Below are 144,179 nucleotides of genomic sequence, written 5' to 3'. Positions count from 1 at the left end.
CAATACCACATTGCACTCTCTTGCCTGCATCTAGCTGATCTAGTGTGCAATAATTAGTACAACAGTTGCAAAAGAGGTTTTCTATGGGACAAATGCAGGTATGTTTATCCCCGTTTCGTTCCATTAGTGCATAGCCCGTCTGTAAATATTCCACCCAATCTACCTACCTCATCCCCATATTATTTTTATTTTTTTCTACTCTTTTGCACACCAGTATTTCTACTTGCACATCATCATCCGCTCATCTATCACTCCAGTGTTAACTTGCTAAATTGTAACTACTTATTAACTATGGCCTATTTTTTTGCCTTACCTCCTCACACCATTTGCACACACTGAATATACACTTTCTTTTTTTATATTGTGTTATTGACTGTACACCTTTTTATTCCATGTGTAACTCTGTGTTGTTTTTTGTGTCGCACTGCTTTGCTTTATCTTGGCCAGGTCGCAGTTGTAAATGAGAACTTGTTCTCAACTAGCTTACCTGGTTAAATATAGGTGAAATAAAATAAGTAAAAAATAAATAGTCAACATAGCTAATAACAACATGTCGTTTATGCTGAAAGACCTCTGATTTGTTGGAGGACAAACTTCGGGAGTTATGTTAATTATTGTGTAAGTCTATGGAAGGGGTGAGAACCACGAGCCTCCTAGGTTTTGTATTGAAGTCAACGTACCCAGATGAGGACAGAAGCTAGCTGTTCTCCAGTTACACCATGGTGCTACGCTACAGAGTGCTGTTGACTTTCTTTGTAAAACAGTGTATTTTAATAAATTATTTTGTGACGTGAATATATTTAGTATAGTTTTATCTAAAATGGATTTAAAAAATGTTTTACAATAAAAAAATGTCATGAATTTCACTGAGGAGGATGGTCCTCCCCTTCCTCCTCTGAGGAGCCTCTACTGGTAACCTGTGAACAGAACCACCCAACAACACAAATTACCTCCACTAAAATATGCAACAAAATGATCAACCCCAGGTGGGCCAGGTGGGTCTGGGCCCTGTATGTTCCCCTCAGGCTTCCAGCCTCCTGCCTCCTAATCTTGCCGTCACATCGCTCCTCCTCCAGCACCAGCCCAGGCCAATGGACATTCCCTCCTCTCTTGCGCCCTTCCTTCCTTTATAGCAATCGTTCTCACAGAACCAGAACCGGACCAGAACCGGGAACAATTCACCACACCAGAAGAGGCACGGAAGAAGGACCAAAGATCTAGACTTACGTCCGGAGCAAGCAAGCTACAGGGGAGTAGCATTCCTGACCTCTGGGTGTTTCTGCTTGCTTCTCAGTTTGTCCTTCCTCCCCTCTGTAGATCCAACACCCGCACCGAACTCAGTCCCAGCACCAGACCACAAGACGAGGCATGGAATAGGGACCCAGAGCGAGCAGGCCTCAGGGGAGTACCACCTTTGACCTCTGGGCCTGGGGATCCCTTGTGTTTTGGCTTGCTCCTCAGGTTGCCCTTCCTTCCTTTTACAGACCCAGATCCCGAACCAGCACCTGCAGCAGCCCCAGTTTCTGGTTCATGGTTCCGGGTTTATTTTTCACAGTCCCAAGTGCCAGCACTAGACCCATAGCCCTTGTTTGTAAACAAAGTTAGCGAGCTGTTCACGGCCTTCTTCCTCCAGAGAGCAAACAAACTTCACTACTTAGGTTTGTGTCGTGAAAAGACATTGTTCAGCTCCATGCATCAGCTTGATGATTGCCGGGTACAGCAGTAAAGCCTGGTAGCCAAAGCCCCTCACCCGGTTCATGATCGAGTAGCAGGGTCGCCGATGCTTGTAGGTATGATCACTGGAGTCAACTGCAAACCAGACAGTGAGAGCAGGCATCTACATAGGGGATTTCCTTGCTTCCACAATAATCTTGTCTATGTGAAGCATTGGCATTTCACAATGAGGACTCTGGGATTAGCAAGTGATTGTGTCGGCTGGCCAATCCTGTGTACCATCATTGTCTGTATTGGCTGTCCAGCCAGGGATGGGAGCAGTCAGGTAAGTGTTGTTGTTTTCTAATCTTTCTCTCAGGTTGATCACGTGTACATTATCTATTTATGTCCTCGAGCATCATTTTGCGTAAAATTGATTAGTTTCGCCTTTATTTCCACCGTCAGAATGGTAAGTAACGTCCTCAGTATGCTGTGATAGCATTCCCTTCATACTCCCCTGCTTTGATTTCTCATCAGCCACTTGAAAATGCTTTAAGTGGGGGCCTCCCAGGTGGCGCAGAAGGGCGCTGCACTGCAGCGCCATCTGTGCCACCAGAGACTCTGGGTTCGTGCCCAGGCTCTGTCGCAACCGGCCGTGACCGGGAGGTCCGTGGGGCGACGCACAATTGGCCCAGCGTTGTTCGTTTAGGGAGGGCTTGGCCGGTAGGGATATCCTTGCCTCATCGCACACCAGCGACTCCTGTGGCGGGCCGGGCGCAGCGCACACTAACCAAGGTTGCCAGGTGCACGGTGTTTCCTCCGACACATTGGTGCTGGTGGCTTCCGGGTTGGATGCGCGCTGTGTTAAGAAGCAGTGCGGCTTGGTTGGGTTGTGTATCGGAGGACCCCTAACTTTCAGCCTTCGTCTCTCCCGAGTCCGTACGGGAGTTGTAGCGATGAGACAAGATAGTAGCTACTAAAACAATTGGATACCAAGAAATTGGGGAGAAAATGTGGTAAAATAAATAAATAAATACATTTAAAAAGAAAATGCTTTAAGTGTTGTCTCTGTGAACTTTGCTATGTATAGAAAAAATATTTTATCAAGAAATCTAAGATGGTGTCATCTGCACATTTGAAAGTTGGTTTGGTGATTATAGCTGTGTGTAAGCACTACAGGGAGCAGAATAGTAATAGAGATTAGTCTTGCTTTCAGCAAGCACATTAAATATTTTATGATGAAGTCGGTAGGGAGATCACATGGAGGGGGGATGTTTGTTAAGTAAATATTTAAAGGCCAATAAACCCTCTTTTATTTGTTAAAAAAACGGTTACAGGGTTTGTTTATGAAGAAAATGAATTTGGTGGCTATAAAGGGGTTGTCAAATGTGAGGCTGAAACAGCCTAAACATTTGGTAGAGACACATCTCTTCACCTCAAGACTTGAACTTTTGCTTACCTTTGGAATTTCAGGTAGGTCTATAAATTATTATTTTAATAAAATGACTAATCACTTATTAATATGCATTGTCATGAAACAGGCAGGGAGTAGGTCTCGAACCGTCAACCTTCTAGCCCGAAGTCCAGCAAGCTGTCGCCTGTGCCCCAAAAGCAATCTCAAGCGGCAGAGTGGATATCCGTGCTTATAAACCCAGGGTCGTTACAGTATATGTATATAAAATAAATTGTACACAAGAGGGCATGTGACACCATTTTTTAGCATGGCTATGCTGTGGTCATAGGTATGAGGTGAAGCCGAGTACAGTAGATCAGCACAGCTGTGCAAAACATTTGTATCGCATAACCTTGTGTGTACAATTGCTTTTCTACAATGGGTTATTTATTACATTAAATTTAATGTAGATAACACAATGACTTCAAACTGAAGCTGGAGAGAGAGCAAACCAGCTGCATTTTGTTTAGTTTGACCTGTTATTCTATGGCCATGTCTTTATATCCATAAACAGTATGCTGATGCATGATTTCACCTGTCTCAGAAACACTATCTGTCTTGTCCTGACACGTTTATTCTCTATGGCCCGGTGGAGATCAAATTATTATTTTTTAACTATGTTGCAAAGGTCGGAGAGGCAGATAGCAACGTTTGTTCAAATCAAGCAAAGCAAGTGTTAGGCTAGAAGCAAGAGAAAATAACGTCTAGATGCATTTTTACAGTGAAGATCAAGTTAAAGTTCCAATGCAGCTGTTTTCATCTCAATATCAAAATCATTTCTGGGTTACAATGAGGTACCTTTACTGTGCTTGTTTTAAATTAAAATGGTAAAACAAATAAACAGAAATAGCTTCTTAAAAAAATTCACAACAAGGCCAATGATGACTTTTGAATCAACAACATTGTAGTTACTCCACAATACTAACCTAAATGACAGAGTGAAAAGAAGGAAAATAAATTACATTTATGTCCTGAATACAAGGCATTATATTTGGAGAAAATCCAACACAACACATCACTGAGTACCACTGTTCATATTTTCAAGCATGATGGTTGATGCATCATGTTATGGGTATGCTTGTCATTGGCAAGGACTAGACATTTTTGGGAGAATAAAAATAAACTGAATAGAGCTAAACACAGGCAAAATCCTAGAGGAAAACCTGGTTCAGTCTACTTTCCACCAGCAGACAATAACCTAAAATAAGGCCAAATATACACTGGAGTTACTTACCAAGATGACATCGAATGTTCCTGAGTGGCCTAGACACAGTTTTGACTTAAATTGGCTTGAAAATCTATGGCATGACTTGAAAATGGCTGACTAGCAATGGTCAACAACCAATTTGACAGAGCTTGAAGAATTAAAAAAATAACAATCTGCAAATATTGTACAAGACTGCTGTAATCAATGCCAAAGGTGATTTAACACGTATTGACCCAATACATTTGCAAACATTTCTAAAGACATGTTTTCACTTTGTCATTATGGGGTGAGAAGAAGAAAATACAGCCTGGGCTGATGGGACAATGGATGTGGTTTCTCAGATCCAACAATAAAAAAGTAGCCTATTTTTGCGTCATAGGCCTACCCTTTGTAAACAACTTTTTTAGCACGGCTTAAAACGTGCAGTATCTCAACCAATCACAAAGCTTGTTTTTACCAACCCTTGTTGGATATTAATATGTATACATCTGGAAAAGCTATTGAACTTTAACACTGTAAATATACATATATCTTTTTTCTTCTAATTTGCAGTCATGGCATCTTCAGCACTGCTGATACTCCTGTTATATGCAACCTCAATTGGCACCACTGTATCAATTGAAGACATAGAATACTACACAAGAGAAAGAGTTGAGAAATCTACTGAATTATTTGAAAAGAGTTTGGAAATTGTAAATATAATAGTTGAGGCAAAGGATTCATCAGATTGGACTAGTGTACTTAAGAAAGTCTTAAAGTTCACGGCACGTTATGGCCCTGCCTTTGGTGGTTTTGCTGGTGCTGCTGTAAATTTTGCCCTGGCATTTGTCGGTCAAGATGACCCAGTGTTAGCTGAGGTGAAGACTCAGTTTGCAGAGGTTAACAGAAAGCTTGACTCAATCACTTTGCAAATCAACTCTCTGAAAACTGAAGTCCAGTGGGTAGCCTACACCAGTGTCTACTCTCAAGACGAGCTTAAGATCAGCAACTCCTGGGACATGTTCACGGATTTCTTGACGGAGAGCATGGCAGCCAAGGACAAGGACAAGAAGAGACAACTGGTGGAGAAGTATGTAACCGTTTACAACTTTAATTGTAGTTACTGCTTTAAAAATCAGTGATGGTATCCAACATTCTACCCTCTGTAACCACTGTGAATTTTGACCATTTTCCCAACAGGTTAGATGTTTCTAGAATTGAGGTTGCATTTGCCTACCTTGCATTTTCACCCATAACAAAAATAACTTGACAAATGACTAATAGTTACACATCATAAATTGTTTTGTTTATATTGAACTGTTTATCAATGAAAAAACATAATGCAAGTCCTTTATACTGCAAAACGTTATGTTTATGCATTGTTTAAAATACACTACATAACCAAAAGTATGTGGACACCTGCTCATTAAACATCCCAATCCAAAATCATGGGCATTAATATGGAGTTGGTCCCCCTTTGCTGCTATAACAACCTCCACTCTTCTGGAAAGGCTTTCCACTAGATGTTGGAACATTGCTCTGGGTACTTGCTTCCATTCAGCCACAAGAGCATTAGTGAAGTCGGGCACTGATGTTGGGCACGGATGTTGGGCGATTAGGCCTGGCTCAGTCAGCGATTCAATTCATCCCAAAGGTGTTCGATGGGGTTGAGATCTGTGCTCTGTGCTCTGTGCTGGCCAGTCAAGTTCTTCTACACCGATCTCAACAAACCATATCTGTATGGACCTCGCTTTGTGCATGGGGGCATTGTCCTCAATATATTTTGTCATGCAGAAACAGGAAAGGGCCTTTCCCAAACTGTTGCCACAAAGTTGAAAGCACAGAATCATCTAGAATATGATTGTATGCTGTAGTGTTAAGATTTCCCTATGCTGGAACTAAGGGGCCTAGCCCGAACCATGAAAAACAGCTCCAGACCATTATTCCATCTCCACAAAACTTTACAGTTGGCACTACGCATTGGAGCAGGTAGCGTTCTCTTCTCTTCCGCTAAAACTCAGATTTGTTCATTGACTGCAAGAGGGTGAAGCCTGACTGATCACTCCAGAAAACACGTTTCCACTGCTCCAGAGTCCAATGGCGGTGAGCTTTACACCACTCCGACCGACGCTTGGCATGGTGATCTCAGGCTTGTGTATGGCTGCTCAGCCATGGAAACCCGTTTCATGAAGCTATTGTGTTGATGTTGCTTCCAGAGCCAGTTTGGATCTCGGTAGTGAGTGTTGCAACCGAGGACAGATGATTTTCAGCACTCGGCGGTCACATTCTGTGAGCTTGTGTGGCCTACCACTTGGCAGCTGAGACGTTTTTGCTCCTAGGCGTTTCCACTTAACAATAACAGCACTTACAGTTCACTGGGGCAGCACTAGCAGGGCAGAAATTTCACGAACTGACTTGGAAATCTGGTATACTATGACGGTGCAACATTGAAAGTATCTGAGCTCTCCAGTAAGGCAATTCTACTGCAAATGTTTGCGTATGGAGATTGCATGGCTGTGTCCTCAATGTTATACACCTGTCAGCAATGGGTGTGGCTGAAATAGCTGAATCCACTCATTTGAAGCGACGTCCACATACTTTTGTATGTACAGTGTACTTACAGATGTGGTATCTTAATTTGATCCAGTTTGCTACAAATGGAAAATAATCCAGCAATAAAAGGAAATGTGAATAATTATGTGGATAATATTTAATTTATATTTTTGTAGAGGTTGCTAGATTTTTCGTACTGGAAAATCAAGTCTGAAATGTCAAAGTGGAAATTACAAACTTAAGAATCCCTTTAAAATCTCAAATACACTACAGGTAAAGTATTGCAGAAAAGTTATCTTGCAACAGGGTTATCAAATTAAGACCCTACATCTGATCCTATTTATTGAGCATCGGTGGCCTTCACTTAAGAAAATCCTTAATTACCTAAAATGTGTAATTGGTGTTACCATCATTGCCGTTGCTACTTCTATTTGCAGCACAGTGTCATCATAATGGGAAACACATCAAAAATATCAAAACAGTTCATTAAGTGCCATAGTAGTTGATGTAGATGGAAAGATGTACCCAAATACACTTACAAGATGTCATGCTCAAATGCCACTGCAATTCAAGAATGACCCATTAGACGAAAACTAGTGTAAGAAATCAGAACAGACATTTTCTACCAATAAAAAGATACAGCTATTTCCGTAACCACATCAACTACTTTTTCACTCAACTTTTAGAAACAAATGCAATTTTGACCACTTTCCTCACAAAATTGCCAAAAAAGTAGGTTATGCAATATTTGTCTATTTCGCTGCTATTCAAATCAGCAATCAGAACAGATATATATTCTACCAATAAAAAGATACAGCTATTTCAGTAACCACATCAAGTTTTTTCTTTCTTTCTTTCTTTCTTTCTTTCTTTCTTTCTTTCTTTCTTTCTTTCTTTCTTTCTTTCTTTCTTTCTTTCTTTCTTTCTTTCTTTCTTTCTTTCTTTCTTTCTTTTAAACTAAACTAAACTAACTTCCAACTGTTGAAATAACACACAAGTAAAATTCCTAATAAGGTTTGTTGCCTGACAATTGTTTTATGATTCTGATTCTGAGGTTCACCCAGTTCTATGAGAACACAGCAACTGAGAACAGTGTCACCAATTTCTACAAATACCTGACGGGAGACCAGCCTTCACTCTCCAAAAACCTCCTGGAGCTCACAGTAACAAAATTCAGTGGTGAAGTTGAAAAGGTGAAGACATACAGCACATATTTTAGAGGTCTGATGTGGAAGGGCCTGCAGCTGAATCTCGTCTATTACAAGCTGAAGGACTTCAACACAGAGGCCAAGGCCAAGCAGTCAATTATTCAGTTTTACAACATTACCCAAGCTCACACACAAACAGTGCTGAAATGCATTGAGAACTTTGAACAGTACATGAAGAACGATGTGAAAGTGATTGGCACATCCGAATTCTTAGAAATGACCCCACTAGCTACCAAAGTTAGAGAGTTTTTGAATAAAAAGTACTTCTGGTATGACTGGATAGTTGCTGTGTACAAAAAGGAAGATGCCAGTAGCCATGACATGTTACGTTTCACCAAGATTTCTCTTGAGAAGTTCATTGTTGCTGTGAGCTTCTCAGAGAAAGGCAACCATTTTATTGGAAATACTATAAAAGAATACGCTTCTAACTGTGTGAAAAACATAGAGTGTTCAAAGCCTGAAGTGCTGAACAAACTTCCTGAATGTTCATATAAATACAGCAGGTATGGTCCTTCTTCATACAAGTTGGCTATGACTCAAATTGCAGCTATCCATATTTCAACAAAAAAAGATGGGTTTTCTGAAACTCCAGATGCGCTAATCAGAAATGACTGTCACTGGGGCTTCTTTTCAGTCTATGTAAAAAGTGATAACCAGATTAAACAACTTGACCCCTGCTCTGGCAACACTGACTGTGGAAATGGCCTATGCAAGAGAATACTAGACACCTCTTTGACAATTTGTGAATGCAATGAGGGCTTCTATGGTGAAAAGTGTGAGATCAATATTCAGGACGATGTGATGACCGTGAATGTAAATGTGGGTGAAGATGCCGAAGCATAACAGATGGCCTGGTAGGGAGGATGTGAATTTGGCTGGCTGGAGCTAAATACATGTCATGGTTTCAAACACATCGTTTCTATTTCAGCTGTTATTATGATTCATCCTCCCCTCACCTGCTTCCTGTGCAGAATGTGTCTTTCTCTGTGCCTGCAGGCTCTCGTTTTGTCTGGATTATTATCCAGTCGTGTGATCCAGTGCTACAAGGAAAGACCTTGTTAAGCTGCAGCTGGCCCAGAACAGAGCTGCACGTTTTGCTCTTCATTGTAATCAGAGGGCTGATGATGGCTAATTTCCCCAGGTTGCAAAATTCTGGTAACTTCCCCAAAATTCCCAGGTTTTCCAGAAATACTAGAAGAAAAGCACGGGAAATCCAGCAAACCTGGGGATATTCAAAAAAATGGGAATTTTGGGAAAGTTGACAGAATTTTGTAGTGGTGCCATTCTGCCAGAGAGTAGGACATTCATCTAACCATCATCATTTTCAGAATTCCGAAGTAAAAATATCCCCCAATTGAATCATACAAATCATGATCTAAGAAAATGTATATACATAATCTTTCTTTTTTTTTTGACGTGACTGCTATAAGCAATGCAAACGCAAATATTTCAGCCTCTATCCTATCACATTTCTTACATTCAGGACATGTATATTTGTACAGGAATATATATACACAGATCATCATATCTAAGATCAATGTTACATGTATCCAACGTAAACCTTCAACACCCTGTTATGGATAGACGATGTTAAACCACTGTAATGCTTTTATGCTTGTGCTTCTGTAAAGCTATACTTCATTTTCTAATGTAATAAACATTGAATTCCGAAACCAACAGTATGTGTTTGTCTCTTTGCACCTGTATCATGATTACAGATTATTATAATGAGGGTGAAAGACTATTGTGTTGATTTCACTTGATTTTGGGGGGTTGTCCTATATTATAAACAACATGGGAGATCTGGGAATGGAAGTACCATCCATCCCATCCCTACATGTCAAAATGATGATCAAAATACATTGTCTGAAAGGAAACTGATCTTGGATTCTTCATCATCATCATCATCATCATCATCATCATCATCATCATCATCATCATCATCACCATCATTATTACCATCATCATCATCATCATCATTATCATCACAATCATCATTAGCATCATAATCATCATCATCATCACCATCATCATTACCATCATCATCATCTTCATCACCATCATTATCACCATCATCATCACCATCAGTAATATAAATTGTTCTTTCTAAATTAGAGGGTTGGTAAACTTATCTTAGGACGTCACAAATGGTGTACTGAATTAGAGTTGACAGAACAAGATCAGAATAAGTACTACACTGTTTACGTTCTGTACTGTTTTTCCTCTCACTAAACCCTTGCTTTGAGTCTGACTTTTCCTCTTATCTCATTAATAAGGAGAAGAACAGAAACACATTCTGAAAAAAGGCTTTATTTGGTCCTGGGAAACCTTGATTCATCCTTCATGGCAAGGAGGAACTAGTCATGACTTATATTAGCAAAAAGCTTACTTCCTCAGCTATCAGATACAAAAAACATACAAGATCATGTACATTTAAAAAAATATATTTCACCTTTATTTAACCAGGTAGGCTAGTTGAGAACAAGTTCTCATTTGCAACTGCGACCTGGTCAAGATAAAGCTTAGCAGTGTGAACAGACAACAAAGAGTTACACACGGAGTAAACAATTAACAAGTTTTGTAGATTAACACTGGAATGATAAATGATCAGATGGTCATGTACAGGTAGAGATATTGGTGTGCAAAAGAGCAGAAAAGTAAATAAATATAAACAGTATGGGGATGAGGTAGGTAAAATTGGGTGGGCTATTTACCGATAGACTATGTAGAAAATATGAAAACATGATGATATGAAATGCTATCATAAACCTATTTGTCAGAGACAACATTTTTTGGGGCGTAACCTTAGATTGTAAACGGTCATGGTCAAAACATATAGATGACTGTAAAGATGGGGAGAGGTCTGTCCGTGAAAAAGAGATGCTCTGCAGGCTCTCGTTTTGTCTAATCTTGATTATTATCCAGTCGTGTGATCCAGTGCTGCAAGGAAAGACCTAGTTAAGCTGCAGCTGGCCCAGAACAGAGCGGCACGTCTTGCTCTTAATTGTAATTAGAGGGCTGATATAAATGCTATGCTGCCAGTCTCTCTTGGCTAAGAGTTGAGGAGAGACTGACTGCATCACTTCTTCTTTTTATAACAAACATTAACGTGTTGAAAATTCCAAATTGTTTGCATAGTCAACTTACACACAGCTCTGACACACACACTTATCCCACCAGACATGCCACCAGGGGTCTTTTCACAGTCCCCAAATCCAGTGTAAATTCAAGAAAGTGTACAGTTCTATATAGTGCCCTTATTGCATGGAACTTCCTTCCATCTCATATTGCTCAAATAAACAACAAACCTGGTTTTAAAAAAACAGATTGCGGCAACACCTCGCTGCACAATGCCTCTCCCCTGTTTGACCTAGATAGTTTGTGTGTATGCATTGATATGTAGGCTACAGTAGTTCTGTCCTTGAGCTGTTCTTGTCTATTGATGTCCTGTATTATGTCATTCTGTATTATGTTTCTGTCACGTCCTGACCTTAATTATCTTTGTTTTCGTTATTATTTTGGTTAGGTCAGGGTGTGACGAGGGTGGGTATGTTAGTTTTTGTATTGTCTAGGGGTTTTGTATATCTAAAGGTTTTGGTAGTTATAGGTAGTGTGTATGTCTATGGTGGCCTGAATTGGTTTCCAATCAGAGGCAGCTGGTTATCGTTGTCTCTGATTGGGGATCCTATTTAGGTAGCCATGTTCCTTTTTGTTTTTTGTAGGTTCTTGGTCTATGTTTAGTTGCCTGTCTGCACAATGCAGATTAGCGTCATGGTTCATTTTGTTAGTTTGTTCAGTATTCTTTCTTTAATTAAAGAATAATGTACGCTTACCGCGCTGCGCCTTGGCCTCCTCCTTGCGACGGCCGTGACAGTTTCATGTTTTGTGTGGACCCCAGGAAGAGTAACTGCTGCTTTTGCAACAGCTAATGGGGATCCTAATAAAATACCAAATACCCGAAAAAGTGGGTGAATAAGGCCAGAATTATTTTGAATAATTTCTGAATATAGTACAATACAATTTAAGACCATCAGATTCCCCTTATAACTGTAAATAACATATTTATATACTTAGTGATAGTTATTTTGTGGCATAATTTTGTAATTTTGTGGGGGGTGTTGTATGTACTTGCCAGCCTGTCTCTCTTCCTCACAGCGATGGATTATTTATAGATTACAGTTCCTGATAGACCTTCATCTTTTATCTTGTGTTCTTTGTGTCTGACCAGCAGACACCATTCTATTTAAAATCTAATGCGTTTTGGTTTTGTATAAATATTTTATTTCATGTAGGGTGGAGATACTTTTTTTGTACAGTATTAAACTCACAGAGACAGTAGATAGAGATTTTCTGTTGGATATAACCGTTTTGCATGGACATTGCCATTATTCATGATCAAATGATTCAAACATCACGCCTCGTACAGAGGGTCCTCAAATGAGGACGCCACTGAGGTCAGACATCAGGGTACCATTGAGAGAGATGAGGACACCATTACGGGGAGAGATGAGGACACCATTAAGGGGAGAGGTGAGGACACCATTAAGGGGAGAGGTGAGAACACCAGTAAGGAGAGAGGTAAGGACACCGTTAAGGAGAGAGGTGAGGACACCATTAAGGGGAGAGATGAGGACCCCATTACAGGGAGAGTTGAGGACACCATTAAGGAGAGAGGTGAGGACACCATTAAAGAGAGAGGTGAGGACACCATTAAGGGGAGAGATGAGGACACCATTACGGGGAGAGTTGAGGACACCATTAAGGAGAGGTAAGGACACCATTAAGGGGAGAGATGAGGACACCATTACGGGAAGAGGTGAGGACACCATTAAGGGGAGAGGTGAGGACACCATTAAGGGGAGAGGTGAGAACACCAGTAAGGAGAGAGGTGAGGACACCATTAAGGAGAGAGGTGAGGACACCATTAAGGGGAGAGATGAGGACCCCATTACGGGGAGAGTTGAGGACACCATTAAGGAGAGGTAAGGACACCATTAAGGGGAGAGTTGTGGACACCATTAAGGAGAGGTAAGGACACCATTAAGGGGAGAGATGGGGACATCATTAAGGGGAGGGATGAGGACACCATTACGGGGAGAGGTGATGACACCATTAAGTGACGACACCATTAAGGAGAGAGTGGAGGACACCATTAAGGAGAGAAGTGAGGACACCATGAAGGAGAGAGGTGAGGACACCATTAAGGGCAGATTTGAGGACACCACTGAGGGAAGATCTGAGGACACCATTAAGGAGAGAGATGAGGACACCATTAAGGGCAGATTTGAGGACACAGATGAAGACAGCAGACAGAATAAATGGCCTTCGTCCACGAAGATTAGAAGAAGGAGGATCCCTAAGCCTTGATCCGTTGATTGACAGGTGAACTGTACAACAATAAACGATAAACTGTCATCTAGTGTAGACGCACACCAATGTTTTATATTTATGAATAGTTTATCGTTATAGTTATCATTATAGTTATTGGCCTTGGTGTGGACGGGCCTTTATAGGACTGATATAGTCTTAACTACATTACTACTACATCCCTCTCTGAACAAGATCAACCAGGAACTGAAGAGAGCTTTGTGCTCACAAACACACCAACCTTCATAAATATGATAATTTGTGATTGTGTTGATGATGTGTGATGGACATAATGTAGTCTAGAAATGTTATAATCATTGAAATCCTCATCTCATATTATAATAAAATATTTATACCTATAGCATCTGTAAATACCAGTGGTGGAAAAAGTATGCAATTGTCATCATTTTATTTAGGAATGGAGTGAAGTAAAAGTAAAAGTAGTCAAAAATATAAATAGTAAAGTACAGATACCCCCCAAAAACTACTTAAGTTGTACTTTAAAATATTTATACTTATGTTGTCACGTTCTGACCTTAGTTCCTTTGTTATGTCTTTGTTTTAGTATGGTCAGGGCGTGAGTTGGGGTGGGTAGTCTATGTTCTTTTTTCTATATTGTGTTTTTGTGTTTGGCCTGGTATGGTTCTCAATCAGAGACAGGTGTCGTTCGTTGTCTCTGATTGAAAACCATACTTGGGTAGCCTTTTCCCACCTGTGTTTTGTGGGTGATTATTTTCTGTTTTAGTGTTTTCTGCACCTTATAGGACTGTTTCGGTTTTCGTTTATTTTCACGTTGTTATGTTGTATTTCAGTGTAGAGTAAATAAACCATCATGAACACATACCACGCTGCGCATTGATCCGATATTGACTACTCCTCCTCAGAGGAAGAAGAAAACCGTTACATATGTACGTTGGTAAAAACTGCAAATACAGTCCATGATATAGGACTATTTCTGTAATACCGTTGAAACACAAGGTGGCAGCATATTACAATATTTGTCTCACTTCTCTCCCCCTGCTATTTGCAGATACAGTGCCTTGCGAAAGTATTTGGCCCCCTTGAACTTTGCGACCTTTTGCCACATTTCAGGCTTCAAACATAAAGATATAAAACTGTATTTTTTTGTGAAGAATCAACAACAAGTGGGACACAATCATGAAGTGGAACGACATTTATTGGATATTTCAAACTTTTTTAACAAATCAAAAACTGAAAAATTGGGCGTGCAAAATTATTCAGCCCCTTTACTTTCAGTGCAGCAAACTCTCTCCAGAAGTAGCAAAATGCTATTGTACGTTGCAGTAAGATTATAACACTTTTGCATATTGGAGCTATAAAATATGAATATATTGAATATATCATGTTATTGTATTCTTGTTTTAATTCCTCATACAGTGAAATAGTACCAGAAAATATTGTCAAGGAAATAATGTGATCCCCAATCACATGATTTCTTTACAAATCAACTATATTTTAGATAGATATGGATGATTATTAAATACTTTTAGAATTATTTTAGAATGATCTCATAGTACAATCATAGTACAATCATATCATACTAATGAAGGTTCTCAATAATGTGAGGTACTAATTTAAATATATATGATATCGAGATCAACTATTTCTGGATCTAGACTGAAGTCAGAGAGCAGGCTGCTCTATTTGAGTTCAGTTAAACTCCCCCTCATTTAGAGCTGCTAACACTGATGTTCATCAACATGATCAAATACAAACACTTGTTCTTTAGAATGTTCTTTATTGAATATCCACAATACAGCAAAGCTCTAACTATTCCTCTATTATACATCTACAAAACAACACATTTCAAATATAAAAAGTCTACTTATCGTGTAGCCTATTATATCAGTGTGATTAGCTATTCATCTTTTATGGAACATAATGTATATATGCAGGTTAAACTTCTAATGCATTAACAATAACTTGAAAAGTGATGTAGAAATTGAAATGGACATTACAATGGTTCTCAGGCTATTCAGTGCTGCATTCAGACTTCTTGATGCCTTTCTCAGCGAACTTGGATCCCGCGGTGACTTTACATGAGAACACTTTGTCCTGGTTCCATTCTGACGTGTCAACGGTCAGACAGCTGCTGAGTTGAAACGTCTTGTCGGCTTGCGGCACCGGGCCACTCGTTGCGATGCCGCCGGTGACCGGATTCCCTCCCGCTGTCCAGCTGACATCTGCGTAGCCCATGGCCATCTGACTGGCCAGACACACCAGGGTGACTTTGCTGGATTTCAACTCTTCACTGGACGGAGGGAGGATGGTCAAGACAGGCGGAGGGAGGGTAGAGTCTGGACCAATGGAATGAGCAGAATAAATATTACACAAAATCATTTGATAAATTAGTAGAATGAAACATGGTTGTGTGATTATACTGTAGAATAAACAGTACAGCATTTTCTCAAAGGCTACAAACAATTAACATGTTGGGCTCATAAATTATAAGGCACTAAAACCATGTAATTCTATCGTTACATGTTACTCACAAATCTCTGTTTGTACCTGGTCTTAGTTTTAAACTTCCTAAGTAACTCTCCATATGTGACTTTTCAGAGGTGAAGCAGATTTCTGTACAAGTGGATAATGAGTTCAGATCTCTACGTTTAAACATCATCAAGTAGTCAGATGTGCTGAATGAGGGATACAATCAAACATATATCCTACTACTAGTCACCCAGGAAACAGAGTTACCAACTGTCATTTAGTAGCCTGCAATGTAATGAATCATGTAGCAACATTGTGTAACTACCATATACATGGTTTTATCATTCTTTAATATAAGGTGGGACCAATGCCTTAAAGGTTGATACAACTTTATGTTGACTTCACATTCAAATCTACCTCTGAGTAAATAGATGATTATTGTATGAGACATTATAAATGAGTATTGTTGTCAAGTGACAGCAGTAACCTACATGGTCAAATAGTCCATCATGTTTTTTAAGTTTAGATGAGAAATCAACAACTACAGATGTACTGTAGGTTAAGAAGATGTCACATGGTGTCCATGACTCTTGATAATCAGTCCACAAAGTAGGTTATTTACACTAAATAAACATGAAAAAAATAATATAATGTTAAATATGTAACTCTATTAACTATTATGTTTTACAAAAAACCTTGAATACAAAAATATAAGGTTAAAATAAAGGGAACTCACCAGTGACAATGAGCTTGGTTCCTTGTCCGAATACCACAGTGATTCAGTTTGTTTACACGGCCGTACAATAACCTCCTCACTCTCTCTACTGAGAGGACAGGAACTAAAACATCCCATTCAGACAGAGCTTCACTCTCTCTACTGAGAGGACAGGAACTGAACCATCCCATTCAGACAGAGCTTCACTCTCTCTACTGAGAGGACAGGAACTGAACCATCCCATTCAGACAGAGCTTCACCCTCTCTACTGAGAGGACAGGAACTGAAACATCCCATTCAGACAGAGCTTCACCCTCTCTACTGAGAGGACAGGAACTGAACCATCCCATTCAGACAGAGCTTCACTCTCTCTACTGAGAGGACAGGAACTGAACCATCCCATTCAGACAGAGCTTCACTCTCTCTACTGAGAGGAGAGGAACTGAACCATCCCATTCAGACAGAGCTTCACTCTCTCTACTGAGAGGACAGGAACTGAAACATCCCATTCAGACAGAGCTTCACTCTCACTACTGAGAGGACAGGAACTGAACCATCCCATTCAGACAGAGCTTCACTCTACTGAGAGGACAGGAACTGAACCATCCCATTCAGACAGAGCTTCACTCTCTCTACTGAGAGGACAGGAACTAAAACATCCCATTCAGACAGAGCTTCACTCTCTCTACTGAGAGGACAGGAACTGAACCATCCCATTCAGACAGAGCTTCACTCTCTCTACTGAGAGGACAGGAACTGAACCATCCCATTCAGACAGAGCTTCACTCTCTCTACTGAGAGGAGAGGAACTGAACCATCCCATTCAGACAGAGCTTCACTCTCTCTACTGAGAGGACAGGAACTGAACCATCCCATTCAGACAGAGCTTCACTCTCTCTACTGAGAGGAGAGGAACTGAACCATCCCATTCAGACAGAGCTTCACCCTCTCTACTGAGAGGACAGGAACTGAAACATCCCATTCAGACAGAGCTTCACTCTCTCTACTGAGAGGACAGGAACTGAACCATCCCATTCAGACAGAGCTTCACTCTCTCTACTGAGAGGACAGGAACTGAACCATCCCATTCAGACAGAGCTTCACTCTCTCTACTGAGAGGACAGGAACTGAACCATCCCATTCAGACAGAGCTTCACTCTCTCTACTGAGAGGACAGCAACTGAAACATCCCATTCAGACAGAGCTTCACTCTCTCTACTGAGAGGACAGGAACTGAACCATCCCATTCAGACAGAGCTTCACTCTCTCTACTGAGAGGACAGGAACTGAACCATCCCATTCAGACAGAGCTTCACTCTCTCTACTGAGAGGACAGGAACTGAAACATCCCATTCAGACAGAGCTTCACTCTCTCTACAAACATCTCAGGTTTTTCTAGAGTTCCTCTCTATGAAGTAACAGTGTATAGAATGGCATCATATTCCGCTGTTTCTGTCAGGTCCTTTTGAATGCATCAGTTAAAGCAAAATCCATATGATGCAGTATTGACCTGATGATGATGATGGTGATGATCACAAGAGACAACATCAGTTTCCTTTCAGACAATGTCTTCTAATAATCTTTTTGACATGTAGTAATGGATGGTTCTTCCATTTCCAGATCTCCCATTGTGTCTTGTATATAATGTTATAATAATCACTGATCAACTGATGTTTCTTAGAGTTCACCCCTCTGCCACGATGCAGAAGTGAGTGTATTTGGGAGGTGGTTTTTGTCATGGTGTATATCACTGTTATACGATTTCATTAGCATTATGTGTCTTACAATAATACACTGCTGAGTCTGTCTCCTCCACATTGTTAATAATCAAACAATAATCTGATTTAAACTGATGATTAGATGTAAAATTAGGAGAGGAGAAACCAGAACCATATTCTACAGATCTCCAACCAGTGTGGTACCACCTTAATATGTACTGAGGAACTCCTCCTGGAACCTGTTAATACCAACGAGCAGCACTATTATCAACAGTCCCCAGGTTACAGTCCATAGTGGCCGTCTCCATTATCAACAGTCCCCAGGTTACAGTCCATAGTGGCCGTCTCTATTATCAACAGTCCCCAGGTTACAGTCCATAGTGGCCGTCTCTATTATCAACAGTCCCCAGGTTACAGTCCAGAGTGTTCATCTCTACTATCAACAGTCCCCAGGTTACAGTCCAGAGTGGCTGTCTCTATTATCAACAGTCCCCAGGTTACAGTCCATAGTGGCCGTCTCCATTATCAACAGTCCCCAGGTTACAGTCCATAGTGGCCGTCTCTATTATCAACAGTCCCCAGGTTACAGTCCATAGTGGCCTTCTCTACTATCAACAGTCCCCAGGTTACAGTCCATAGTGGCCGTCTCTATTATCAACAGTCCCCAGGTTACAGTCCATAGTGGCCGTCTCTACTATCAACAGTCCCCAGGTTACAGTCCAGAGTGTTCGTCTCTATTATCAACAGTCCCCAGGTTACAGTCCAGAGTGTTCGTCTCTATTATCAACAGTCCCCAGGTTACAGTCCAGAGTGTTCGTCTCTATTATCAACAGTCCCCAGGTTACAGTCCATAGTGGCCGTCTCTACTATCAACAGTCCCCAGGTTACAGTCCATAGTGGCCGTCTCTCCTTTCCTCACTGTCACAACAGGAGGCTTCTGTGTCACCACAGTCACACCACAGACACCTGGGAAATAAGAAGGTGACATGTAGTAAAGAGAAACATACAGACTCATTATTAATAAACCAGGAAGTAAAACCTCCAGGAAGTCAGACTCCTTACATGTTAGAGCAGTGAAGAGAGTGCAGAGTGTCCCCAGCATGTTGTCAGTGTGTGGTGTGAACGGCCCTTACTGTCCAGCTGAGAGATGAGCAGGGTTGGAGTGTGAGGAGAGGAGAGGCTGCAGGACCCACCTATAAGGAGACAGACAGGGAGGACCAGAGGGAGGGGCCTCTACTGATGTGCACTAAGGCAACTATACATAGACAAGATCCCACAGTACAAATGAGGGACATGGCTACCTAAATATGATCCCCAATTAGAGACAAAGATAAACAGCTGTCTCTGATTGGGAACCATATCAGGCCAACATAGACATACAAAAACCCCTAGACATACAAAAACTAGAGTACCCACCATAGTCACACACTGACCTATCCAAAATACATAGAAAAACAGAGATATCTAAGGTCAGGGCGTGACAGTGTAATTGTTAATGTCAACATTCTACTAAATGTGTGAAGGGTTTTGTGATAAACACAAGCATGGAATGTTCTCCTCCTGCAGACACACTGGTTCAGGATGACTTGACATTCAGTTAGTGTCTATATTCAGAACATCTGAAAGCAGAAGTGAGTGTATTTGGTGAGGAGGTTTTTGTCATGGTGTATATCACTGTGATATGTGCACTTTAACAGAGCTGTCCCATGTATGACAGTAATACACTGCTGAGTCTGTCTCCTCCACATTACTGATTATAAACTGATAATCCTTATCAGACGTGGCTTTAGATGTGAAATGATCAGAGGAGAAACCAGATCCATATTGATCAGGAGAGTCGAGTGTATAGTGATACCTTAACACATACTGAGGAGCTCCTCCTGGAACCTGTTTATACCAGATTACATACATATTTTCATCTTTGGTGATGTCACAATGAAAAGTGGCAGTCCCCTTTGTACTGACAGTCAGTACTGAAGGTGTCTGTGTCACTGCTTTCTGGCAACTGACATCTGTGGGAATGAAATACAATTTAAGACATTAAATCAAACATGAATTAACAACTTCTAATGGCTTTCTTTGATTCATGTTGAACATATAGTAAATCCCTTACATGTTAGAGCAGTGATGAGAGTGCAGAGTGTCCCCAGCATGTTGTCAGTGTGAGGTGTGAACGGCCCTTACTGTCCAGCTGAGAGATGAGCAGGGTTGGAGTGTGAGGAGAGGAGAGGCTGCAGGACCCACCTATAAGGAGACAGACAGGGAGGACCAGAGGGAGGGGGCTCTGAAGTTAACCAATCACCAGCTATTCTCATTGTTCTACATGAGATCCTGTCTTCATCACTGACTCATATTCTACCTCCATCAAATCATATCTGTAGTTTAATATCCTATACTACTTCTACACGGGACCAACATCATGATGAGGTATCTAACCTCCTACCTCCATCAAATCATATCTGTAGTTTATTATTCTACACTAGTTCTACACAGGACCAACATCATGATGAGGTACTCAGGATGTCTCCCTATTCCCCTTATAGTGCACTACTGTTGACCAGAACCTAATGGGCCTTTGTCAAAAGTATTGCACTATAAAGGGAATATAGTGCCAGTTGGGACACATTTCAGTTTCAGTCCACTCCTCTGGTCACCCCCCCACAATTCCGAGAGGAGATAAAATAACCTCTTAATTTGTATGAAGCTAAATAAGGAGGGGAGGGGAAGCAGGAGTGTCCTGGGGGAGAAGGGGAGCAACACATCACTGCCTGTAACTCAGTGTCAGAATTAGAACATGTCCCTGGTGAGTGACTCTGATAACTAGAGATAGTAGACATGAGCTGGTCTACACACCACCAGCTGGTCTTTGGGTGGGACTGAAACCAGTGGTCTACAGACAGCTGTTAATGTTGAAAAGTACATGTAGATCTTTCCTCAGTCATAATTGGTGGTCCTACGTCCTCCTCTGGTGTATGTTGACAGAACTGCAGCCTCTGTTCTGATCACTGATGCAGAATGTGAAACGCAGCATGACATGACACTACATGATATTATACCGTAATAATTTCCATTAAACACTACCACTCATTGGACTATTGAGTTGCTAATTAGCCATAGTAAAATCAGCATGAATCCCATCTCAACTCCTAACCCCCTATCCATAGACACAGGTATATCAACTCCTAACCCCCTTCCCATAGACATAGGTATACCAACTCCTAACCCCCTTCCCATAGACATAGGTATATCAACTCCTAACCCCTTCCCATAGACACAGGTATACCAACTCCTAACCCCCTTCCCATAGACATAGGTATACCAACTCCTAACCCCCTTCCCATAGACACAGGTATATCAACTCCTAACCCCCTTCCCATAGACACAGGTATACCAACTCCTAACCCCCTTCCCATAGACATAGGTATACCAACTCCTAACCCCCTTCCCATAGACATAGGTATACCAACTCCTAACCCCCTTCCCATAGACACAGGTATATCAACTCCTAACCCCCTTCCCATAGACATAGGTATATCAACTCCTAACCCCCTTCCCATAGACATAGGTATATCAACTCCTAACCCCCTTCCCATAGACATAGGTATACCAACTCCTAACCCCCTTCCCATAGACACAGTGTCAGGATTTGGCCAGGGTTGTTCCGGGTTTTGGTCACTAGATGCCCCCATTGTGCTTTTTGACCTTATGTTTTTTCCCTTGTTCCCCATTATTATTTGCACCTGTACCTCGTTTCCCCTGAATGTATTTAAACCCTTAGTTTCCCTCAGTTCTGTGCTCTGTGTTTGTATGTTAGCACCCAGCCCTAGTGTTCTGTGTTTTCCTGTCGATTCCGGTGGATGCTCTTGTGGAATTCTGTTTTTGTTTTTGAGTGTCTCTTGAGGCTTTTTTGTGCTATTCCTACCACCTTTTGGATTTGCCATTTTTGTATTTAAGGACTTCTCCTTTTTACTTTATTAAATACACCGTCTTAAGTACTGCTGTGTCTGCCTCATCTTCTGGGTTCTGCTGACTATTCGTGGCTCAGTTGGTTAAGTGACTGTTTCTCACTCCGGAGACCCAGGTTCGTAACCGGGTCCTGACACAAAGGTATACCAACTCCTAACCCCCTTCCCATAGACATAGGTATACCAACTCCTAACCCCCTTCCCATAGACACAGGTATACCAACTCCTAACCCCCTTCCCATAGACATAGGTATATCAACTCCTAACCCCCTTCCCATAGACATAGGTATATCAACTCCTAACCCCCTTCCCATACACCCAGGTATATCAACTCCTAACCCCTTCCCATAGACACAGGTATATCAACTCCTAACCCCTTCCCATAGACAAAGGTATATCAACTCCTAACCCCCTTCCCATAGACACAGGTATATCAACTCCTAACCCCCTTCCCATAGACACAGGTATATCAACTCCTAACCCCCTTCCCATAGACACAGGTATATCAACTCCTAACACCCTTCCCATAGACACAGGTATATCAACTCCTAACCCCTTCCCATAGACACAGGTATATCAACTCCTAACCCCTTCCCATAGACATAGGTATATCAACTCCTAACCCCCTTCCCATAGACACAGGTATATCAACTCCTAACCCCCTTCCCATAGACACAGGTATATCAACTCCTAACCCCCTTCCCATAGACACAGGTATATCAACTCCTAACCCCCTTCCCATAGACATAGGTATATCAACTCCTAACCCCCTTCCCATACACCCAGGTATATCAACTCCTAACCCCCTTCCCATACACCCAGGTATATCAACTCCTAACCCCCTTCCCATAGACACAGGTATATCAACTCCTAACCCCCTTCCCATAGACACAGGTATATCAACTCCTAACCCCCTTCCCATACACCCAGGTATACCTGAGAGGATTGAAAAGGTGTGAGTAAATATGGCAGGTGTGGGTGTGTAAGCACATGTTGTCCTAGCACTGCATTTGGAGATAGTGGCTACTGGCTAACCAGCACAACATGTCCTTCAATTCACAGAATGTCCCACAATTCACAGCATGTCTTCAATTCACAGAATGTCCCACAATTCACAGCATGTCTTCAATTCACGGAATGTCCCACAATTCACAGAATGTCCTTCAATTCACAGCATGTCTTCAGTTCACAGAATGTCCTTCAATTCACAGAATGTCCTTCAATTCACAGAATGTCTTCAATTCACAGCATGTACTTTAATTCACAGAATGTCCTTCAATTCACAGCATGTCTTCAATTCACAGAATGTCCTTCAATTCACAGCATGTCTTCAATTCACAGAATGTCTTCAATTCACAGAATCTTTCAATTCACATGTCCTTCAATTCACAGTATGTCCTTCAATTCACAGTATGTCCTTCAATTCAGAGCATGTCTTCAATTCACAGAATGTCTTCAATTCACAGAATGTCCTTCAATTCACAGCATGTCTTCAATTCACAGAATGTCCTTCAAATCACAGCATGTCTTCAATTCACAGAATGTCTTCAATTCACAGAATGTCTTTCAATTCACATGTCCTTCAATTCACAGTATGTCCTTCAATTCACAGTATGTCCTTCAATTCACAGTATGTCCTTCAATTCACAGCATGTCTTCAATTCACAGAATGTCATTCAATTCACAGCATGGCTTCAATTCACAGCATGTCTTCAATTCACAGAATGTCCTTCAATTCATAGCATGTACTTTAATTCACAGAATGTCCTTCAATTCACAGCATGTCTTCAATTCACAGAATGTCCTTCAATTCACAGCATGTCTTAAATTCACAGCATGTCCTTCAATTCACAGCATGTCCTTCAATTCACAGAATGTCTTCAATTCACAGAATGTCCTTCAATTCACAGCATGTCTTCAATTCACAGAATGTCCTTCAATTCACAGCATGTCTTCAATTCACAGAATGTCCTTCAATTCACAGCATGTCTTCAATTCACAGAATGTCCTTCAATTCACAGCATGTCTTCAATTCACAGAATGTCCTTCAATTCACAGAATGTCTTCAATTCACAGAATGTAATTCAATTCACAGCATGTCTTCAATTCACAGAATGTTCTTCAATTCACAGCATGTCTTCAATTCACAGAATGTCCTTCAATTCACAGAATGTCTTCAATTCACAGAATGTCCTTCAATTCACAGCATGTCTTCAATTCACAGAATGTCCTTCAAATCACAGCATGTCTTCAATTCACATAATGTCTTCAATTCACAGAATGTCTTTCAATTCACAGAATGTCCTTCAATTCACAGTATGTCCTTCAATTCACAGTATGTCCTTCAATTCACAGTATGTCCTTCAATTCACAGCATGTCTTCAATTCACAGAATGTCATTCAATTCACAGCATGGCTTCAATTCACAGCATGTCTTCAATTCACAGAATGTCCTTCAATTCACAGCATGTCTTCAATTCACAGCATGTCTTAAATTCACAGCATGTCCTTCAATTCACAGCATGTCCTTCAATTCACAGAATGTCCTTCAATTCACAGCATGTCTTCAATTCACAGAATGTCCTTCAATTCACAGAATGTCCTTCAATTCACAGCATGTCTTCAATTCACAGCATGTCCTTCAATTCACAGCATGTCTTCAATTCACAGAATGTCCTTCAATTCACAGAATGTCCTTCAATTCACAGAATGTCTTCAATTCACAGAATGTCTTTCAATTCACAGCATGTCTTCAATTCACAAAATGTTCTTCAAATCACAGCATGTCTTCAATTCACAGAATGTCTTCAATTCACAGAATGTCTTTCAATTCACATGTCCTTCAATTCACAGTATGTCCTTCAATTCACAGTATGTCCTTCAATTCACAGCATGTCTTCAATTCACAGAATGTCCTTCAATTCACAGCATGTCTTCAATTCACAGAATGTCCTTCAATTCACAGCATGTCTTCAATTCACAGCATGTCCTTCAATTCACAGCATGTCTTCAATTCACAGAATGTCCTTCAATTCACAGCATGTCTTCAATTCACAAAATGTCCCACAATTCACAGAATGTCGTTCAAGTCACAGCATGTCTTCAATTCACAGAATGTCCTTCAATTCACAGCATGTCCTCAATTCACAGAATGTCCTTCAATTCACAGAATGTCCTTCAATTCACAGCATACAGTACATACATTTTCTATTGAAAAAGCCCCCAACTTCTTTAGATTATTCATGGCGATGATGAAATCTTAGTCCACAACACAGGGTTTTGCCTAGGGTTGCCAACCGTCCCAGTTTTGCCTCCCACTGAAGAGTAAAGCTATCCAATAAGAGATTTTTTAAATGTGGCCTAAATGAAATGTGTTAGTTGGCAACCCTAGCCATGCAGCAGATGTGGAGAACAAGATCAGGAGACCATTATTATGTATTTATATAGGAGCACTGTAGGATTATGACATCGTTGACATAATGACAGTCTACTAGCAATGGTTCATGATGTATTGACATTTGTCGTTGATAGATTTCATATGGAACGGCTTTTTTGCTCAAGTTAATGGAGGTGGAGTGTGTGGCTGGAAGACCAGACTGTCTGATGGAGGAGTGTGTGCAAGGTGTGTGGTTCTGTCTGACTCAGGTCTGGTCAGATGTAGGTGACTGTTGTAGAAGTCACTGCAGACCAGGGGAGACATCTCTTCACACCTTAGAGAAGTCACTGCAGACCAGGGGAGACATCTCTTCACACCACAGAGAAGTCACTGCAGACTAGGCGAGACATCTCTTCACACAACAGGGAAGTCACTGCAGACCAGGGGAGACATATCTTCACACCACAGAGAAGTCACTGCAGACCAGGGGAGATTATGGAGAAAAGATGGAGAGGCATACCGCTCTCAAAATGAGAAGAGAGAGATGGAGGGATCAATGCAGATAGACAGAATACTGCAGAGAGACAACAATGAGCAGGGAAATTGCTGACTGAGAGAGAGAGGACACTGAATCACACACCTCCACCAGCTGTACCCTGCTGCTGTTTGATGTGGTTAGGATTAGACACGATGACTTCTAGGTTATATGTTAATGTTACACATTTCCCCTGCTGCTGTTTAATTATTTTTTTTTCATCTTTATTTAACCAGGTAGGCTAGTTGAGAAAAAGTTCTCATTTAAAACTGCGACATGGCCAAGAAAAAGCAAAGCAGTGCGACACAAACAACTACACAGAGTTACACATGGAATAAACAAACAATAGTCAATAACACAATAGGAAAAAAGTATATATACAGTGTGTGCAAATGAGGTAAGATGAGGAAGGTAAGGCAATAAATAGGACATAGTGGCAAAATAATTACAATTTAGAAATTAAACACTAAAGTGATAGATGTGCAGAAGATGAACGTGCAAGTAGAGATCCTGGGGTGAAAAGGAGCAAAAAAACAAAATAACAGTATGGGGATGAGGTAGTTGGATGGGCTATTTACAGATGGGATATGTACAGGTGCAGTGATCTGTGAGCTGCTCTGACAGCTGGTGCTTAAAGTTAGTGAGGGAGATATGAGTCTCTAGCTTCAGCGATTTTTGAAATTCGTTCCAGTCATTGGCAGCAGAGAACTGGAAGGAAAGGTGGCCAAAAGAGGATTTGGCTTTAGAGGTGACCAGTGAAATATACCTGCTGGAGCGCGTGCTACGCGTGGGTGCTGCTATGGTGACCAGCGAGCTGAGATAAGGCGGGGCTTGACCTAGCAAAGACTTATAGATGACCTGGAGCCAGTGGGTTTGGCGACGAATGTGAAGCGAGGGCCAGCCAACGAGAGCATATGGGTCACAGTGGAGGGTAGTGTATGGGGCTTTGGTGACAAAACAGATGGCACTGTGATAGACTGCATCCAATTTACTGAGCAGAGTGTTGGAGGATATTTGTAAATGACATTGCCGAAGTCAAGGGTTGGTAGAATAGTCAGTTTTACAAGGGTATGTTTGGCATCATGAGTGAAGGATGCTTTGTTGCGAAATAGGAAGTCGATTCTATTTTTAATTTTGGATTGGAGATTCTTAATGTGAGTCTGGAAGGAGAGTTTACTGTTTCCCTGCCTGCTGCTGAAGGTGGACAGTGACCATCTTCAGGGACCTGTACCGTTTCACCTTCCAGTTCAGCCTGGACGCCAGTGCAGTGAAATTAACTAGTCCAAATGTACACTTTAACTATGACAGACAAAAAAACAATTAAAAATCCAGAAAATCACATTGTAGGGTTTTTTATGAATTTATTTGCAAATATGGTGAAAAATAAGTATTTGGTCACCTACGAACAAGCAAGATTTCTGGCTCTCACAGACCTGTAACTTCTAACTTCTTTACGAGGCTCCTCTGTCCTCCACTCGTTACCTGTATTAACGGCACCTGTTTGAACTTGTTATCAGTATAAAAGACACCTGTCCACAACCTCAAACAGTCAGACTCCAAACTCCACTATGGCCAAGACCAAAGAGCTGTCAAAAGACACCAGAAACAAAATTGTAGACCTGCACCAGGCTGGGAAGACTGCATCTGCAATAGGTAAGCAGCTTGGTTTGAAGAAATCAACTGTGGGAGCAATTAGTATGAAATGGAAGACATACAAGACCACTGATAATCTCCCTCGATCTGGGGCTACACGCAAAATTTCACCCCGTGGGGTCAAAATGATCACAAGAACGGTGAGCAAAAATCCCAGAACCACACGGGGGGACCTAGTGAATGACCTGCAGAGAGCTGAGACCAAAGTAACAAAGCCTACCATCAGTAACACACTACGCTGCCAGGGACTCAAATCCTGCAGTGCCAGACGTGTCCCCCTGCTTAAGCCAGTACATGTCCAGGCCCATCTGAAGTTTGCTAGAGAGCATTTGGATGATCCAGAAGAAGATTGGGAGAATGTCATATGGTCAGATGAAACCAAAATATAACTTTTTGGTAAAAATTCAACTCGTCGTGTTTGGAGGACAAAGAATTCTGAGTTGCATCCAAAGAACACCATACCTACTGTGAAGGATGGGGGTGGAAACATCATGCTTTGGGGCTGTTTTTCTGCAAAGGGACCAGGACGACTGATCCGTGTAAAGGAAATAATGAATGGGGCCATGTATCGTGAGATTTTGAGTGAAAACCTCCTTCCATCAGCAAGGGCATTGAAGATGAAACGTGGCTGGGTCTTTCAGCATGACAATGATCCCAAACACACCGCCCGGGCAACAAAGGAGTAGCTTTGTAAGAAGCATTTCAAGGTCCTGGAGTGGCCTAGCCAGTCTCCAGATCTCAACCCCAAAGAAAATCTTTGGAGGGAGTTGAAAGTCTGTGTTGCCCAGCAACAGCCCCAAAACATCACTGCTCTAGAGGAGATCTGCATAGAGGAATGGTCCAAAATACCAGCAACAGTGTGTGAAAACCTTGTGAAGACTTACAGAAAACGTTTGACCTCTGTCATTGCCAACAAAGGGTATATAACAAAGTGAGATAAACTTTTGTTATTGACCAAATACTTATTTTCCACCATAATTTGCAAATAAATTCATTAAAAATCCTACAATGTGATTTTCTGGATTTTTTTTCTCATTTTGACTGTCATAGTTGAAGTTTACCTATGATGAAAATTACAGGCCTCTCTCATCTTTTTAAGTGGGAGAACTTGCACAATTGGTGGCTGACTAAATACTTTTTTGCCCCACTGTATATATTAGGGCAAACAGAAGCAAGAAGGGAGGGACTACCTTAACATTATTCAATAAAAAATGTACAAACCGTTTTCTGTTGCAAAACATTTTGCCACATTGTGCTATTACGTGCCTAATGAATACAACAGTGGTGTCTGGCTACACAAGGCTAAATCAGTTCCAATACACTATATTACATTCTTTTTGATGCTTGGTATTTAAAGTCAAGTAAAACATACCATGACAAATGGCCAATGTGCTCAATGACTGAGGAGAAGGAGAAGCCACAAACTGACAGTGAAACGATGGAATGGGGGAGGGAGGAAGGAGGGGAGAGAAAGGAAGAGGGGGAAGGGGGAGGGGGAGGGGCAGCAGTGGGAATGAATGAGGGTGAGGAGAAAGAGTTGAGGTGCTGTAATAATACAGTGAAACAAGAAGGCAACATGATCATTAACAAAACAGAAATTGACAATAGGTTGTTACAGTTTAATGTTATGTATAGGTACAGGAAAACACAGTCTCATACACACACGCACGCACGCACGCACACACACACACACACACACACACAGTGTGTTTTATGTGTTAATGTGCTCCATTCTTATTCTGTTTGTCTTGTCCTTCTTGGCAGCACTTGATTACATTTTTAAGGGTGTGTCTAGGGGGTGTGGCCAGTTGTTGCTTAAATCCAAAGGAATAGGACTGATAGAGATGGACCCAAAAAAAATAGGACTTATAGTGAGAGACCCAATGGAATAGGACTGAGAGAGAGAGAGACCCAATGGAATAGGACTGAGAGAGAGAGAGAGAGACCCAATGGAATAGGACTGAGAGAGAGAGAGACCCAATGGAATAGGACTGAGAGAGAGAGAGACCCAATGGAATAGGACTGAGAGAGAGAGAGACCCAATGGAATAGGACTGAGAGAGAGAGAGACCCAATGGAATAGGACTGAGAGAGAGAGAATGAGAGCGAGAGAGAGAGAGACCCAAAGGAATGGGACTGATAGTGAGAGACCCAAAGGAATAGGACTGATAGAGACCCAAAGGAATAGGACTGAGTGAGAGACACAAAGGAATAGGACTTATAGTGAGAGACCCAAAGGAATAGGAATTATAGTGAGAGACCCAAATTAATATGAATGATAGAGACCCAAAGGAATAGGACTGATAGAGACCCAAAGGAATAGGACTGATAGAGACCCAAAGGAATAGGACTGATAGAGACCCAAAGGAATAGGACTGATAGAGACCCAAAGGAATAGGACTGATAGAGACCCAAAGGAATAGGACTGAGTGAGAGACACAAAGGAATAGGACTTATAGTGAGAGACCCAAAGGAATAGGACTGATAGAGACCGAAAGGAATATGACTGATAGAGACCCAAAGGAATAGGACTGAGTGAGAGACACAAAGGAATAGGACTTATAGTGAGAGACCCAAAGGAATAGGACTGATAGAGACCGAAAGGAATAGGACTGATAGAGACCCAAAGGAATAGGACTGATAGAGACCCAAAGGAATAGGACTGATAGAGACCGAAAGGAATAGGACTGATAGAGACCCAAAGGAATAGGACTGAGTGAGAGACCCAAAGGAATAGGACTGATAGGGACCCAAAGGAATAGGACTGATAGGGACCGAAAGGAATAGGACTGATAGAGACCCAAAGGAATAGGACTGAGTGAGAGACCCAAAGGAATAGGACTGATAGAGACCCAAAGGAATAGGACTGATAGAGACCCAAAGGAATAGGACTGATAGGGACCGAAAGGAATAGGACTGATAGAGACCCAAAGGAATAGGACTGATAGAGACCCAAAGGAATAGGACTGATAGAGACCGAAAGGAATAGGACTGATAGAGACCCAAAGGAATAGGACTGATAGAGACCGAAAGGAATAGGACTGATAGAGACCAAAAGGAATAGGACTGACAGAGACCCAAAGGAATAGGACTGATAGAGAGAAAGAGAGGGGGGACTTGTTATGCAGGTAGCCTACATTAATTTACAAGGTGAGAGAGACTTGTTATACAGGTAGCCTACATTCATTTACAAGGTGAGAGAGACTTGTTATACAGGTAGCCTACATTCATTTACAAGGTGAGAGGGACTTGTTATACAGGTAGCCTACATTCATTTACCAAATACATATTTTAACATATTAACATATTACATATTCTAACCAGACACCTAGGTATTTGTAGATGTCCAGATATTCTAAGTTAGAACCGTCCAGAGTAGTGATGCTGGACGGGCGGGCAGGTGCTTGTAGCGATCGGTTGAAGAGCATGCATTTAGTTTTACCTGCGTTTAAGAGCAGGTGGAGGCCATGGAAGGAGAGTTGTATGGCATTGAATCTTGTCTGGAGGTTAGTTAAATAATGTGACCAAAGAGGGGCCAGAAGTATACAGAATGATGTTGGGCCAGTAAATGAAAGGTCGCTGGTTCGAATCCCGAGCTGGCAAGGTGGAAAAACTTCAGTTCTGCCCTTTAGCAAAGCAGATAACCCCCCCAACAACATCTGCTCCCCGGGCGCTGATGACATGGATGTCGATTAAGGCTGCCCCCCGCACCTCTCTGATTCAGAGGGGTTCGGTTAAATGTGTAAGACATACTGCAGTTGAATGTGTTTAGTTGTATAACTGACGAGGTATCCCCTTTTCCCTCATGTAGTAACTACCCCCAGGACATCCTTCCTCCTCACACAGAGTCATAACAACATGGTGGTGTTCATTAGGGTTAGAGTTAGACAGGATGAGTCCTAGGTAATATAGTAACTATCCTCACACAGAGTCATAACAACATGGTGGTGTTCATTAGGGTTAGAGTTAGACAGGATGAGTCCTAGGTAATATAGTAACTATCCTCACACAGAGTCATAACAACATGGTGGTGTTCATTAGGGTTAGAGTTAGACAGGATGAGTCCTAGGTAATATAGTAACTATCCTCACACAGAGTCATAACACCATGGTGGTGTTCATTAGGGTTAGAGTTAGACAGGATGAGTCCTAGGTAATATAGTAACTATCCTCACACAGAGTCATAACAACATGGTGGTGTTCATTAGGGTTAGAGTTAGACAGGATGAGTCCTAGGTAATATAGTAACTATCCTCACACAGAGTCATAACAACATGGTGGTGTTCATTAGGGTTAGAGTTAGACAGGATGAGTCCTAGGTTATATAGTAACTACCCCCAGGACATCCTTCCTCCTCACACAGAGTCATAACAACATGGTGGTGTTCATTAGAGTTAGACAGGATGAGTCCTAGGTTATATAGTAACTACCCCCAGGACATCCTTCCTCCTCACACAGAGTCATAACAACATGGTGGTGTTCATTAGAGTTAGACAGGATGAGTCCTAGGTTATATAGTAACTACCCTCAGGACATCCTTCCTCCTCACACAGAGTTATTACAACATGGTGGTGTTCATTAGAGTTAGACAGGATGAGTCCTAGGTTATATAGTAACTACCCTCACACAGAGTCATAACAACATGGTGGTGTTCATTAGGGTTAGAGTTAGACAGGATGAGTCCTAGGTAATATAGTAACTATCCTCACACAGAGTCATAACAACATGGTGGTGTTCAGTAGGGTTAGACAGGATGAGTCCCATGTTATATAGTAACTACCCTCAGGACATCCTTCCTCCTCACATAGAGTTATTACAACATGGTGGTGTTCATTAGAGTTAGGGTTAGACAGGATGAGTCCTAGGTTATATAGTAACTATCCTCACACAGAGTTATTACAACATGGTGGTGTTCATTAGAGTTAGGGTTAGACAGGATGAGTCCTAGGTTATATAGTAACTATCCTCACACAGAGTTATTACAACATGGTGGTGTTCATTAGAGTTAGGGTTAGACAGGGTGAGTGCTAGGTTATATAGTAACTACCCTCACACAGAGTCATAACAACATGGTGGTGTTCAGTAGGGTTAGTGTTAGACAGGTTATATAGTAAGGTTATATAGTAAGTTAAACAGTATATATGTTATACTAAATACCTTTAAACATTTAGAATCAGATCCAGAAAATGTCCATGTAGTCCCATTTCAGTCCATGCACTCTCACTTTCTCCATACTACATTGACTACATACTACATTGACTCCATTCTCCATTGACTCCATAATCGATTGACTCCATAGGCTCCATACTCCATTGACTGACTCCATAATCCATTGACTCCATACTCTATTGACTCCATTGACTCCATGATCCATTGACTCCATACTCTATTGACTCCATTGACTCCATGATCCATTGACTCCAAGCTCCATTGACTCCATGTTTCATTGACTCCATGCTCCATTGACTCCAAACTCTGTCACTCCATGTTCCATTGACTCCATGCTCCACTGACTCCATGCTCCATTGACTCCATGCTCCAATGACTCCACGCTCCATTGACTACATGCTTCATTGACTCCATGCTCCATTGACTCCAAACTCTGTCACTCCATGTTCCATTGACTCCATGCTCCATTGACTCCATGCTCCATTGACTCCATGCTCCAATGACTCCACGCTCCATTGACTACATGCTCCATTGAGTCTACGCTCCATTGACTCCACACTCCATTGACTCCAAACTCTGTTCATTCCATGTTCCATTGACTCCATGTTCCACTGACTCCATGCTCCATTGACTCCATGCTCCATTGACTCCACGCTCCATTGACTACATGCTCCATTGACTCTACGCTCCATTGACTCCACGCTCCATTGACTCCAAACTCTGTTCACTCCATGTTCCATTGACTCCATGTTCCATTGACTCCATGTTCCATTGTCTCCACGCTCCATTGACTCCATGTTCCATTGTCTCCACGCTCCATTGACTCCACGCTCCATGGACTCTACGCTCCATTGACTCCACGCTCCATTGACTCCACGCTCCATTGACTCCACGCTCCATTGACTCCAAACTCTGTTCACTCCATGTTCCATTGACTCCGTGCTCCATTGACTCCGTGCTCCATTGACTCCGTGCTCCATTGACTCCATGCTCCTTTGACTCCATGCTCCATTGACTCCATGCTCCATTGACTCCATGCTCCATTGACTCCAAACTCCATTGACTCCATACTCCATTGGCTCCATGTTCCATTGACTCCACGCTTCATTGACTACATGCTCCATTGACTCTACGCTCCATTGACTCCACGCTCCATTGACTCCAAACTCTGTTCACTCCATGTTCCATTGACTCCATGTTCCATTGACTCCATGTTCCATTGTCTCCACGCTCCATTGACTCCATGTTCCATTGTCTCCACGCTCCATTGACTCCACGCTCCATGGACTCTACGCTCCATTGACTTCGTGCTCCATTGACTCCATGCTCCTTTGACTCCATGCTCCATTGACTCCATGCTCCATTGACTCCATGCTCCATTGACTCCATGCTCCATTGACCCCAAGCTCCATTGACTCCAAGCTCCATTGACTCCAAGCTCCATTGACTCCATGTTCCATTGACTCCATGCTCCATTGACTCTATGTTCCATTGACTCCATACTCCATTGACTCCATACTCCATTGGCTCCATGTTCCATTGTCTCCACGCTCCATTGACTCCACGCTCCATGGACTCTACGCTCCATTGACTCCATGCTCCATTGACTCCACGCTCCATTGACTCCAAGCTCCATTGACTCCAAACTCTGTTCACTCCATGTTCCATTGACTCCGTGCTCCATTGACTCCGTGCTCCATTGACTCCATGCTCCTTTGACTACATGCTCCATTGACTCCATGCTCCATTGACTCCATACTCCATTGACTCCATGCTCCATTGACCCCAAGCTCCATTGACTCCAAGCTCCATTGACTCCAAGCTCCATTGACTCCATGTTCCATTGACTCCATGCTCCATTGACTCCAAACTCCATTGACTCTATGTTCCATTGACTCCATACTCCATTGACTCCATACTGCATTGACTCCATGTTACATTTACTCCATGTTCCATTGACTCCATACTCCATTGACTCCATGTTCCATTGACTCCATGTTCCATTGACTCCATACTGCATTGACTCCATGTTACATTTACTCCATTCTTCATTTACTCTATACTCTACTGTTCAAAGCCTAATCTAAAAATATTTGATCATGTGACCCAGATGTTTTGAGTTCAGCCATTAGTTCAGTATGGTCCCAGATCTATTGCGCTTGTCTGCATTGACCAAATACTTTAAATCTGCACTGATGAGCCGTGATAGAAACATTATTATATTCACAAAATATAGATTGATGCTGTTACATGATGAGTTGTCTCAAATTGCAGCACACCAAATCAGCCCAGGCTTTGGTTTGGAAGGAGTGTCAAATGTCAAAGTTGGCTTGGGGTCTTATTGGTGTTCAACATTGTTCAAATGAGAGAGACAAAATGGAAATAGTTTTTCAAATCCACATTGTGGCTTCTCAACTGGGCTGTAACTGGTTAGTAAACGTCATAAAAATAATAACTGAGATAACTGGGGCTGAACCTGGACATCTCTCTCTCCCTAGAATAGAGATAACTGGGGCTGAACCTGGACATCTCTCTCTCCCTAGAATAGAGATAACTGGGGCTGAACCTGGACATCTCTCTCTCCCTACAGTATAGATAACTGGGGCTGAAACTGGACATACAGTAGAGATAACTGGGGCTGAACCTGGACATCTCTCTCTCCCTACAGTAGAGATAACTGGGGCTGAAACTGGACATCTCTCTCTCCATCTCATCTCTGGACATCTCTCTCTCCATACAGTAGAGATAACTGGGGCTGAACCTGGACATCTCTCTCCCTACAGTATAGATAACTGGGGCTGAAACTGGACATCTCTCTCTCCATCTCATCTCTGGACATCTCTCTCTCCATACAGTAGAGATAACTGGGGCTGAACCTGGACATCTCTCTCTCCCTACAGTATAGATAACTGGGGCTGAAACTGGACATACAGTAGAGATAACTGGGGCTGAACCTGGACATCTCTCTCTCCCTACAGTAGAGATAACTGGGGCTGAAACTGGACATCTCTCTCTCCATCTCATCTCTGGACATCTCTCTCTCCATACAGTAGAGATAACTGGGGCTGAACCTGGACATCTCTCTCTCCCTACAGTATAGATAACTGGGGCTGAAACTGGACATACAGTAGAGATAACTGGGGCTGAACCTGGACATCTCTCTCTCCCTACAGTATAGATAACTGGGGCTGAAACTGGACATACAGTATAGATAACTGGGGCTGAAACTGGACATACAGTAGAGATAACTGGGGCTGAAACTGGACATCTCTCTCTCCATCTCATCTCTGGACATCTCTCTCTCCATACAGTAGAGATAACTGGGGCTGAACCTGGACATCTCTCTCTCCCTACAGTAGAGATAACTGGGGCTGAAACTGGACATCTCTCTCTCCATCTCATCTCTGGACATCTCTCTCTCCATACAGTAGAGATAACTGGAGATGAACCTGAACATCTCTTACATATAGTGGATATTATAATGACAGAATAGTGGATATTATAATGACAGAATAGTGGATATTATAATGACAGAATAGTGGATATTATAATGACAGAATAGTGGATATTATAATAACATAATAGTGGATATTATAATGACAGAATAGTGGATATTATAATTACAGAATAGTGGATATTATAATGACAGAATAGTGGATATTATAATGACAGAATAGTGGATATGTCACACCCTGACCATAGTTTACTTTGTATGTTTCTATGTTTTGGTTGGTCAGGGTGTGATCTGAGTGGGCATTCTATGTTGGATGTCTTGTTTGTCTATTTCTATGTCTGGCCTGATATGGTTCTCAATCAGAAGCAGGTGTTAGTCATTGTCTCTGATTGGGAACCATATTTAGGTAGCCTGGGTTTCACTGTGTGTTTGTGGGTGATTGTTTCTGTCTCTGTGTTTATTGTCACCAGATAGGCTGTATAGGTTTTCACGTTCCGTTTGTTGTTTTTGTATTGTTCGTTTTCTTCATAATTAAACGTGTCTCAAGAATACCACGCTGCATTTTGGTCCGCTTCTCCTTCACCAGACGAGAATCGTTACAGAATCACCCACCACAACAGGACCAAGCGCCGTGGTAACGGGCAACAGCAAAAGCAGCAGCAGGAGAAGGAACAGAGGCAACAGCAACAGCGAGGTCAGGATTTCGGGACATGGGAGCAGAATCTGGACTACACAACTTGGGAGGAGATAGACAGGTGGGCGGTAGACCCAGGGAGACTGCCGGAGCCCGCCTGGGATTCGATGGAGCAGTGTGCGGAAGGTTATAGAAGAATGGAGTTGGAGAAGCAAGCACGGTGACGCGGATGGAAGCCTGAGAGTCAGCTCCAAAAAATGTTTTGGGGGGGGCTCACAGGGAGTATGGCGACGCTAGGTAGGAGACCTACGCCAACTTCCTGTGGTTACCGGGGGGCTAGAGAGACCGGGCAGGCATCGTGTTATGCTGTGGTGCGCACGGTGTCTCCAGTGCGGTGCATAGCCCGGTGCGGTATATTCCAGCTCCGCGTATCGGCCGGGCTAGATTGAGGGTCGAGCCAAATGCCGGCTCTACGCATCTGGTCCCCAGTGCGTCTACTTGGGCCGGCTTACAAAGCACCAGCCTTGCGCACGGTGTCCCCGGTTCGCCTGCATAGCCCAGTGCGGGCTATTCCACCTTGCCGCACTGGCAGAGTGACCGGGAGTATTCAACCAGGTAAGGTTGGGCAGGCTCGGTGCTCAAGAGCTCCAGTGCGCCTGCACGCCACCTCCACACACCAGCCCTCCGGTGGCAGCTCCCCGCGCCAGGCTTCCTGTGCGTTTCCTCGGCCCAGTACCACCAGTGCCAGCACCACGCATCAGGCCTAGAGTGCGCCTCGCCTCTCCAGCGCTGTCGGAGCCTTCCTCCTCACCAGCACTGCCGGAGTCTCCCGCCTGTTCAGCGCTGCACGAGCCTTTCTCCTCTCCTGTGCTGCCGGAGTCTCCCGCCTGTTCAGCGCGGCCAGAGCCTTCCTCCTCTCCTGCGGTGCTGGAGTCTCCCACCTGTTTAGCGCTGCCAAAGCCTTCCGCCACTACAGCGTTGCCGGAGTCTCCTGCCTGTTTAGCGCAGCCAGAGCTGCCAGCCTGCATGGAGCAGCAAGAGCTGCCAGTCTGCATGGAGCAGCCAGAGCTGTCAGTCTGCATGGAGCTGCCAGTCTGCATGGAGCAGCCAGAGCTGTCAGTCTTCATGGACCAGCCAGAGCTGTCAGTCTGCATGGAGCAGCCAGAGCTGCCAGTCTGCATGGAGCAGCCAGAGCTACCAGTCTGCAAGGAGCTACCAGTCTGCAAGGAGCTGCCAGTCAGCAAGGAGCTGCCAGTCTGCAAGGAGCTGTCAGTCTGCAAGGAGCTGCCAGTCTGCAAGGAGCTGCCAGTCTGCAAGGAGCTGCCAGAGCTGCCAGTCTGTATGGAGCAGCCAGGGCTGCCAGTCTGCAAGAACCCGCCAGAGCTGTCGGTCTGCAAGAAGCCGCCAGAGCAGCCAGTCAGCATGGAGCAGCCAGGGCCGTCAGTCTGCCAGGAGCAGCCAGTCATCCAGACTCTTCCAGATCTGCCAGTCAACCAGACTCTTCCAGATCTGCAAGTCAGCCAGACTCTTCCAGATCTGCCAGTCAACCAGACTCTTCCAGATCTGCCAGTCAACCAGACTCTTCCAGATCTGCCAGTCTGCAAGGAGCTGTCAGTCTGCAAGGAGCTGCCAGTCTGCAAGGAGCTGCCAGTCTGCAAGGAGCTGCCAGAGCTAACAGTCTGCATGGAGCAGCCAGGGCTGCCAGTCTGCAAGAAGCCGCCAGAGCTGTCAGTCTGCAAGAAGCCGCCAGAGCAGCCAGTCTGCATGGAGCAGCCAGAGCTGCCAGTCAGCATGGAGCAGCCAGAGCCGTCAGTCTGCCAGGAGCAGCCAGTCAGCCAGACTCTTCCAGATCTGCCAGTCAGCCAGACTCTTCCGGATCTGCCAGTCAGCCAGACTCTTCCAGATCTGCCAGTCAGCCAGACTCTTCCAGATCCGCCAGTCAGCCAGACTCTTCCGGATCTGCCAGTCAACCAGACTCTTCCAGATCTGCCAGTCAACCAGACTCTTCCAGATCTGCCAGTCAACCAGACTCTTCCAGATCTGTCAGTCAGCAAGGAGCTGCCAGTCTGCAAGGAGCTGTCAGTCTGCAAGGAGCTGCCAGTCTGCAAGGAGCTGCCAGTCTGCAAGGAGCTGCCAGAGCTGCCAGTCTGTATGGAGCAGCCAGGGCTGCCAGTCTGCAAGAACCCGCCAGAGCTGTCGGTCTGCAAGAAGCCGCCAGAGCAGCCAGTCAGCATGGAGCAGCCAGGGCCGTCAGTCTGCCAGGAGCAGCCAGTCATCCAGACTCTTCCAGATCTGCCAGTCAACCAGACTCTTCCAGATCTGCAAGTCAGCCAGACTCTTCCAGATCTGCCAGTCAACCAGACTCTTCCAGATCTGCCAGTCAACCAGACTCTTCTAGATCTGCCAGTCAGCAAGGAGCTGCCAGTCTGCAAGGAGCTGTCAGTCTGCAAGGAGCTGCCAGTCTGCAAGGAGCTGCCAGTCTGCAAGGAGCTGCCAGAGCTAACAGTCTGCATGGAGCAGCCAGGGCTGCCAGTCTGCAAGAAGCCGCCAGAGCTGTCAGTCTGCAAGAAGCCGCCAGAGCAGCCAGTCTGCATGGAGCAGCCAGAGCTGCCAGTCAGCATGGAGCAGCCAGAGCCGTCAGTCTGCCAGGAGCAGCCAGTCAGCCAGACTCTTCCAGATCTGCCAGTCAGCCAGACTCTTCCGGGATCTGCCAGTCAGCCAGACTCTTCCAGATCTGCCAGTCAGCCAGACTCTTCCAGATCCGCCAGTCAGCCAGACTCTTCCGGATCTGCCAGTCAACCAGACTCTTCCAGATCTGCCAGTCAACCAGACTCTTCCAGATCTGCCAGTCAACCAGACTCTTCCAGATCTGTCAGTCTGCAAGGAGCTGTCAGTCTGCAAGGAGCTGCCAGTCTGCAAGGAGCTGCCAGTCTGCAAGGAGCTGCCAGAGCTGCCAGTCTGCATGGAGCAGCCAGGGCTGTCAGTCTGCAAGAAGCCGCCAGAGCAGCCAGTCTGCATGGAGCAGCCAGAGCTGCCAGTCAGCATGGAGCAGCCAGAGCCGTCAGTCTGCCAGGAGCAGCCAGTCAGCCAGACTCTTCCGGATCTGCCAGTCAGCCAGACTCTTCCAGATCTGCCAGTCAGCCAGACTCTTCCAGATCTGCCAGTCAGCCAGACTCTTCCAGATCTGCCAGTCAGCCAGACTCTTCCAGATCCGCAAGTCAGCCAGACTCTTCCAGATCTGCCAGTCAACCAGACCCTTCCAGATCTGCCAGTCAACCAGACTCTTCCAGATCTGCCAGTCAACCAGACTCTTCCAGATCTGCCAGTCAGCAAGGAGCTGCCAGTCTGCAAGGAGCTGTCAGTCTGCAAGGAGCTGCCAGTCTGCAAGGAGCTGCCAGTCTGCAAGGAGCAGCCAGGGCTGCCAGTCTGCAAGAAGCCGCCAGAGCTGTCAGTCTGCAAGAAGCCGCCAGAGCAGCCAGTCTGCATGGAGCAGCCAGAGCTGCCAGTCAGCATGGAGCAGCCAGAGCCGTCAGTCTGCCAGGAGCAGCCAGTCAGCCAGACTCTTCCGGATCTGCCAGTCAGCCAGACTCTTCCAGATCCGCCAGTCAGCCAGACTCTTCCAGATCCGCCAGTCAGCCAGACTCTTCCAGATCCGCCAGTCAGCCAGACTCTTCCAGATCTGCCAGTCAACCAGACTCTTCCAGATCTGCCAGTCAACCAGACTCTTCCAGATCTGCCAGTCAGCCAGGATCTGCCAGAACTGTCAACCAGCCAGGATCTGCCGGATCCAAATACCTGGCTGAGCTTCATCTCAGTGCTGGGCTTCCTCTCAGTGCTGGGCTTCCTCTCAGTGCTGGGCTTCCTCTCAGTGCCGGGCTTCCTCTCAGTGCCGGGCTTCCTCTCAGTGCTGAGCTGTCTCTGCCCCGAGCTGCCCCTCTGCCCCGAGCTGCCCCTCTGTCCCGAGCTGCCCCTCTGTCCCGAGCTGCCCCTCTGTCCCGTGGTATTCTGTGTGAGGACTACTAGGCCATGGTCGGCGGCGAAGGTGGACTATCCTAGGACGCGAGGAGGGGGGACAAAGACATTTATAGAGTGGGTTCCACTTCCCGCGCCGGAGCCGGAGCCGCCACCATGGACAGACGCCCACCCGGACCCTCCCTATTGTTTTGATGTGCGTCCGGGAGTCCGCACCTTAGACCCCTGCCCTGTCACGCCCTGGTCTATATTTGTTATGTTTATCTTCATTTATTGGGTCAGGCCAGGGTGTGACATGGGTTTATTTGTGGTGTGTTTCGTCTTGTGGTTGTGTGGGGTGTATAGCATAGTCATTGGCTGCCTGAGGCGGTTCTCAATCAGAGTCAGATGATTATCATTGTCTCTGATTGGGAACCATATTTAGGTAGCCATATTCTTTGTGTGTTTCGTGGGTGATTGTCCTTAGTGTCCTTGTTCCTGTCTCTGTGTTAGTTTACACAAGTATAGGCTGTTTCGGTTTTCGTTACATTCATTACGTTCTTGTTTTTGTAGTATTTGTATTTAGATTCGTGTTACGTTTTATGATTAAACATGGATCGCAATCTACACGCTGCATTTTGGTCCGACTCTCCTTCGCCAAAAGAAAACCGTTACAGATATTATAATAACAGAATAGTGGATATTATTATGACATAATAGTGAGAGCTGGAGGATGTTATAATGACAGAATAGTGGATATTACAATGACAGAATAGTGGATATTATAATGACAGAATAGTGGATATTATAATGACAGAATAGTGGATATTATAATGACAGAATAGTGGATATTATAATGACAGAATAGTGGATATTATAATGACAGAAGAGTGGATATTATAATGACAGAATAGTGGATATTATAATGACATAATAGTGAATATTATAGTGACATAATAGTGGATATTATAATACCAGAATAGTGGATATTATAATGACATAATAGTGGATATTATAATGACAGAACAGTGGATATTATAATACCAGAATAGTGGATATTATAATGACATAATAGTGGATATTATAATAACAGAATAGTGGATATTATAATGACATGATAGTGGATATTATAATGACAGAATAGTGGATATTATAATAACAGAATAGTGGATATTATAATGACAGAATAGTGGATATTATAATGACAGAATGGTCATGGTGCTTGCCTACGGAGCTGTGAGGGGAACGGCACCGCAGTACCTCCAGGCTCTGATCAGGCCCTACACCCAAACAAGGGCACTGCGTTCATCCACCTCTGGCCTGCTCGCCTCCCTACCACTGAGGAAGTACAGTTCCCGCTCAGCCCAGTCAAAATTGTTCGCTGCTCTGGCCCCCCAATGGTGGAACAAACTCCCTCACGACGCCAGGACAGCGGAGTCAATCACCACCTTCCGGAGACACCTGAAACCCCACCTCTTCAAGGAATACCTAGGATAGGATAAAGTTATCCTTCTCACCCCCCCTTAAATGATTTAGATGCACTATTGTAAAGTGGCTGTTCCACTGGATGTCAGAAGGTGAATTCACCAATTTGTAAGTCGCTCTGGATAAGAGCGTCTGCTAAATGACTTAAATGTAATGTAAATGTAATAGTATTATAATGTGAATACTGAATGCACAGTATCACTTCCTGAAGCTGCTTGCGTGCAACGTAACAAGAGCGTGTTTTTACACAGGAGTCATCATTGTACACAAACAGAAACCTAGCAGGCATAAAATACATGCGAATGTTTCTGTCTTTCTGGTCCTGACAAGAAAATATTAAATTTAGTGGGATGTTCTCTTCTGTACAGTTGAACCAATCCAGTAAATGTGGAGGAGGAGTTAAGATGGAGTGTTGTTAAGGTCCAAACGAGTAAGTCACGTCACAGGATCTCTTTCTATTTCCCCTGAATGTTTCTGACCTCACAGAGGGTGTTGTACCAGAGATGATAAAGGAGATTCCCGTGTTGTACCAGAGATGATAAAGGAGATTCACTAAAAACACACCACTTCAAAACAGCTATGACATCATTGAAGTTGACATTTAACACAGTTAAGGTCTGTGTGTGATCATAATTGCTTCCTTTTCATCTGAATAAGACCCATTTCTATGTACTGAACACAACCGCTATTACTGTACTCCATTTACTGTACTGTCACATTGTGATCAGTATTAAAACATTTACATCTCTCTTCTTCCATCTATTACTGTACTGTCGTATTGTGATCACTATTAAAACATTTACACCTCTCTTCTTCCATCTATTACTGTACTGTCATATTGTGATCACTATTAAAACATTTACACCTCTCTTCTTCCATCTATTACTGTACTGTCACATTGTGATCAGTGTTAAAGCATTTACACCTCTCTTCTTCCATCTATTACTGTACTGTCATATTGTGATCAGTGTTAAAACATTTACACCTCTCTTCTTCCATCTATTATTCCATCTGTCATATTCTGATCACTATTAAAACATTTACACCTCTCTTCTTCCATCTATTACTGTACTGTCATATTGTGATCAATATTAAAACATTTACACCTCTCTTCTTCCATCTATTATTCCATCTGTCATATTCTGATCACTATTAAAACATTTACACCTCTCTTCTTCCATCTATTACTGTACTGTCATATTGTGATCAATATTAAAACATTTACACCTCTTCTTCCATCTATTACTGTACTGTCATATTCTGATCACTATTAAAACATTTACACCTCTCTTCTTCCATCTATTACTGTACTGTCATATTGTGATTACTATTAAAACATTTACACCTCTCTTCTTCCATCTATTATTCCATCTGTCATATTCTGATCACTATTAAAACATTTACACCTCTCTTCTTCCATCTATTACTGTACTGTCATATTGTGATCAATATTAAAACATTTACACCTCTCTTCTTCCATCTATTATTCCATCTGTCATATTGTGATCAGTATTAAAACATTTACACCTCTCTTCTTTCATCTGGTTGATGAACTTTATTAGTCACATGTACATTTCATTCAGTGGAATTTAGTTTATACAGAAACAAGATTGTTGTGTCAAGAATTTGAAAAATAAACAGTCTACATACAACAATATTTCCAAACACCAAGAAGTCCAATAACAAGAAGATCAATGATTTCTAAATTAAAACAAGTGTTACAACACAATGTGGTGATTAATTACATTAATGAATGACTCTAGTTGACAATGTCTGTCAATTTCAATGGTGTGTGTTAATGAATGTTTACAATCATATGTTTACACACTAGAGAGCTATTCTACATTGTTGCTTCAGTGTGTCTTACTGAACATGACCAGGATTAGACGGAAACATCATGTTGTGTTTTACACAGGGACCACCTAACACAGGGACACTGAGGAGTCATACCAAACATAAAACCCTGGATAGAGGGGCTCAGTGAATGTGGTGTGGAATGTGTACAGGTGGGTCAGTGTGTCAGAGGAGACTCTGTAGAAGGAAAGAGTGCCGGCTGGCCAGTCCAGATACACTCCTACTCTGTGGGAGCTGGAGGAAGGGACGTCTATGGTAGTGGGATTATTATTGTGCCAGGCTCTGTAACTGTTGTTAGAGCAGTCCAGACTCCAGGACTTGTCATTCCATCCAAGCCTACTATCATTACCCCTTCCTCTCCTGATGATTCCGTTATATGTCACTCCCATATCAGCCCCTATCCCACTCCACTCTACCTCCCAGTAACAGCGCCCAGTCAGACCCTCTCTACACAGCTCCTGTTCCCAGACATCAAACCTCTCTGGGTGATCAGGATACGGCTGGTCCTTTGTACTCCATGTCACCTTTCTGTTCCCCTCAGACAGAGAGAGGTATCTGTTTACTGTGTTTGGGTCCAGTGTGAGATCACAGGCATCTGATGGATGAAACCAGACACAATATTAGAAATCATCGTCATTCACATTAGAATGTTAACTCACTTTTCCCTATTTAATTTAATGTAGATGTTTCTAGGTATCAAAAGGAGAACGTACGGTAAATTGAGACATGTTAACTTATCATATTTTATACTATATGGTAATATAAAACACACTTATTCCCATTAATTTCACACACATGTTTCACACCCTGATCTGTTTCACCTGTCCTTTGAATTGTCTCCATCCCCTCCAGGTGTTGCTTTTTATCCCTAGTGTACATATCCCTGTGTTTCCTTTCTATCTGTGCCAGTTTGTTTTGTTTGCCAAGTCAACCAGCATTTTTCCTTGCTCCTATTTTTCCCAGTCTCTGTTTTGTTTCTAGTCCTCCTGGTTTCAACCCTTGCCTGTCCTGACTCCGAGCCCGCCTGCCTGACCACTCTGCATGTTTTGACTACCAGCCTGCCTATCCCATTGTACTGTTTGGACTCGGATCTGGTTTCTGACCCTTGCCTGGCCTGACCTCAAGACTGCCTATTGCCTGGTACTGTTTGGACTCTGACCTGGTTAATGAACTCTCGCCTGTCCCCAACCTGCCTTTGCCTACTCCCTTTGTTATAATAAATATCGGAGCTCAACCATTTGCCTCCTGTATCTGCATTTGGGTCTCGCCTTGTGCCATTATAACACGTGTAATTACTGACTTCTTGACGGGCCGCTCCCAGGTGGTAAGAGTAGGCAACAACACGTCTGCCACGCTGGTCCTTAACACTGGGGTCCCTCAGGGGTGTGTACTTAGTTCCCTCCTGTACTCCCTGTTCACCCATGACTGTGTGGCCAAACACGACTCCAACACCATCATTAAGTTTGCTGATGACACAACAGTGGTAGGCCTGATCACTGACAACGATGAGACAGCCTATAGGGAGGAGATCAGAGAACTGGCAGTGTGGTGCCAGGACAACAACCTCTCCCTCAATGTGATCAAAACAAAGGAGCTGATCATGGACTACAGAAACAGGCCCCCATTAACATCTGCGGGGCTGTAGTGGAACGGGTCGAGAGTTTCAAGTTCCTTGGTGTCCACATCACCAATGAACTACATTGGTCCAAACATACCAAGACAGCCATGAAGAGGGCACAACAAAACCTTTTCCCCCTCAGGAGACTGAAAAGATTTGGCATGGGTCCCCAGATCCTCAAAAGGTTCTACAGATGCACCATCGAGAGCGTCCTGACCGGTTGCATCACCGCCTGGTATGGCAACTGCTCGGCATCTGACAGTAAGGGTAGTGCTTACGGCCCAGTACATCACTGGGGTCAAGCTTCCTGCCATCCAGGACCTATATTACAGTGCCTTGCGAAAGTATTCGGCCCCCTTGAACTTTGCGACCTTTTGCCACATTTCAGGCTTCAAACATAAAGATATAAAACTGTATTTTTTGTGAAGAATCAACAACAAGTGGGACACAATCAAGAAGTGGAATGACATTTATTGGATATTTCCAACTTTTTTAACAAATCAAAAACTGAAAAATTAGGCGTGCAAAATTATTCAGCCCCTTTACTTTCAGTGCAGCAAACTCAGTGTCAGAGGAAAGCCCATAAAACTGTTTTCTCTGCTCCCGCACGAAGTCTAGGACCAAAAGGCTCCTCTACAGCTTCTACCCCCCCAGCAATTAGACTGCTGAACAATTCATAAAAATCGCCACCGGACTATTTACACTGACCCCTTTCCCCCTTTTGTACACTGATGCTACTCAATTTTTATTATCTATGCATAGTCCCCTACCTACATGTTCAGATTACCTCAACTAGCCTGTACCCCTGCACACTGACTTGGTACCGGTGCCCTCTGTATATAGCCTCGTTATTGTTATTCTTATTGTGTTACTTATTATTATTTTTTGCTTTTGTCTATTTGGTAAATGTTTTCTTAACTCTTCTTGAACTGCACTGTTGTTGGGGCCTTGTCAGTAAGCATTTCACGGTAAGTTCTAAACTTGTTGTATTCGGCGCATGTGACAAATAAAGTTCAATTTGATTTGACACACACTCACACCTGTATGCATGCATGAACACACACACACACACACACACACACACACACACACACACACACACACACACACACACACACACACACACACACACACACACACACACACACATTTCTAATGTAACACGAACACGAACACGCCACACACATACACAGACACACACATTCTCAAAGCAACACTTTCTCAACATTTTTGTCCCTGATTTCTGCTTCTGTAGATGCAAAGCTTATATTTAATATGACTAAGTATGTAATGATGGTGGTCTTTGACTCAACTTGAATAAAGACTTATTCTTAGTCATATTCTTCACAGCAGTCAACACTCACATTTTCTAAGCCCAGGATTCATTGTCTTCTCTCCACCATGTTCCACACTGTAGCAGTAAGCAAAAGAACAGCCGGTCATTGAGTGATACATGTGAATTCACACACACACACACACACACACACACACACACACACACACACACACACACACACACACACACACACACACACACACACACACACACACACACACACACACACACACACACACACACACACACACACAGTTTGTCTTAACTAGTCTGATAAATCAAACATGTCTGATATGAACATTGACATAAACCCTCCACATACTTGAGTTTCTCCAGTCTGCAGTGTGGATCCTCCAGTCCAGCAGAGAGCAGTCTGACTCCTGAGTCTCGTGGATAATTGTAGCTCAGGTCAAGCTCTCTCAGGTGTGAGGGGTTTGACCTCAGAGCTGAGACCAGAGAAGCACAGCCTTCCTCTGTGACTAGACAGCCTGACAGCCTGCAAAGAGTAATATACATTTAAAATCACACTGCTGTTCTTTGGTGTTGAAAATGGAGTGGCAGTATACTTCTTCAACATTTTCAGATTCATCAGTGTCCTGAATACCGCCATATAAATTCATGAATGGATGTATCATTACTAGAAATGACAATTTATTGAAGTTTTTTATTTTAGAGACAAACATTTTCAGATTCATCAGTGTCCTGAATACCGCCATATAAATTCATGAATGGATGTATCATTACTAGAAATGACAATTTATTGAAGTTTTTTATTTTAGAGACAAACATGTTTAGTACAAATATTTCACTTAGACTGACCATATCAGTTTACAAAACAGTATCAGTCAAAAGATAGGCAGTGGGGTATAAGATGTAGATTCTATTAAGTATACAGTCCACACCATATCTATGACAGCGAAGCTAACATTTTAAATGTGGCTCTGTACTACAGCATTATGGATTTAAGCTCAAATGTTTCATATGAGGTGACAGTATATAATGTCACCTTTATTTGAAGGTATTTTAATACATATTTTCTAAGCCGTTTCAACGCTTAGAAGAATAAAAGGACTTTATGTATCTAATCATTTGTAAAAGTCATAAGAATCCTGACCAATTCACTTATAGTGTATTAAAGTAGTCAACAGTTTAGTATTTGGTCCCAAACACATTGGTTGCATTTGCAGTTTGTTTTGGTTGTGTTTTGGTTTGTGTTTTGGTTTGTGTTTTGGTTGTGTTTTGGTTGTGTTTTGGTTTGTGTTTTGGTTGTGTTTTGGTTTGTGTTTTGGTTGTGTCTTGGTTTGTGTTTTGGTTGTGTTTTGGTTTGTGTTTTGGTTGTGTTTTGGTTGTGTTTTGGTTTGTGTTTTGGTTTGTGTTTTGGTTGTGTTTTGCCCAATAGTAACTGAATGGTAAATCATGTCCTGTCATTTTGGAGTCCAATAAAAAAAGGTCACATTCTGTATTGTCATCTAATTTTAAACATTCTATCTCAAATCCAAAATGCAAGCGCAAAATATAAAGCTATAAGCCATGCAATCACATATGGTGTGGACTATGTGTGCCTGGTAAACAGATATGGATCTGGTGAACAGTTGTTACTTGTTGACCAACTACAGGAATACTGACCTCAGAGTCTCCAGTTTACAGTGGGGATTCCCCAGTCCAACAGAGAGCAGTTTCACTCCTGAATCCTTCAGGTCATTGTTACTCAGATCCAGCTCTCTCAGGTATGAGGGGTTTGACCTCAGAGCTGAGACCAGAGAAGAACACCCTTCCTGTGTGATTAGACAGCCTGACAGCCTGAGAAAGAGTCAAATCATATTAAAACCACGCTGATATTCCTTGGAGGTCAAAATTGTGGCAGTATATTTTTTTTTAACATATTCAGATATTTTATATCATGGTCCTGAATCCTGCCATATCTATTCATAAATGGATATCTCATTATTAGAAATGACATATTATAAAATTATAATGTTTAAAAGGTATTAGATTTTTGATTGTATTGAATATAGTATGGTCTATTTTGACATTGAAGCCAACATTTTACATTTGGCTCTATACTCCAGCATTTTGGATTTGAGATCAAATGTTTCATATGATGTGACAACATAAAATGTCACCTTTACTTTCAGGGTATCTTCATACTTATCTCTTCGACAGTTTAGAAATGAAATAACTTTATGTATCTAGTCCCCCCATTTGGAGAAGTCATAACTATTCTGACCAATTCACTTATAGTGTATTAAAGTTGTCAGAAGTTTAGTATTTGGTTCCAAACTCGTTTGTTGCATTTGCAGTTTGTTTTGGGTTATGTTTTGCCCAATAGTAACTGAATGGTGATGACTGGAGTACATAAGATATTTCTAAACACAACTAAATAAATATTGATGATTCCATGACTAAGAAAACTCATGAATTAATCATGAATGATTATGAGTGAGAAACTTTGTCATTCATCACTATTCACAATTAATTATTGATTATTCATAATCATGGTAGTATCCACATGAATGTAGAAGTGTTCATAAGCATCTTCTATTCTTACTTACAACACAAGTGAAGGGACTCTAAAATGACTCTCACCATTCAGTTACTATTTGGAAAAACATAATCTAAAACACACCCACGATAACCACGATAACCTGCAAATGCATTCAACAAGTCTGTAGAGTACACACTTGATGTAATCACTGCAGGCAAGGAATATGGGACCAAATACAACAATTTTGACTAAGTGAATCTTTCCCAAAAATGACAACTTCTTCAAATACAGTGCCTTCGGAAAGTATTGACTTCCTCACATTCTGTTACGTTACAGTCTTATTCTAAAATTGATTACATTTTAATTTTCCCTCATCAATCTCACACAATACCCCATAATGACAAAATGAAAGCAGGTTTATATACATTTAATCAAATGTGCTAAATATAAAAAAAACAGAAATACCTTATTATCAAAATTATTCAGACATCTTGCTATGAGACTCAAAATTTGAGTTCAGGTGAATCCTGTTTCCATTGATCATCCTTGAGATGTTTCTACAACTTGATTGGAGTCCACCTGTGGTCTATTTAATTGATTGGACATGATTTGGAAAGGCACACAGACGTCTATATGAGGTCCCACAGTTGACAGTGTACGTCAGAGCAAAAACTAAGCCATGAGGTTGAAGGAATTATCCATAGAGCTCCGAGACAGGATTGTGTTGAGGCACAGATCTGGGGAAGGGTAACAAAACATTTTTTCACCCTTGAAGGTCCCCAAAAACACAGTGGCCTCCATCAATCTTAAGTGGAAGAAGTTTGTAACCACCAAGTCTCTTCCTAGAGCTGGCCACCCATCCAAACTAAGCAATCGGGGGAGAAGGTCCTTGGTCAAGGAGGTGACTAAGAACTTGATGGTTACTCTGACAGAGCTTCAGAGTTCCTCTGTGGTGATGGGAGAAACTTCCAAAAGGACAACCGTGTCCGCAGCACTCCGCCAATCAGGCTTTTATTGTTGAGTGGCCAGATGGAAGCCACTCCTCAGTAAAAGGCACATGACAGCCCGCTTGGAGTTTGCCAAAGGGACCTAAGACTCTCAGACCATGAGAAACAAGACATTTCTGGTCTGATGAAACCAAGATTGAATGCTTTGGCCTGAATGCCAAGCGTCACGTCTGGGACTGGGAGACTAGTCAGGATCAAGGGAAAGATGAACGGAGCAAAGTACAGAGAGATCCTTGATGAAATCTACTCCAGAGCGCTCAGGACCTCAGACTGTGGTGAACGTACACCTTCCAACAGGACAACGACTCCAAGCACACAGCCAAGACAACATAGGAATGGCTTCAGGGCAAGTCTCTGAATGTCCTTCAGTGGCCCAGCCAGAGCCCAGACTTGAACTTGATTGAACATCTCTTGAGAGACCTAAAAATAGCTGTGCTCTGACTCTCCCCATCCAACTGACAAAGCTTGAGAGGATCTGAAGAGAAGAATGGAGAAACTCTCAAAATACAGGTGTGACAAGCTTGTAGGGCCACACCCAAGAAGACTTGAGTCTGTAATTGCTGTCAAAGCTTCTTCATCAAACTGCTGCGTAAAGGGTCTTAATACTTATGTAAATGTGATATTTCATATATATATATTTTTTAAATAAATTAGCAAACATATCTAAAAACCTGTTTTTGCTTTGTCATTTTGGGTTTATTGTGTGGAGATTGATTAGTGGAAAAATGATTTAATTAATTTTAGAAGAAGGCTGAAACGTAACAAATTCTGGAAAAAGTCAAGGTGTCTGAATACTTCCCGAAGGCACTGTACATACATAAAGTGCTTTCATTTCTAAACAGTAAAACAGGTATGAATACCAAATAAAAGGTGACATTCTGTATGGTCACCAAATATGAAACATTCTACTGTATCTCAAAACCAAAATGTTGGAGCATAGCGCCAAATTTAAAACTGTAAACTTCACTGTCTAAACACATATGGCGTGGACTATGTGTCCCTGCTAAACACATATGGTGTGGACTATGTGTCCCTGGTAAACACATGTGGATCTGGTGAACAATTATCACTTGTTTACCAACTACAGAAATACTGACCTCAGAGTCTCCAGTTTACAGCGGGGATTCCCCAGTCCAGCAGAGAGAAGCTTCACTCCTGAATCCTTCAGGTCATTGTTACTCAGATCCAGGCTTCTCAGGTGTGAGGGGTTTGACCTCAGAGCTGAGACCAGAGAAGCACAGCTTTCCTCTGTGACTAGACAGGCTGACAACCTGCAAAGAGTAAAATCGTTTTAAAATAACACTGCTATTCTTTGGCTGTGAAAATAGAGGCAGTATATTTTTTCAACACAATCAGATACTGTATATCAGCGTCCTAAAACCGTCCATATCTATTGGGGCGGTTAGGGTAGCCTAGTGGTTAGAGCGTTGGACTAGAAACCGAAAGGTTGCGAGTTCAAACCCCCAAACTGACAAGGTACACATCTGTCGTTCTGCCCCTGAACAGGCAGTTAACCCACTGTTCCCAGGCCGTCATTGAAAATAAGAATTTGTTCTTAACTGACTTGCCTGGTTAAATAAAGGTAAAAAATTCAGGAATGGATGTATTATTATTAACAATGACAAATGATCGAAGCACTGCTTGTAGAGAGAGAAACTTTTTTTATACAAATATTTGAGTAGACTGACTTGACCAGTATAAAAGCAGTATCAGTCAAAAGACAGACAGTGAGGTATCAGATTTAGATTGTGTCGAGTATACAATCCACACCATATCTATTTTGACAGTGAAGCTAACATTTTACATTTGGCAATATGCTCCAGCATTTTCACATCAAATCTTTCATATGAGGTGACAGTATATAATGTCATGACGTTGCCCTGATGTGTGAGGTTTATGACCGTCATAAATACCTTTCTCCTTTTCTCTCCACTCTACAGAATGGACTCTTGGAAAGAGAGAGTATGGTAACATCAAAAGGCTGGGAAAAAATAACAATATTTCTGTAATCCAACCAGTTTAAAGTGTCCGTTGGTACTTAAAGAATATGATGTCAGATCAGTTGGTGTCTAGGACTTTAAATCTGATGATAAGATGACATAAATTGTATCTTGGAAAGTCTACACATTCTAGTCATCAGAATTACATGGAATTGTTGTGCAATTTAAATGTTTAAATATGAAACTGTTTGTGAAAATATTAATTTCAGCTTCTAAATGGGAGAATTGTTTTTATAAAGTAAACTATGCTCACACAGTGGACACGCCCAAGTGAACAGACATTGGTTGAGAACCATGAAACACGCCCTTCTCTCCCTCACTACAAAAGCCCGTTGACGGAAGTCAAACCTCAGTTCCCGACGACGTGAGGACTGATGTCCATACGTTTAAAAGGGCTTGGAGGTGACGATCACCATGCTGGAAGGATGAATTTCGACTACACCAGCCAGAATAGAGCCCGAGCTGAGTATGGCAACTTGGTATGAACTTTGAACTGTTGATTAAACTTGTTAGCCGGGGTTCATGAAGATAACCCATAATTGTACAACTTTTAGATGAGACTGAATAAGGTGACGATTAATGCCCGACTGCTATTGATATAAAATATCTTCAGATCTTGAAGAGTGGATTCAGGAGATAGCCGCTCTATAAAAACTAATGCTTCCGTGGTGCCCCAGGTTATTCATGAGTCAATTTAAACTTTAACCTTGAAACAGCAACACTCTCAGGTTAATTAAAGTTTAATTTCCAAATAGCCTAAAAAGGTTTGATTTATCCTTAACATTGATTAAATCAGTACAATTTGCTTTTGCAAAGCTCAGTCAGGACTACCCATGTGGCTTCGGCCTTAGGGACATGTCAGCCTGGTGAGGAATGTACCCTAACATTTAAACTAATGTTTACACTTATGATAATACAGACATAATCTCAATTGATTGGATATCATTGTCTCATTCAATTTAATAAGTTAAATTGTTGAACATACCTTTTCAGGTTCTTTCTACAAATGAGACAATTTTAAACTTCCTATATTAACCGAGATGAACCAACCTCTCAGGTTAATTCAAGTTTAATTCCCAGATAGCCTATCCAGTTATGATTAATCATTATCATTGATTAATAAATTCAATTTGCTTTTGCAAATTCATTCACATCCAACTGCCACATTCTGATACAGTACTGATGGTTGATTAATGTCTATAAATAGATTTTAAAAAATCATCTTCACAGTTTCCAACGAATTCCAAACCCAAACTTTGAAAAAAATATTGGAATATTTTTTTCTCTCTACATTTTTCAAATAATAGTGCAAGCTATCAGAGGAGGTGGTCACCACTCCTCTGCTAATTAGTGCACCTCCACCCATAACTGGACTGATATCTGACCTCAGCAGCGATACCAAATCTAACCATGCCATTGGCGAAAAATTGCAGAAATTACGAACAACGCTCTCGAAAATCAACCATCAAACACAGGCTTTGTAACGGTTCTCTCCACTTTAGCCCTTATGTATCGCCATCAAAGATTGGCATTGGTCCAATACCGCAGTGCACAGCTGAAGCACTTGCAAGACATGGCTGACATGAAGGGACAGGTGGAGAGAACCGAGCAACTATGGTCAAAAGCAGGAAATTAAAATATTCTGCTAGCCGAGGAACTGTGTTTGAACTCTGAACAATTAAAAGTAATTGCAAATACTTATGACGATGAACAAGCACAAACTCTTCAACAAGATCGTTGTGTCCAGGAACAACTTGATTTAGCCAAAACTAAATACGATGTAGTCCACTCCAAACTAGATACATCTGTTGAGTTATCTACAAATAGGAGCACGCAATTTGATAACACGCAGGCAGTTTTGTTGAACGTTGCTCAAAGTAACAATGTTCTACTCCAAATGCTGCAGACCAAAGATGAACACAATGACTAAGTTGGATGACAAGTCAGCAGAACTCGATGAAGTCGCTGACCAAATTAATTATGAGAGAACTCAGGAGATGAAGATGGAAATATCATCACTGAATTCCTCGCTCTGTACTCAAGACCTCTATGTGCTAACAATGACACATAAGTTTGAGACCGAAAGGAGCAGGTGTAGAATACAGTCCAATTAGATGATTAAGGTGTGATAACTATATTTTGTATATATTTTGTTTATGCTTCCATTCCTTTTTCTTTCATTTCCTTTGACACTTAGGAAGTGATAGAGCCATAAACAAGTTCCCCATACAACCGTCACATAGTGCCACAACACCGCTCATTTGGGAAGAAATGTAATTATGTATTTCGTGAGTGTGTGTGCGTTGTTCACATCTGCCTAAGTTCCTGCCTAGATCCACCAGCCTGGACGACCAGACGACGGGTCCAGAACGGCAATTCCAATCCGGACATTCGCTGCCCATCCTTGTGGCGGCCTACTCCATTTGCAGAAATCCTACCCAGGTCAACCACCAGAGGGGGACAGCAACGGCAATCACCAACCGGACATCCACTGCCCATCCTTGTGGTGGACTACTCCACTTTCAGAGAGCCTACCAAGGTAAACTACCAAAAGGGGACCGCAACGGCAATCACCAACCAGGAAATCCCCTGGCCATTCGTGAGGTGCTTTGCAGCTTTCAGAAAGCCTAACCGGGTCAACCACCAGAGGGGGGCCACAACGATGATCCACAACCAGGACATCATGTGGTCATGATTTTTATATTGGTTTGCAACTTGCAGCAAAATCACAAGATTGAACCCACCAGAGGGGGACTGTCACGACGTGCCCTTTTGGGGTGAGGATCATAGCCCCCTCTCTCTCTCTCCCTCTGTCTCTCTCTCTCTCTCTCTCTCTCTCTCTCCCACCACAGGTTTATGATGGTCGTAAATACTGAAACTCCTTTCCCCAGAGAGAAACTTTAACAACAAAAAGTTGAATAATTTAACAGTATTTGTGTATTCCAAACAGTTGGAGTGGTCCGTGGACACTTAAGGAACAGCCATGTCGAATTTGTTTCATTTGGTGACCTCATGAAAGACCGGAGAACCACATTACTGTATCTTTGTTTGTATACACTTCTCAATTATTGGGTTTGCATCTGAATGTTGTATAAAATATATGATTAAATAGGAAACTATTCGTGAGAAGATGTAATGTGATGTTAGCCTTCTAAACAAGATAATTGTTTTCATATGAAGTCTGAACTAAGTCAGTGGCCACGCCCCTGTTAGCTAAGACATTATACCCAAACGTCATGGAATGCCCCCTTCCACAAAGTTAATAAAAGGACTTGTGACAAAATGTAAATTTAGTGAAGATAACGCCAGGATGGGGTCCCCACGTTGAAATGGCTACCACTCTAGAGATCGGAAAACATGAAGCTGTCGCTACATGTTGAAATGGTTGGCACCTCGACCAAAGGACAAGACCAGAGAACGTGGAGACCATCCCCATGCTGAAATGGTGAAGTAATCTACAAACTAAAGACCAATTATTCAGGCTGCAGCTGTTTAAATACTTTAGTCTGGTAAACGCATCTGATCTAAGAACATTTTTGAATGGTAATCTGACGTATCCATTATAACAATCTACAACTACGGAAGACTGATCTCTGGTGGACGCATCGAGACTCTGATCTCTGGTGGATCCACTCATTTTCTCACTCTTGAGCTGTCCCCACCCTTTTCCTTTGTCTACCAAGGCATCATATTGATTTTGTCCACTACAGACTTTTTATATGTATCATGTTAGTAACCAATGTATGACCTATTGTGTGTGTGTGTGTGTTTATGTAATTCTGTGATTGATTAGGGGGCGGCAGGGTAGCCTAGTGGTTAGAGAGTTGGACTAGTAACCGGAAGGTTGCAAGTTCCAACCCCCGAGCTGACAAGGTACAAATCTGTCGTTCTGCCCCTGAACAGGCAGTTAACTCACTGTTCCAAGGCCGTCATTGAAAATAAGAATTTGTTCTTAACTAACTTGCCTAGTTAAATAAAGGTAAAATAAAAAATAAAATAAAAATTAGTTAGTAAATAAATAAATGTGTACCTGGTAAACACATGTGGATCTGGTAAAAATGTATCACTTGTTGACAAAATACAGGAATACTGACCTCAGACTATCCAGTTTACAGTGGGGATTCTCCAGTACAGCAGAGAGCAGCTTCACTCCTGAATCCTTCAGGTCATTGTTACTCAGATCCAGGTTTCTCAGGTGTGATTGGTTTGACCTCAGAGCTGAGACCAGAGAAGCACAGCCTTCCTCTGTGACTATACAGGCTGACAGCCTGCAAACAGTAAAATCATATTAAAACCACACTGCTATTCTTTGGTGGCGAAAATTGTGGCAGTATATTTTTTCAACATTATCAGATATTTTATATCCGTGTCCTAAAATCTGCCATATCTATTCATAAATGAATATATAATTATTACAAATTACAAATTATCAAAGTATTGCTTGTAGATAGAGAAATATTAAGTACAAATATTTGAGTTGACTGACCAGGCCATTTTAAAAAGCAGTATCAGTCAAAAGACAGACATTGACGTATCAGATTCAGAGTGTGTCGAATATACAGTCCACACCATATCTATTTTGACAGTGAAGCTAACATTTTAAATGTGTCTATATACTCAAGCATTTTCGATTTGAGATCAAGTGTTTCATTTGAAGTGACAGTATTTAGTGTTACTTTTTATTTCAGGGTATTTTCATATATATCTGTTTCACAGTTTAAAAATGAAAGCACTTTATGTATCTAGTCCCGCCATTTAAAAAAGTCATACGTTTTCTGACCAATTAACTTATAGTATATTAAAGTAGTCAAAAGTGTAGTATTTGGTCCCACACTTGTTGGTTGCTTTTGCAGGTTGTTTTAGTTGTGTTTTGTGTTATGTTTTGCCCAATAGTAACTGAATGGTGGATTATGACTGGAGTAATCTTCTATCTAATTGAGTAGATACGAAGTTTCTAAACATAAATTAATTGTGATGGTACCGATACCATAATTATGAAAAATCAAGAAGAAATCATGAATAATAATGAGTGAGAAAGTTGGAGTATACAACAAAACATGCTAACTTCTCACCATTACCCTCAAATAAAAGGTGAGATTCTGTATTGTCGCTTAATATGAAACATTCTATCTCAAATGCAAAATGCTGGAGCATAGTGACACATTTAAAACTGTAAGTTTCATTGTCCAAACACATATGGTTTGGACTATGTGTGCCTGGTAAACACATGTGGATCTGGTGAACAATTATCACTTGTTGACCAAATACAGAAATACTAACCTCAGAGTCTCCAGTTTACAGTGGGGAATCCCAAGTCCAGCAGAGAGAAGCTTCACTCCTGAATCCTTCAGGTCATTGTTACTCAGATCCAGGTTTCTCAGGTGTGAGGGGTTTGACCTCAGAGCTGAGACCAGAGAAGCACAGCTTTCCTCTGTGACTAGACAGGCTGACAACCTGCAAAGAGTAAAATTGTTTTAAAATAATACTGCTATTCTTTGGCTGTGAAAATAGAGGCAGTATATTTTTTCAACATATTCAGATACTGTATATCAGCGTCCTGAAACCGTCCATATCTATTCATAAATGGATGTATTATTATTAACAATGACAAATGATCGAAGTACTGCTTGTAGAGAGAGAAACATTTCTTGTACAAATAATTGAGTAGACTGACTTGACCAGTATAAAAAGCAGTACCATTCAAAAGACAGACACTGAGGTATCATATTAAGACTGTATTGAGTATACAGTCCACACCACATCTATTTTGGAAATTAAGCTAACTTTTTACATTTGGCTCTTTATTCCAGCAATTTAGATTTCAGACCAAATGTTTCATATGAGCTGACAGTATATAATGTCACCTTTAATTTGAGGGTATTACATACATACATTACATACATATTTGTTTGACCATTTAGAAATGAAATTACTTCATTACTTCATACTTCAATTGAAGAAGTCATGAGTATTCTGGCCAATTCACTTAAAGTGTATTAATGTAGTCAAAAGTTTAGTATTTGGTAACATATTCCTTGCACACAGAGACTACAACGGGCTTGATCTGGTTGTGTTTTGGTTTCTGTTTTGCCCAATAGTAACTGAATGGTGGATGACGGCCAGAGTAATTTTATTTCGAAGTGAATAGATAAAATGTTTCTAAAAAATACAGAAATTCATCCTGATGAAGCCATGATTAAAAAAATGAATCATGAATAATAGTGAGTGAGAGAGTTACAGAGGCTAAAACAAAACATGCTAACCTCACCATTAACCTCAAATAAAAGTTAGCATTCATATGAAACATTGCTGGAGCATAGCGCCAAATTTAAAACTATAAGCTTTACTGTCCAAACACATATGGTGTGGACTACCTGTCCCAGACCTTCTGTTTTCAACTCTCTAGAGACAGCAGGAGGGTAGAGACACTCTGAATGATCGGATATGAAAAGCCAACTGACATTTACTCCTGAGGTGCTGACTTGCTGCACCCTCGACAACCACTGTTATTATTATTATTTGACCATGCTGGTAATTTATGAACATTTGAACATCTTGGCCATGTTCTGTTATAATCTCCACCCGGCACATCCAGAAGAGGACTGGCCACCCCTCATAGCCTTTTTCCTCTCTAGGTTTCTTCCTAGGTTTTGGCCTTTCTAGGGAGTTTTTCCTAGCCACCATGCTGGTCATCTATGAACATTTGAATTTTTTATTTATTTTTATTATATTTCACCTTTATTTAACCAGGTAGACAAGTTGAGAACATGTTCTCATTTACAACTGCGACGTGGCCAAGATAAAGCAAAGCAGTGCCACACAAACAACAACACAGAGTTCCAGATGGAATAAACAAGCGTACAGTCAATAACACAATAGAAAAAAAGAAAGTCTATATACAGTGTGTGCAAATGGCATTAGGAGGTAAGGCAATAAATAGGCCATAGTAGCAAAGTAATTGCAATTAGCAGATTAACACTGGAGTGATAGATGAGCAGATGGTGATGTGCAAGTAGAAATACTGGTGTGAAAAAAGGCAGAAAAGTAAATAAAAAACAATATGGGGATGAGGTAGGTATATTGGGTTGGCTATTTACAGATGGGCTATGTACAGCTGCAGCGATCGGTTAGCTGCTCAGATCGCTGATGTTAAAAGTTAGTGAGGGAAATATAAGTCTCCAGCTTCAGCGATTTTTGCAATTTGTTCCAGCCATTGGCAGCAGAGAAGTGGAAGGAAAGGCGGCCAAAGCAGGTGTTGGCTTTGGGGATGACCAGTGAGATATACCTGCTGGAGCGGGTGCTACGGGTGGGTGTTGTTATCGTGACCAGTGAGCTGAGATAAGGTGGAGCTTTACCTAGCATAGACTTATAGATGACCTGGAACCAGTGGGTCTGGCGACGAATATGTAGCGAGGGCCAGCTGAATAAAGCATTCGCAGTGGTGGGTGGTAATAAGGGGCTTTGGTGACAAAACGGATGGCACTGTGATAGACTTCTTCCAGTTTGCTGAGTAGAGTATTAGAAGCTAATTTGTAAATGACATCGCAGAAGTCGAGGATCGGTAGAATAGTCAGTTTTACGAGGGTATGTTTGGCGGCGTGAGTGAAGGAGGCTTTGTTGCGAAATAGGAAGCTGATTCTAGATTTAATTTTGGAATGGAGATGTTTAACATGAGTCTGGAAAGAGAATTTACAGTCTTACCAGACAATTAGGTATTTGTAGTGGTCCACATATTCTAAGTCAGAACCGTCCAGAGTAGTGATGCTAGTCGGGTGGGCGGGTGCGGGTAACGATCGGTTGAAAAGCATGCATTAGGTTTTTACTAGCGTTTAAGAGAAGTTGGAGGCCACGGAAGGAGTGTTGTATGGCATTGAAGCTCGTTTGGAGGTTAGTTAACACAGTTTCCAAAGAAGGGCCAGGTATATACAGAATGGTGTTGTCTGCATAGAGGTGGATCAGGGAATCACCCGCAACAAGAGCGACATCGTTGATATATACAGACAAAAGAGTCGGCCCAAGAATTGAACCTTGTGGAACCCCAATATAGACAGCCAGAGGTCCGGACAACAGGCCCTCCGATTTGACACACTGAACTCTGTCTGAGAAGTAGTTGGTGAACCAACATCTTGGCCATGTTCTGTTATAATCTCCACCCGGCACAGTCAGAAGAGGACTGGCCAACCCTCATAGCTTGGTTCCTCTCTAGATTTCTTCCTAGGTTCTGGCATTTCTATGGAGTTATTCCTAGCCACCGTACTTCTACACCTGCATTGCTTGCTGTTTGGGGTTTTAGGCTGGGTTTCTGTACAGCACTTTGTGACATTGGCTGATGTAAGAAGGGCTTTATAAATACATTTGATTGATTTATGCATTACGTGTGCCTGGTAAAACACGTTGATCTGGTGAAAAGGTATCACTTGTTGACCAAATACAGGAATACTGACCTCAGAGTCTCCAGTTTACAGCGGGGATTCCCCAGGCCAGCAGAGAGCAGCTTCACTCCTGAATCCTTCAGGTCATTGTAACTCAGATCCAGAACTCTCAGGTGTGAGGGGTTTGACTTCAGAGCTGAGGCCAGAAAAGTACAGCTTTCCTCTGTGACTCCACAGCCAGACAGCCTGACATCATCAATATTTTAACAAAAACACTGTTAACATCAGTAGTGAGAAGGACAATGGCAGATGCATATGGTTTATTCTCACAAACAACACATAGATTCATGTTCCGTCCTGTTGTTTTTGACTAATGTCAAATCAAAGCATTGATTTAAATATGTTTTTCAAAAATATATATTTTCTCGAAACTGAATATTTCTTTCTGATGACTAGTACTTAAATGTAATTTTATGGACTCACAGAGCAGCTTTGGATGCTTTGACAACTGGCAGCAGCATCAGAACTCCTTCCTTTGATCTGGAGTATTTCTTCAGGTCAAACACATCCAGCTCCTTTTCTGAAGTCAGCAACACAAAGATCAGAGCTGACCACTGTGCAGGTGAGAGTTCTTCACTGGAGACACTTCCTGATCTCAGGTAGCTTTGGATCTCCGCCACTAGAGAATGGTCATTCAGTTCATTCAGACAGTGGAACAGATTGATGCACCTCTCTGGAGAGGGATTCTCCCTGATCTTCTCCTTGATGTACTTGACTGTTTCTTCATGGCATTGTGAGCTGCTTCTTGTCTTTGTCAGTAGACCTCGTAAGTGCTTCTGATTGGACTCCAGTGAGAGGCCCAGAAGGAAGCGGAGGAAAAGGTCCAGGTTTCCCGTCTCACTCTGTAAGGCTTTATCCACAACACTCTTGTAGAAAGTAACGTCATGCTTGTTTTTGAACAGCGCAAAAAAGTTACTGGGCATTGATTGAGGTTTGACCATTAGATTTTCATTGTTGTTAATGAATGAGAGGAACACATATACAGCAGCCAGAAACTCCTGAATGCTCAGATGTACGAAGCAGTACACCTTGTCCTGGTACAGCCCACATTCATCTTTAAAGAGCTGTGTGCACAATCCTGAGTACACTGAGGCTTCATTGACATCAATGCCAGCCTCTTTCAGGTCTTCTTCATAGAACATTATATTTCCCTTCACAAGCTGTTGAAAAGCCAGTTTTCCCAGTGACATAATGCTCTCTTTATTCCAGTGTGGACCTGTCTCTTCTTTCCCAAGATACTTGTCATTCTTTTGTTTGGTATGAAACACCACAAGGTGTGTGTACATCTCAGTCAGAGTCTTGGGCATCTCTTCTCTCTTATGTTTCAGCATGTGTTCAAGGACTATTGCAGAAATCCAACAGAATACTGGAATGTGGCACATGATGTGGAGGCTCCTTGAAGTCTTTATGTGCGAGATGATTCTGCTGGCCAGATCCTTATCACTGAATCTCTTCCTAAAGTACTCCTCCTTCTGTGGGTCATTGAACCCTCGTACCTCTGTCACCTGGTCAACACAACCTGAAGGGATCTTGCTGGCTGCTGCAGGTCGGGTAGTTATCCAGAGGAGAGCAGAGGGAAGCAGATTTCCCTTGATGAGATTTGTCAATAGAACATCTACTGAGGTTGACTTTGTGACATCACAACAGAACTTGTTCTTCTGAAAGTCTAGGGGCAGTCGGCACTCATCCAGACCATCAAAGATGAACAAAACTTTGTACTTGTCGTAGTTGGAGATTCTTGATTCTTTGTTTTCCATTGAGAAGTGATTGAGAAGGTCAATCAAAGTGTGTTTTTTCCCTTTCATTAAATTCAGCTCCCGAAAAGGGAATGAAAATACAAATTGGACATCCTGATTTGCTTTTCCTTCAGCCCAGTCCAGGATGAACTTCTGCACAGAGACTGTTTTTCCAATGCCAGCGACTCCCTTTGTCAGCACAGTTCTGATAAGTTTGTCTTGTCCACTTAAGGGTTTGAAGATGTCGTTACATTTGATTGCAGTCTCTGGTCTTGCTTGTTTCCTGGTTGTTGTCTCAATCTGTCTCAGCTCATGTTCATTATTGACCTCTCCTTTTCCACCCTCTGTGATGTAGAGCTCTGTGTAGATCTTATTGAGAAGTGTTGGGTTTCCTTGTTTAGCGATCCCCTCAAATACACATTGAAACTTCTTCTTTAGATTAGATTTGAGTTCACGTTTGTAAATCACAGCAAGCTCATCTGAATGAAGAAATAACACAGGGATATTAATATTACTTCTGTTTTAATGCCTACAGTATTATAGGACTGTGCTATAAAGTTGGATATTATAATAATTTACTATATTAACTACCTGTATACATTTGTCATTTTTTCATATTGCGTTACACACTGATGTGACTTATTATATTATTAATGGTATTATTGATGGTATTGCTCATGTGGTCTCTCTCTCTCTCTCTCTAACACATCCCTCCTGCTACTTGATGAAGTCACTAGGTGTTGTGTTAAGGCTGCTACAATGCCATTGAGTTACACAGCTACTTTAGCTGTACTTTAGCTACAGCTTTTAAATTTTTGTTATAAAATAGCATTCAACATTAGACAGACAGGTCTTACTTTTCTCCAGTGTGTCAGCAAGCTCCTTCTGGTTCATTTTCCTCAGCATGTGCAGTATGATCTTCAGAGCCCCCTCTCTGGCACTGCTCTCCTGCTTCTCATCTTCAGCGTCCACCACTTCCTTATCCTGCTTCTGACTCTCAAAGCCTTCTGGGATTTCTGGACTAAGAATCCTCTTGAACATTGTCAGCTCATTCTTCACAAATTTCATAATATTCTCTTCAAGCAACTGAAATAAATAAAGTAAATAAGAAAAGCTTTCTCATTCACACATTAATGAATGATTGACAGATAATCTTTACTTGAGGTAAACAAAATCAAATGTATGTAACAGTACCACATACACTGAATATGGAGGCCAGGTCTGTTTGATGACTCTGGGAAGACTGACCACTGAGAATATCTGATCGATCCTGTTGGTTTCTTTGAAAAAAACATGAGATTACATCTCCTCATCCAGTGAGTGCACACACACTCACACACAGATACACAAACACGGGGATACTGTCACAAAGCTAACTAAAAAGCAGCATTCCCCAAGTGAGGATGGCTTTCACTTCAGCAGTAATAAATTCATGAACTTCTTTGAGGAAAAGATCATGATCATTAGAAAGCAATTTACGGACTCCTCTTTAAATCTGCATATTCCTCCAAAGCTCAGTTGTCCTGAGTCTGCACAACTCTGCCAGGGCCTAGGTACAAGAGAGACACTCAAGTGTTTTAGTACTATATGTCTTGACACAATGATGAAAATAATCATGGCCTTTAAACCTTCAAGCTGCATACTGGACCCTATTCCAACCACTCTACTGAAAGAGCTGCTTCCTGTGCTTGGCCCTCCTATGTTGAACATAATAAATGCCTCTCTATCAACAGGATGTGTACCAAACTCACTAAAAGTGGCAGAAATAAAGCCTTTCTTGAAAAAGCCAAACCTTGACCCAGAAAATATAAAAACTATCGAATCTTTCATTCTTCTCAAACTTTTTAGAAAAAGCTGTTGTGCTTCAACTCACTGCCTTCCTGAAGACAAACAATGTATACAAAATGCTTCAGTCTGGTTTAAGACCCCATCATAGCACTGAGACTGCTCTTGACCTTTTAACGGCGTCAGACCGAGGCTCTGCATCTGTCCTCGTGCTCCTAGACCTTAGTGCTGCTTTTGATACCATCGATCACCACATTCTTTAGGAGAGATTGGAAACCCAAATTGGTTTACACGGACAAGTTCTGGCCTGGTTTAGATCTTATCTGTCGGAAAGATGTCAGTTTGTCTCTGTAAATGGCTTGTCCTCTGACAAATCAACTGTACATTTCGGTGTTCCTCAAGGTTCCGTTTTAGGACCACTATTGTTTTCACTATATATTTTACCTCTTTGGGATGTCAATCGAAAACATAATGTTAACTTCCACTGCTATGCGGATGACACACAGCTGTACATTTCGATGAAACATGGTGAAGCCCCAAAATTGCCCTCGTTAGAAGCCTGTGTTTCAGACAGAAGGAAGTGGATGGCTGCAAACGTTCTACTTTTAAACTCGGACAAAAAAGAGATGCTTGTTCTAGGTCCCAAAAAACAAAGAGATCTTCTGTTGAATCTGACAATTAATCTTGATGGTTGTACAGTTGTCTCAAATAAAACTGTTAAGGACCTCTGCGTTACTCTGGACCCTAATCTCTCTTTTGACGAACATATCAAGACTGTTTCAAGGACAGTTTTTTTCCATCTATGTAACATTGCAAAAATAAGAAACTTTCTGTCCAAAAATTATGCAGAAAAATTAATCCATGCTTTTGTTACTTCTAGGTTAGACTACTGCAATGCTCTACCCGGATAGAGCACCAAATGATCTTCAGTTAGTGCTAAATACGGCTGCTAGAATCCTGACTAGAACCAAAAAATGTGATCATATTACTCCAGTGCTAGCCTCCCTACACTGCTTCCTGTTAAGGAAAGGGCTGATTTCAAGGTTTTACTGCTAACCTACAAAGCATTACATGGGCTTGCTCCTACCTATCTTTCCGATTTGGTCCTGCCGTACATACCTACACGTACGCTACGGTCTCAAGACGCAGGCCTCCTAATTGTCCCTAGAATTTCTAAGCAAACAGCTGGCAGCAGGGCTTTCTCCTATAGATCTCCATTTTTATGGAATGGTCTACCTACCCATGTGTGAGACGCAGACTCGATCTCAACCTTTAAGTCTTTACTGAAGACTCATCTCTTCAGTAGGTCATATGATTGGGTGTAGTCTGGCCCAGGAGTGTGAAGGTGAATGGAAAGGGTCTGGAGCAATGAACCACCCTTGCTGTCTCTGCCTGGCTGGTTCCCCTCACTCCACGGGGATTCTCTGCCTCTAACCCTATTACAGGGGCTGAGTCACTGGCTTACTGGTGCTCTTTCATGCCGTCCCTAGGAAGGGTGTGTCACTTGAGTGGGTTGAGTCACTGACGTGATCTTCCTGTCTGGGTTGGCACACCCCCTTGGGTTGTGCCGTGGCGGAGATCTTTGTGGGCTATACTCGGCCTTCTCTCAGGATGGTAAGTTGGTGGAAGATATCCTTCTAGTGGTGTGGGGGGCTGTGCTTTGGCAAAGTGGGTGGGGTTATATCCTTCCTGTTTTGCCCTGTCCAGGGTATCATCGGATGGGGCCACAGTGTCTCCTGACCCCTCCTGTCTCAGTCTCCAGTATTTCTGCTGCAGTAGTTTATGTATCGGGGGGCTAGGGTCAGTTTGCTATATCTGGAGTACTTCTCCTGTCTTATCCGGTGTCCTGTATGAATTTAAGTATGGCTAATTTTCTCTTTCTCTCTTCTTCCTCTCTCTCAGAGGACCTGAGCCCTAGGACCATGCCTCAGGACTACCTGACATCATGACTCCTTGCTGTCTCCAGTCCACCTGGCCGTGCTGCTGCTCCAGTTTCAACTGTCCTGCCTGCGGCTATAGAACCCTGACCTGTTCACCGTATGTGCTACCTGTCCCAGACCTGCTGTTTTCAACTCTCTAGAGACAGCAGGAGGGTAGAGATACTCTTAATGATCGGCTATAAAAAGACAACTGACATTTACTCCTGAGGTGCTGACTTGCTGCACCCTCGACAACTACTGTGAGTATTATTATTTGACCATGCTGGTAATTTATGAACATTTGAACATCTTGGCCATGTTCTGTTATAATCTCCACCCGGCACAGCCAGAAGAGGACTGGCCACCCCTCATAGCCTTTTTCCTCTCTAGGTTTCTTCCTAGGTTTTGGCCTTTCTAGGGAGTTTTTCCTAGCCACCGTGCTTCTACACCTGCATTGCTTGCTGTTTGGGGTTTTAGGCTGGGTTTCTGTACATCACTTTGAGATATCAGCTGATGTAAGAAGGGCTATATAAATACATTTGATTTGATTTGATGGGAATGTTGTGTTTGTTTAATATTGTTTTAGGACTATGAACATGGAAAAAGGGATAAGAACATGGATTATGAAAACAACAAAATAAATGGGAAAATTGGGGAGGAGAAATGACTAGAGACAGTGCTATTTAACTCACTGACCATGACCCATGGTTAAAGATGGCGTCGGAGAAGAAGGCTGACATTTTACATGTCCCCAACCCATTGTGTTTAAAAAAAAATATTTGCGTTGTTTGTAACTTCATTTTGTACTTATTTTGTACATAATGTTGCCACTACCATCTCTTATGACCGAAAATAACTTCTGGACATCAGGACTGCGATTACTCACCACGGACTGACAGAATCCTTTTTTTCCTTTAATGAGTCTGACGAGCCAGACGTGAATGATATACTGCTTTCTCGGGAACAGGCCCAGATCCCTGTAATTTGCATGTAGAGGAGGTGAAGAAAAAGGGTCCAGAGGATGGGCTGCCTTCTGAGAATTCGTAGGCGATCGAATAAACCCCCACTTCCTTCCATTCTGCTAGCAAATGTGCATTCTTTGAAGAATAAAATCGAGGATCTAGGCGGAAGATTAAACTACCAACAGGACATTCAAAATTGTAGCATCTTATGCTTCACGGAGTTGTAGCTGAACTACGACACTATCAACATACAGCTGGTTAGACACTGTACCGGCAGGATAGAGGGGCGGAGTCTGGTAAGACAAGGGGCGGCGGACTATGTATTTTTGTAAATAACAGCTGGTGCACGATGTCTAAGGAAGTCTCGAACTATTGAATGCCTGAGGTAGAGTATCTCATGATAGGCTGGAGACCATACTATCTACCTAGAAAGTTTTCATCTGTGTTTTTCATAGCTGTTTACATACCACCACAGACTGAGGCTGGCACTACGAACGCATTGAATGACCTGTATTCCGCCATAAGCAAACAAGAAAATGCTCACCCAGAGGTGGCGCTTTCAGTTACTGGGGATTTAATGCAGGGAAACTTAAATATGTTTTAACAAATTTCTATCAGCATGTTAAATGTGAAACCAGAGGAAAAGAAATCTAGGCCGCCTTTACTCCACACACATACAAAACTCTCCCTCGTACTCCATTTGGCATATCTGATCATAATTCTATCCTCCTGGTTTCTGCTTACAAGCAAAAATTCAAGCAGGGAGCACCAGTGTCTAGATCAATATAAAAGTGGTCAGATGAGGCAGATGCTAAGCTACAGGACTGTTTTTCTACCACAGACTGGAATATGTTCTGGGATTCCTCCGATGGCATTAAGGAGTACACCACATCAGTCATTGGCTTCATCAATAAGTGCATCGATGACATCATCCCCACAGTGACCGTACGTACATACCCGAACCAGAAGCCATGGATTACTGGCAACATCCGTACTGAGCTAAAGGCTAGAGCTGCCGCTTTCAAGGAGCGGGACTCTAACCCGGAAGCTTATAAGATATCCTGCTATGCCCTCCGAAGAAACATCAAAAAGGCAAAGCGTCAATACAGGACTAAGATGGAGTCCTACTACACCGGCTCTGACACTTGTTATATGTGGCAGGGCTTGCAAACCATTACAGACTACGAAGGGAAGCACAGCCGAGAGCTGCCCAGTGACATGAGCCAGGCAAGCTAAACTACTTCTATGCTCGCTTCAAGGCAAATAACACTGAAACATGCATGAGAGCACCAGCTGGAAGACTAAGGACTCTGGGACTAAACACCTCCCTCTGCAACTGGATCCTGGATTTCCTGACGGGCCACCCCCAGCTGGTAAGGATAGGTAACAACACATCCGCAACGCTGATCCTCAACACAGGGGACCCTCAGGAGTGGGTTCTCAGTCCCATCCTGTACTCCCTGTTCACTCATGACTGTATGGCCAGGCACGACTCCAACACCATCATTAAGTTTGCAAATGACACAACAGGGGTAGACCTGATCACCGACAACGACGAGACCGCCTATAGGGAGAAGGTCAGAGACCTGGAAGTGTGGTGCCAGGACAACAACCTCTCCTTCAATGTGATCAAGACAAAGGAGATGATTGTGGACTACAGGAAAAAGAAGACCAAAAATGCCCCCATTCTCATCGACAGGGCTGTAGTGGAGCAGGTTGAGAGCTTCAAGTTCCTTGGTGTCCACATCACCAACAAACTAACATGGTCCAAGCACACCAAGACAGTCGTAAAGAGGGCACGACAAAACCTATTCCCCCTCAGGAGACTGAAAAGATTTGTCACGGGTCCTCAGATCCTCAAAAGGTTCTACAGCTGCACCATCGAGAGCATCCTGGCTGGTAGCATCACTGCCTGGTGTGGCAACTGTTCGACCTACGACCGCAAGGCACTACAGAGGGTAGTGCGAACGGCCCAGTACATCACTGGGTCCAAGCTTCCTGCCATCCAGGACCTCTATACCAGATGGTGTCAGAGGAAGGCCCTAAAAATTGTCAAGGACTTCAGCCACCCTAGTCATAGACTGTTTTCTCTGCTACTGGTACCGGAGCACAAAGGTCTAGATCCCAGAGGCTTCTTAACAGCTTCTACCCCTAAGCCATAAGACTCCTGAACATCTAATCAAATGTCTACCCAAACGGTTTGCATTGCACCCCCCTCCCCCATTTTTCACTGCTGCTACTCTCTGCCGTTATCATCTGTGCATTTTCACTTTAATAACTCTACCTACATGTACATATTCCCTTAACTAACCGATGCCCCCACACATTGACTCTGTTCCTATACCCCCATGTATATAGTCTCGCTACTGTTATTTTACTGCTGCTCTTTAACTACTTCTTAAGCGTAGTTATTACTCTCATTTTTTTATTGATTTTTTATTGTTTTTTTTACTGCATTGTTGGTTAGGGGCTCATAAGTAAGCATATCACTGTAAGGTCTACACCTGTTGTATTCGGCGATTGTAACCAATACAATTTGAATTTATTTGATTTTGATTTCTTCTTACCTTTGTTCAGGTGAAAAGTCTCCCTCTCTAAACACTATAGGTTGACGCATAGACCGATCACTCTTCATGGACACACAGCTGGGTACAGGGGAGGCTGGTCTCTCTTGCTTGATTGGACTTCAACACAACAGAGACAAAAATGACATATCTCATCTACTCTGAGCTCAGATGGGGAAACATAATATGAGTTTCATTCCAGAATGTCATACATTTTCAGAAATGTTGGTAAACTAGCTTTTATTGTTTAAAAAAAATATTAAAGACATGTTTGTGTTTTTCTACTATCTAAACATGTCATGAGGTTGTTTAAATGACAGACATATTTGTTTAAAATCTATCACTTGATGGTTTTATTTCAGAGAGACAAATAATAATTGTCTCAATCAATTGAGTTCTATTTAGGTTAAGTAAGTTGTCTCAATATATTTAATGATGTGTAGCCTAACATTTACACTGCTGTTTCAACCCCCCCCCCTCTCTCTCTCTCTCTCTCTCTCTCGATTTTCCAGTTTTGAAAAACGGGTCAAATTAAGATATGGCATCTGCAAGTGCATTAATTTTAAGATAGATTAGACAACCACATATCACAGTCAAATATACCATATACGAACACTCCATTCCAGCTAAACAAACTTTAAGGACCCATATTTACAAATACTCCAGAGAAATATGCTGGGAGTGGGGTGTTTGCTGGATATTAGTGACCACTGTCCCTTTGCATGTGTCAGGGATATACGGATGCCTCAATCCAAACCTCGTTTTATCAACAAGATACATTTTAAACATTTCAATGAACAGGCCTTTATTTGTGTCACGCCCTGGCCTTAGTATTTTGTGTTTTCTTTATTACTTTGGTCAGGCCAGGGTGTGACATGGGTTATTTATGTGGTGTGTTTTGTCTAGGGTTTTTTGAAGGTTATGGGATTGTGGTGTAGTATAGTATTCTAGGAAAGTCTGTGTTTGCCTGGAGTCGTTCTCAATCAGAGGCAGGTGTTTATCGTTGTCTCTGATTGGGAACCATATTTAGGCAGCCACATTCTTTGAGAGTTTCGTGGGTGATTGTTCCTGTCTCTGTGTTTGTTTGCACCAGATATGGCTGTTTCGGGTTTTCACGTTTATTGTTTTTGTATACTGTTTGTATTTTTCATCTTTATTAAAGATGTATAAAGATAACCACGCTGCATTTTGGTCCTCCTCTCCTTCACCAGAAGAAAACCGTTACAGAATCACCCACCACAACAGGACCAAGCAGCGTGGTGACAGGCAGCGGCAGCAGGAGCAGCGAAGTATGGACTATACAACTTTGGAGGAAATAGACAGGTGGGCGGTCGACCCAGGGAGAGTGCCGGAGCCCGCCTGGGATTCGCTGGAGCAGTGCGAGGAGGGTTATAGGAGAATGGAGTTGGAGAGACGAGCACGGCAGCGTGGATGGAAGCCCGAGAGTCAGCCCCAAACATTTGGGGCACACAGGGAGTATGGCGAAGCCAGGAGGGAGACCTGTGCCAACTTCCTGTGCTTATCGGGGGCTAGAGAGACCGGGCAGGCACCGTGTTATGCTGTGGAGCGCACGGTGTCCCCAGTGCGGGTGCATAGCCCGGAGCGCTACATACCAGCTCCGCGTATCGGCCGGGCTAGAGTGGGCATCGAGCCAAGTGTAATGAAGCCGGCTCTACGCATCTGGTCTCCAGTGCGTCTCCTTGGGCCGGCTTACATGGCACCAGCCTTGCGCACGGTGCCCCCGGTTCGCCTGCATAGCCCAGTGCGGGCTATTCCACCTCGCCTCACTGGCAGGGCGATCAACCAGGTAAGGTTGGGCAGGCTCGGCGCTCAAGAGCTCCAGTGCGCCTGCACGGTCCGGTCTATCCAGTACCACCTCCACGCACCAGCCCTCCGGTGGCAGCTCCCCGCACCAGGCTTCCTGTGCGTGTCCTCGGCCCAGTACCACCAGTGCCAGCACCACGCATCAGGCCTACAGTGTGCCTCGCCTGCCGAAGCCTTCCTCCTCTCCAGCGCTGCCAGAGTCTCGCGCCTGTCCAGCTGCCAGTCTGCAAGGAGCCGACAGAGCTGCCAGTCTGCAAGGAGCCGCCAGAGCTGGCAGTCTGCATGGAGCAGCCAGAGCCCGGCAGTCTGCATGGAGCCGCCAGAGCCGCCAGTCTGCATGGAGCAGCCAGAGCCGCCAGTCAGCATGGAGCAGCCAGAGCCGCCAGTCAACCAGGATCCGCCAGATCCGCCAGTCTGCCAGGATCCGCCAGTCTGCCGGGATCCGCCAGTCTGCCGGGATCCGCCAGTCAGCCAGGATCCGCCAGTCTGCCAGGATCCGCCAGAGCCGCCAGTCTGCCAGGATCCGCCAGAGCCGCCAGTCTGCCAGGATCCGCCAGAGCCGCCGGTCTGCCAGGATCCGCCAGAGCCGCCAGTCAGCCAGGATCCGCCATTCAGCCAGGATCCGCCATTCAGCCAGGATCTGCCAGTCAGCCAGGATCTGCCAGAGCCGCCAGTCAGCCAGGATCTGCCAGAGCCATCAACCTTCCTAAGCTTCCTCTCACTCCTGAGCTTCCTCTCAGTCTTGAGCTACCCCTCAGTCCCGAGCTACCTCAGTCCCGAGCTGTCCCTCAGTCCGGAGCTGCCCCTCAGTCCAGTGGGGCCCTTGGTTAAGGTTAATAGGCCAAGATCGGCGGCGAGGGTCGCCAATCTAAGGACGCGTAGTAAGCAGACTAGGACTGTGTTAGAGTGGGGTCCACGTCCCGCGCCAGAGCCGCCACAGTGGACAGACGCCCACCCAGACCCTCCCCTATGGGTTTAGGTGTGCGGCAGGGGGTCCGCACCTTGGGGGTGGAGGGGGGGGGGTTAACAACAGTGTTGTTAACAAAAGGCTAAGCTTGTGTTTGAATATATTTATTTAATTTGAGATTTTCATGAATAGGGAAAGTTGCGTTATGGTAATGCGCTTGAGGCTATGATTACGCTCCCGGATACGGGATTGCTAGTCGCTAGTAGTTAACAGCTTCTACCCCTAAGCCATAAAACTCCTGAACATCTAATCCAATGTCTACCCAAAAGGTTTGCATTGCCCCCCCCCCATTTTTCACTGCTGGCACTCTCTGTCGTTATCGTCTGTGCATTTTCACTTTAATAACTCTACCTACATGTACATATTCCCTCAACTAACCGATGCCCCCACACATTGACTCTGTTCCTATACCCCCATGTATATAGTCTCGCTACTGTTATTTTACTGCTGCTCTTTAATAACTACTTCTTAAGCGCAGTTTTTACTCTCGTTTTTTTTTTTTTACTGCATTGTTGGTTAGTGGCTCATAAGTAAGCATATCACTGTAAGGTCTACACCTGTTGTATTAGGCGATTGTAACCAATACAATTTGAATTTATTTGATTTTGATTTCTTCTTACCTTTGTTCAGGTGAAAAGTCTCCCTCTCTAAACACTATAGGTTGACGCATAGACCGATCACTCTTCATGGACACACAGCTGGGTACAGGGGAGGCTGGTCTCTCCTGCTTGATTGGACTTCAACACAACAGAGACACAAATTACATCTCTCATCTACTCTGAGCTGAGATGGGGGAAACATAAGATGAGTTTCATTCCAGAATGCCAAACGTTTTCAGAAATGTTGGTAAACTAGCTTTTATTGTTTAAAAAAATTATTAAAGAAATGTTTGTGTTTTTCTACTATCTAAACATGTCATGGGATTGTTTAAATGACAGACATATTTGTTTAAAATCTATCACATGATGGTTTTATTTCAGAGAAACAAATAATAATTGTCTCAATCAATTGAGTTCTATTTAGGTTAAGTAAGTTGTCTCAATATATTTAATGACGTGTAGCCTAACATTTACACAATGATGTGCCAAATCTGTGATATTGTGCATTTTTATTGGGTAAGCAAGAAAATAAGCCATAGGTGCTAATATCTCTCTTGGAGCTTATCCCTTGTCAGCATTTTGAAAAAAATATAATGTTAAGGAAATATTTGAAGGGAGTTAACTGATCCAAGAGCAGCTATCCCTTTCTTTCAATCATATCAGTATCGATACATCCAGTTTCTGCTGGTCAGTCATGAAACCCTGACCTATTCACTGAACCTACTGTTTCACCCCCCCCCCCCCCCTCTCTCTCTCTATTTTCCAGCTTTGAAAAACGGGGTCAAATTAAGATATGGCATCTGCAAGTGCATTAATTTTAAGATAGATTAGACAACCACATATCACAGTGAAATATACCGTATACAAACACTCCATTCCAGCTAAACAAACTTAAAGGACCCATATTTACAAATACTCCAGAGAAATATGCTGGGAGTGGGGTGTTTGCTGGATATTAGTGACCACTGTCCCATTGCATGTGTCAGGGATATACGGATGCCTCAATCCAAACCTTGTTTAATCAACAAGAGACATTTTAAACATTTCAATGAACAGGCCTTTATTTGTGTCACGCCCTGGCCTTAGTATTTTGTGTTTTCTTTATTACTTTGGTCAGGCCAGGGTGTGACATGGGTTATTTATGTGGTGTGTTTTGTCTAGGGTTTTTTGAAGGTTATGGGATTGTGGTGTAGTATAGTATTCTAGGAAAGTCTGTGTTTGCCTGGAGTCGTTCTCAATCAGAGGCAGGTGTTTATCGTTGTCTCTGATTGGGAACCATATTTAGGCAGCCACATTCTTTGAGAGTTTCGTGGGTGATTGTTCCTGTCTCTGTGTTTGTTTGCACCAGATATGGCTGTTTCGGGTTTTCACGTTTATTGTTTTTGTATACTGTTTGTATTTTTCATCTTTATTAAAGATGTATAAAGATAACCACGCTGCATTTTGGTCCTCCTCTCCTTCACCAGAAGAAAACCGTTACAGAATCACCCACCACAACAGGACCAAGCAGCGTGGTGACAGGCAGCGGCAGCAGGAGCAGCGAAGTATGGACTATACAACTTTGGAGGAAATAGACAGGTGGGCGGTCGACCCAGGGAGAGTGCCGGAGCCCGCCTGGGATTCGCTGGAGCAGTGCGAGGAGGGTTATAGGAGAATGGAGTTGGAGAGACGAGCACGGCAGCGTGGATGGAAGCCCGAGAGTCAGCCCCAAACATTTGGGGCACACAGGGAGTATGGCGAAGCCAGGAGGGAGACCTGTGCCAACTTCCTGTGCTTATTGGGGGGCTAGAGAGACCGGGCAGGCACCGTGTTATGCTGTGGAGCGCACGGTGTCCCCAGTGCGGGTGCATAGCCCGGAGCGCTACATACCAGCTCCGCGTATCGGCCGGGCTAGAGTGGGCATCGAGCCAAGGGTAATGAAGCCGGCGCTACGCATCTGGTCTCCAGTGCGTCTCCTTGGGCCGGCTTACATGGCACCAGCCTTGCGCACGGTGTCCCCGGTTCGCCTGCATAGCCCAGTGCGGGCTATTCCACCTCGCCTCACTGGCAGGGCAACCGGGAGCATTCAACCAGGTAAGGTTGGGCAGGCTCGGTGCTCAAGAGCTCCAGTGCGCCTGCACGGTCCGGTCTATCCAGTACCACCTCCACTCACCAGCCCTCCGGTAGCAGCTCCCCGCACCAGGCTTCCTGTGCGTGTTCTCGGCCCAGTACCACCAGTACAAGCACCACGCACCAGGCCTACAGTGCGCCTCGCCTGTCCAGCGCTGCCGGTGTCTCCCGCCTGTCCAGCGCTGCCGGAGCCTTCCTCCTCTCCAGCGCTGCCGGAGTCTCCCGCCTGTTCAGTGCTGCCAGAGTCTCCCGCCTGTCCAGCGCTGCCAGAGCTGCCAGTCTGCAAGGAGCCGCCAGAGCTGCCAGTCTGCAAGGAGCCGCCAGAGCTGCCAGTCTGCAAGGAGCCGCCAGAGCTGCCAGTCTGCAAGGAGCCGCCAGAGCCGGCAGTCTGCAAGAAGCAGCCAGAGCCGGCAGTCTGCAAGGAGCAGCCAGAGCCGCCAGTCTGCATGGAGCAGCCAGAGCCGCCAGTCTGCATGGAGCAGCCAGAGCTGCCAGTCTGCATGGAGCAGCTAGAAGCGGCAGTCTGCATGGAGCAGCCAGAGCCGGCAGTCAGCATGGAGCAGCCAGAGCCGGCAGTCAGCATGGAGCAGCCAGTCAGCCAGGATCTGCCAGTGCCATCAACCTGCCTGAGCTTACTCTCAGTCCTGAGCTTCCTCTGAGTCTTGAGCTACCCCTCAATCTTGAGCTACCCCTCAGTCCCGAGCTACCCCTCAGTCCCGAGATATCCCTCAGTCCGGAGCTGCCCCTCAGTCCAGTGGGGCCCTTGGTTAAGGTTAATAGGCCAAGGTTGGTGGCGAGGGTCGCCAATCTAAGGACGCGTAGTAAGCAGACTAGGACTGTGTTAGAGTGTGGTCCACGTCCCGCGCCAGAGCCGCCACCGTGGACAGACGCCCACCCAGACCCTCCCCTATGGGTTTAGGTATGTGGCCGGGAGTCCGCACCTTGAGGGGGGGGTTTAACAACAAAAGGCTAAGCTTGTGTTTGAATATATTTATTTAATTTAATTAGCGATTTTCATTAATAGGAAAAGTTGCGTTATGGTAATGCACTTGAAGCTATGATTATGCTCCCGGATACGGGATTGCTAGTCGCTAGTAGTTAACAGCTTCTACCCCTAAGCCATAAAACTCCTGAACATCTAATCCAATGTCTACCCAAAAGGTTTGCATTGCCCCCCCCCCATTTTTCACTGCTGGCACTCTCTGTCGTTATCGTCTGTGCATTTTCACTTTAATAACTCTACCTACATGTACATATTCCCTCAACTAACCGATGCCCCCACACATTGACTCTGTTCCTATACCCCCATGTATATAGTCTCGCTACTGTTATTTTACTGCTGCTCTTTAATTACTTCTTAAGCCTAGTTATTACTCTAATTAAAAAAAAAAATATTTTTTACTGCATTGTTGGTTAGGGGCTCATAAGTAAGCATTTCACTGTAAGGTCTACACCTGTCGTATTCGGCGATTGTAACCAATACAATTTGAATTTATTTGATTTTGATTTCTTCTTACCTTTGTTCAGGTGAAAAGTCTCCCTCTCTAAACACTATAGGTTGACGCATAGACCGATCACTCTTCATGGACACACAGCTGGGTACAGGGGAGGCTGGTCTCTTCTGCTTGATTGGACTTCAACACAACAGAGACAAAAATTACATCTCTCATCTACTCTGAGCTGAGATGGGGAAACATAAGATGAGTTTCATTCCAGAATGTCATACGTTTTCAGAAATGTTGTTAAACTAGCTTTTATTGTTTAAAAAAATTATTAAAGAAATGTTTGTGTTTTTCTACTATCTAAACATGTCATGGGGTTGTTTAAATGACAGACATATTTGTTTAAAATCTATCACTTGATGGTTTTATTTCAATGAGACAAATAATAATTGTCTCAATCAATTGAGTTCTATTTAGGTTAAGTAAGTTGTCTCAATATATTTAATGACGTGTAGCCTAACATTTACACAATGATGTGACAAATCTGTGATGTTGTGCATTTTTATTGGGTAAGCAAGAAAATAAGCCATAGGTGCTAATATCTCTCTAGGAGCTTATCCCTTGTCAGTATTCTGAAAAAATTATAATGTTAAGGAAATATTTGAAGGGAGTAAACTGATCCGAGAGCAGCTATCCCTTCCTTTCAATCACATCAGTATCAGAACCCGCTGTTTCAACCCCCCTCTCTCTCTCTTTCTCTCTCTCTCTCTCTCTCTCTCTCTCTCTCTCTCTCTCTCTCTCTCTCTCTCTCTCTCTCTCTCTCTCCTTCTCTCTCTCTCTCTCTCTCTCTCTCTCTCTCTCTCTCTCTCTCCTTCTCTCTCTCTCTCTCTCTCTCTCTCTCTCTCTCTTCCAGCTTTGAAAAACTGGGTCAAATTAAGATATGGCATCTGCAAGTGCATTCATTTTAAGATAGCTAGATTAGACAACCACATATCACAGTCAAATATACCATATACGAACACTCCATTCCAGCTAAACAAACTTAAAGGACCCATATTTACAAATACTCCAGAGAAATATGCTGGGAGTGGGGTGTTTGCTGGATATTAGTGACCACTGTCCCATTGCATGTGTCAGGGATATACGGATGCCTCAATCCAAACCTCGTTTCATCAACAAGAGACATTTTAAACATTTCAATTAACAGGCCTTTATTTGTGACCTTTATTTTGGTGACTTTGATTTTTTATTTATTTTTTTATTTCACCTTTATTTAACCAGGTAGGCTAGTTGAGAACAAGTTCTCATTTGCAACTGCGACCTGGCCAAGATAAAGCTTAGCAGTGTGAACAGACAACACAGAGTTACACATGGAGTAAACAATTAACAAGTCAATAACACAGTACAAAAAAAGGCGAGTCTATATACATTGTGTGCAAAAGGCATGAGGAGGTAGGCGAATAATTACAATTTTGCAGATTAGCACTGGAGTGATAAATGATCAGATGGTCATGTACAGGTAGAGATACTGGTGTGCAAAAGAGCAGAAAAGTAAATAAATAAAAACAGTGTGGGGATGAGGTAGGTGAAAATGGGTGGGCTATTTACCAATAGACTATGTACAGCTGCAGCGATCGGTTAGCTGCTCAGATAGCACATGTTTGAAGTTGGTGAGGGAGATAAAAGTCTCCAACTTCAGGGATTTTTGCAATTCGTTCCAGTCACAGGCAGCAGAGTACTGGAACGAAAGGCGGCCAAATGAGGTGTTGGCTTTAGGGATGATCAGTGAGATTGCATTGCATCTATACCTGACCCAGAGTTGGCTCTGAACCACTTCTCAAATGTTTTCAATTGTATTGTAGATAAACATGCTCCCTTAAAAAAATTGAGAATTAAAAATGGGTCTTGCACTTGGTTCAGCCCAGAGCTATCTGAAGTCATACACAACAGAGATACTGCCTTGGCCAAAGCTAGATTCACAGACTCGGGACCAGACTGGCAGTCTTTAATTAAGGCGGTTGAGAAATCTGTGTGTAAAAAAGCAAAATCAGATTATTATGTTAATGCACTATCTGAATGTACAGGGAACCCAGCTAAAATTTGGAAAGCTGTTAAATCACTGAAGGGTTGTATCTCCTCTTCTATCCCCAAAAAAAATCATTTAGATTCTGGCCTTATTACTGACTGAATTGATATCATTAACGCATTTAATCACCATTTTATCTCTGCAGACTTTATAAACTCAGCAAAAAAAGAAACGTCCTCTCACTATCAACTGTGTTTATTTTCAGCAAACTTAACATGTGTAAACATTTGTATGAACATAACAAGATTCAACAACTGAGACATAAACTGAACAAGTTCCACAGACATGTCACTAACAGAAATTGAGTAATGTGTCCCTGAACAAAGGGGGGTGTTGGGGGGTTCAAAATCAAAAGTAACAGTCAGTATCTGGTGTGGCCACCACCTGCATTAAGTACTGCATTGCATCTCCTCCTTATAGACTGCACCAGATTTGGCAGTTCCTGCTGTGAGATGTTACCCCACTCTTCCACCAAGGCACCTGCAAGTTCCCGGACATTTCTGGGGGGAAAGGCCCTAGCCCTCACCCTCCGATCCAACAGGTCTCAGACCTGCTCAATGGGATTGAGGTCCGGGCTCTTTGCTTGCCATGGCAGAACACTGACATTCCTGTCTTGTAGGAAATCATGCACAGAATGAGCAGTATGGCTGGTGGCATTGTCATGCTGGAGGGTCATGTCAGGATGAGCCTGCAGGAAGGGTACCACATGAGGGAGGAGGATGTCTTCCCTGTAACGCACAGCGGTGAGATTGCCTGCAATGACAACAAGGTCAGTCTGATGATGCTGTGACACACCGCCCCAGACCATGATGGACCCTCCACCTACAAATCGATCCCGATCCAGAGTACAGGCCTCGGTGTAACGCTCATTCCTTTGATGATAAACGCAAATCCGAGCATTACCCCTGGTGAGACAAAACCGTGACTCGTCAGTGAAGAGCACTTTTTACCAGTCCTGTCTGGTCCAGTGACGTGGGTTTGCTCCCATAGGCGACGTTGTTGCTGGTGATGTCTGGTGAGGACCTGCCTTACAACAGGCCTACAAGCCCTCATTCCAGCCTCTCTTAGCCTATTGTGGACAGTCTGAGCACTGATGGAGGGATTGTGCATTCCTGGTGTTCCTCAGGCAGTTGTTGTTGCCATCCTGTACCTGTCCCACAGTTGTGATGTTCGGATGAGCTGTTCCTGTGCAGGTGTTGTTACATGTGGTCTGCCACTGCGAGGACGGTCTTGTCTCCCTGTAGCACTGTCTTAGGTCTCTCACAGTCCGGACATTGCAATTTATTGCCATGCCACATCTGCAGTCCTCATGCCTTCTTGCAGCATGCCTAAGACATGTTTACACAGATGAGTAGGGGCCCGGGGCATCTTACTTTTGGTGTTTTTCAGAGTCAGTAGAAAAGCCTCTTTAGTGCCCTAAGTTTTCACAACTGTGACCTTAATTGCCTACCGTCTGTAAGCTGTAAGTGTCTTAACCACCGTTGTACATTAACCACCGTTCTTGGTTAATGTACAACTTCGTTTTTATCTGAAAATTGTATTAGTACTACTACAGCAACCACGCTAGTTGTTGGATGCTATAAAAAGAGCTGTGCTGCCCTGTTCATTGACCTGTCAAAGGTGTTCAACACTGTTGATCATTCTGTTTTGCTGAAGAAATTATCAAGAGTAGATCTGGGATATACAGCCTGTTTATGGTTTCAGAATGATTTTAGCAACAGAATCTTGATAGATGAGGTTAAATCAGAATTTCTTGAGATTCTAAAAGGTGTTCCTCGGGGTTCAATTTTGGGTCCATTATTGTTCACTTTGTATATTAATGACATAGGAAACACTGTTAAATCTTGTAGCATTCATCTCTATGCAGATGACACAGTTTTGTATTCCTGTGCCACCTCAGTGCAGAAGGCCATTCGTGAACTTCAGCATGACTTTGATTCAATTCATTATTCACTTACAGATATAAAATGTGCGTTAAATACAAGTCAAATACAAGTAAAACCAAAAGCTCAAGTCATGAAATGTTGACCCTGAGGACCTGTATATTTGCACTATAAATGGAGCCCAAATTGAGCTTGTTTCTCAATATAAGTACTCGGGTGTCTGGATTGATGACAAGTTATCCTTCGTAACGCATAGAAAGAATATAAAATAGGAGAAAGATTGTTCAAGCAACACTTCTCCCTGTATTGGATTTTGGTGATATTGTTTACATGCATGTGGCAACCTCTGTTTTGAAACACTTGGGTGCAGTCTACCATTCAGCAATACGTTTTATCACAGGGGCCAGTTTTAGCACTCATCATTGTAGTCTGTATAAAAATGTGGGATGGACCTCTCTGTCTGTAAGAAGAGAGCTGCATTCTCTTTTATTAATGTACAAAGCAATCTGACAGAAACTCCCTCCATATGTAACTTCATTAATGAAGTTTAGAATCCTCAGTTACCAAACCCGTTCTCAGGAATGGATAACATTAGAGATCCCTTCAGTCTCCACAGATTTAGGAAAATTCGCGTTTTGTTTTTTTGCCCCTAATTTGAGGAACAATATGCAGAGTTCACTGCAGCTAGATGTACTGGTGCCACTCAGGCAGTTAAAATTATTGATTGAGGACCTCTATGTAGTTGAATGTGATTGCTTTTATTAAATGTTTATTTTTCTTAATTGCGTGCTGAATTATATTGTTTTATACACATGTGTATGTTTTAATATTCTGTTTTTATTGTAATGTGGGCTCTCTTGTAAAATAGATGTTTAATCTCAATGCGACTCCCTGTTTAAATAAAGGTTAAATAAAATAAAATAAAAATATATAGCGTTTTGCAAAAACAACACATTTTCATACACATCTAAAATATATAAATAAAAATCTGAGAACAGTCATATTTTACGCACAAATGAAGGTATCCAAAAGCAATCGTTTCTGATTAAAAAACACAAATGTGAAAAAATTGTGGATATAGCACTTTGGAAATAAACTCTTCATAATTTATTTAACAAAATTGTCATCTCACCTCATAGCTTTCCTGTCATGTTCCCCAGAGAGACTCATTTTAGATGTAGGGGCCCCCTCCTCTCTCTCCCCAGAGAGACTCATTTTAGATCACTGACCCCTAAACAGAAATCAAGCATGTTGGATGTCGTTAACACAGTCACAACAAATTATTAAATGTCAATTCTCTTTTATTCATTATATCTTAGAAATAAAACATTTACTAACAGACACATCTAAACAGTCAGGTGATTTAATGCAATCACATGAACATTGTCATGTTCTTCTACAATAATTGTAAAAATTGTATCTCAGAAGGGGGAACTCGCAAAGAGTCACTAACAACAACCAAAATATAACATGTGGGGTTTAAGTAGGGTTTGACAAATAGTAGGGTTTAACTCATGGGGTTGATGAGAAACCGATTCATGATAATAAATGATGATGCGATCACATGAGCATGTCATCATGACTGAATTTTTCACCTCTCCTGTAGTGGACTGTCTTTTAAATAATTTCAGTCATTCTTGTGTGTTGCTTTGTTCAACAGCTATGCTATTATTATGGTATTACTGAATTCAATAAATAACAGCAATGTTAAGAAAAGTATGTTCAGTGGTTTCGTATCAAATTACACAGGAAGCAGGAGCTCATTGCAATTTTGAAAACAAACTTTTTCCGATATTCTGAAAGACAATTTACAACGATGATACATTAAAAAAATACCCACAATATACGAGTAAATGAACAACATGTTTTTCAATTTGACTTGCCTACGCCCAGGTAGCGCCATTCTGTATGATTGAACTGTCACGTAGCTTTCCCAGGGGAAATGGACTGTTAAGCTTGAGTGTTTTACTTCCATTCACTAATCAAAAAATTACACCATACATTAAATTTCTCTACACACTTTACAATAATCCCTGGAAAGATTCTTACCTTGTAGCCTGAAATAAATCACAACCAGAACATGTCAAGTCATTGAGGCACCTTCCGGATGACAAGTGGCTCTCTATCTATGTTCTAGGTACTGTAAGGTTGATCTTTGGATGCAATAAATTTGGTCAAAGTCTAGTGACTCAACCCCATAGTATAGCATAAACATAGCAATAGTTTAACCTTTGGCCAGTAGAGGCCATGGCATACTGTAAAATGTAGAATCATTATGATTGTCACGCCCTGGTCTTAGTATTTTGTGTTTTCTTTATCTATTTAGTCAGGCCAGGGTGTGACATGGGTTTTTGTATGTGGTGTGTTTTGTCTTGGGGATTTTTCACATGTATTGGGATGGTAGCTTAGTGGGGTGTTCTAGGTGAATCTATGGCTGTCTGAAGTGGTTCTCAATCAGGCAGGTGTTGATCGTTGTCTCTGATTGGGAACCATATTTAGGCAGCCATATTCTTTGAGTGTTTCGTGGGTGATTGTCCTTATGTCCTTTTCCTGTCCTTGTTCGGTGTTAGTTTACACCAGTATAGGCTGTTTTCGGTTTTCTTGTTACGTTTGTTGTTTTTTGTATTTTGATTCGTGTTTACTTTTGTTTATTAAACATGTATCGCAATCTACACGTCGCATTTTGGTCCGACTCGCCTTCACACAAAGAAAACCGTAACAATGATGGATCCAACATATCTCTAACTTTGAAGTATACAGCGGGGTTCCAAATCATTTTCCCCCTTGAAAAGGATTAGCAAAAAGTACTCAAAAAATACAGAATTCAAATACTGAGCAATATTGAATGAAAAAAAAAATGGGGAATACAATTGCTCAGAGAAAGACGTTTTGTTTAACAAGTGACACTTTTTTTTCTTCAAAAAGGTAGGAGTCAAAATTGACACCTCAGTTTTCAATACCTTTCAATACCTGACCTTGCGAGGATAACAGCACTGAACCTTTTTCTAAAAGGTTTTATGAGTTGGAGAACACGTTGGGAAGGATCTTAGACCATTCCGTCATACAGAATCCTTCCACATTCTTGACATCATTCGTCTGTGCTTGTGAACTGCCCTCTTCAATTCAAACCACAGGTTTTCAATGGGTTTCAAGTACGAAGACTGAGATGACCATTGCAAAATGTTGATTTTGTGATCAAAATAACATTTACTTGTGGATTTTCATATGTGATTGGGGTTATTGTCTTGCTGGAATATCTACTTGCGGTCAAGTTTTAGCCTCCTAGCAGTGGAAACTAGGTTTTTGTCTAAAATGCCCTCGTACTGGATAAAGTTCATGATGCCGTTGACCTCAACAAGGGCCCCAGGAACAGTGGAAGCAAAATTGCCCCATAACGAAATATCCACCACCATATTTTACAGTAGGTACAGTATGGGGTTCTTTTCTGCTCATGCATTCTCATTTTGACTCCAAACCCCACTGGTGGGTGTGGCCAAAAAACTATATTCATGTCATCCAATAAAAGTAAAGGCCTGTTGTTTGCTGAACGTTATTGGCACTTGCATTGGACCCTGTTCCTTGGACAGATGACATGAAAATACAGCTCTTTGGCCACACAAAACAGAAAATAACCCCATGTTTTATGGTCCTGAGACTCTTGTTAAGGTCAACGGCATCATCAACTTTATCCAGTACTTGTTAATGATTAATTATTAATGATTGATACGATTTATTTAGGTGTCATACACCTATTGGTGCTCAGATCACATGGGCTTACAAGACATACTAAACACAATACCATTTTCCTTGCACTCAAAATAAAATACTATTTTACAAACTAAACACTTATACAATGATCATGGTAAGGCTACCATCAGTACAGCTATCATCTACCCACACTACATAAGCAGTACATTGCTCCTTCTCCTCCACAAACTGAATCATCTCAAATACACCCTGTCTGAAACAAAATTCAAGCATTTGCTGATCCCGTAACCAGAAACTTCAGGGTTTGCAGAAACATTTTTACAAAAAAGATCCCATCCCAGGATTTTTATTTAACTAGGCAAGTCAGTTAAGAACAAATTCTTCTTTTCAATGACAGCCTAGGAACAGTGGGTTAACTGCCTGTCAGCTTGGGGATTTGAACTTGAAACCTTCTGGATACTAGTCCAACACTCTAACCACTAGGCTACCCTGCACCGCATCTGGATAAGACCCAGATGCAGAGAGTTCGAAATAATAAAAGTGTATTTACAAAACAGTGATCACGTTAGTTATAATGATTGGACCAAGGCGCAGCGTGCGTAGAGTTCCACATATCTTAATAAATCAAAACTCACCAAACAAAACACAGAAAACAAATCTCAAACCAAAACGTGACGCTAACAGTGCTACTAGGCAATTATACATAGTCAAGATCCCACAAAGCACAGTGAGGAAATGGCTGCCTAAATATGGTCCCCAATCAGAGACAACGATAAATAGCTGTCTCTGATTGGGAACCATACCAGGCCAACATAAACCACTAATCACCTAGATGACCCACCCTAGTCACTATCATGCCCCAACCAACATAGAGAAAAAACAGCTCTCTATGGTCAGGGCATGACAACAGTGGGGCAGGCAAACAACAAGTCAAGGACAGGCAGAGGTCAGTAATCCAGGGTGGAGTCCATAAGGTACAGAACTGAAGGCAGGCTCAGGGTCAGGGCAGGGGTCAGTAATCCAGGGTGGAATTCCATAAGGTACAGAACTGAAGGCAGGCTCAGGGTCAGGGCAGGCAGGGATCAGTAATCCAGGGTGGAGTCCATAAGGTACAGAACTGAAGGCAGGCTCAGGGTCAGGGCAGGCAGGGGTCAGTAATCCAGGGTGGAGTCCATAAGGTACAGAACTGAAGGCAGGCTCAGGGTCAGGGCAGGGGTCAGTAATCCAGGGTGGAGTCCATAAGGTACAGAACTGAAGGCAGGCTCAGGGTCAGGGCAGGCAGGGGTCAGTAATCCAGGGTGGAATTCCATAAGGTACAGAACTGAAGGCAGGCTCAGGGTCAGGGCAGGGGTCAGTAATCCAGGGTGGAGTCCATAAGGTACAGAACTGAAGGCAGGCTCAGGGTCAGGGCAGGGATCAGTAATCCAGGGTGGAGTCCATAAGGTACAGAACTGAAGGCAGGCTCAGGGTCAGGGCAGGCAGGGGTCAGTAATCCAGGGTGGAGTCCATAAGGTACAGAACTGAAGGCAGGCTCAGGGTCAGGGCAGGCAGGGGTCAGTAATCCAGGGTGGAGTCCATAAGGTACAGAACTGAAGGCAGGCTCAGGGTCAGGGCAGGGGTCAGTAATCCAGGGTGGAGTCCATAAGGTACAGAACTGAAGGCAGGCTCAGGGTCAGGGCAGGCAGGGATCAGTAATCCAGGGCAGTGTCAAGAGGTACAGAAACGGCAGGCAGGCTCAGGGTCAGGCCAGGCAGAATGGTCAAAAACAGGGAGAACTAGAAAACAGGAACTAACGAGAAACAGGAGTACGGGATGAAACGCTGGTAGGCTTGACGAGTCGAGACAAACTGCCAACAGACAAATAGAAAACACAGGTATACAGTGCCAAGAAAAAGTATGTGAATCCTTTGGGATTACCTGGATTTCTGAATAAACTGGTCATGAAATTTGATTACATCTTGTTTAATATACATTTTTTGTACACGTATTTTTGTTAATTGTGTGCTAAATTATATTGTTTTATACACGTGTATGTTTTAATGTTCTGTTTTTACTGTAATGTGTACAGGGTTCTCTTGTAAAAAAGATTATTAATCTCAATGTGACTCCCTGTTTAAATAAAGGTTTAATTAATTAATTAATTAAATTGCCGTGTGTTTGATCTCGCTGTGATATTCTCAGACAGATTTAGACTACTCAACATGGACTCAGTGTGGAACATTCTCTATGACTTCTGTAATGATTGTATTGTAATGTTTATAAAATTGTATAGCTACCTTAATTGTGTCAGACCCCAGGAAGAGTAGCTGCTGCCTTGGCTGATGGGGATACTTTTTTAATAAATACAAGTACAAAAAATATGTGATGGAGCTGTCACACCAGCCTTCACTTTGGCTCCCCCTCCTGTCCAGCTCAGGTACTCGACATCACCAGCCTTCACTTCGGCTTCCCCCCTGTCCAGCTCAGGTACTCGACATCACCGGCCTTCACTTTGGCTCCCCCTCCTGTCCAGCTCAGGCACTCGACATCACCGGCCTTCACTTTGGCTCCCCCTCCTGTCCAGCTCAGGCACTCGACATCACCTGCCTTCACTTCGGCTTCCCCCCTGTCCAGCTCAGGTACTCGACATCACCGGCCTTCACTTTGGCTCCCCCTCCTGTCCAGCTCAGGCACTCGACATCACCGGCCTTCACTTTGGCTCCCACTCCTGTCCAGCTCAGGCACTCGACATCACCAGCCTTCACTTTGGCTCCCCCTCCTGTCCAGCTCAGGCACTCGACATCACCGGCCTTCACTTTGGCTCCCCCTCCTGTCCAGCTCAGGCACTCGACATCACCGGCCTTCACTTTGGCTCCCCCTGTCCAGCTCAGGAACTCGACATCACCGGCCTTCACTTTGGCTCCCCCTCCTGTCCAGCTCAGGCTCTCGACATCACCGGCCTTCACTTTGGCTCCCCCTCCTGTCCAGCTCAGGCTCTCGACATCACCGGCCTTCACTTTGGCTCCCCCTCCTGTCCAGCTCAGGCACTCGACATCACCGGCCTTCTTGCTGCTGCCGAACCTGCTGCTGGCAAACGTCCTTCACTCATCAACCCCGGACTTGTCTAGTCATCGTTGCACAAACCTGGTTCCAATCCCCACTCTATCACTGTATATATACACTACTCTGTCATTTGTCTTCGTCGGCCATTGTAAATGTTGTTTGTTTTCCTGAGAGGAATTTCTAGTACTATTTCCTGAGTACTTTATTATTTTGCAATTTGGGTTTTGTCCTGGTTTTATCTATGTTGGTTTACTAAATTCAGTTGTTCTAAACCTGCGACTGCCTTCTGCCTACTTCTCTTTACACTTGTGACAGGTGCCAATTTTGTAGTCACTTAATAATTTGTAGTCACTTTTTTACAGTTATGAGGAAGGTAAAGTCTTATAGTTAGGTGTTTACAAATTTGATTGTTACTACACTATATATGCAAAAGCATGTGGACACCATTCAAATGAGTGGATTCGCAATGATCTCCATAGACAAACATCGGCAGTAGAATTAACTTACTGAAAAGCTCAGTAACATTCAACGTGACACCGTCAGAGGATGCCACCTTTCCAACAAGTTAGTTCGCCCTGCTAGAGCTGCCCCAGTCAACTATATGTGCTGTTATTTTGAAGTGGAAACATCTAGGAGCAACAACGGCGCAACCGTAAAGTGGTAGGCCACAAAAGGTCACAGAACGGGACTGCTGAAGCGCGTAGAGCGTGAAAATCGCCTGTAATCGGTTGGAAATGTTTCGTTTGTGTTTAGGGTTTGCAAATACCCACACACACAACACATTTGTTAAGAATATTTGTTGGTGTTTTTAAAATACTATGTTTGATTTGTGTGTTCTATTCACTTTGAGTTTGGTGAGTTTTCCATTTGTCTTAGTGCCAAGGTATCTTAAAGATGCACGCACACACATGGAATAAGTTTTTTTTTCTGAGTTTTAATTAAACACGTGAATTCTTTTGAATAAGGAATGTTCTGGGAACCTGGGATACAACATGTAGGAAATGTTTGACTATTTTTCTTTCATTTGTCCAATATAGTAAGAAACACTTCTCTGTCATGACTTTCCATTGTGGTTTGATCACCCTCATTGGAAAGCCATTTGGATAATGAATTTAATGTCATTTGTAATACTGATTTCAAGGTAATTTGTGAAATTGATAATTATAATGAAGTTTATAGTTCTTAGCCATATTTGTGATTTGGACCAATGTGAAGAAGGAGAGGGCATTGCCTTTGACTAAGGGTAGGCTGCCTTAAGTCTATTTCCTATGAACATATGGGTACAGTCATTTCTCTTTGTGGAGTTTTTCAAGGTAGTGATTTTAATTTGATTATGTTATTTGAAATTTGTTTTATCTTATGACCAGTAGTAGTGTTTTTTTGAATACATTACTCTCATTGAGAGTTATGTGTTAAAAATTGGTGAGGATACAGTCCTTTGAGGTTTGAGATACAATCCTTTGAGGTTTTGGATTGAATTTTACACAACTTGAGTGATGTGAAGGAGTGTATTGTTGTATTGTTTGTTCTGTTCTATTCCCGATGGGTTATAGGGCTAACTTCCTGATCCTGTGGCTCTGCGATGAAGTTGACAGTGTGTTGGGGAGTATAAGCCAATTTGAAAGAATAGTTTAAATAGAATATGTTGTTATTCTCTTTGACATATGTTTAAATATTTGTATTAAGAATAATTTGTCAAATTAATCATTTATAATATAGTTCATGAACTAAACTAAACTGTTGTTCTGATTTGTCCTTTCGAGGTGATCATGAAAAGTGACATCAGACGGTATCTTAATGCATGGAAGAGATAATTGGACCGAACAGTGTGTGTACCTCAAACCCCCCTCTAACTGGCTGAAGAAGAGTGACAAAGGCGTTGAATACAGCCCTGTCCGCATCACTTCTACCGAGAGAAATGAGCCGAGCCAGCAACCGGTGTACAGTATCCGATCTAAACTATCAACTGCTTTTCTCCCATGTTCTTCTCAGGAGTGTGAGAGGAGTCCACGTGGAGTAAGCATGGGGAGGGATCTGTTCTAAACTTCTCTTATGTTGCTGGTATACTGGTTGACGAATGGACAAGACATAATGGGTGGTAAAGGTGATGGCGTCTCAGGAGAGACATTGAAATTGGGATATTATCATGGCCATCCACTTTGAACTGTAAAGCTATCTGAAGAAGACGAAAAGGACGCCAGAAGAATCAATGAACCAACAGAGCAGTGACACTGGCCCTGAGGACGATCAAAGGAACGCAATGCATGTCGATCAGGACCCGATGCAGCTGCCAAGGTTTGGTCGTCAGACGGGTCAGTTGCAGTGGTGTCGGACGAGCCAGTTGCAGCTGCTGAAGTCGCAGCGTCGTCGGACGGGCCTTTCCGGTGTCTCCCTTAATGGTTGATTATTCTGTCACGTTGGTATAAGGATCGGGAGACAGGCGCAGGAATGCGTAATAGGGCTTTTTATTTCCCAAATTACAGCATGCTATGTAAAGGCACGGGGATGAAGACCAAACACACATGTTCACAGGGTTGAAACCCAAACAAAAGAGTGAGGAGTACCTCAAATAAATAACACGGGACGAGACCCAAAAACTCAAGCGCACAATCCTAAGGTGATGGATACTGTAAATCCTCCTGGCCATTTACCATCCTAAGGTGATGGATACTGTAAATCCTCCTGGCCATTTACCATCCTAAGGTGATGGATACTGTAAATCCTCCTGGCCATTTACCATCCTAAGGTGATGGATAGTGTAAATCCCCCTGGTCATTTACCATCCTAAGGTGATGGATAGTGTAAATCCCCCTGTTCATTTACCATCCTAATGTGATGGATAGTGTAAATCCCCCTGTTCATTTACCATCCTAATGTGATGGATAGTGTAAATCCCCCTGTTCATTTACCATCCTAAGGTGATGGATAGTGTAAATCCCCCTGGTCATTTACCATCCTAATGTGATGGATAGTGTAAATCCCCCTGTTCATTTACCATCCTAAGGTGATGGATAGTGTAAATCCCCCTGGTCATTTACCATCCTAAGGTGATGGATAGTGTAAATCCCCCTGTTCATTTACCATCCTAATGTGATGGATAGTGTAAATCCCCCTGGTCATTTACCATCCTAATGTGATGGATAGTGTAAATCCCCCTGGTCATTTACCATCCTAAGGTGATGGATAGTGTCAATCCCCCTGGTCATTTACCATCCTAAGGTGATGGATAGTGTAAATCCCCCTGGTCATTTACCATCCTAATGTGATGGATAGTGTAAATCCCCCTGGTCATTTACCATCCTAAGGTGATGGATAGTGTAAATCCCCCTGTTCATTTACCATCCTAATGTGATGGATAGTGTAAATCCCCCTGGTCATTTACCATCCTAATGTGATGGATAGTGTAAATCCCCCTGGTCATTTACCATCCTAAGGTGATGGATAGTGTCAATCCCCCTGGTCATTTACCATCCTAAGGTGATGGATAGTGTAAATCCCCCTGGTCATTTACCATCCTAAGGTGATGGATAGTGTACATCCCCCTGTTCATTTACCATCCTAAGGTGATGGATAGTGTAAATCCCCCTGTTCATTTACCATCCTAATGTGATGGATAGTGTAAATCCCCTGGTCATTTACCATCCTAAGGTGATGGATAGTGTAAATCCCCTGGTCATTTACCATCCTAAGGTGATGGATAGTGTAAATCCCCCTGGTCATTTACCATCCTAAGGTGATGGATAGTGTATATCCCCCTGGTCATTTACCATCCTAAGGTGATGGATAGTGTAAATCCCCCTGGTCATTTACCATCCTAAGGTGATGGATAGTGTAAATCCCCCTGGTCATTTACCATCCTAAGGTGATGGATAGTGTAAATCCCCTGGTCATTTACCATCCTAAGGTGATGGATAGTGTAAATCCCCCTGGTCATTTACCATCCTAAGGTGATGGATAGTGTAAATCCCCTGGTCATTTACCATCCTAAGGTGATGGATAGTGTAAATCCCCCTGGTCATTTACCATCCTAAGGTGATGGATAGTGTAAATCCCCCTGGTCATTTACCATCCTAAGGTGATGGATAGTGTAAATCCCCCTGGTCATTTACCATCCTAAGGTGATGGATAGTGTAAATCCCCCTGGTCATTTACCATCCTAAGGTGATAAGGTAAATCTTTAAAATGTAAATCCCTGTATCAGAGTATGTACAGACAATGTTAGTGAGTTTGTGAGTCCTCTTAATCAGTGACTGTGATGTTATTGTGTTGACGTCCATCAACCAGTGATATCTGTGTATCCGTGATATACATGTGTATAGCTTGTTGTTGGTCATGGCCTCCTGCTCTCCAGCTGGAAGTCCACCTTCTGTTAGAGGGACAGAGATACTTGGTATTGTATTTTGCACACAATTCAGACGATTATCCCATGTGATATTTGATCCCATATTTTTGGGGTGGGAAATGCAAACATCAGGTTAACCTGTGCTGTCTGTAGAAAGGCCAAGTCACTACAGGGCTATCCCACAGTACAGTAATGTAAATGAAAGGTCAGGTGAGTACAGGGCTATCCCACAGTACAGTAATGTAAATGAAAGGTCAGGTCACTACAGGGCTATCCCACAGTACAGTAATGTAAATGAAAGGTCAGGTGAGTACAGGGCTATCCCACAGTACAGTAATGTAAATGAAAGGTCAGGTGAGTACAGGGCTATCCCACAGTACAGTAATGTAAATGAAAGGTCAGGTCACTACAGGGCTATCCCACAGTACAGTAATGTAAATGAAAGGTCAGGTGAGTACAGGGCTATCCCACAGTACAGTAATGTAAATGAAAGGTCAGGTGAGTACAGGGCTATCCCACAGTACAGTAATGTAAATGAAAGGTCAGGTGAGTACAGGGCTATCCCACAGTACAGTAATGTAAATGAAAGGTCAGGTGAGTACAGGGCTCTCCCACAGTACAGTAATGTAAATGAAAGGTCAGGTGAGTACAGGGCTCTCCCACAGTACAGTAATGTAAATGAAAGGTCAGGTGAGTACAGGGCTCTCCCACAGTACAGTAATGTAAATGAAAGGTCAGGTGAGTACAGGGCTATCCCACAGTACAGTAATGTAAATGAAAGGTCAGGTGAGTACAGGGCTCTCCCACAGTACAGTAATGTAAATGAAAGGTCAGGTGAGTACAGGGCTCTCCCACAGTACAGTAATGTAAATGAAAGGTCAGGTGAGTACAGGGCTATCCCACAGTACAGTAATGTACATGAAAGGTCAGGTGAGTACAGGGCTATCCCACAGTACAGTAATGTAAATGAAAGGTCAGGTGAGTACAGGGCTCTCCCACAGTACAGTAATGTAAATGAAAGGTCAGGTCACTACAGGGCTATCCCACAGTACAGTAATGTAAATGAAAGGTCAGGTGAGTACAGGGCTATCCCACAGTACAGTAATGTAAATGAAAGGTCAGGTGAGTACAGGGCTATCCCACAGTACAGTAATGTAAATGAAAGGTCAGGTGAGTACAGGGCTATCCCACAGTACAGTAATGTAAATGAAAGGTCAGGTGAGTACAGGGCTATCCCACAGTACAGTAATGTAAATGAAAGGTCAGGTGAGTACAGGGCTATCCCACAGTACAGTAATGTAAATGAAAGGTCAGGTGAGTACAGGGCTATCCCACAGTACAGTAATGTATATGAAAGGTCAGGTGAGTACAGGGCTATCACACAGTACAGTAATGTAAATGAAAGGTCAGGTGAGTACAGGGCTATCCCACAGTACAGTAATGTAAATGAAAGGTCAGGTGAGTACAGGGCTATCCCACAGTACAGTAATGCACATGAAAGGTCAGGTGAGTACAGGGCTATCCCACAGTACAGTAATGTACATGAAAGGTCAGGTGAGTACAGGGCTATCCCACAGTACAGTAATGTAAATGAAAGGTCAGGTGAGTACAGGGCTCTCCCACAGTACAGTAATGTAAATGAAAGGTCAGGTGAGTACAGGGCTCTCCCACAGTACAGTAATGTAAATGAAAGGTCAGGTGAGTACAGGGCTATCCCACAGTACAGTAATGTAAATGAAAGGTCAGGTGAGTACAGGGCTATCCCACAGTACAGTAATGTAAATGAAAGGTCAGGTTAGTACAGGGCTATCCCACAGTACAGTAATGTAAATGAAAGGTCAGGTCACTACAGGGCTATCCCACAGTACAGTAATGTAAATGAAAGGTCAGGTGAGTACAGGGCTATCCCACAGTACAGTAATGTAAATGAAAGGTCAGGTGAGTACAGGGCTATCCCACAGTACAGTAATGTAAATGAAAGGTCAGGTGAGTACAGGGCTATCCCACAGTACAGTAATGTAAATGAAAGGTCAGGTGAGTACAGGGCTATCCCACAGTACAGTAATGTAAATGAAAGGTCAGGTGAGTACAGGGCTATCCCACAGTACAGTAATGTAAATGAAAGGTCAGGTGAGTACAGGGCTATCCCACAGTACAGTAATGTAAATGAAAGGTCAGGTGAGTACAGGGCTATCCCACAGTACAGTAATGTAAATGAAAGGTCAGGTGAGTACAGGGCTCTCCCACAGTACAGTAATGTAAATGAAAGGTCAGGTCACTACAGGGCTATCCCACAGTACAGTAATGTACATGAAAGGTCAGGTCACTACAGGGCTATCCCACAGTACAGTAATGTAAATGAAAGGTCAGGTGAGTACAGGGCTATCCCACAGTACAGTAATGTAAATGAAAGGTCAGGTCACTACAGGGCTATCCCACAGTACAGTAATGTAAATGAAAGGTCAGGTCACTACAGGGCTATCCCACAGTACAGTAATGTAAATGAAAGGTCAGGTCACTACAGGGCTATCCCACAGTACAGTAATGTATATGAAAGGTCAGGTGAGTACAGGGCTATCCCACAGTACAGTAATGTAAATGAAAGGTCAGGTGAGTACAGGGCTATCCCACAGTACAGTAATGTAAATGAAAGGTCAGGTGAGTACAGGGCTATCCCACAGTACAGTAATGTAAATGAAAGGTCAGGTCACTACAGGGCTATCCCACAGTACAGTAATGTAAATGAAAGGTCAGGTGAGTACAGGGCTATCCCACAGTACAGTAATGTAAATGAAAGGTCAGGTGAGTACAGGGCTATCCCACAGTACAGTAATGTATATGAAAGGTCAGGTGAGTACAGGGCTATCCCACAGTACAGTAATGTAAATGAAAGGTCAGGTCACTACAGGGCTATCCCACAGTACAGTAATGTAAATGAAAGGTCAGGTGAGTACAGGGCTATCCCACAGTACAGTAATGTAAATGAAAGGTCAGGTGAGTACAGGGCTATCCCACAGTACAGTAATGTAAATGAAAGGTCAGGTGAGTACAGGGCTATCCCACAGTACAGTAATGTAAATGAAAGGTCAGGTGAGTACAGGGCTATCCCACAGTACAGTAATGTAAATGAAAGGTCAGGTGAGTACAGGGCTATCCCACAGTACAGTAATGTAAATGAAAGATCAGGTGAGTACAGGGCTATCCCACAGTACAGTAATGTAAATGAAAGGTCAGGTCACTACAGGGCTATCCCACAGTACAGTAATGTAAATGAAAGGTCAGGTGAGTACAGGGCTATCCCACAGTACAGTAATGTAAATGAAAGGTCAGGTGAGTACAGGGCTATCCCACAGTACAGTAATGTAAATGAAAGGTCAGGTGAGTACAGGGCTATCCCACAGTACAGTAATGTAAATGAAAGGTCAGGTGAGTACAGGGCTATCCCACAGTACAGTAATGTACATGAAAGGTCAGGTGAGTACAGGGCTATCCCACAGTACAGTAATGTAAATGAAAGGTCAGGTGAGTACAGGGCTATCCCACAGTACAGTAATGTAAATGAAAGGTCAGGTCACTACAGTGCTATCCCACAGTACAGTAATGTAAATGAAAGGTCAGGTGAGTACAGGGCTATCCCACAGTACAGTAATGTAAATGAAAGGTCAGGTGAGTACAGGGCTATCCCACAGTACAGTAATGTAAATGAAAGGTCAGGTCACTACAGGGCTATCCCACAGTACAGTAATGTAAATGAAAGGTCAGGTGAGTACAGGGCTATCCCACAGTACAGTAATGTAAATGAAAGGTCAGGTGAGTACAGGGCTATCCCACAGTACAGTAATGTAAATGAAAGGTCAGGTGAGTACAGGGCTATCCCACAGTACAGTAATGTAAATGAAAGGTCAGGTGAGTACAGGGCTATCCCACAGTACAGTAATGTACATGAAAGGTCAGGTGAGTACAGGGCTATCCCACAGTACAGTAATGTAAATGAAAGGTCAGGTGAGTACAGGGCTATCCCACAGTACAGTAATGTAAATGAAAGGTCAGGTCACTACAGTGCTATCCCACAGTACAGTAATGTAAATGAAAGGTCAGGTGAGTACAGGGCTATCCCACAGTACAGTAATGTAAATTAAAGGTCAGGTGAGTACAGGGCTATCCCACAGTACAGTAATGTAAATGAAAGGTCAGGTGAGTACAGGGCAATCCCACAGTACAGTAATGTATATGAAAGGTCAGGTTAGTACAGGGCTATCCCACAGTACAGCAATGTAAATGAAAGGTCAGGTGAGTACAGGGCTATCCCACAGTACAGTAATGTAAATGAAAGGTCAGGTCACTACAGGGCTATCCCACAGTACAGTAATGTAAATGAAAGGTCAGGTGAGTACAGGGCTATCCCACAGTACAGTAATGTAAATGAAAGGTCAGGTGAGTACAGGGCTATCCCACAGTACAGTAATGTAAATGAAAGGTCAGGTGAGTACAGGGCTATCCAACAGTACAGTAATGTAAATGAAAGGTCAGGTGAGTACAGGGCTATCCCACAGTACAGTAATGTACATGAAAGGTCAGGTGAGTACAGGGCTATCCCACAGTACAGTAATGTAAATGAAAGGTCAGGTGAGTACAGGGCTATCCCACAGTACAGTAATGTAAATGAAAGGTCAGGTCACTACAGTGCTATCCCACAGTACAGTAATGTAAATGAAAGGTCAGGTGAGTACAGGGCTATCCCACAGTACAGTAATGTAAATGAAAGGTCAGGTGAGTACAGGGCTATCCCACAGTACAGTAATGTAAATGAAAGGTCAGGTGAGTACAGGGCTATCCCACAGTACAGTAATGTAAATGAAAGGTCAGGTTAGTACAGGGCTATCCCACAGTACAGTAATGTAAATGAAAGGTCAGGTGAGTACAGGGCTATCCCACAGTACAGTAATGTAAATGAAAGGTCAGGTCACTACAGGGCTATCCCACAGTACAGTAATGTAAATGAAAGGTCAGGTGAGTACAGGGCTATCCCACAGTACAGTAATGTAAATGAAAGGTCAGGTGAGTACAGGGCTATCCCACAGTACAGTAATGTAAATGAAAGGTCAGGTGAGTACAGGGCTATCCCACAGTACAGTAATGTAAATGAAAGGTCAGGTGAGTACAGGGCTATCCCACAGTACAGTAATGTAAATGAAAGGTCAGGTGAGTACAGGGCTATCCCACAGTACAGTAATGTAAATGAAAGGTCAGGTGAGTACAGGGCTATCCCACAGTACAGTAATGTATATGAAAGGTCAGGTGAGTACAGGGCTATCCCACAGTACAGTAATGTAAATGAAAGGTCAGGTGAGTACAGGGCTATCCCACAGTACAGTAATGTAAATGAAAGGTCAGGTCACTACAGGGCTATCCCACAGTACAGTAATGTAAATGAAAGGTCAGGTGAGTACAGGGCTATCCCACAGTACAGTAATGTATATGAAAGGTCAGGTGAGTACAGGGCTATCCCACAGTACAGTAATGTAAATGAAAGGTCAGGTGAGTACAGGGCTATCCCACAGTACAGTAATGTAAATGAAAGGTCAGGTCACTACAGGGCTATCCCACAGTACAGTAATGTAAATGAAAGGTCAGGTCACTACAGGGCTATCCCACAGTACAGTAATGTAAATGAAAGGTCAGGTGAGTACAGGGCTATCCCACAGTACAGTAATGTAAATGAAAGGTCAGGTGAGTACAGGGCTATCCCACAGTACAGTAATGTAAATGAAAGGTCAGGTGAGTACAGGGCTATCCCACAGTACAGTAATGTAAATGAAAGGTCAGGTGAGTACAGGGCTATCCCACAGTACAGTAATGTAAATGAAAGGTCAGGTGAGTACAGGGCTATCCCACAGTACAGTAATGTAAATGAAAGGTCAGGTGAGTACAGGGCTATCCCACAGTACAGTAATGTATATGAAAGGTCAGGTGAGTACAGGGCTATCCCACAGTACAGTAATGTAAATGAAAGGTCAGGTGAGTACAGGGCTATCCCACAGTACAGTAATGTAAATGAAAGGTCAGGTGAGTACAGGGCTATCCCACAGTACAGTAATGTAAATGAAAGGTCAGGTGAGTACAGGGCTATCCCACAGTACAGTAATGTAAATGAAAGGTCAGGTGAGTACAGGGCTATCCCACAGTACAGTAATGTACATGAAAGGTCAGGTGAGTACAGGGCTATCCCACTGTACAGTAATGTATATGAAAGGTCAGGTGAGTACAGGGCTATCCCACAGTACAGTAATGTAAATGAAAGGTCAGGTGAGTACAGGGCTATCCCACAGTACAGTAATGTAAATGAAAGGTCAGGTGAGTACAGGGCTATCCCACAGTACAGTAATGTAAGTGAAAGGTCAGGTGAGTACAGGGCTATCCCACAGTACAGTAATGTAAATGAAAGGTCAGGTGAGTACAGGGCTATCCCACAGTACAGTAATGTAAATGAAAGGTCAGGTGAGTACAGGGCTATCCCACAGTACAGTAATGTAAATGAAAGGTCAGGTGAGTACAGGGCTATCCCACAGTACAGTAATGTAAATGAAAGGTCAGGTGAGTACAGGGCTATCCCACAGTACAGTAATGTAAATGAAAGGTCAGGTGAGTACAGGGCTATCCCACAGTACAGTAATGTAAATGAAAGGTCAGGTCACTACAGGGCTATCCCACAGTACAGTAATGTAAATGAAAGGTCAGGTGAGTACAGGGCTATCCCACAGTACAGTAATGTAAATGAAAGGTCAGGTGAGTACAGGGCTATCCCACAGTAGAGTAATGTAAATGAAAGGTCAGGTGAGTACAGGGCTATCCCACAGTACAGTAATGTAAATGAAAGGTCAGGTGAGTACAGGCCTATCCCACAGTAGAGTAATGTAAATGAAAGGTCAGGTGAGTACAGGGCTATCCCACAGTACAGTAATGTAAATGAAAGGTCAGGTTAGTACAGGGCTATCCCACAGTACAGTAATGTAAATGAAAGGTCAGGTGAGTACAGGGCTATCCCACAGTACAGTAATGTAAATGAAAGGTCAGGTGAGTACAGGGCTATCCCACAGTACAGTAATGTAAATGAAAGGTCAGGTGAGTACAGGGCTATCCCACAGTACAGTAATGTAAATGAAAGGTCAGGTGAGTACAGGGCTATCCCACAGTACAGTAATGTAAATGAAAGGTCAGGTCACTACAGTGCTATCCCACAGTACAGTAATGTAAATGAAAGGTCAGGTGAGTACAGGGCTATCCCACAGTACAGTAATGTAAATGAAAGGTCAGGTGAGTACAGGGCTATCCCACAGTACAGTAATGTAAATGAAAGGTCAGGTGAGTACAGGGCTATCCCACAGTACAGTAATGTAAATGAAAGGTCAGGTGAGTACAGGGCTATCCCACAGTACAGTAATGTAAAGGAAAGGTCAGGTTAGTACAGGGCTATCCCACAGTACAGTAATGTAAATGAAAGGTCAGGTGAGTACAGGGCTATCCCACAGTACAGTAATGTAAATGAAAGGTCAGGTGAGTACAGGGCTATCCCACAGTACAGTAATGTAAATGAAAGGTCAGGTGAGTACAGGGCTATCCCACAGTACAGTAATGTAAATGAAAGGTCAGGTGAGTACAGGGCTATCCCACAGTACAGTAATGTAAATGAAAGGTCAGGTGAGTACAGGGCTATCCCACAGTACAGTAATGTAAATGAAAGGTCAGGTGAGTACAGGGCTATCCCACAGTACAGTAATGTAAATGAAAGGTCAGGTGAGTACAGGGCTATCCCACAGTACAGTAATGTAAATGAAAGGTCAGGTGAGTACAGGGCTATCCCACAGTACAGTAATGTAAATGAAAGGTCAGGTGAGTACAGGGCTATCCCACAGTACAGTAATGTAAATGAAAGGTCAGGTCACTACAGGGCTATCCCACAGTACAGTAATGTAAATGAAAGGTCAGGTGAGTACAGGGCTATCCCACAGTACAGTAATGTAAATGAAAGGTCAGGTGAGTACAAGGCTATCCCACAGTACAGTAATGTAAATGAAAGGTCAGGTGAGTACAGGGCTATCCCACAGTACAGTAATGTAAATGAAAGGTCAGGTGAGTACAGGGCTATCCCACAGTACAGTAATGTATATGAAAGGTCAGGTGAGTACAGGGCTATCCCACAGTACAGTAATGTAAATGAAAGGTCAGGTGAGTACAGGGCTATCCCACAGTACAGTAATGTAAATGAAAGGTCAGGTGAGTACAGGGCTATCCCACAGTACAGTAATGTAAATGAAAGGTCAGGTGAGTACAGGGCTATCCCACAGTACAGTAATGTAAATGAAAGGTCAGGTGAGTACAGGGCTATCCCACAGTACAGTAATGTATATGAAAGGTCAGGTGAGTACAGGGCTATCCCACAGTACAGTAATGTAAATGAAAGGTCAGGTGAGTACAGGGCTATCCCACAGTACAGTAATGTAAATGAAAGGTCAGGTGAGTACAGGGCTATCCCACAGTACAGTAATGTAAATGAAAGGTCAGGTGAGTACAGGGCTATCCCACAGTACAGTAATGTAAATGAAAGGTCAGGTGAGTACAGGGCTATCCCACAGTACAGTAATGTAAATGAAAGGTCAGGTGAGTACAGGGCTATCCCACAGTACAGTAATGTAAATGAAAGGTCAGGTCACTACAGGGCTATCCCACAGTACAGTAATGTAAATGAAAGGTCAGGTGAGTACAGGGCTATCCCACAGTACAGTAATGTAAATGAAAGGTCAGGTGAGTACAGGGCTATCCCACAGTAGAGTAATGTAAATGAAAGGTCAGGTGAGTACAGGGCTATCCCACAGTACAGTAATGTAAATGAAAGGTCAGGTGAGTACAGGCCTATCCCACAGTAGAGTAATGTAAATGAAAGGTCAGGTGAGTACAGGGCTATCCCACAGTACAGTAATGTAAATGAAAGGTCAGGTTAGTACAGGGCTATCCCACAGTACAGTAATGTAAATGAAAGGTCAGGTGAGTACAGGGCTATCCCACAGTACAGTAATGTAAATGAAAGGTCAGGTGAGTACAGGGCTATCCCACAGTACAGTAATGTAAATGAAAGGTCAGGTGAGTACAGGGCTATCCCACAGTACAGTAATGTAAATGAAAGGTCAGGTGAGTACAGGGCTATCCCACAGTACAGTAATGTAAATGAAAGGTCAGGTCACTACAGTGCTATCCCACAGTACAGTAATGTAAATGAAAGGTCAGGTGAGTACAGGGCTATCCCACAGTACAGTAATGTAAATGAAAGGTCAGGTGAGTACAGGGCTATCCCACAGTACAGTAATGTAAATGAAAGGTCAGGTGAGTACAGGGCTATCCCACAGTACAGTAATGTAAATGAAAGGTCAGGTGAGTACAGGGCTATCCCACAGTACAGTAATGTAAATGAAAGGTCAGGTTAGTACAGGGCTATCCCACAGTACAGTAATGTAAATGAAAGGTCAGGTGAGTACAGGGCTATCCCACAGTACAGTAATGTAAATGAAAGGTCAGGTGAGTACAGGGCTATCCCACAGTACAGTAATGTAAATGAAAGGTCAGGTGAGTACAGGGCTATCCCACAGTACAGTAATGTAAATGAAAGGTCAGGTGAGTACAGGGCTATCCCACAGTACAGTAATGTAAATGAAAGGTCAGGTGAGTACAGGGCTATCCCACAGTACAGTAATGTAAATGAAAGGTCAGGTGAGTACAGGGCTATCCCACAGTACAGTAATGTAAATGAAAGGTCAGGTGAGTACAGGGCTATCCCACAGTACAGTAATGTAAATGAAAGGTCAGGTGAGTACAGGGCTATCCCACAGTACAGTAATGTAAATGAAAGGTCAGGTGAGTACAGGGCTATCCCACAGTACAGTAATGTAAATGAAAGGTCAGGTGAGTACAGGGCTATCCCACAGTACAGTAATGTAAATGAAAGGTCAGGTGAGTACAGGGCTATCCCACAGTACAGTAATGTAAATGAAAGGTCAGGTCACTACAGGGCTATCCCACAGTACAGTAATGTAAATGAAAGGTCAGGTCACTACAGGGCTATCCCACAGTACAGTAATGTAAATGAAAGGTCAGGTGAGTACAAGGCTATCCCACAGTACAGTAATGTAAATGAAAGGTCAGGTGAGTACAGGGCTATCCCACAGTACAGTAATGTAAATGAAAGGTCAGGTGAGTACAGGGCTATCCCACAGTACAGTAATGTAAATGAAAGGTCAGGTGAGTACAGGACTATCCCACAGTACAGTAATGTAAATGAAAGGTCAGGTGAGTACAGGGCTATCCCACAGTACAGTAATGTAAATGAAAGGTCAGGTGAGTACAGGGCTATCCCACAGTACAGTAATGTAAATGAAAGGTCAGGTGAGTACAGGGCTATCCCACAGTACAGTAATGTAAATGAAAGGTCAGGTGAGTACAGGGCTATCCCACAGTACAGTAATGTAAATGAAAGGTCAGGTGAGTACAGGGCTATCCCACAGTACAGTAATGTAAATGAAAGGTCAGGTGAGTACAGGGCTATCCCACAGTACAGTAATGTAAATGAAAGGTCAGGTGAGTACAGGGCTCTCCCACAGTACAGTAATGTAAATGAAAGGTCAGGTGAGTACAGGGCTATCCCACAGTACAGTAATGTACATGAAAGGTCAGGTGAGTACAGGGCTATCCCACAGTACAGTAATGTAAATGAAAGGTCAGGTGAGTACAGGGCTATCCCACAGTACAGTAATGTAAATGAAAGGTCAGGTGAGTACAGGGCTATCCCACAGTACAGTAATGTAAATGAAAGGTCAGGTTAGTACAGGGCTATCCCACAGTACAGTAATGTAAATGAAAGGTCAGGTGAGTACAGGGCTATCCCACAGTACAGTAATGTAAATGAAAGGTCAGGTGAGTACAGGGCTATCCCACAGTACAGTAATGTAAATGAAAGGTCAGGTGAGTGCAGGGCTATCCCACAGTACAGTAATGTAAATGAAAGGTCAGGTCACTACAGGGCTATCCCACAGTACAGTAATGTAAATGAAAGGTCAGGTCACTACAGGGCTATCCCACAGTACAGTAATGTAAATGAAAGGTCAGGTGAGTACAGGGCTATCCCACAGAAAAGTAATGTAAATGAAAGGTCAGGTCACTACAGGGCTATCCCACAGTACAGTAATGTAAATGAAAGGTCAGGTGAGTACAGGGCTATCCCACAGTACAGTAATGTAAATGAAAGGTCAGGTGAGTACAGGGCTATCCCACAGTACAGTAATGTAAATGAAAGGTCAGGTGAGTACAGGGCTATCCCACAGTACAGTAATGTAAATGAAAGGTCAGGTGAGTAAGGGCTATCCCACAGTACAGTAATGTAAATGAAAGGTCAGGTGAGTACAGGGCTATCCCACAGTACAGTAATGTAAATGAAAGGTCAGGTGAGTACAGGGCTATCCCACAGTACAGTAATGTAAATGAAAGGTCAGGTGAGTACAGGGCTCTCCCACAGTACAGTTATGTAAATGAAAGGTCAGGTGAGTACAGGGCTATCCCACAGTACAGTAATGTAAATGAAAGGTCAGGTGAGTACAGGGCTATCCCACAGTACAGTAATGTAAATGAAAGGTCAGGTGAGTACAGGGCTATCCCACAGTACAGTAATGTAAATGAAAGGTCAGGTCACTACAGGGCTATCCCACAGTACAGTAATGTAAATGAAAGGTCAGGTCACTACAGGGCTATCCCACAGTACAGTAATGTAAATGAAAGGTCAGGTCACTACAGGGCTATCCCACAGTACAGTAATGTAAATGAAAGGTCAGGTGAGTACAGGGCTATCCCACAGTACAGTAATGTAAATGAAAGGTCAGGTGAGTACAGGGCTATCCCACAGTACAGTAATGTAAATGAAAGGTCAGGTGAGTACAGGGCTATCCCACAGTACAGTAATGTAAATGAAAGGTCAGGTGAGTACAGGGCTATCCCACAGTACAGTAATGTAAATGAAAGGTCAGGTCACTACAGGGCTATCCCACAGTACAGTAATGTAAATGAAAGGTCAGGTGAGTACAGGGCTATCCCACAGTACAGTAATGTAAATGAAAGGTCAGGTGAGTACAGGGCTATCCCACAGTACAGTAATGTAAATGAAAGGTCAGGTGAGTACAGGGCTATCCCACAGTACAGTAATGTAAATGAAAGGTCAGGTCACTACAGGGCTATCCCACAGTACAGTAATGTAAATGAAAGGTCAGGTCACTACAGGGCTATCCCACAGTACAGTAATGTACAGTTGAAGTCGGAAGTTTACATACACTTAGAACAACAGCAATGGACCTTGTGAAGATGCTGGAGGAAACAGGTACAAAAGTATCTATATCCACAGTAAAACGAGTCCTATATCAACGTAACGTGAAAGGCAGCTCAGGAAGAAGCCACGGTTTGCAACTGCACATGGGGACAAAGATCATACTTTTTGGAGAAATGTCCTCTGGTCTGATAAAACAAAAATAGAACTGTTTGGCCCTAGTGACCATCGTTATGTTTGGAGGAAAAAGGGGGAGGCTTGCAAGCCAAAGAATACCATCGCAACCGTGAATCACGGGGTGGCAGCATCATGTTGTGGGGGTGCTTTGCTGCAGGAGGGACTGGTGCACTTCACAAAATAGATGGCATCATGAGGTTGGAAAATTATGTGGATATATTGAAGCAACATCTCAAAACATCAATCAGAAAGTTGAAGCTTGGTCGCAAATGGGTCTTCCAAATGGACAATGACCCAAAGCATACTTCCAAAGCTGTGGCAAAATGGCTTAAGGACAACAAAGTCAAGGTATTGGAGTGGCCATCACAAAGCCCTGACCTCAATCCTATAGAAAATGTGTGGGCAGAACTGAAAAATGTGTGCGACCAGGGAGGTCTACAAACCTGACTCAGTTACACCAGCTCTGTCAGAAGGAATGGGCCAAAATTCACCCAACTTATAATGGGAAGCTTGTAGAAGGCTACCTGAAACATTTGACCAAAGTAAAACAACAATTTAAAGGCCATGCTACCAAATAGTAATTGAGTGTATGTAAACTTCTGACTCACTGGGAATGTGATGAAAGAAATAAAAGCTGAAATAAATCATTCTCTCTACTATTATTCTGACATTTCATGAAGTGGTGATCCTAACTGACCTAAGACAGGGAATTCTTGCTAGGATTAAATGTCAGGAATTGTGAAAAACTGAGTTTAAATGTATTTGGCTAAGGTGTATGTAAACTTCCGACTTCAGCTGTAAATGTAAAATCCCACTTAGTCAAATTATGAAATGTGAGCGAACTACTGTAACCATCAGAGAGACAGTATGTGCTGTGTTGTATTAGTTATATTCAAAACTGGAACATTATTCCCTTCACTTCCTTCATTGGCACAGCGGTCTAAGGCACTATATCTCAGTGTTAGAGGCGTTACTACAGACCCTGGTTTGATTCCAGGCTGTATCACAACTAGCCCTAATTGGGAGTCACATAGGGTAGTGCACAATTGGCCCAGCATCGTCCGGATTAGGGTTTGGCCGGGTAGGCTATCATTGGAAAGAACTAACTTGCCTCGTTAAATAGAGGTTAAATAAAATAAAATAAAACAACTCTATAAAACAGAAAGTATAGTCATTTTTTTTTTAAACGTGTCATTTTAACCAACCTTGCCCATCCAGCAATATATTGTATGAGATTCATGTGAACACATCTAACACCAGTCCATCATTAGAAGTGTTGCTGTATCTGCACCCAGAAACTCCCAGAGACGCAGAATAATGATCCATAATGTTATGATCCAAAACTATTAAGCAGGAGTTGTGATGATAATGGGAGAGAGAATGGGGTTGTAAGTCAAGAGGGTTGTTAGTAAATTGGGTTGTTAGTCAATGGGATTGTCAGTCAATGAGGTTGTTAGTTAATTGGGGTTGCCAGTCAATGGGGTTGCCGGGCCAATGGGTGTTACTGTCCTGAATAGAAAGAGATATAGGACAGAGTTAGGTGGTCAGTAGTGTTACTGTCCTGAATAGAGAGAGATGGGGAGAGTTGTTCACACGTTGTAAACTGAGTGTCTTTCCCACAGGTTGTAACCTGAGCGTCTGACTCCTATTCTGCTGTTCGGTCATCTGATAGTTCTCTAAAATTATTTTTAACAGTGTCTAGACTGACTGCATTGAAGGCAGTGGTACCCAAAGAGAATCGTGACCCTACTGCTGCCTCCTGATGGCCTCCCCACGGCTCATCATGGACATGGGCTATCATGTGTACATATACACACTGTTACAAGAACATTCTCACTGGTAAACATGTACCCTATCTCACACACACACACACACACACAGACTACATTTACATTGTAGTCAATTAACCCATTTTACCAGAGGGATCTAGAATGGGTGGATATTATCAGGGGGGTTAGCAACATCATATAGAACATGTAGGTATAACACAACCACTAAACCTTTAGAAGTAGCCAGCCGGTCTGCAGTGCTATGAACAGAAAACACAGAGTGCCTGATAGGATGAGTGCTAGGATTCATTTATTTTTATTATTCTACCGATAAGTTGGTCCACCTGGAAAACTAACGTCATAGAAACCGTAAATGACTTGGTAATAGGAAGTACATTTATTTCCATTACAGCTTTAAAAAGCAATTTTGGGTTGACCAATGTAGATATTTACAAATACATTTTAATTTTAAATATTTTGGTCATCACAGCAATCTTGAAGGAATACTATTTTAGTCAGAAAAGGATATTCATATGAAATGTAAGCTATGCAAAACATTGCAGAGAGCCTAACCAACTGACAATCTCCCAAACCAAAATATAAACTATTGGAACTAAGACTAAAAATAACTTATATTGGCACAAGGTGGAGGGAATGTGTCATAGGTGTATAGGTGGCAGGGAAGTCAGGCGCAGGAGAGTCAAACGGAGTGTAAAATGGAGTCTTTTAATAAAGTCCAAGTAACATGCTCCATAACACTAAATAGACAAATGAATAATAAAATAAATATGGGTACGAAACCCGTCGCGCACCTAAACAAAAACACTACACTGACGATAAACAATCTCTGACAAAGACATGAGGGGAAACAGAGGGTTAAATACACAACAGGTAATGAATGGGATTGAAAACAGGTGTGTGGGAAGACAAGACAAAACCAATGGAAATTGAAAAAAGGATCAATGATGGCTAGAAGACCGGTGACGTCGAACGCCGAGCACCGCCCGAACAAGGAGAGGCAACGACTTCGGTAGAAGTACCCCCCCGACGTTCGGCTCCAGCAGCGCGTCGACACCGGCCTCGGGGACCCGGAGGTCGAGGTGCAGGGCGATCCGGATGGAGACGGTGGAATTCTGATAACATGGAAGGATCTAACACGTCCTCCACCGGAACCCAGCATCTCTCCTCCGGCCCGCACCCCTCCCAGTCCACGAGGTACTGAAGGCACCTCGCCCGACGTCTCTAATCCAAAATGGATCGAACAGAGTACGCCGGAACCCCCTCGATGTCTAGAGGAGGCGGAGGAACATCACGCACTTCAGCCTCCTGGAGCGGACCAGCCACCATCGGCCTGAGGAGAGGTACAGGTCCTAGGTCTATATTTATGGTACAGGTCCTAGGTCTATATTTATGATACAGGTCCTAGGCCTATATTTATGGTGCAGGTCCTAGGCCTATATTTATGGTACAGGTCCTAGGTCTATATTTATGATACAGGTCATAGGCCTATATTTATGGTGCAGGTCCTAGGCCTATATTTATGGTACAGGTCCTAGGCCTATATTTATGGTACAGGTCCTAGGTCTATATTTATGGTACAGGTCCTAGGTCTATATTTATGATACAGGTCCTATGCCTATATTTATGATACAGGTCCTAGGTCTATATTTATGATACAGGTCCTAGGCCTATATTTATGGTACAGGTCCTAGGTCTATATTTATGATACAGGTCCTAGGCCTATATTTATGGTGCAGGTCCTAGGCCTATATTTATGGTACAGGTCCTAGGCCTATATTTATGGTACAGGTCCTAGGTCTATATTTATGGTACAGGTCCTAGGTCTATATTTATGATACAGGTCCTAGGCCTATATTTATGGTACAGCTCCTAGGCCTATATTTATAATACAGGTCCTAGGTCTATATTTATGGTACAGGTCCTAGGTCTATATTTATGATACAGGTCCTAGGCCTATATTTATGGTAAAGGTCCTAGGTCTATATTCATGATACAGGTCCTAGGCCTATATTTATGGTACAGGTCCTAGGCCTATATTTATGATACATGTCCTAGGCCTATATTTATGATACAGGTCCTAGGCCTATATTTATGGTACAGGTCCTAGGCCTATATTTATGGTACAGGTCCTAGGCCTATATTTATGGTACAGGTCCTAGGCCTTTATTTATGGTACAGGTCCTAGGCCTTTATTTATGGTACAGGTCCTAGGTCTATATTTATGATACAGGTCCTAGGTCTATATTTATGATACAGGTCCTAGGCCTATATTTATGGTACAGGTCCTAGGTCTATATTTATGATACAGGTCCTAGGTCTATATTTATGGTACAGGTCCTAGGCCTATATTTATGGTACAGGTCCTAGGCCTATATTTATGATACAGGTCCTAGGTCTATATTTATGGTACAGATCCTAGGCCTATATTTATGGTACCGGTCCTAGGCCTATATTTATGGTACGGGTCCAAGGTCTATATTTATGGTACAGGTCCTAGGTCTATATTTATGATACAGGTCCTAGGCCTATATTTATGGTACAGGTCCTAGGCCTATATTTATGGTACAGGTCCTAGGCCTATATTTATGGTACAGGTCCTAGGCCTTTATTTATGGTACAGGTCCTAGGCCTATATTTATGATACAGGTCCTAGGTCTATATTTATGGTACAGGTCCTAGGCCTATATTTATGGTACAGGTCCTAGGCCTATATTTATGGTACAGGTCCAAGGTCTATATTTATTGTACAGGTCCTAGGTCTAAATTTATGATACAGGTCCTAGGCCTATATTTATGGTACAGGTCCTAGGCCTATATTTATGGTACAGGTCCTAGGCCTATATTTATGGTACAGGTCCTAGGCCTTTATTTATGGTACAGGTCCTAGGCCTTTATTTATGGTACAGGTCCTAGGCCTTTATTTATGGTACAGGTCCTAGGTATTTATTTATGGTACAGGTCCTAGGTCTATATTTATGATACAGGTCCTAGGTCTATATTTATGATACAGGTCCTAGGTCTATATTTATGATACAGGTCCTAGGTCTATATTTATGATACAGGTCCTAGGTCTATATTTATGATACAGGTCCTAGGTCTATATTTATGATACAGGTCCTATGTCTATATTTATGATACAGGTCCTAGGTCTATATTTATGATACAGGTCCTAGGTCTATATTTATGATACAGGTCCTAGGCCTATATTTATGATACAGGTCCAAGGCCTATATTTATGGTACAGGTCCTAGGCCTATATTTATGATACAGGTCCTAGGCCTATATTTATGATACAGGTCCTAGGTCTATATTTATGATACAGGTCCTAGGCCTATATTTATGGTACAGGTCCTAGGTCTATATTTATGATACAGGTCCTAGGCCTATATTTATGATACAGGTCCTAGGTCTATATTTATGATACCGGTCCTAGGTCTATATTTATGATACAGGTCCTAGGTCTATATTTATGATACAGGTCCTAGGCCTATATTTATGATACAGGTCCTAGGCCTATATTTATGGTACAGGTCCTAGGCCTATATTTATGGTACAGGTACTAGGTCTATATTTATGACACAGATACTAGGCCTATATTTATGGTACAGGTCCTAGGTCTATATTTATGATACAGGTCCTAGGTCTATATTTATGATACAGGTCCTAGGTCTATATTTATGGTACAGGTCCTAGGTCTATATTTATGGTACAGGTCCTAGGTCTATATTTATGATACAGGTCCTAGGCCTATATTTATGGTACAGGTCCTAGGTCTATATTTATGATACAGTTCCTAGGTCTATATTTATGATACAGGCCTATATTTATGGTACAGGTCCTAGGTCTATATTTATGATACAGGTCCTAGGCCTATATTTATGGTACAGGTCCTAGGTCTATATTTATGATACAGGTCCTAGGCCTATATTTATGGTACAGGTCCTAGGTCTATATTTATGATACAGGTCCTAGGCCTATATTTATGGTACAGGTCCTAGGTCTATATTTATGGTACAGGTCCTAGGCCTATATTTATGATACAGGTCCTAGGCCTATATTTATGGTACAGGTCCTAGGTCTATATTTATGGTACAGGTCCTAGGCCTATATTTATGGTACAGGTCCTAGGCCTATATTTATGGTACAGGTCCTAGGTCTATATTTATGGTACAGGTCCTAGGCCTATATTTATGGTACAGGTCCTAGGCCTATATTTATGGTACAGGTCCTAGGCCTATATTTATGGTACAGGTCCTAGGCCTTTATTTATGGTACAGGTCCTAGGCCTATATTTATGATACAGGTCCTAGGTCTATATTTATGGTACAGGTCCTAGGCCTATATTTATGGTACAGGTCCTAGGCCTATATTTATGGTACAGGTCCAAGGTCTATATTTATGGTACAGGTCCTAGGTCTATATTTATGATACAGGTCCTAGGCCTATATTTATGGTACAGGTCCTAGGCCTATATTTATGGTACAGGTCCTAGGCCTATATTTATGGTACAGGTCCTAGGCCTTTATTTATGGTACAGGTCCTAGGCCTTTATTTATGGTACAGGTCCTAGGCCTTTATTTATGGTACAGGTCCTAGGCCTTTATTTATGGTACAGGTCCTAGGTCTATATTTATGATACAGGTCCTAGGTCTATATTTATGATACAGGTCCTAGGTCTATATTTATGATACAGGTCCTAGGTCTATATTTATGATACAGGTCCTAGGTCTATATTTATGATACAGGTCCTAGGTCTATATTTATGATACAGGTCCTATGTCTATATTTATGATACAGGTCCTAGGTCTATATTTATGATACAGGTCCTAGGTCTATATTTATGATACAGGTCCTAGGCCTATATTTATGATACAGGTCCTAGGCCTATATTTATGGTACAGGTCCTAGGCCTATATTTATGATACAGGTCCTAGGCCTATATTTATGATACAGGTCCTAGGTCTATATTTATGATACAGGTCCTAGGCCTATATTTATGGTACAGGTCCTAGGTCTATATTTATGATACAGGTCCTAGGCCTATATTTATGATACAGGTCCTAGGTCTATATTTATGATACCGGTCCTAGGTCTATATTTATGATACAGGTCCTAGGTCTATATTTATGATACAGGTCCTAGGCCTATATTTATGATACAGGTCCTAGGCCTATATTTATGGTACAGGTCCTAGGCCTATATTTATGGTACAGGTACTAGGTCTATATTTATGACACAGGTACTAGGCCTATATTTATGGTACAGGTCCTAGGTCTATATTTATGATACAGGTCCTAGGTCTATATTTATGATACAGGTCCTAGGTCTATATTTATGGTACAGGTCCTAGGTCTATATTTATGGTACAGGTCCTAGGTCTATATTTATGATACAGGTCCTAGGCCTATATTTATGGTACAGGTCCTAGGTCTATATTTATGATACAGTTCCTAGGTCTATATTTATGATACAGGCCTATATTTATGGTACAGGTCCTAGGTCTATATTTATGATACAGGTCCTAGGCCTATATTTATGGTACAGGTCCTAGGTCTATATTTATGATACAGGTCCTAGGCCTATATTTATGGTACAGGTCCTAGGTCTATATTTATGATACAGGTCCTAGGCCTATATTTATGGTACAGGTCCTAGGTCTATATTTATGGTACAGGTCCTAGGCCTATATTTATGATACAGGTCCTAGGCCTATATTTATGGTAAAGGTCCTAGGTCTATATTTATGGTACAGGTCCTAGGCCTATATTTATGGTACAGGTCCTAGGCCTATATTTATGGTACAGGTCCTAGGTCTATATTTATGGTACAGGTCCTAGGTCTATATTTATGGTACAGGTCCTAGGTCTATATTTATGGTACAGGTCCTAGGTCTATATTTATGGTACAGGTCCTAGGTCTATATTTATGATACAGGTCCTAGACCTATATTTATGGTACAGGTCCTAGGTCTATATTTATGGTACAGGTCCTAGACCTATATTTATGGTACAGGTCCTAGGTCTATATTTATGGTACAGGTCCTAGGTCTATATTTATGATACAGGTCCTAGGTCTATATTTATGATACAGGTCCTAGGCCTATATTTATGGTACAGGTCCTAGGTCTATATTTATGGTACATGTCCTAGGCCTATATTTATGGTACAGGTCCTAGGTCTATATTTATGATACAGGTCCTAGGCCTATATTTATGGTACAGGTCCTAGGTCTATATTTATGATACAGGTCCTAGGCCTATATTTATGGTACAGGTCCTAGGCCTATATTTATGGTACAGGTCCTAGGTCTATATTTATGGTACAGGTCCTAGGCCTATATTTATGGTACAGGTCCTAGGTCTATATTTATGGTACAGGTCCTAGGTCTATATTTATGGTACAGGTCCTAGGTCTATATTTATGGTACAGGTCCTAGGTCTATATTTATGATACAGGTCCTAGGTCTATATTTATGATACAGGTCCTAGGCCTATATTTATGGTACAGGTCCTAGGTCTATATTTATAATACAGGTCCTAGGTCTATATTTATGATACAGGTCCTAGGTCTATATTTATGGTACAGGTCCTAGGTCTATATTTATGATACAGGTCCTAGGTCTATATTTATGGTACAGGTCCTAGGTCTATATTTATGATAAAGGTCCTAGGTCTATATTTATGGTACAGGTCCTAGGCCTATATTTATGGTACAGGTCCTAGGTCTATATTTATGGTACAGGTCCTAGGTCTATATTTATGGTACAGGTCCTAGGTCTATATTTATGGTACAGGTCCTAGGTCTATATTTATGATACAGGTCCTAGGTCTATATTTATGATACAGGTCCTAGGCCTATATTTATGGTACAGGTCCTAGGTCTATATTTATAATACAGGTCCTAGGTCTATATTTATGATACAGGTCCTAGGTCTATATTTATGGTACAGGTCCTAGGCCTATATTTATGGTACAGGTCCTAGGTCTATATTTATGATACAGGTCCTAGGTCTATATTTATGGGTCCTAGGTCTATATTTATGGTACAGGTCCTAGGTCTATATTTATGGTACAGGTCCTAGGTCTATATTTATGATACAGGTCCTAGGCCTATATTTATGGTACAGGTCCTAGGTCTATATTTATGATACAGGTCCTAGGCCTATATTTATGGTACAGGTCCTAGGTCTATATTTATGGTACAGGTCCTATTTATGGTACAGGTCTATATTTATGGTACAGGTCCTAGGTCTATATTTATGATACAGGTCCTAGGTCTATATTTATGGTACAGGTCCTAGGTCTATATTTATGATACAGGTCCTAGGTCTATATTTATGGTACAGGTCCTAGGTCTATATTTATGGTACAGGTCCTAGGTCTATATTTATGGTACAGGTCCTAGGTCTATATTTATGGTACAGGTCCTAGGTCTATATTTATGGTACAGGTCCTAGGTCTATATTTATGGTACAGGTCCTAGGTCTATATTTATGGTACAGGTCCTAGGTCTATATTTATGGTACAGGTCCTAGGTCTATATTTATGGTACAGGTCCTAGGTCTATATTTATGGTACAGGTCCTAGGTCTATATTTATGGTACAGGTCATAGGTCTATATTTAGGATACAGGTCCTTGGTCTATATTTATGATACAGGTCCTAGGTCTATATTTATGGTACAGGTCCTATGTCTATATTTATGGTACAGGTCCTAGGCCTATATTTATGGTACAGGTCCTAGGTCTATATTTATGGTACAGGTCCTAGGTCTATTTTTATGGTACAGGTCCTAGGTCTATATTTATGGTACAGGTCCTAGGTCTATATTTATGGTACAGGTCCTAGGTCTTTATTTATGATACAGGTCCTAGGCCTATATTTATGGTACAGGTCCTAGGTCTATATTTATAATACAGGTCCTAGGTCTATATTTATGATACAGTTCCTAGGTCTATATTTATGGTACAGGTCCTAGGTCTATATTTATGATACAGGTCCTAGGTCTATATTTATGGTACAGGTCCTAGGCCTATATTTATGGTACAGGTCCTAGGTCTATATTTATGATACAGGTCCTAGGCCTATATTTATGGTACAGGTCCTAGGTCTATATTTATGATACAGGTCCTAGGTCTATATTTATGATACAGGTCCTAGGCCTATATTTATGGTACAGGTCCTAGGCCTATATTTATGATACAGGTCCTAGGCCTATATTTATGGTACAGGTCCTAGGTCTATATTTATGATACAGGTCCTATATTTATGGTACAGGTCCTAGGTCTATATTTATGGTACAGGTCCTAGGTCTATATTTATGGTACAGGTCCTAGGTCTATATTTATGGTACAGGTCCTAAGTCTATATTTATGATACAGGTCCTAGGTCTATATTTATGGTATAGGTCCTAGGTCTATATTTATGATACAGGTCCTAGGTCTATATTTATGGTACAGGTCCTAGGTCTATATTTATGGTACAGGTCCTAGGTCTATATTTATGGTACAGGTCCTAGGTCTATATTTATGGTACAGGTCCTAGGTCTATATTTATGGTACATGTCCATAGGTCTATATTTATGGTACAGGTCCTAGGTCTATATTTATGGTACAGGTCCTAGGTCTATATTTATGGTACAGGTCCTTGGTCTATATTTATGGTACAGGTCATAGGTCTATATTTAGGATACAGGTCCTTGGTCTATATTTATGGGACAGGTCCTAGGTCTATATTTATGGTACAGGTCCTATGTCTATATTTATGGTACAGGTCCTAGGCCTATATTTATGGTACAGGTCCTATGTCTATATTTATGGTACAGGTCCTAGGCCTATATTTATGGTACAGGTCCTAGGTCTATATTTATGGTACAGGTCCTAGGTCTATTTTTATGGTACAGGTCCTAGGTCTATATTTATGATACAGTTCCTAGGTCTATATTTATGGTACAGGTCCTAGGTCTATATTTATGATACAGGTCCTAGGTCTATATTTATGGTACAGGTCCTAGGCCTATATTTATGGTACAGGTCCTAGGTCTATATTTATGATACAGGTCCTAGGCCTATATTTATGGTACAGGTCCTAGGTCTATATTTATGATACAGGTCCTAGGTCTATATTTATGATACAGGTCCTAGGCCTATATTTATGGTACAGGTCCTAGGCCTATATTTATGATACAGGTCCTAGGCCTATATTTATGGTACAGGTCCTAGGTCTATATTTATGATACAGGTCCTAGGCCTATATTTATGGTACAGGTCCTAGGTCTATATTTATGGTACAGGTCCTAGGTCTATATTTATGGTACAGGTCCTAAGTCTATATTTATGGTACAGGTCCTAGGTCTATATTTATGATATAGGTCCTAGGTCTATATTTATGGTACAGGTCCTAGGTCTATATTTATGATACAGGTCCTAGGTCTATATTTATGGTACAGGTCCTAGGTCTATATTTATGGTACAGGTCCTAGGTCTATATTTATGGTACAGGTCCTAGGTCTATATTTATGGTACAGGTCCTAGGTCTATATTTATGGTACATGTCCTAGGTCTATATTTATGGTACAGGTCCTAGGTCTATATTTATGGTACAGGTCCTAGGTCTATATTTATGGTACAGGTCCTTGGTCTATATTTATGGTACAGGTCATAGGTCTATATTTAGGATACAGGTCCTTGGTCTATATTTATGGGACAGGTCCTAGGTCTATATTTATGGTACAGGTCCTATGTCTATATTTATGGTACAGGTCCTAGGCCTATATTTATGGTACAGGTCCTATGTCTATATTTATGGTACAGGTCCTAGGCCTATATTTATGGTACAGGTCCTAGGTCTATATTTATGGTACAGGTCCTAGGTCTATTTTTATGGTACAGGTCCTAGGTCTATATTTATGGTACAGGTCCTAGGTCTATATTTATGGTACAGGTCCTAGGTCTTTATTTATGATACAGGTCCTAGGCCTATATTTATGGTACAGGTCCTAGGTCTATATTTATGGTACAGGTCCTAGGTCTATATTTATGGTACAGGTCCTAGGCCTATATTTATGGTACAGGTCCTAGGTCTATATTTATGATATAGGTCCTAGGTCTATATTTATGGTACAGGTCCTAGGTCTATATTTATGATACAGGTCCTAGGTCTATATTTATGGTACAGGTCCTAGGTCTATATTTATGGTACAGGTCCTAGGTCTATATTTATGGTACAGGTCCTAGGTCTATATTTATGGTACAGGTCCTAGGTCTATATTTATGGTACAGGTCCTAGGTCTATATTTATGGTACAGGTCCTAGGTCTATATTTATGGTACAGGTCCTAGGTCTATATTTATGGTACAGGTCCTAGGTCTATATTTATGGTACAGGTCCTAGGTCTATATTTATGGTACAGGTCCTAGGTCTATATTTATGGTACAGGTCATAGGTCTATATTTAGGATACAGGTCCTTGGTCTATATTTATGGGACAGGTCCTAGGTCTATATTTATGGTACAGGTCCTATGTCTATATTTATGGTACAGGTCCTAGGTCTATATTTATGGTACAGGTCCTAGGTCTATTTTTATGGTACAGGTCCTAGGTCTATATTTATGGTACAGGTCCTAGGTCTATATTTATGGTACAGGTCCTAGGTCTTTATTTATGATACAGGTCCTAGGCCTATATTTATGGTACAGGTCCTAAGTCTATATTTATGGTACAGGTCCTAGGCCTATATTTATGGTACAGGTCCTAGGTCTATATTTATGGTACAGGTCCTAGGTCTATATTTATGGTACAGGTCCTAGGTCTATATTTATGATACAGGTCCTAGGCCTATATTTATGGTACAGGTCCTAGGTCTATATTTATGGTACAGGTCCTAGGCCTATATTTATGGTACAGGTCCTAGGTCTATATTTATGGTACAGGTCCTAGGTCTATATTTATGGTACAGGTCCTAGGTCTATATTTATGATACAGGTCCTAGGCCTATATTTATGGTACAGGTCCTAGGTCTATATTTATGGTACAGGTCCTAGGCCTATATTTATGGTACAGGTCCTAGGTCTATATTTATGGTACAGGTCCTAGGTCTATATTTATGGTACAGGTCCTAGGTCTATATTTATGGTACAGGTCCTAGGTCTATATTTATGGTACAGGTCCTAGGTCTATATTTATGGTACAGGTCCTAGGTCTATATTTATGATACAGGTCCTAGGCCTATATTTATGGTACAGGTCCTAGGTCTATATTTATGGTACAGGTCCTAGGCCTATATTTATGGTACAGGTCCTAGGTCTATATTTATGGTACAGGTCCTAGGTCTATATTTATGGTACAGGTCCTAGGCCTATATTTATGGTACAGGTCCTAGGTCTATATTTATGGTACAGGTCCTAGGCCTATATTTATGGTACATGTCCTAGGTCTATATTTATGATACAGGTCCTAGGTCTATATTTATGGTACAGGTCCTAGGTCTATATTTATGATACAGGTCGCTTGCGGCACTCCAAGCAGTACCACTTTGTCTCTCAGATTCATGAAGAGAAGATGAAGCGATCGATAGTGACAGTCCTCAATATAACAACACACCACACAAGCGCTTGGCTGGAACTGTTGCTGGAATGCACAGATGACTTGAGATAGTTGATGTTTCCTTTGAAACAGTTGATCTGGGTCACATCAGCTCCCATCACCTCAGCTGGTTGACTTTAGAGGAGTTGATCTGGGTCACATCAGCTCCCATCACCTCAGCTGGTTGATTTTGGAGGAGTTGATCTGGGTCACATCAGCTCCCATCACCTCAGCTGGTTGACTTTGGAGGAGTTGTTCTGGGTCACATCAGCTCCCATCACCTCAGCTGGTTGACTTTGGAGGAGTATTGTAGAGGACCTTGGAGAGCTGCTACTACTACTACTACTGCTTACACAGCTAGAATAATTATTAGGATAGAAAATAAGAACCTGAAAACCACAAAAAAGACAACCTGAGTAGAATTTCTTGAAATTAGTTATAAAATGCTTTGGATGTATGTATGGATGTGAGTACTCAGACCCCCGAGCCACTGTGGCCCCTCATGATGAGTTCATTTTTTTTGTGTCCCCCACTCCCATGATAGTTGCCCATCGCTGAAGTAAACCAGACCCAGCTGCTATCGCATTGGTATCTATGGGAGAGCCACCTGAAAAGCCTAAATGGAATCCTTGGGACATCTCATCTCTGATGTCACCCCATTGATGTTGACATTTTAAACGGTTAAGGTTAGGCTTAGGTAAATCAAATCAAATGTATTTGTCACATACACATGGTTAGCAGATATTAATGCGAGTGTAGCGAAATGCTTGTGCTTCTAGTTCCGACAGTGCAGTAATAACCAACGAGTAATCTCACCTAACAATTCCAAAACTACTGCCTTATACACACAAGTGTAAAGGGATAAAGAATATGTACATAAAGATATATGAACGAGTGATGGTACAGAACGGCATAGGCAAGATGCAGTAGATGGTATCGATTACAGTATATACATATGAGATGAGTAATGTAGGGCATGTAAACAAAGTGGCATAGTTTAAAGTGGCTAGTGATACAGTGCCTTGCGAAAGTATTCGGCCCCCTTGAACTTTGCGACCTTTTGCCACATTTCAGGCTTCAAACATAAAGATATAAAACTGTATTTTTTTGTGAAGAATCAACAACAAGTGGGACACAATCATGAAGTGGAACGACATTTATTGGATATTTCAAACAAATCAAAAACTGAAAAATTGGGCATGCAAAATTATTCAGCCCCCTTAAGTTAATACTTTGTAGCGCCACCTTTTGCTGCGATTACAGCTGTAACTCGCTTGGGGTATGTCTCTATCAGTTTTGCACATCGAGAGACTGAAATATTTAACGTAGGGACATCACAATGATCCCAGATAGCACTAACGGAGAGCCACCCCTTAACGTGTTCAAGCTACACGTTCCCCAAGGGCACCCCCCCACCCCCTCAACTCAAAAAGTGGCGCACAGAATGCAAAAATATTCTTAGAAATATTTAACCTCCACACATTAACAAGTCCAATAGCTCTAATGAAAGATAAACACCTTGTTCATCTACCCAGCGAGTCAGATTTCTAAAATGTTTTACGGCGAAAACATAGCACACATGTATGTCAAACCACCACAAAGACACAGACGATATGTAGCCATTTTGTCGGACAAAAGATGCAATCACAAACGCAGGATTAAAAGAAAAATAATTCACTAACCTTCATCAGATGACAGTAATAGGACATGTTACACAGTACATTTATGTTTTTTCAATAATATTCAATTTATATCCATAAATCTCCGTTTACATTGACGCAATGTTCAGAAAATGCTAAAAAATGTCTGGAGAAATTATAGATAACTCCGCCAGATAACGCCAGATTACAGCAATACACATCATAAACTTTGACTAAATATACATGTTCTACATATAGTTAGAAAGATACACTGCTTCTTAATGCAGTCGCTTTGTCACATTTCTTTTTAACGTTACAGAAATCGTACACGCAATTCATCCAAAGGGGGCAGTATTGTCCCGAGCCTTAACAGGTTTTAAAGTGTCAATCAGCATTATGAGTTGAATTAGGGATGAGCCCCACCCCTAATTCAGTAAACAGTTGAGGGATGAGCCCCAGCCCTAACTCAGTAGACAGCTAAGGGATGAGCCCCAGCCCTAACTCAGTAGACAGCTGAGGGATGAGCCCCACCCTAACTCAGTAAACAGCTAAGGGATGAGCCCCAGCCCTAACTCAGTAAACAGCTAAGGGATGAGCCCCAGCCCTAACTCAGTAGACAGCTGAGGGATGAGCCCCACCCTAACTCAGTAAACAGCTAAGGGATGAGCCCCACCCTAACTCAGTAGACAGCTAAGGGATGAGCCCCAGCCCTAACTCAGTAGACAGCTGAGGGATGAGCCCCACCCTAACTCAGTAAACAGCTGAGGGATGAGCCCCACCCTAACTCAGTAGACAGCTGAGGGATGAGCCCCACCCTAACTCAGTAAACAGCTAAGGGATGAGCCCCACCCTAACTCAGTAAACAGCTGAGGGATGAGCCCCACCCTAACTCAGTAGACAGCTGAGGGATGAGCCCCACCCTAACTCAGTAAACAGCTAAGGGATGAGCCCCACCCGAACTCAGTAAACAGCTGAGGGATGAGCCCCACCCTAACTCAGTAGACAGCTGAGGGATGAGCCCCACCCTAAATCAGTAAACAGCTAAGGGATGAGCCCCACCCTAACTCAGTAAACAGCTGAGGGATGAGCCCCACCCCTAACTAAGTAGACAGCTGAGGGATGAGCCCCACCCTAACTCAGTAAACAGCTAAGGGATGAGCCCCACCCGAACTCAGTAAACAGCGGAGGGATGAGCCCCAGCCCTAACTCAGTAGACAGCTGAGGGATGAGCCCCACCCTAACTCAGTAAACAGCTGAGGGATGAGCCCCACGCTAACTCAGTAAACAGCTGAGGGATGAGCCCCACCCTAACTCAGTAGACAGCTAAGGGATGAGCCCCACCCTAACTCAGTAAACAGCTAAGGGATGAGCCCCAGCCCTAACTCAGTAAACAGCTAAGGGATGAGCCCCAGCCCTAACTCAGTAGACAGCTGAGGGATGAGCCCCACCCTAACTCAGTAAACAGCTAAGGGATGAGCCCCACCCTAACTCAGTAAACAGCTGAGGGATGAGCCCCACGCTAACTCAGTAGACAGCTGAGGGATGAGCCCCACCCTAACTCAGTAAACAGCTGAGGGATGAGCCCCACCCCTAATTCAGTAAACAGCTGAGGGATGAGCCCCACGCTAACTCAGTAGACAGCTGAGGGATGAGCCCCACCCTAACTCAGTAAACAGCTAAGGGATGAGCCCCAGCCCTAACTCAGTAAACAGCTAAGGGATGAGCCCCAGCCCTAACTCAGTAGACAGCTGAGGGATGAGCCCCACCCTAACTCAGTAAACAGCTAAGGGATGAGCCCCACCCTAACTCAGTAAACAGCTGAGGGATGAGCCCCACGCTAACTCAGTAGACAGCTGAGGGATGAGCCCCACCCTAACTCAGTAAACAGCTGAGGGATGAGCCCCACCCTAACTCAGTAAACAGCTGAGGGATGAGCCCCAGCCCTAACTCAGTAGACAGCTGAGGGATGAGCCCCACCCTAACTCAGTAGACAGCTGAGGGATGAGCCCCACCCGAACTCAGTAAACAGCTGAGGGATGAGCCCCAGCCCTAACTCAGTAAACAGCTGAGGGATGAGCCCCACCCTAACTCAGTAAACAGCTGAGGGATGAGCCCCACCCTAACTCAGTAAACAGCTGAGGGATGAGCCCCACCCTAACTCAGTAAACAGCTGAGGGATGAGCCCCACCCTAACTCAGTAAACAGCTGAGGGATGAGCCCCGGCCCTAACTCAGTAGACAGCTGAGGGATGAGCCCCACCCTAACTCAGTAGACAGCTGAGGGATGAGCCCCACGCCAACTGAGTAGACAGCTGAGGGATGAGCCCCACGCCAACTGAGTAGACAGCTGAGGGATGAGCCCCACGCCAACTGAGTAGACAGCTGAGGGATGAGCCCCGGCCCTAACTCAGTAGACACAGAACTATGGATGCAAGGATTGACCATCCATGAATCAAAACTGATTTTAACCATGTTTTGAGGCTATATAGTGATTGTTTAAATGTACTTTGTAAAACAAGCTTATATTTTGGGTTCTGAGACGGTATGACAGTTTAACTAATTACCAGTAGGAGAGCCGTTCCAGTGGATTGATAGATGAGTGTCCCCACTAGTAATTACCAGTAGGAGGGGTGTTCCAGTGGATTGATAGATGAGTTCCCCCACTAGTAATTCCCAGTAGGAGGGGCGTTCCAGAGGATTGATAGATGAGTGTCCCCACTAGTAATTACCAGTAGGAGGGGAGTAACAGTCTATTGATAGATGAGTGTCCCCACTAGTAATTACCAGTAGGAGGGGTGTTCCAGTGGATTGATAGATGAGTTTCCCCACTAGTAATTCCCAGTAGGAGGGCCGTTCCAGTGGATTGATAGATGAGTGTCCCCACTAGTAATTACCAGTAGGAAGGGAGTAACAGTGGATTGATAGATGAGTGTCCTCACTAGTAATTACCAGTAAGAGGGGCGTTCCAGAGGATTGATAGATGAGTGTCCCCACTAGTAACTACCAGTAGGAGGGGCGTTCCAGTGGATTGATAGATGAGTTTCCCCACTAGTAATTCCCAGTAGGAGGGCCGTTCCAGTGGATTGATAGATGAGTGTCCCCACTAGTAATTACCAGTAGGAGGGGAGTAACAGTGGATTGATAGATGAGTGTCCTCACTAGTAATTACCAGTAAGAGGGGCGTTCCAGAGGATTGATAGATGAGTGTCCCCACTAGTAACTACCAGTAGGAGGGGCGTTCCAGTGGATTGATAGATGAGTTTCCCCACTAGTAATTACCAGTAGGAGGGGCGTTCCAGTGGATTGATAGATGAGTTTCCCCACTAGTAATTCCCAGTAGGAGGGGAGTAACAGTGGATTGATAGATGAGTGTCCTCACTAGTAATTACCATTAAGAGGGGCGTTCCAGAGGATTGATAGATGAGTGTCCCCACTAGTAACTACCAGTAGGAGGGGCGTTCCAGTGGATTGATAGATGAGTTTCCCCACTAGTAATTCCCAGTAGGAGGGCCGTTCCAGTGGATTGATAGATGAGTGTCCCCACTAGTAATTACCAGTAAGAGGGGCGTTCCAGAGGATTGATAGATGAGTGTCCCCACTAGTAACTACCAGTAGGAGGGGCGTTCCAGTGGATTGATAGATGAGTTTCCCCACTAGTAATTACCAGTAGGAGGGGAGTAACAGTGGATTGATAGATGAGTGTCCCCACTAGTAATTACCAGTAGGAGGGGCGTTCCAGTGGATTGATAGATGAGTGTCCCCACTATTAATTACCAGTAGGAAGGGAGTAACAGTGGATTGATAGATGAGTGTCCCCACTAGTAATTACCAGTAGGAGGGGAGTAACAGTGGATTGATAGATGAGTGTCCCCACTAGTAATTACCAGTAGGAGGGTGTAACAGTGGATTGATAGATGAGTGTCCCCACTAGTAATTACCAGTAGGAGGGGAGTAACAGTGGATTGATAGATGAGTGTCCCCACTAGTAATTACCAGTAGGAGGGGAGTAACAGTGGATTGATAGATGAGTGTCCCCACTAGTAATTACCAGTAGGAGGGTGTAACAGTGGATTGATAGATGAGTGTCCCCACTAGTAATTACCAGTAGGAGGGGAGTAACAGTGGATTGATAGATGAGTGTCCCCACTAGTAATTACCAGTAGGAGGGGAGTAACAGTGGATTGATAGAAGAGTGTCCCCACTAGTAATTACCAGTAAGAGGGGAGTAACAGTGGATTGATAGATGAGTGTCCCTACTAGTAATTACCAGTAGGAGGGGCATTCCAGTGGATTGATAGATGAGTGTCCCCACTAGTAATTACCAGTAGGAGGGGAGTAACAGTGGATTGATAGATGAGTGTCCCCACTAGTAATTACCAGTAGGAGGGTGTAACAGTGGATTGATAGATGAGTGTCCCCACTAGTAATTACCAGTAGGAGGGGAGTAACAGTGGATTGATAGATGAGTGTCCCCACTAGTAATTACCAGTAGGAGGGGAGTAACAGTGGATTGATAGAAGAGTGTCCCCACTAGTAATTACCAGTAAGAGGGGAGTAACAGTGGATTGATAGATGAGTGTCCCCACTAGTAATTACCAGTAGGAGGGGCGTTCCAGTGCATTGATAGATGAGTTTCCCCACTAGTAATTACCAGTAGGAGGGGAGTAACAGTGGATTGATAGATGAGTGTCCCCACTAGTAATTACCAGTAGGAGGGGAGTAACAGTGGATTGATAGATGAGTGTCCCCACTAGTTTACTTTGACGCCATGTTCAGAAAATGCTAAAAAATGTCTGGAGAAATTATAGATAACTCCGCCAGATAACGCCAGATTACAGCAATACACATCATAAACTTTGACTAAATATACATGTTCTACATATAGTTAGAAAGATACACTGCATCTTAATGCATTCGCTTTGTCACATTTCTTTTTAACGTTACAGAAATCGTACACGCAATTCATCCAAAGGGGGCAGTATTGTCCTGAGCATTAACAGGTTTTAAAGTGTCAATCAGCATTATGAGTTGAATTAGGGATGAGCCCCACCCCTAACTCAGTAAACAGCTAAGGGATGAGCCCCAGCCCTATCTCAGTAGACAGCTGAGGGATGAGCCCCACCCCTAACTCAGTAGACAGCTGAGGGATGAGCCCCACCCCTAACTCAGTAAACATCTAAGGGATGAGCCCCAGCCCTAACTCAGTAGACAGCTGAGGGATGAGCCCCACCCTAACTCAGTAGACAGCTGAGGGATGAGCCCCACCCTAACTCAGTAAACAGCTGAGGGATGAGCCCCACCCTAACTCAGTAGACAGCTGAGGGATGAGCCCCAGCCCTAACTCAGTAGACAGCTGAGGGATGAGCCCCACCCTAACTCAGTAGACAGCTGAGGGATGAGCCCCACCCCTAACTCAGTAGACAGCTGAGGGATGAGCCCCACCCTAACTCAGTAGACAGCTGAGGGATGAGCCCCACCCTAACTCAGTAGACAGCTGAGGGATGAGCCCCACCCCTAACTCAGTAAACAGCTGAGGGATGAGCCCCACCCCAACTCAGTAAACAGCTGAGGGATGAGCCCCACCCTAACTCAGTAGACAGCTGAGGGATGAGCCCCACCCTAACTCAGTAGACAGCTGAGGGATGAGCCCCACCCTAACTCAGTAAACAGCTGAGGGATGAGCCCCACCCTAACTCAGTAAACAGCTGAGGGATGAGCCCCACCCTAACTCAGTAGAAAGCTGAGGGATGAGCCCCACCCTAACTCAGTAGACAGCTGAGGGATGAGCCCCACCCTAACTCAGTAAACAGCTGAGGGATGAGCCCCACCCTAACTCAGTAGACAGCTGAGGGATGAGCCCCACCCTAACTCAGTAAACAGCTGAGGGATGAGCCCCACCCTAACTCAGTAAACAGCTGAGGGATGAGCCCCAGCCCTAACTCAGTAAACAGCTAAGGGATGAGCCCCAGCCCTAACTCAGTAGACAGCTGAGGGATGAGCCCCGGCCCTAACTCAGTAGACAGCTGAGGGATGAGCCCCACCCTAACTCAGTAAACAGCTGAGGGATGAGCCCCACGCCAACTGAGTAGACAGCTGAGGGATGAGCCCCGGCCCTAACTCAGTAGACAGCTGAGGGATGAGCCCCACCCTAACTCAGTAGACAGCTGAGGGATGAGCCCCACCCTAACTCAGTAGACAGCTGAGGGATGAGCCCCGGCCCTAACTCAGTAGACAGCTGAGGGATGAGCCCCACGCCAACTGAGTAGACAGCTGAGGGATGAGCCCCACGCCAACTGAGTAGACAGCTGAGGGATGAGCCCCGGCCCTAACTCAGTAGACACAGAACTATGGATGCAAGGATTGACCATCCATGATTCAAAACTGATTTTAACCATGTTTTGAGGCTATATAGTGTTTGTTTAAATGTACTTTGTAAAACAAGGTTATATTTTGGGTTCTGAGACGGTATGACAGTTTAACTAATTACCAGTAGGAGAGCCGTTCCAGTGGATTGATAGATGAGTGTCCCCACTTGTAATTACCAGTAGGAGGGGTGTTCCAGTGCATTGATAGATGAGTTTCCCCACTAGTAATTCCCAGTAGGAGGGGAGTAACAGTCTATTGATAGATGAGTGTCCCCACTAGTAATTACCAGTAGGAGGGCCGTTCCAGTGGATTGATAGATGAGTGTCCCCACTAGTAATTACCAGTAGGAGGGGCGTTCCAGTGCATTGATAGATGAGTTTCCCCACCAGTAATTCCCAGTAGGAGGGGAGTAACAGTGGATTGATAGATGAGTGTCCCCACTAGTAATTACCAGTAGGAGGGGAGTAACAGTGGATTGATAGATGAGTGTCCCCACTAGTAATTACCAGTAGGAGGGCCGTTCCAGTGGATTGATAGATGAGTGTCCCCACTAGTAATTACCAGTAGGAGGGGCGTTCCAGTGCATTGATAGATGAGTTTCCCCACCAGTAATTCCCAGTAGGAGGGGAGTAACAGTGGATTGATAGATGAGTGTCCCCACTAGTAATTACCAGTAGGAGGGGAGTAACAGTGGATTGATAGATGAGTGTCCCCACTAGTAATTACCAGTAGGAGGGGAGTAACAGTGGATTGATAGATGAGTGTCCCCACTAGTAATTACCAGTAGGAGGGGAGTAACAGTGGATTGATAGATGAGTGTCCCCACTAGTAATTACCAGTAAGAGGGGAGTAACAGTGGATTGATAGATGAGTGTCCCCACTAGTTTACTTTGACGCCATGTTCAGAAAATGCTAAAAAATGTCTGGAGAAATTATAGATAACTCCGCCAAATAACGCCAGATTACAGCAATACACATCATAAACTTTGACTAAATATACATGTTCTACATATAGTTAGAAAGATACACTGCATCTTAATGCATTCGCTTTGTCACATTTCTTTTTAACGTTACAGAAATCGTACACGCAATTCATCCAAAGGGGGCAGTATTGTCCTGAGCCTTAACAGGTTTTAAAGTGTCAATCAGCATTATGAGTTGAATTAGGGATGAGCCCCACCCCTAATTCAGTAAACAGCTAAGGGATGAGCCCCAGCCCTAACTCAGTAGACAGCTGAGGGATGAGCCCCACCCTAACTCAGTAAACAGCTAAGGGATGAGCCCCACCCCTAACTCAGTAAACAGCTGAGGGATGAGCCCCACCCTAACTCAGTAGACAGCTGAGGGATGAGCCCCACCCCTAACTCAGTAAACAGCTGAGGGATGAGCCCCACCCCTAACTCAGTAAACAGCTGAGGGATGAGCCCCACCCTAACTTAGTAGACAGCTGAGGGATGAGCCCCACGCTAACTGAGTAGACAGCTGAGGGATGAGCCCCACCCTAACTCAGTAGACAGCTGAGGGATGAGCCCCACCCTAACTCAGTAGACAGCTGAGGGATGAGCCCCACCCCTAACTCAGTAAACAGCTGAGGGATGAGCCCCACCCCTAACTCAGTAAACAGCTGAGGGATGAGCCCCACCCTAACTTAGTAGACAGCTGAGGGATGAGCCCCACGCTAACTGAGTAGACAGCTGAGGGATGAGCCCCACCCTAACTCAGTAGACAGCTGAGGGATGAGCCCCACGCTAACTGAGTAGACAGCTGAGGGATGAGCCCCACGCTAACTGAGTAGACAGCTGAGGGATGAGCCCCAGCCCTAACTCAGTAAACAGCTGAGGGATGAGCCCCACCCTAACTCAGTAAACAGCTGAGGGATGAGCCCCACCCCTAACTCAGTAAACAGCTGAGGGATGAGCCCCACCCTAACTCAGTAAACAGCTGAGGGATGAGCCCCAGCCCTAACTCAGTAAACAGCTGAGGGATGAGCCCCACCCTAACTCAGTAGACAGCTGAGGGATGAGCCCCAGCCCTAACTCAGTAAACAGCTGAGGGATGAGCCCCAGCCCTAACTCAGTAGACAGCTGAGGGATGAGCCCCACCCCTAACTCAGTAGACAGCTGAGGGATGAGCCCCACCCTAACTCAGTAAACAGCTGTGGGATGAGCCCCACCCTAACTCAGTAAACAGCTGAGGGATGAGCCCCACCCTAACTCAGTAAACAGCTGAGGGATGAGCCCCAGCCCTAACTCAGTAAACAGCTGAGGGATGAGCCCCACCCTAACTCAGTAAACAGCTGAGGGATGAGCCCCACCCTAACTCAGTAGACAGCTGAGGGATGAGCCCCACCCTAACTCAGTAAACAGCTGAGGGATGAGCCCCACCCTAACTCAGTAGACAGCTGAGGGATGAGCCCCACCCTAACTCAGTAAACAGCTGAGGGATGAGCCCCACCCTAACTCAGTAGACAGCTGAGGGATGAGCCCCACCCTAACTCAGTAGACAGCTGAGGGATGAGCCCCGGCCCTAACTCAGTAGACAGCTGAGGGATGAGCCCCACGCCAACTGAGTAGACAGCTGAGGGATGAGCCCCACGCCAACTGAGTAGACAGCTGAGGGATGAGCCCCGGCCTAACTCAGTAGACACAGAACTATGGATGCAAGGATTGACCATCCATGATTCAAAACTGATTTTAACCATGTTTTGAGGCTATATAGTGTTTGTTTAAATGTACTTTGTAAAACAAGCTTATATTTTGGGTTCTGAGACGGTATGACAGTTTAACTAATTACCAGTAGGAGAGCCGTTCCAGTGGATTGATAGATGAGTGTCCCCACTAGTAATTACCAGTAGGAGGGGTGTTCCAGTGGATTGATAGATGAGTTTCCCCACTAGTAATTCCCAGTAGGAGGGGCGTTCCAGTGGATTGATAGATGAGTGTCCCCACTAGTAATTACCAGTAGGAGGGGAGTAACAGTCTATTGATAGATGAGTGTCCCCACTAGTAAATACCAGTAGGAGGGCCGTTCCAGTGGATTGATAGATAAGTGTCCCCACTAGTAATTACCAGTAGGAGGGCCGTTCCAGTGGATTGATAGATGAGTGTCCCCACTAGTAATTACCAGTAGGAGGGGCGTTCCAGTGGATTGATAGATGAGTGTCCCCACTTGTAATTACCAGTAGGAGGGGCGTTCCAGTGGATTGATAGATGAGTGTCCCCACTAGTAATTACCAGTAGGAGGGGCGTTCCAGTGGATTGATAGATGAGTGTCCCCATAGTAATTACCAGTAGGAGGGGAGTAACAGTGGATTGATAGATGAGTGTCCCCACTACCAATTACCAATTACTTCCGGCGCCGACAGAGATGGCCGCCTCGCTTCGCGTTCCTAGGAAACTATGCAGTTTTTTTTTTTTTTTTTACGTGTTATTTCTTACATTAGTACCCCAGGTCATCTTAGGTTTCATTACATACAGTCGAGAAGAACTACTGAATATAAGATCAGCGTCAACTCACCATCAGTACGACCAAGAATATGTTTTTCGCGACTCGGATCCTGTGTTCTGCCTTACAAACAGGACAACGGAATGGATCGCATGCAGCGTTCCAAAAAAACGACTCCGAAAAAGAGGGAAACGAGCCGGTCTTCTGGGCAGACTCCGGAGACGGGCACACCGTGCACCACTCCCTAGCATTCTTCTTGCCAATGTCCAGTCTCTTGACAGCAAGGTTGATGAAATCTGTGCAAGTGTAGCATTCCAGAGGGACATCAGAGACTGTAACGTTCTGTGCTTCACGGAAACATGGCTCACTGGAGAGACGCTATCTGAAGCGGTGCAGCCAACGGGTTTCACCACGCATCGCGCCTACAGAAACAAACACCTTTCTGGTAAGAAGAGGGGTGGGGGCGTATGCCTTATGGCTAACGAGACATGGTGCGATGAAAGAAACATACAGGAACTCAAATCCTTCTGTTCACCTGATTTAGAATTCTTCACAATGAAATGTAGACCGCATTATCCACCAAGAGAATTCTCTTCGATTATAATCACAGCCGTATATATCCCCCCCCCCCAAGCAGACACATCGATGGCTCTGAACAAACTTTATTTAACTCTTTGCAAACTGGAAACCATTTATCCGGAGGCTGCATTCATTGTAGCTGGGGATTTTAACAAGGCTAATCTGAAAACAAGACTCCCTAAATTTTATCAGCATATCGATTGAGCGAACCAGGGGTGGAAAAAACTTGGATCACTGTTACTCTAACTTCCATGACGCATATAAGGCCCTGCCCCGCACCCCTTTCGGAAAAGCTGACCACGACTCCATTTTGCTGATCCCTGCCTACAGACAAAAACTGAAACAAGAAGCTCCCACGCTGAGGTCTGTCCAACGCTGGTCCGACCAAGCTGACTCCACACTCCAAGACTGCTTCCATCACGTGGACTGGGACATGTTTCGTATTGCGTCAGATAACAACATTGACGAATACGCTGATTCGGTGTGCGAGTTCATTAGAACGTGCGTTGAAGATGTCGTTCCCATAGCAACGATTAAAACATTCCCTAACCAGAAACCGTGGATTGATGGCAGCATTCACGTGAAACTGAAAGCGCGAACCACTGCTTTTAATCAGGGCAAGGTGTCTGGTAACATGACCGAATACAAACAGTGCAGCTATTCCCTCCGCAAGGCTATCAAACAAGCTATGCGTCAGTACAGAGACAAAGTAGAATCTCAATTCAACGGCTCAGACACAAGAGGCATGTGGCAGGGTCTACAGTCAATCACCGACTACAGGAAGAAATCCAGCCCAGTCACGGACCAGGATGTCTTGCTCCCAGGCAGACTAAATAACTTTTTTGCCCGCTTTGAGGACAATACAGTGCCACTGACACGGCCTGCAACGGAAACATGCGGTCTCTCCTTCACTGCAGCCGAGGTGAGTAAAACATTTAAACGTGTTAACCCTCGCAAGGCTGCAGGCCCAGACGGCATCCCCAGCCGCGCCCTCAGAGCATGCGCAGACCAGCTGGCTGGTGTGTTTACGGACATATTCAATCAATCCCTATACCAGTCTGCTGTTCCCACATGCTTCAAGAGGGCCACCATTGTTCCTGTTCCCAAGAAAGCTAAGGTAACTGAGCTAAACTACTACCGTCCCGTAGCACTCACTTCCGTCATCATGAGGTGCTTTGAGAGACTAGTCAAGGACCATAATCACCTCCACCCTACCTGACACACTAGACTCACTCCAATTTGCTTACCGCCCAAATAGGTCCACAGACGATGCAATCTCAACCACACTGCACACTGCCCTAACCCATCTGGACAAGAGGAATACCTATGTGAGAATGCTGTTCATCGACTACAGCTCGGCATTCAACACCATAGTACCCTCCAAGCTCGTCATCAAGCTCAAGACCCTGAGTCTCGACCCCGCCCTGTGCAACTGGGTACTGGACTTCCTGACGGGCCGCCCCCAGGTGGTGAGGGTAGGCAACAACATCTCCTCCCCGCTGATCCTCAACACTGGGGCCCCACAAGGGTGCGTTCTGAGCCCTCTCCTGTACTCCCTGTTCACCCACGACTGCGTGGCCACGCACGCCTCCAACTCAATCATCAAGTTTGCGGACGACACAACAGTGGTAGGCTTGATTACCAACAACGACGAGACGGCCTACAGGGAGGAGGTGAGGGCCCTCGGAGTGTGTTGTCAGGAAAATAATCTCACACTCAACGTCAACAAAACTAAGGAGATGATTGTGGACTTCAGGAAACAGCAGAGGGAACACCCCCCTATCCACATCGATGGAACAGTAGTGGAGAGGGTAGCAAGTTTTAAGTTCCTCGGCATACACATCACAGACAAACTGAATTGGTCCACTCACACAGACAGCATCGTGAAAAAGGCGCAGCAGCGCCTCTTCAACCTCAGGAGGCTGAAGAAATTCGGCTTGTCACCAAAAGCACTCACAAACTTCTACAGATGCACAATCGAGAGCATCCTGGCGGGCTGTATCACCGCCTGGTACGGCAACTGCTCCGCCCTCAACCGTAAGGCTCTCCAGAGGGTAGTGAGGTCTGCACATCACCGGGGTCAAACTACCTGCCCTCCAGGACACCTACACCACCCGATGTTACAGGAAGGCCATAAAGATCATCAAGGACATCAACCACCCGAGCCACTGCCTGTTCACCCCGCTATCATCCAGAAGGCGAGGTCAGTACAGGTGCATCAAAGCTGGGAACGAGAGACTGAAAAACAGCTTCTATCTCAAGGCCATCAGACTGTTAAACAGCCACCACTAACATTGAGTGGCTGCTGCCAACACACTGACACTGACTCAACTCCAGCCACTTTAATAATGGCAATTGATGGAAAATGATGTAAATATATCACTAGCCACTTTAAACAATGCTACCTTATATAATGTTACTTACCCTACATTATTCATCTCATATGCATACGTATATACTGTACTCTATATCATCGACTGCATCCTTATGTAGTACATGTATCACTAGTCACTTTAACTATGCCACTTTGTTTACATACTCATCTCGTATGTATATACTGTACTCAATACCATCTACTGTATCTTGCCTATGCTGCTCTGTACCATCACTCATTCATATATCCTTTTGTACATATTCTTTATCCCCTTACACTGTGTATAAGACTGTAGTTTAGGAATTGTTAGTTAGATTACTTGTTGGTTATTACTGCATTGTCGGAACTAGAAGCACAAGCATTTCGCTACACTCGCATTAACATCTGCTAACCATGTGTATGTGACAAATAAAATTTGATTTGATTTGAGTGTCCCCACTAGTAATTACCAGTAGGAGGGGCGTTCTAGTGGATTGATAGATGAGTGTCCCCACTAGTAATTACCAGTAGGAGGGGAGTAACAGTGGATTGATAGATGAGTGTCCCCACTAGTAATTACCAGTAGGAGGGGAATAACAGTGGATTGATAGATGAGTGTCCCCACTAGTAATTACCAGTTGGAGGGGAGTAACAGTGGATTGATAGATGAGTGTCCCCACTAGTAATTACCAGTAGGAGGGGAATAACAGTGGATTGATAGATGAGTGTCCCCACTAGTAATTACCAGTTGGAGGGGAGTAACAGTGGATTGATAGATGAGTGTCCCCACTAGTAATTACCAGGAGGGGCGTGCCATTGGATTGATAGATGAGTGTCCCCACTAGTAATTACCAGTAGGAGGGGCATTCCAGTGGATTGATAGATGAGTGTCCCCACTAGTAATTACCAGTAGGAGGGGAGTAGCAGTGGATTGATAGATGAGTTTCCCCAATAGTAATTTCCAGTAGGAGGGGAGTAACAGTGGATTGATAGATGAGTGTCCCCACTAGTAATTACCAAGAGGGGCGTTCCAGTGGATTGATAGATGAGTGTCCCCACTAGTAATTACAGGTAGGAGGGGCGTAACAGTGGATTGATAGATGAGTGTCCCCACTAGTAATTACCAGTAGGAGGGGAGTAACAGTGGATTGATAGATGAGTGTCCCCACTAGTAATTATCAGTAGGAGGGGAGTAACAGTGGATTGATAGATGAGTGTCCCCACTAGTAATTACCAGTAGGAGGGGAATATCAGTGGATTGATAGATGAGTGTCCCCACTAGTAATTACCAGTAGGAGGGGAGTAACAGTGGATTGATAGATGAGTGTCCTCACTAGTAATTACCAGTAGGAGGGGAGTAACAGTGGATTGATAGATGAGTGTCCCCACTAGTAATTACCAGGAGGGGCGTTCCAGTGGATTGATAGATGAGTGTCCCCACTAGTAATTACAGGTAGGAGGGGCGTAACAGTGGATTGATAGATGAGTGTCCCCACTAGTAATTACCAGGAGGGGCGTTCCAGTGGATTGATAGATGAGTGTCCCCACTAGTAATTACCAGTAGGAGGGGAGTAACAGTGGATTGATAGATGAGTGTCCCCACTAGTAATTATCAGTAGGAGGGGAGTAACAGTGGATTGATAGATGAGTGTCCCCACTAGTAATTACCAGTAGGAGGGGAGTAACAGTGGATTGATAGATGAGTGTCCCCACTAGTAATTACCAGTAGGAGAGGAGTAACAGTGGATTGATAGATGAGTGTCCCCACTAGTAATTACCAATAGGAGGGGAGTAAGAGTGGATTGATGGATGAGTGTCCCCACTAGTAATTACCAGTAGGGGCGTTCAGTGGATTGATAGATGTGTCCCCACTAGTAATTACCAATAGGAGGGGAGTAACAGTGGATTGATAGATGAGTGTCCCCACTAGTAATTACCAGTAGGAGGGGAATAACAGTGGATTGATAGATGAGTGTCCCCACTAGTAATTACCAGTTGGAGGGGAGTAACAGTGGATTGATAGATGAGTGTCCCCACTAGTAATTACCAGGAGGGGCGTAACAGTGGATTGATAGATGAGTGTCCCCACTAGTAATTACCAGTAGGAGGGGAGTAACAGTGGATTGATAGATGAGTGTCCCCACTAGTAATTACCAGTAGGAGGGGAGTAACAGTGGATTGATAGATGAGTGTCCCCACCAGTAATTATCAGTAGGAGGGGAGTAACAGTGGATTGATAGATGAGTGCCTCCACTAGTAATTACCAGTAGGAGAGGAGTAACAGTGGATTGATAGATGAGTGTCCCCACTAGTAATTACCAGGAGGGGCGTTCCAGTGGATTGATAGATGAGTGTCCCCACTAGTAATTACAGGTAGGAGGGGCGTAACAGTGGATTGATAGATGAGTGTCCCCACTAGTAATTACCAGGAGGGGCGTTCCAGTGGATTGATAGATGAGTGTCCCCACTAGTAATTACCAGTAGGAGGGGAGTAACAGTGGATTGATAGATGAGTGTCCCCACTAGTAATTATCAGTAGGAGGGGAGTAACAGTGGATTGATAGATGAGTGTCCCCACTAGTAATTACCAGTAGGAGGGGAGTAACAGTGGATTGATAGATGAGTGTCCCCACTAGTAATTACCAGTAGGAGAGGAGTAACAGTGGATTGATAGATGAGTGTCCCCACTAGTAATTACCAATAGGAGGGGAGTAAGAGTGGATTGATGGATGAGTGTCCCCACTAGTAATTACCAGTAGGGGCGTTCCAGTGGATTGATAGATGTGTCCCCACTAGTAATTACCAGTAGGAGGGGAGTAACAGTGGATTGATAGATGAGTGTCCCCACTAGTAATTACCAGTAGGAGGGGAATAACAGTGGATTGATAGATGAGTGTCCCCACTAGTAATTACCAGTTGGAGGGGAGTAACAGTGGATTGATAGATGAGTGTCCCCACTAGTAATTACCAGGAGGGGCGTAACAGTGGATTGATAGATGAGTGTCCCCACTAGTAATTACCAGTAGGAGGGGAGTAACAGTGGATTGATAGATGAGTGTCCCCACTAGTAATTACCAGTAGGAGGGGAGTAACAGTGGATTGATAGATGAGTGTCCCCACCAGTAATTATCAGTAGGAGGGGAGTAACAGTGGATTGATAGATGAGTGCCTCCACTAGTAATTACCAGTAGGAGGGGAGTAACAGTGGATTGATAGATGAGTGTCCCCACTCGTAATTACCAGTAGGAGGAGAGTAAGAGTGGATTGATGGATGAGTGTCCCCACTAGTAATTAGGAAAAGGTCCAGGTTTCCCGTCTCACTTTGTAAGGCTTCGTCCACAGCACTCTTGTAGAAAACAACTTCAAGCTGGTCTCTGAATAGCGAAGAAAAGTTACTACTCGTTGAATGCAGTTTGCCCATTAGATTCTCATTATTGTTGATGAATGAGAGGAGCTCATATACAGCAGCCAGAAACTCCTGAATGCTCAGATGCACGAAGCAGTACACCTTGTCCTGGTACAGCCCACATTCCACTTTAAAGAGCTGTGTGCACAATCCTGAGTACACTGAGGCTTCATTGATATCGATGCCAGACTCTTTCAGGTCTTCTTCATAGAAAATCAGATTGCCATTCACAAGCTGTTGAAAAGCCAGTTTTCCCAGTGACAGAATGCTCTCTTTATTCAAATCTGGACCTGTCTCTTCTTTCCCAAGATACTTTTCATTCTTCTGTCTGGTATAAAACACCACAAGGTGTGTGTACATCTCAGTCAGAGTCTTGGGCATCTCTTCTCTCTTATGTTTCAGCATGTATCTTCAAGGACTATTGCAGAAATCCAACAGAAGACTGGAATGTGGCACATGATGTGGAGGCTCCTTGATGTCTTTATGTGTGAGATGATTCTGCTGGCCAGGTCCTCATCACTGAATCTCTTCCTGAAGTACTCCTCCTTCTGTGGGTCATTGAACCCTCGTACCTCTGTCACCTGGTCACCACACCCTGAAGGGATCTTATTGGCTGCTGCAGGTCGGGAGGTTATCCAGAGGAGAGCAGAGGGAAGCAGATTTCCCTTGATGAGATTTGTCAGCAGAACATCCACTGAGGTTGACATTGTGATGTCGCAACATATTTTGTTCTTCTTGAAGTCTAGGGGCAGTCGGCACTCATCCAGACCATCAAAGATGAACAGAACTTTGTACTTGTTATAGTTGGAGATTCTTGATTCTTTGGTTTCCATTGGGAAGTGATTGAGAAGTTCAATTAAAGTGTGGTTTTCCCCTTTCATTAAATTCAGCTCCCGAAAAGGGAATGAAAATACAAATTGGACATCCTGATTTGCTTTTCCTTCAGCCCAGTCCAGAATGAACTTCTGCACAGAGACTGTTTTTCCAATGCCAGCGACTCCCTTTGTCAGCACAGTTCTGATAAGTTTGTCTTGTCCAGTTAAGGGTTTGAAGATGTCGTTACATTTGATTGCAGTCTCTGGTCTTGCTTGTTTCCTGGTTGTTGTCTCAATCTGTCTCAGCTCATGTTCATTATTGACCTCTCCTGTTCCACCCTCTGTGATGTAGAGCTCTGTGTAGATCTTATTGAGAAGTGTTGGGTTTCCTTGTTTAGCGATCCCCTCAAATACACATTGAAACTTCTTTAGATGAGATTTGAGTTCACATTGGCAAATCATAGCAAGCTCATCTAAATGAAGAAAGAACACAGAGGATATTAATATTACGTCTGTTTTAATGCCTACAGTATTGTAGGAATGTGTTATAAAGTTGTACTTTATACTTGTACTTAATTTATTTTCTTAACTGCCTGTATAAATGTGTAAATGTTTTTTTATAATGAATTACACACTGGTGTGACTTATTATTATTATTATTGATGGTATCATTAATATGTTGTCTCTCTCTCTCCTCTCTGTCTCTCCTCTCTCTGTCTAAATACATCAACACAACACATTCCATTGCAACTTGATGAGGCCACTAGGTGTTGTGTTAAGGCTGCTACAATATCATTGAGTTACACAGCTACTTTAGCTGTGCTTTATCTACAGTTTTTATATGTTTGTTATAAAACAGCATTCAACATGAGGCAGACAGCTCTTACTTTTCTCCAGTGTGTCAGCAAGCTCCTTCTGGTTCATTTTCCTCAGCATGTGCAGTGTGATCTTCAGAGCCCCCTCTCTGGCACTGCTCTCCTGCTTCTCATCTTCAGCGTCCACCACTTCCGCATCCTGCTTCTGACTCTCAAATCCTTGTGAGAGTTCTGGATTAAGAATCCTCTTGAACATCTTCAGCTCATTCTTCACAAATGTCATAATATTCTCTTCAAGCAACTGAAATAAATTAAGCTAATAAGTTAAGCAAGAGAAGAAATGCTTTCTCATTAACACATTCATGAATGATTGACAGATCAACTTTACTTGATGTAAACAAAAGTACATGTACATAACAGGACCACATACACTGAATATGGAGGTCAGGTCTGTTTGATGACTTAGTGAAGACTGACCACTGAGAATCTCTGACTCTGATCTCTCCTGTTGGTGTCTGTGGACAAAACATGAGATTTTCCAGGGAGTGCACACACACACACAAACACACAAACACACACACACACCGAGGGAATGTTGTGTTTGATTAACATAGTTTTAGGACTAAGAAATGGAAAAAAGGATTAGCCTGAATGTTATGAAAACAACAAAAGTAATTGGAACATTTGAGAGGAGAAATGACGAGAGACAGTGTTGTTTAACTCACTGACCATGACCCAGGAGTTATTCTTACCTTTGTTCAGTAGAAAAGTCTCCCTGTCTAAAATATATAGGAGGTTCCATAGACCGGTCACTCTTCATAGACTCACAGCTGGGTACAGTGGAGGCTGGTCCCTCCTGCTTGATTGGGCTTCAACACAACAGAGACAAACATTAAAGAAATATGAGATCTGTATGTAAATATTTAAAATTTACATTTGAGTCATTTAGCAGAGTCATTAACCAGGGCCCAGTTTCGCAAAGATTCTCAAAGTTAATTCCCCAAACCATCAATATTAACGTTGCACTTGAACACGTTTATAATCTAATGCTTGCCTCAGATCTATCAGAACAGCTAAGTGAGTCGTTAGATACTTGTTTTGCCCTCCTGTGCCAATGTATACGCAGAAGATTTCTGCTAAACATAAAATCACATTGTTTATCTGTCTATCTGTGACCACCGATAACTTTAGAACAAAGTTGACTACAAATACAAAGTTGCCAATGTCTTTGCAATTGATATAAACAAGTGACGTAGAAAAATGTTATTCAAATTAAAACAGAGATGACTGCATTAATGTATTAAAATATAGACAGTAGGCTAGGCCTATTTCAATCATATTGAAATACATTTCATGTTTTATCAATTGAGTTCTATTTTGCTACTTGTTGACTGCGGTCTCTAATTTGTCTCAATATATTTCATGATGTGTAGCCTAACACGTGCACAATGACGTGCCAAATCCGTGATTTAATGCATTTTTATGAGGTCGCATTAGATAGAATAAGCCGCCTCAATGTTTGCAGCCGTAGGTGGTAATATCTCTCTAGGAGCTGATCCGTTGTCAGTTTTGTGAAATAATCATAATGTTATGGAAAGTTTGAGAATGTAGAAAGCTGAGAGCAGCGATCCCTTTCTTTCGATCCTATCAATATCGACACATACTCCAAGGGCATACATAGCGACCGTTCTCTCTGCGCGGTGCATGTGTACGTAGGAAAAGCATTTTACATATTACATTTAAATGATCAAAACAGCCATAGAAGGCATTATGGTTTTGCGCTTTGAACATAGGGTGTCAGATTATTGTTTTGTTGTGTTTTCATGCTTTTTACCACCTGAACAGTCCACATGGGGTAGAGATGCATCCCCCTTCTATAGTCATATAGTCTTCTATAGTCATATAGTCTTCTATAGTCATATAGTCTTCTATAGTCATATAGTCTTCTATAGTCATAGTCAAGTATACCTATATACAGAATCGGGTGCTATTTACATATGTGGGGATCTTAACAGTGGAATTGGGAGGTTAGATGACTATATAAATGATATTGATGATATTCCATCGCGTGTTGCTTTGGATGACTGTGTTAATCATCATGGGGAAACCCTGTTAGAATTCTTTCAGCGATTCTAAAATGTCTATTATTAATGGAAGGATATGCCCCTTAAGCGATAACTTTACATCCATATTTGGCAAAGGAAAAGCTGTATAGTTACCCTCCACGACTGTCTAGAAACTTTTTGGGAATGTAAGGTGTTACCCACTAACCAGATGGTTGAAGAATGCCGATGTTTTGACTTAATTGGAGAAAAAAGTAAACTTCCTGATCATTCTCTTTTATTTCTCAACCAGGTATTACTGTGCATCATTCAGGGCTAAAAATAAATACCACATATAGGCCTACATGTAAGAACATAAATATGCCAAATGACTTTCTATGTTCTGAAATGGCATGTAGAGCTCTGGTGGAACACATCGAAACTCTGCAAAGATACATTGGATTTTTTAAAACTTTTATTTACAGAGGCAAGTCAGATAAGAACTAATTCTTATTTACATTGACAGCCCACCTACAGGTCAGACATAGTAGTACGGCGTCTCTGGAGAAAATGATGGTTAAGTGCCTTGCTCAAGGACACCTCAACAGGTTTTTTCACATTGTTGTCTCGGGTATTCGAAAAAGCAACCTTTCGGTTACTGGCCCAACGCTCTAACAGTTAGGCTACCTGCCCACCTCTAAATGTATATGTGTGATATGAAACATTTTGTGATGTCATATATTCTGAAATGGGGAACAACGATGCGAATAAAGAATACACCCCGAAGTCCAGGAAAGTTTACAAGCCGAACACGCCTTACTGGAATGATGAGTTAGGGGTCTATGGTCAGTATTGCGCAGGGCTGAGTACTTATTACAGTGTAAAGATAAGAATATAAGATAACATTTTAGGAAGGAATTTAAGAAACAACAGCATATGTTTGATAAAAGACTGCGCCTATTCAAATGGAGATATCAGAGAGAACAGTTACTACACTTTAAGGAGATACAGACAAGAAATCCTCAACAGTTTTGAAGCCAAATAAACAAGTTAGGACCAAAACGACGTACGAAAATTCCAATGGAAGTCAGGGAAGAGCAGGGGGGCTGAACTCTGATATTACACAGGTTCTTAAGGAGTGGGAGAAGTGGTTTTCTAGTTTGTTCTCAGGTAACAAAAATGCGGCATATTTTGAAGAATAACCTTTATAAAGATATATGTTCCCTGAGAACTAAACTGGACAATACAGTGTTAGAACATTCTTATACAGTTGAAGTCGGAGGTTATCATACACCTTAGCCAAATACATTTAAACACTTTTTTTTCACAATTCCTGACATTTAATCCTCGTAAAAATTCCCTGTCTTAGGTCAGTTAGGATCACCACTTTATTTTAAGAATGTTAAATGTCAGAATAATAGTAGAGAGAATGATTTATTTCAGCTTTTATTTCCAATAGGTCAGAAGTTTCATACACTCAATTAGTATTTGGTAGCATTTCCTTTAAATTGTTTAAGGATATTTTAGTCTATAGTTTGTTAAATACAGGCGTTGATGGGAAATTGTTTTCACGCAATCCAGTCTCTTTACAAAGTACCAATTGCTTGTGTGGGTGTTAATGCATATTGTACAGATAGGTTTCCCACATCCTCGTGTGTAAAACAAGGAGAACAAGGAGACGCCTTATCACTGACTTTGTTTGCTATTTTTTATAAATTATTTGGCAAAAGAAGATTAACCCAAAGTTAAAACTTTTTGTTTGATTACGGGTGAATTTGTGTGTGAGAGAGACATTAAGTATAACCTACCTAAAAGCAGGAGATCTTTATGTGCACAGGTAACATCAGGGATATTGCCTCCATGTATTGAAACAGGTAGGTATTGTGGTGAAATTGGAATGAGGAAAGATTATGTAACTATTATGACCTCGAAGAAATAGAGAACGATACTCATTTCATCCTCTATTGCCCTTTCTACCACAATATATGTATACTCTTATTCCAGAAAGCACAGCAGATATACACTGGAAGTATGTGGCTGAGCCATGAGGAGAGGCTGAAAGGTTTTTCTCCCGTTGTGTATTCCCGTTTGCGGAATATTTAGATAAATCCTGGAATAAAAGAAAACGGATAGCTATAATTACATGATAAAGATATTTAGTTTCTATGTGGTAAAAGGTACGTGTGTATATAGATTGTGTTTAGACTTGTCTCCCATATGAATCTTCTCTTGTGCCAGACTGGGTTCAAATTCCTTCTGTTTCATTTTTCTGGATTTATTCATCTGTATATGTTATGTATGTATGTTTGTATGTGTATATACAGTGTATATATATTTATGTTTGTGTATATGTATGTATGTATGTATACTTTTTACAGCTCTAGCGATATAATTATTGTTTCGACAACCTTATTTATTATGTATTGATTTGTATGTGTAATGTTTTCCCTCTTTATGCTATGTGCAATGCAGAGAGCACTGGAAGTAGAATTATCACTGAATTACCATACTGAATTACTGTAATATTTGTTTATGTGTCAATTATTCCAATAAGGGATGGCTTGGCAACTGGCGATTTGACACGAAAAATTGCTTTCATTCATACAGTACAGTTGCCGTATCTTAGTTTGATAATCCACAAAATGTCCTACACAACAGGCAATGCAAACTTGTAGTGTTTCCCGAGGTTTAAAAAGGCTTCTAAAGTTTGTAATTTCCAATTTCAATTTCAGACTTGATTAAAAAAAGTGTATCAACCCCTGTCCATTCATTATAAAACCCATAATAATTTACATTTCCTGATGCTGTAGGATTGTTTTCCTGCTGTGAGAAAATGGGTCAAATGTTTCGATTTGTGCATTAATTTTAAGATTGCTAAGTGAGACAACCACATATCACAGTCAAATATACAGAATATAAACATTCAATTACAGCTAAACAATGGATATATAGCAATTTACAAAAAAAACAAGCATTTTCATACACATCAAAAAATGTAAGGTAACAAAAAGCAATAATTTATGATTACCTTTTTTTGTGGAAATAACGTTTTGGTAATAAACTGTTCATAAATTATTTAAAATGTGTGTCATCTCACCTCTTAGCTGTGGTGTCATGTTCCGCAGAGAGACTCATTTTAGAGCACTAACCCCTAAACAGAGATCCAGCATGTTGGTTGTGGTTAACACAGTGACAACTAATTATTGAATGTCAAATGATCTCTACTATTCATTATATCTTGGAAATAAAACATTTACTATCAGACACATCCAAACAGTCTGATGATTTAATGCAATCACACAGTTGTGACATCACTTCTCCATGTTAACTGTCAATAATAATAATAATAAGTCACAGTTTTTTAAGGTAGTTATAGACAGTGCAGCAACACAATGTCATGTCTCACACTTATTTTCATTCATTAAAAGTAAGCTATTATCTATCAATCTGTTATTTTCTAAACGAATCTGAATAAAAAATAGAAATACCTTTTTACATTTACATTACATTTAAGTCATTTAGCAGACGCTCTTATCCAGAGCGACTTACAAATTGGTGAATTCACCTTCTGACATCCAGTGGAACAGCCACTTTACAATAGTGCATCTAAATCATTAAGGGGGGGGGTGGTGAGAAGGATTACTTATCTTATCCTAGGTATTCCTTGAAGAGGTGGGGTTTCAGGTGTCTCCGGAAGGTGGTGATTGACTCCGCTGTCCTGGCGTCGTGAGGTTATTCAACCAGGTAGGCCAGTTGAGATCAAGTTCTCATTTACAACTGCGACCTGGCCAAGATAAAGCAAAGCAGTGCGACACAAACAACAACACAGAGTTACACATGGAGTAAAACAAACATACAGTCAATAATACAGTAGAAACAAGTCTATATACAGTGTGTGCAAATGAGGTAAAATTAGGGAGGTAAGGCAATAAATAGGCCATAGTGGCGAAATAATTACAATTTAGCAATTAAACACAGGAGTGATAGATGTGCAGAATATGAATATGCGCAAGTAGAGATACTGAGGTGCAAAAAATGAAGTGAAAAAAAAATAACAGTATGGGGATGAGGTTGTTGGATGGGCTATTTACAGATGGGCTATGTACAGGTGCAGTGATCTGTATGCTGCTCTGATAGCTGGTGATTAAAGTTAGTGAGGGAGATATAAGAGTCCAGCTTCAGTGATTTTTGCAGTTCGTTCCAGTCATTGGAATGCAGAGAACTGGAAGGAAAGGCGGCCAAAGGAGGAATTGGCTTTGGAGATGACCAATATACCTGCTGGAGCGCGTGTTACGGGTGGGTGCTGCTATGGTGACCAGTGAGCTGAGATAAGGCAGGGCTTTACCTAGCACCGGGGCTTTACCTGACCTGGAGCCAGTGGGTTTGGCGATGAAAATGAAGCAAGAGCCAGCCAACGAGAGCATACAGGTCGCAGTGGTGGGTAGTATATGGGGCTTTGGTGACAAAACAGTTGGCACTGTGATAGACTGCATCCAATTTGCTGAGTAGAGTGTTGGAGGCTATTTTGTAAATGACATTGCCGAAGTCAAAGATCGGTAGGATAGTCGGTTTTACGAGGGTATGTTTGGCAT

General features: G+C 42.9%; 3 protein-coding genes across 3 annotated transcripts; 1 reads left to right on the top strand and 2 right to left on the bottom strand.

The window, feature by feature from the left end:
• The first annotated feature begins 3,069 nt into the window (after nt 1–3,069).
• LOC135538577 (uncharacterized) lies at nt 3,070–9,730 on the top strand. The gene is made up of 3 exons (XM_064964465.1): nt 3,070–3,126; nt 4,866–5,382; nt 7,900–9,730. The coding sequence occupies exons 2-3, from the start codon at nt 4,868–4,870 to the stop codon at nt 8,894–8,896; spliced, it is 1,512 nt and encodes a 503-aa protein (XP_064820537.1). The 5' UTR covers nt 3,070–3,126; nt 4,866–4,867; the 3' UTR covers nt 8,897–9,730.
• Nucleotides 9,731–15,165: 5,435 nt separating this feature from the next.
• Nucleotides 15,166–20,503, bottom strand: LOC135538580 (immunoglobulin lambda-1 light chain-like). The gene is made up of 4 exons (XM_064964469.1): nt 20,418–20,503; nt 19,988–20,316; nt 16,608–16,641; nt 15,166–15,738 (listed from the first exon to the last, which is right to left on the bottom strand). The coding sequence occupies exons 1-4, from the start codon at nt 20,455–20,457 to the stop codon at nt 15,413–15,415; spliced, it is 729 nt and encodes a 242-aa protein (XP_064820541.1). The 5' UTR covers nt 20,458–20,503; the 3' UTR covers nt 15,166–15,412.
• Nucleotides 20,504–44,446: 23,943 nt separating this feature from the next.
• LOC135538578 (NACHT, LRR and PYD domains-containing protein 3-like) lies at nt 44,447–137,828 on the bottom strand. The gene is made up of 18 exons (XM_064964466.1): nt 137,618–137,828; nt 135,831–136,118; nt 129,771–129,873; nt 87,433–87,918; nt 77,239–77,355; nt 73,634–73,750; nt 70,226–70,342; nt 64,194–64,272; nt 63,850–64,078; nt 61,680–63,471; nt 61,269–61,442; nt 58,105–58,278; nt 56,919–57,092; nt 51,922–52,095; nt 48,959–49,132; nt 47,655–47,828; nt 47,361–47,407; nt 44,447–44,973 (listed from the first exon to the last, which is right to left on the bottom strand). Exons 1-18 carry the CDS (start codon nt 137,826–137,828, stop codon nt 44,447–44,449), a joined length of 5,157 nt encoding a protein of 1,718 aa, XP_064820538.1.
• Between the last annotated feature and the right edge of the window lie 6,351 nt (nt 137,829–144,179).

Source organism: Oncorhynchus masou, unplaced genomic scaffold, assembly GCF_036934945.1.
Source record: "Oncorhynchus masou masou isolate Uvic2021 unplaced genomic scaffold, UVic_Omas_1.1 unplaced_scaffold_986, whole genome shotgun sequence".
Taxonomy (NCBI): domain Eukaryota; kingdom Metazoa; phylum Chordata; class Actinopteri; order Salmoniformes; family Salmonidae; genus Oncorhynchus; species Oncorhynchus masou.
Note: the sequence above shows the minus strand (reverse complement) of the source record. Positions and strands in the feature narration are given on the sequence as shown.

Bases quoted from the DNA above. Each gene is read 5' to 3' on its own strand.
- LOC135538578 (XM_064964466.1), bottom strand. From the start codon at position 137,828: ATGACATTTGTGAAGAATGAGCTGAAGATGTTCAAGAGGATTCTTAAT. The intron at 57,093-58,104 runs GTTAGTATTTCT...TACTGTTTGCAG, and splicing joins TGTAAACTGGAGACTCTGAG to GCTGTCAGCCTGTATAGTCA. The intron at 52,096-56,918 runs GTCAGTATTCCT...TACTCTTTGCAG, and splicing joins TGTAAACTGGATAGTCTGAG to GTTGTCAGCCTGTCTAGTCA.
- LOC135538577 (XM_064964465.1), top strand. From the start codon at position 4,868: ATGGCATCTTCAGCACTGCTGATACTCCTGTTATATGCAACCTCAATT. The intron at 5,383-7,899 runs GTATGTAACCGT...TCTGATTCTGAG, and splicing joins AAGAGACAACTGGTGGAGAA to GTTCACCCAGTTCTATGAGA.
- LOC135538580 (XM_064964469.1), bottom strand. From the start codon at position 20,457: ATGCTGGGGACACTCTGCACTCTCATCACTGCTCTAACAT. The intron at 20,317-20,417 runs GTAAGGGATTTA...TCATTCCCACAG, and splicing joins TCTCATCACTGCTCTAACAT to ATGTCAGTTGCCAGAAAGCA. The intron at 16,642-19,987 runs ATATCACAGTGA...TGAATCACTGTG, and splicing joins ACAGCTCTGTTAAAGTGCAC to GTATTCGGACAAGGAACCAA.